This window comes from Rhamphochromis longiceps, linkage group LG11 (genome assembly GCF_057381845.1).
Source record: "Rhamphochromis longiceps isolate RC_006_pf linkage group LG11, R_longiceps_female_GT1.1, whole genome shotgun sequence".
Taxonomy (NCBI): Eukaryota; Metazoa; Chordata; class Actinopteri; order Cichliformes; family Cichlidae; genus Rhamphochromis; species Rhamphochromis longiceps.
In genome coordinates this window covers 23,904,333-24,009,130 of record NC_140567.1, presented here as the reverse complement: position 1 = coordinate 24,009,130, position 104,798 = coordinate 23,904,333, and the positions used below count along the sequence as shown (strand labels likewise).

The 104,798-nt window shown below is 40.6% G+C and overlaps 6 protein-coding genes across 12 annotated transcripts; 2 read left to right on the top strand and 4 right to left on the bottom strand.

Annotated features, from left to right (window-relative positions):
• Positions 1–10,386: 10,386 nt before the first annotated feature.
• Positions 10,387–15,778, bottom strand: LOC146659180 (mpv17-like protein). 2 transcript variants are annotated; one of them, XM_085423094.1, is made up of 6 exons: positions 15,732–15,778; positions 15,339–15,526; positions 14,844–15,187; positions 13,041–13,111; positions 12,914–12,943; positions 10,388–12,812 (listed from the first exon to the last, which is right to left on the bottom strand). In XM_085423094.1, the coding sequence occupies exons 3-6, from the start codon at positions 15,175–15,177 to the stop codon at positions 12,687–12,689; spliced, it is 561 nt and encodes a 186-aa protein (XP_085279220.1). In that variant the 5' UTR covers positions 15,178–15,187; positions 15,339–15,526; positions 15,732–15,778; the 3' UTR covers positions 10,388–12,686. The 2 variants fall into 2 exon arrangements, with proteins under 2 accessions (XP_085279219.1, XP_085279220.1); XM_085423093.1 differs by lacking the exons at positions 15,339–15,526; positions 15,732–15,778 and having other exon boundaries at positions 10,387–12,812; positions 14,844–15,219.
• Positions 15,779–18,903: 3,125 nt separating this feature from the next.
• On the top strand, positions 18,904–22,889 carry c16h19orf85 (chromosome 16 C19orf85 homolog). Its single transcript, XM_085421839.1, has 2 exons — positions 18,904–19,091; positions 21,656–22,889. The coding sequence occupies exons 1-2, from the start codon at positions 18,904–18,906 to the stop codon at positions 22,887–22,889; spliced, it is 1,422 nt and encodes a 473-aa protein (XP_085277965.1).
• An 11,945-nt stretch (positions 22,890–34,834) lies between these two features.
• On the bottom strand, positions 34,835–67,440 carry myh14 (myosin, heavy chain 14, non-muscle). Of its 6 annotated transcripts, none has more exons than XM_085423086.1 (45): positions 67,226–67,439; positions 63,321–63,501; positions 61,196–61,402; positions 60,062–60,218; positions 59,091–59,118; positions 58,096–58,210; positions 57,147–57,194; positions 55,650–55,742; positions 55,487–55,550; positions 55,185–55,283; positions 54,948–55,091; positions 54,638–54,852; positions 54,393–54,545; positions 53,918–54,091; positions 53,499–53,672; positions 53,263–53,377; positions 52,904–52,972; positions 51,598–51,803; positions 51,392–51,513; positions 51,170–51,239; positions 50,920–51,080; positions 47,376–47,484; positions 47,098–47,229; positions 46,776–46,982; positions 46,536–46,673; positions 46,153–46,276; positions 44,934–45,105; positions 44,636–44,848; positions 44,410–44,554; positions 44,118–44,324; positions 43,901–44,005; positions 43,544–43,696; positions 43,113–43,361; positions 42,912–43,025; positions 42,730–42,828; positions 42,430–42,642; positions 42,172–42,333; positions 41,961–42,089; positions 41,762–41,850; positions 41,548–41,671; positions 41,265–41,473; positions 39,939–40,047; positions 39,246–39,418; positions 39,044–39,067; positions 34,835–38,662 (listed from the first exon to the last, which is right to left on the bottom strand). In XM_085423086.1, exons 2-45 carry the CDS (start codon positions 63,486–63,488, stop codon positions 38,473–38,475), a joined length of 6,171 nt encoding a protein of 2,056 aa, XP_085279212.1. In that variant the 5' UTR covers positions 63,489–63,501; positions 67,226–67,439; the 3' UTR covers positions 34,835–38,472. The 6 variants fall into 6 exon arrangements, with proteins under 6 accessions (XP_085279212.1, XP_085279214.1, XP_085279213.1 ...); XM_085423088.1 differs by lacking the exon at positions 57,147–57,194 and adding an exon at positions 56,808–56,819; XM_085423087.1 differs by lacking the exon at positions 39,044–39,067 and having other exon boundaries at positions 67,226–67,440.
• A 1,793-nt stretch (positions 67,441–69,233) lies between these two features.
• On the bottom strand, positions 69,234–85,595 carry kcnj14 (potassium inwardly rectifying channel subfamily J member 14). The gene is made up of 5 exons (XM_085423092.1): positions 85,450–85,595; positions 77,192–77,300; positions 73,829–77,043; positions 72,582–72,899; positions 69,234–71,532 (listed from the first exon to the last, which is right to left on the bottom strand). Exons 3-5 carry the CDS (start codon positions 74,888–74,890, stop codon positions 71,302–71,304), a joined length of 1,611 nt encoding a protein of 536 aa, XP_085279218.1. The 5' UTR covers positions 74,891–77,043; positions 77,192–77,300; positions 85,450–85,595; the 3' UTR covers positions 69,234–71,301.
• Positions 85,596–96,866: 11,271 nt separating this feature from the next.
• Positions 96,867–97,842, bottom strand: LOC146659176 (uncharacterized). The gene has a single exon (XM_085421838.1). The coding sequence runs from the start codon at positions 97,839–97,841 to the stop codon at positions 96,924–96,926; it is 918 nt and encodes a 305-aa protein (XP_085277964.1). The 5' UTR covers position 97,842; the 3' UTR covers positions 96,867–96,923.
• A 1,181-nt stretch (positions 97,843–99,023) lies between these two features.
• On the top strand, positions 99,024–102,822 carry uts2r3 (urotensin-2 receptor 3). Its single transcript, XM_085421836.1, has 2 exons — positions 99,024–99,261; positions 100,718–102,822. The coding sequence occupies exon 2, from the start codon at positions 100,816–100,818 to the stop codon at positions 101,953–101,955; it is 1,140 nt and encodes a 379-aa protein (XP_085277962.1). The 5' UTR covers positions 99,024–99,261; positions 100,718–100,815; the 3' UTR covers positions 101,956–102,822.
• The last annotated feature ends 1,976 nt before the right edge of the window (positions 102,823–104,798 follow it).

Below are 104,798 nucleotides of genomic sequence, written 5' to 3'. Positions count from 1 at the left end.
TGCAAATGAAGCTGAGGCCACAGGGTGTCGCCAAAATGTAAAAAAGGCGACATCATATTTGAATTTTAATGTTTTATTGCTCCCTGACCTCTTTATTCCTCTCAGATCTCTGCCTGGGGGTTTTGACATTTACAGTGCCGTTTTATTACTACCCCGCTTTTCTATGCTGATCTCTCAAGTGGTTCTTGTTGTGATAATGATGTTTGATCTATGCATATTGGAGGATTAACAGCCCAAAACGGTCGCACGACTGAAAAATCGGCTCAAAATGGGCCAAAAAAAAAAAAATCGCACAGTGTATGCCCAGGGAGCACCGAAGGAAGTGGTGGTGTACACTAAGTATTCATTCAAATACTATGTTTAAAAAGAAAAAAAACAACAACACCCAGAAGTCAACAGGTTATGATCTCAAACACATTCCCAGATGTTTGAGTTAGTAAGCTGCAAATTTGAGATAAGCCAAATTTATTGATGGTGAAAATTTCGTTTGTTTTGATTCAATAGCGGAAAATAAACTTTAGTATTTCATATTTTGGTGAAGTTGGAAGTGAAGTAGAACATATAATGTTATTAAATTAATAGACATTAACATGATGAGATCATTTTATACACAGAAACACAGTTAAACCAAACTGTTTGTGTATCTGTACAATGTATTTTCCCACTTTGTTCTTTAATGTGACAAACTAAAAACTCACGTTAATCAACCAAAGTAACTTACACAGAGAAACAGACATGCTGAGCAGAATTCTATATGATGCTTTTAATTACATTAACACGGGACACCTCCCTGCAGGTGGAGGAGAGGGGCTGGGTGAGTGGAGGTGAAGAGATGAAAGCAGGAAGGTTGAGGGTGTGGAGAAGGATGTATGGGGTCTGCAGGTGAGGGTCGTAACAGAGGAAGGTGGTGAAAGGAGGTCAGAAGGTCTCGTATCTATCTTGAAGTTCAGCAGCCTCCTCAATGCCCCTTTCAGCAAAAAACTTCCTAAACAATCTCCATTTACCTCTTTCCTTCTTTTCTTGCTTCTCTTTCTCTTCGACTTCCATTTGTTCTGGCTTCTCTTGCTTTTTCTGGTCTTTTGTAGTGTCTGTCTCTTGCTCACAACATTTTCTCTGCCCATGCAACTCCATCAAGTTTGTATAATTCTGCAGAAGTACTTTGTAGTTATTCTTAAGTTGCTCCAATTGTTCCTCCTCATCTTTAGGCTCCTCTTTCATGTGTTTACACTCCTGCTGGTGTTCCAGCATTTCCTCCACACCTTTCTGACTCTGGGCCTCTTTGCCTGGCTTCACTTTTACACTTGCATCTTTTGGATTTTCCATTTCTTGCTTCTGCTCCTCCGCTGTTTTCATTTCTGCTTCCAGTTGTTTGTAACGTTCTTCAAGTTCCTTGTATTTCTGCTCTGTTTCGTTTTTATACTTTACAAAAAGATCCCAGTGGATGTAGCGTTGCCTTTCTTCCAAGAGACCATTTAGACGTCTCCTCAGCATGTATGCGCTCTCGCTGAGGTCTTGGTTTGCTCTTCGGAGGGCGTTGAGCTCATTGTAAAGCGGACCACCCCAGCGAGGAGCGCCAATGTTTAGTGGATTTCTTTGGTAGTTGAACCTTTGGGTCATTGTAAAAAAAACTAACTTTTTTCTTTACCTTAAACAAAAGAAATCCTTTCTAGACACGAAATTTAACGTTCAATAAAGTCTCTTGCTGTTTGCAGTTGAAGAGCTTGTTAGGTTTTGACGGAAGAAAACACACTGACGAGACAAGCAAAGGAGGTTTAAACGAGGCTTTCAGCTGTTTGCCACCGCGTGTCCATGGCAACGACCTTTGGCAGGGCTCAAGTTATTTTGCTCTTCAAAAACAAATAAATAACGACACACAGCACACAGTTTTGTATTTAAAATTTCGTTCCACTTTCCCTTTCCCCAAATATATTCGATAGACCCTGTGCACGAGATGGCGCGCTTCCGAGGGACTGGGAAGATGGCGGAGTGAGCGGTTCAACTTGAGTGGGCTCCGAGGCTTTTCCTGAAAAGAACCTCCTTTATGTCTTGACCGCAATCAAGTTAACCGGAATTAGAAGCAGACTAGTTATACTTCATCTCTAAAACTCAAAAACTTCCTCCCTGTGTTTCTCTCCGTCATTCTCGGCCACCTTCTCCGAAGCGGCGAAATGGCTAACATTAACAAAGATCATGGCTACCACCTAGCGGCTCTTCGACAGGCGTGCGACGAAGAAGATATTGAATGGATGGAACAGCAGCACGACTTATCACAAGACAGACCGCAAGCTGATCGTCACCACCAGGGGCGGAGCGGGGGGGTGGCTTACGGGGCTTAAGCCCGGGTTGTTTTGTCAGAAGCCCGGGGTATTTTGGAGTGTAATTTTTTCATAGTTAGATGCCTGGCTGACAACTGTATAAAACAAAAAGTACACACAATATTCGAAGCACATAGTGCACACTGTGGGAATTTACGACTGTGCGTGAATCCCCCCCTGATATTGGTATGATCCAAGCTCAGGCACTAAGCGACTGAGCGAGGGGGCGGGGCAGCTGCTGCCCGTGAGTGCGCTGTTGGAGAGACGGAGCCAGCCATACTAAGGAGAGCTTAAGTTTGACCAGGTACCAAAGCAAATCATTCGTACCGTACAAATAATGTAAATATGACGGTGCATCACGAAAGATTGATATGAAACTGATCACTTGACCAATATTATTTTACTTGCTCTTCAAGTGAATCAACAAATGGCGAAATGAAAAGCCGAACAAATGCTATTTTTTAGAGAGTCTTAGCTTACGTGTGTTTATTTCATATTTTCAGTTCTTACCCTCCCCGACTAATTCGGATTCAGTTATGTACTGAAATATAAGAATGGACATTAGAGGCTTCTTTCAAAGAAAAAACTCAGGTAAATGTTATTTTATATATTATGCTTTGTATGTTGTTCAGTATATTTCTATGCAAAACAAGAGGGATTTCAGTACACAGCAGGATATTCACATTTGTAACCAGATATTTACACTTTAGGGAGAAAACATAAAACATTTTTACTGCACAACATCAATTTAGAGTAAACTTTTGTTTTAGATAAATATTGAAATATATTTTGAATTAGTTAAATGTCAGAATAAAGAGAGAGAGAGATCTATTTTTATCACTTTCATCAAATTTAGGAGTACATATACACTAAATTTATTGTTAATTAATAAGAAAACTCCAGACGATTCCATTCTGAGCTGAAGAAGCTTCTGATAGGTTAGTAGAGTCCATGTGAGTAAACTGGTGGCACAGCTGTGGATGCATATAAGGCAAAACACAGAGCCTGTTTCTTTGACATGGGAAAATCAAGAGATATCAACCAAAACACCAGGAAAAGAACTGTGGAGCTCCATAAGTGTGGCTCAAGTTTGAATACAATTTGGTGCCATTTGCAATTAAGAAATACAGACAGTTTCTCTCTTCACTCTTAAAGTTAACAAATATGTTTTTATATTTATCAATCTAAAGAAATAAACATTTAGTCTGATTTGATGTTACAATTAAAAAAGTGTTTTTATCTGAAGAGTAAATATCTGGTTTCAACTGTATATTTGATGATTGTCAGCACAAAGAGGGAGAGAGAGGAGAACGAGGACAGAACAGATGAACAAGAGCAGGTGAGACACACATGTTAGTCAAATGGTTGTTTACCAAAAGTATCACCGTATCACAGGTCCTCATGTATCTCGTACCTAGTGTTTCTTTTTAGGTTTGTTATTTTTCAAATTCTGTATTTATTAAGTTCTGCAGGCTTGTTTGCACAACAAGGCTAAATAATTATATAAACTTTTCTCAATCTAAATAGTGGACTTTGGTAGAATTAAAAAATAAGTGTAGTGCAGGTCTATGATGATTTTTAGTGCTATCATCTAGTTCTGATTCTGGTTCTGTCTTGGTTAAGTCCTCAGTAGTCCTGATTTTGAACTGTTGTAGTCCTGTTTTAATTCTGGATCAGTTCTGGGTCTGGTTGAATTGGGGTTTAGTCCTCGTGTCTTGATGCAGCCCTGACCTTGTTCTGCCTTGCTGCTTAATTAAAAAACTAGTTTAAGGCGTCCTGCACATGTGATATATATTTTTCCCTATATGAAGTCATTCTTTTTTGAACAGAGCCTATTAATCTTTCAGTCATTTCTACACCCCCCCCCCCCCCCCCCCCCCCCAAAAAAAAAAAAAAAAAATCCCACATGCATACTACTCTTTGGGCTAAGCCCCGGGTGTTTCAAATGTCTGGCTCCGCCTCTGGTCTGGAGCATGCTAGATACAAACGGAGATGGTCTTTGCTGCTAACTGGCGTTCCTGAGAAGGAGGGGGAGAACACGAGAGAAGAAATAATCAGAATTCTGACCAAGATAATTCCTGCGAACGCCGAGCAGCTGTACAACACAGTGGATACAGTGCACCGGCTGGGTCAGAAGGGACGAGTTGGTGACAAACCCAGGCTGATTGTCATACAGTTTGCCATGAGAACTGTTCGAGACCTAGTGTGGAAGATGTCCAAGGAGGCGAAGCTCTGCAAGGAGATGAAGATTCGGTTTAGAGAGGACTTTTGTAAGGAAGACAGAGAAGCCCGCAAACGTCTGTGGCCGAGGGTGGAGGAGGCAAGGAGCAGAGGGCTCAAAGCTTTCCTGAAGGACGGATATGCTGTCATCGATGGTCGTCAAATCAAAGAATGAAATAACTTTATAACGACCTAGATAAGAAGGTATAACTGTTCAACTAAATTTAAGCCGGTAACTTGCTCAATGGTCCCTGACTTTGACTGGGTCTATTAGTTAATAGGAGGTAAAATGTTCCATTGCCTTACTCTAGTTATTACAGCACTTTCAAGCAATATTCAATGGTTCTTTCAATATTTTCTTTAAATGTTCGAGGTTTAAGAAGTAACATAAAGCGTAAAGCGATTTTTCTTTTTTGTAAGGAACAGCCTAACACGAATTGTTTTTTATTTCAAGAGACACACAGTAGTAAAGATGATCATATATTTTGGAGAAAGCAGTGGGGAAGCGGTGATATTTATTTATCTCATGGTACCTCTCATTCAGCAGGAGTGGCTATTTTTCTACATCGTTTTAATGGAAGAGTTCTTGATCATAAAGGTGATGAGGAAGGTCATTGGTTAATGGTTAACATAGAGTTGGATGATACTAAGTACATTTTAGTAAATGTTTATGGGTTCAACAATAGAGCTAAAAACAGGAAATTGATTTCTGATTTGAAAAAAATGATAGAAGAATGGAAGATCATCTATTCAACTGAAAAAGTCGTTGTTGCAGGTGACTTTAATATGGTACCAGATGAAAAACTGGATAGATTTCCAACTAAATATAACTCTTCTCATTTTAACCAAATAATAATGGATTTCTCCTGCACCCTCAACCTAATCGATATCTGGCGTAACTTAAACCCAGAAAAACTGCAATACACCTGGAATAATTCTGAGCGCTCTCAATGCTCAAGACTGGATTATTGCTTAATAACTGGTAGTCTCTTCCCCCTATCATCCAACTGTAAGATTCTTCACTCCCCTGTTACTGACCATTGTGCCATAACACTTTCAATCTCCCCGGATAATAGATTATCAGAACCGAAGAATTCTCACTGGAAGTTTAACAGTAACCTCTTACGAAGCTCGTCTTTTTGTATAAAAATTAAATCATTGATAGGAGAGGTAAAAGCAATGGAGGATTTTTCTTCTACTAGTAAATGGGAATGGTTGAAGTTTAATGTCAGAAAAATTGCTAGTGAAGAAGGAAAATTAATGGCTAATAAAAGGAGACAGAAACAGGCTGAAATTACTGCACAAATAAGTTCATTGTGCAATTTATCACATCTGACAGAGGAAAACTCTATAGAACTAAACCAGTTGCAGTACAAACTAGATGAACTTTATATAGACAAAGCAAAAGGTGCCTTCATTCGCTCAAGGGCTAAATGGATTGAGGAGGGGGAAAAGAATTCTTCTTATTTCTTTAACCTGGAGAAAACTAGACAAACAAAAAAAACTATAATGAAGTTACAAATTAATAATACCCTGACTGAAGACCAACAGACTATAAACAACTATATCACAGAGTTCTATTCAGCCCTCTACACTACAAATTATTCCAGTTCGGAGACTAATTCTTTTTTTAGCTCTATCCATGGAAAAATTCCTCAAATTGACTCACACTTTAAAAATCTCAATGAGTCTGAAATCACTTTAGCTGAATTGGATGCTGCTGTTTCCCAAATGGTGAATGGTAAATCACCAGGTCCCGACGGAATCACGATTGAATTTTACAGATATTTCTGGAATGACATTAAAGATCTATTACTAGAGGTATTTAATGAATGTATAAATGATCAGATGCTATCTCCAACTATGAAACGAGGAATAATTTCTTTACTTCCTAAACCAAACAAGGACCCTATCCTTTTAGATAACTGGAGACCTATCACACTTCTTTGCTGTGACTACAAATTATTAGCTCATGTCTATGCCAACAGATTAAAAACAGGAATAACTCAAATAATAGATGAGACACAGTCAGCCTTTATAAAAGGGCGTCATATCCATAATCATACCCGTTTAGTATTAGATATGTTGGATTACAATCATTTAATTCCTCATGATAGCCTTATTTTATTTCTTGATTTCTTTAAAGCTTTTGATTCTTTGGAGCATAATTTTTTATTTAAAGCTCTGGAGGCTGTGGGTTTTGGTCCCAGATTTGTTAGTGTAGTGAAAATGTTGTACAGAGATATAACAAGTAGTATTGCACTCAATCAGGGGTTTTCTAATAGTTTTAAAATTCATCGTGGCATTCGGCAGGGATGCCCTATTAGCCCGTTATTGTTTATTGTTGCAGCAGAAATGCTTGCCATTTATATCAAACTCTCTTCAGATCTGGAAGGCATAAACATTCTTGATAAAGAATTTAAAATTAGTCAATTTGCTGATGACACTGCCTTATTTCTAAGGAATGTAAATATGGTCTCTACTGCAATTAATAAAATCCTTTCATTCTCAAAAGCATCCGGCTTAACACTAAACCTTAAAAAATGTGAAATCTTAGCTGTACACAACTGTAATCAAGATACTATTAACAATATACCAGTAAAAGAGGAGGTAAAATACCTTGGTTTAATAATCAGTAAAAATACTAATGATCGAGAGAATAATAACATAACTCCTAGATTAAATGTAGTTAAAAAAATATTTAATCATTGGTTAACACGTGATTTATCCATATTAGGTCGTATCTTACTGTCTAAAGCAGAAGGACTTTCAAGACTCATATACCCCTGTTATTCAATTTTTACATCTCCTAAAAGGATTAAACTGTCCAATTCTATTATATTCAGCTTTATCTGGAAGAATAAAACACATTATATACGCAAATCACAATTAGTTAAAGACTATGAAAATGGGGGCTTGAAAGCTTTAGACTTTGAATCTATTATTGCTGCATTCAGGCTCAGATGGATAAAAGACTGCATTTCCTGTCCTCAATCTATGTGGTACCATATTCCAAACAAACTCTTTAATAAGGTCGGGGGGTTAGATTTTTTGCTCAGATGTGATTATGAAATATCTAAGCTTCCTCTTAAGTTGTCTAGTTTCTATAAGCAAGCTTTGAATTTTGGGAAACTAATTTTCACCCACAATTTTTCACCTCACAATTCTGTGTTGTGGAATAATAGGGTTATAGTCATCAATAAGAAGTCCTTATTTAAATCAGACTGGTATGATAACGGTGTATGTTTTGTTGTTGATCTGCTTGATAGAAATGGAAACTTGCTATCTTATGAAGAATTTATTGATAAGTATAAAATAGAGATTTCATTTAATAATTATAATAAGGTTTGTAAAGCGATACCCACACCGTTGTTAAATCTTATCGTAAATACTTTAAAGTATTCATTAATAAGAACATGCTTACCTTCACTGACGATAGGTAATACCTCAATAAAGGACAAACAATTTAATAATAAGTTCATCTCTAATACCTTTAAGCAAATAGTATTCTGCAACTACAATGTCAATGTCAGACATGACCTTGATAGCATATTGAAAGACAAGTCATTTTCTTTTTACCTAAAATACCCACTTGCGCCTAAAATGAAAGAAACACACTTCAGAATCATATCAGGCATTTATCCAGTTGGAGAATTCCTGCATAAAAGGTTTAATTTTGAGGCCGACTCTTGTGCTTTCTGTTCTTCCGATCCAGAAACACTAGAGCATCTATTTTTCACTTGTCAGTATGCTAATGCTTTCTGGTTTGAAATACACTGTTGGGTTTCACTCAGAATTTCCAATGTACCTGCCTTCACATCTAAGGATATTCTTTACTTTATGGACAATCTGGATTCTGAAATCTCAGATGTTGTCAATTTTGTAATAGTGCTATGTAAGTTTTTCATTCATTTATGTAAGTGGAAGAATGCCTCTCCTATGTTTACCGTCTTCTTGAATTACTTTTGTCAATACTTTAAGTCACTTAAGCTTATTTCAAATATGAACAAAAAAACTGCTGTACTATACTGTAAAATCAAAAAATACTTGCTCTTCTAATTTTCTTGCCTGTGTCAAAAGGTCTATGTTCCTTATTTCTTTACTCTAGAAACTTTTATTTTCTCCCTGTAAAGTTATGATGACTTGCTTCACCATCTTTATAATGTAAATTGTTACAATTCTGGTCTGTTTCCTTGACTTGTTTTGTATATGGAAATTTGTTTCAATAAAAAAAAAAAAAAAAAAAAAAAAAAAAAAAATAGACCCTGTGCACGAGAAAATGCTAACTTCCTGGTTTGAGACCGGATGTGGGGTTGTACATTTCCGGTAGCTTTACCTTGCGGTCAATCGCTACTGCGAAGATATACTCCAAAATCATGTCCAAAACTCGAAAACGGAAAGTTCGCGTTAAGTTACAAAGAGGAGAAGGTGGGAACACTCACAACTGTTGTGTCATAAAAAATTAAAGAGTTTAGATCGATCAGTTGTTTACATCACTCAACACAAGCAGAACTGCATTACTGCAGCAGAAGACACATCGTCCACATTCAGAAGCACATCTCTGTATAGTGACTGGTCTTATGATTTAACCAGACAAATGTTCAGCATTCAAACTGCAGGTGAAGAATAGTCAAGCCAGATGTTTCCCCCATAATGTCGAGATCAGTTAGTCAAGTACACACCTACACAGCACGTTAACAAACCCTGAAAAAAAGCCACACAAAAAATGAATGATTGCTGGTAACGGTTTCTATACATTAGTATTTACGAAGTGTATGTTGTGACTTACCTTAAAAATTACAGTGGTCCCTCGCTAATAACGCGGTTCACCTTTCACCTCGCTGTTTCGCTGATTTTTTAGTGCAAGTTTGCATGCTTATTTTTTTTTACGTCACATTGTGTCCTGCGTCCTGATCGCTGCAGACGATCTCCTCCGGGACGTCTCTCCTGTACAGTACAGAATCGCTGCATCGATTGATAGCAGTGTGACTCTGAAGTGCAGTACTGTATGTCCACGATGTCCACGAAACGTTTTGCACTGTCAAAAAATAAAATTGGCCACTTGATTTCACCTATCGCTGGTTATTTTTAGAACCTAACACCCGCGATAAAGGAGGGACAGCTGAGAAATATAACATTTGAATCCCTTTTCTCTTTTGCCCTGAGGCGGGGGAAAAACATCGACAAGTCGATGAACATCATTTACAGATATATTGGGTAAATGCCCAAGACATCTGTAGAAATGTAAATCGCCGCTTGATTCATTCATTTGCTTAACTTGTTTTGGACCGGAAACAAAGCTTCTCACAAGTTTCCGCACCGGAAGTAGCATATGCTAACGTACACATAGTCGATTATCTTAAACAAAAAACTTAGTTATTGTAGCTTAAATCTAACGATTTAAGCGGTTCATTTTAACTTTCTGAATCACTCTGCTGGTATATCGGGAGTTGCGGCCAAGGAGCTGATCTACTTAATTATTTTAGTTTGTTAAAAATTCTATTCATCTTCTGCTTGAATTTGTCTTCAGTGTTTGTAACAGTGAAGCTCCAGATTACAATGACAGCAAATCACAACAGCAGCCTGTATTCAATTGATTTATTTTTTTATTCACTACAACATTTAAGGTTTGTATAAGATACAGGACTCTTCCAGACACTAAACCAAGGCACAATGTACATTTCAATTCCTTTAATTTTAAATATGTTTATATTGTCTATCCTGTAAAATAGTCAGATGTCTATTCATATTAATATACATAATTCACCTGCTTGCTGCTACTACTGCACATTCACCCAATGTATATATATATATATATATATATATATATATATATATATATATATATATATATATATATATGTGCAATTTTTTTGCACATGTCGAGGAGCGTGTCAGGCTACATGTCACTGTGTGTTATACTTGTATAGCTATGCATGTGACAAATAAAGAACCTTGAACCTGAGAGAGGAGGACAGAGAGGGAGAGAAAGGAAAATATGCGATTGACTGAAATGTGCCTGTTTTTCATCTTGTCAGCTTTGCTACAACTAGTTCTTTAAAGACTGAGCGTTTGCTCAGGTTTTTCTAACTAAAGCCAAGAGAGAAGTGAGGATGAAACGGAGGAAGTTTAAAGCACCTGCCCCTTTCCTGATTGGTGCCCTAATTGCCCTTTTTTTTTTTTGAGGCAATTTTTAAATCTTTGTTTATTTATTTTATGTGTGTGTGCGTGTGGGGTCTTGCCTGCGCCCCTCAACAATAATATTTAACTATTAATCACAGTTTTGCTAAATAAAAGGATCTGACTTGCATCAGTCACATGACTACTATTAACCAATGATCGCCCTTGACTGCAGAGCGAGGTGTCGAATTGAAACAAATGGGCGTGCCGTGTGTGCACCAGCGCAACTAATATTAGCTGTCCTTTTATTAACTGCACAAGTAATGCTGGTCACAGCTGCTAGCTGGCTGGGTAAGGATGTCAGGGATCTAAGTCTGTCCACCGTTTAGGGAACATATTTAGTTTTAAAGTAAGTTCAAGGGCTTTTCCTGCCTTTCTGGAGAACTTATTAGATATTTTTTTGTGAAATATATGCATATCTACATAATTATGAATTATTATAATTATGATATTCTGAAAAAACACTTTAAAAAATATGGATTTATATTTCAAATATGACAAAGTGCTGATTTTACAGCAGCAAAATGATTGTCTCTCTAGAGTTTAAACATTTAACAAACTTTCTGCCTGCATAGACTGGATAGTCAAACAAATTGAATCCCCATAAGTACATTATTTTATATTTTTTGCTTTATTTTTTTTATTTTAATTACTTTATTGTTATAGCACTAGGAATAAATAATAAGGGAAGTACTCTGGATCAGTACCATGATGCAAAATCTATAAAGATTTTTTGCAAAGGATTCAGGTAAAATTAATGGCTACAGTGACCCTGAGCCATTGCTAGCTAAAGTGTAGCTTTAGCTATTATTATTATTATTTAGCTATTATTTTATTTTTTTCCTCGCATTTGGTTGCAGTATTCTCTTAGTCTGTTTAAATCAAATGATTTCACCAGATCCTCTTAACCTTTTATTCGGGAGATCGAGAGACCAGCCTCGGAGTGCTAGAATTCGAGCTGCTCACAAAGGAGAAATCAACAATATTCAACATTTGGACACCACGGCCCCAGCTGCAGGCCCAAGGCTGGAGCCCACCAAAACAACTCCCTGATAACGACTGTGTGATGACTATTCTTCCCGCCCCATGAAGGACACCTGGATTGGCTGGAGGACTGTTTACTTAGCCTGATAGGCCGAAGGACACTGTCTCAGCTAAACTATGGACACGCACACACACACACTTACACTGATAAGCACTCACTCATCCCCCTCCCTTTCCAACGCCTTCGATGCTTGTGCCCTACCGGGGATGATAGCAGTCAACTGGACCAGCACAGATGCTGCAGGACCGGATGCGCTGTCTACGCCGGCTCTCTCTTACCCTTTACCCACCCTGTTGCTTGTCTCGTGTTTCTATGGTGTATTGATAGTCATGTGCTTTTGTGCTGAGGTGTTTTTTCTTTTATCAAACTGTTCTCCCACTAGGAGCTCAGTCTGAGTGGAGTTTTTTTTCTCCTCCTCTTACCTCATGTAGTGTATTTTCGTTGTTTTTTTCCTATCAGCCTACCTTCTGACATGTCTGCCCAATGTGATGTTTGTGTAAAGTTGGTCAGAAGGTTCCTTTGTGAGTGCGCATGCGCCATTAGCGTGCTGCCTGCTGTAACCCCTAATTTCCCTCGGGATGAATAAAGTATTCTGATTCTGATTCTGATTCACAATAGAACAAAACATGTCAAAAACTGAAACAATGTATCATGTGACGTTTAAAGAAAAATATTAGCTCATTTTGAATCTGATGGCAGAAACACATCTCAAAAAAGTTGGGATAAGTCCATATTTACTACAATGTAGCATCGCGTCTTTGTTTAACAGCAGCCTGTAAACATCTGGGAACAGACCAGCTGCTGGGGTTTATGGGTTTCTGATGTATATAAATCACTGCATTCAGATTTTACTCACAGTGTCCCAGCTTTTTTGGAATTGTGTTTTTAGTTAGTTTACTAAAGCCTTCGATGTGACGAGGAGAGTCTCAGGTTCTTTCCTGTTCATGGTGTCGCTGCTGTCTGAGGTGACACAGGAAGATTGTGAAAACCAGGGCGACACCACCCAGAAACACCGTCCGAGCCACAGGGGGGACGAATGCAAAGTTCACTGCCTGAGGTGATGGGAAAGAAGAAAAATGGATATCATGATTGTGAAAGCCTGTCATCAGTGTAGTTCTCTCAGTCTGTGTGTGCAGAGAAGAGTTGAGCAAACCTGCATTGTTGACCAAAATACTACCCCAGTCTACAGAGTGGGAGAGAGAGAGAGATTATTACAGGAGATCTGGGAACATATCGCCATCATGAAGTTTAATAAAGACAGACAATGACTTTATACGTACCTTGTAAGATGTCCAAAATTTCTGCCTCCAGTCTTCAAGTGGGTCATCTTTGTGTTCAAGTAAACTCAAACCTACAATGTAGACAGATTTTGTTTTTCAATCGGTCATTAAAAACTCACTTTTCTTTACCCAATTATTCATGGGTAGATTTGTGTTACTTGGTAATAACTATAAGGTAAATCGTTTGATTAATTCAGATGTATTGATGTAACCTAAAATGTTTGTGCAGATCAGTAGAGTATGCGAACATTTGAGATTTGTCCACATGTAATCCATAACTGAGGACAAAGCTTGTAATAATACAACAGTAATGAGCAGAAGTAGTCATGTTTAGTAATAAAAAATTGATGCCATCAGTACGGTTATATTAGTATTCTTAGAATTAGGAGGCTTCTTTAGATGAATTAAGTTTATATACAATATACAGTGATCTAATAGGTGTTTTTTTCATAGGTGAAGGCTGTTATGAAAACCCGAGTAGACCAAAGAGTCCAATTAGCATGCTAACAGTAACACCTGCTGACTATGGTCTTGAAAAGGGAAAATATCCAGTTCACAGAGTGAAAATGCCTTGTTGATATCAGTGGTCTTGGAAGGATGGACAAACTGCAGGAAGGGCATAGTGACTTAAAGCATCTCTGAAGCAGCAGCAGTAGAAGAGCACACTAGGTGTCATTCCTGCCAGCTAACAACAGAAAGCTGAGGCTACAGTTCACATGGGCCACTAAAATTAGACAATACAAGATTAGAAAATCAGTGCCTGGTCTAATGAGTCTTGAGTTCTGCTGAGACATTTGGTTAGTTGGGTCAGAATTTGGCATAAGCAACATGAAATCTTGGAAAGGATTGTGTAAACGGTTCAGGGTAGTGGTGATGTAACAATGGGATTCTTTCTTGGCACATTTTGGGCCTGTTAGTACCAACTGAGCATCATTTAAACACCACAGCCTGCCTGAGTGTTGTCCACTCTTTTATAACCACAGTGTACACATCTTCTGATCGCTGCTTCCTGGATAACACATATCACAAATCTCATATCATCTCAAACTGATTTCTTGGCCATGACAGATTACTCAAATGGCGATCTCAGACTTCCAATAAAACACCTTTGGGATGCAGTGGAATGGGAGATTCATTATGGATGAGCAGCTGAAAAATTTGCAGCATGTGTGATGGTATCGTATCAATATGGACCAAAATGTCTGAGAAATGTTTCCAGCACCTTGTTGAATTGACACTATGACAATAGATACCCCAACTCACTACTGACCTGTACCCAATAAGTTGACTAGTGAACATAGCTGCCATTAATTCAGAGTGGTATGGTGCAGTTGCATGGTCAGCAGATTCATACTGACTGTGAAAAACATCCAATAAAACAGTAAAACAATGTAGATGTCTATCTGAAGCCTGACTGGTTGAACTCTGTCTTAGATTATGGGGATTTTCTTTACACAAAAAACTTATAAAAAAAAATATATATATATATATATATATATATATATATATATATATATATATATATATATATATATATATATATATATATATATATATATATAGTACCTTTCAAGATAAATATTACAAATTGTGACACATCCAATGGGGTAAAAACATAAAGACATAAAGAAAATATACGTTTTTAGTTGCTTTTTAAAAACTCAGAGTCTAGGAACCAGTCTTCCAAAAGCTCTGCCATCTTTAGATGTCAAACTTGTATGATGCACAGCCATCAGGTATTGATCACAGGCTCCTGCTGGAGGTTCACAAATAGCTGTAAAAGTCAAAACTAGAATCACATACCAATGTAAAAGGCACTGATGGTGAGAGGAGCCGCAATCAGCTGGTCCACCACCACCTTCCCAGTTACTGCCTTTACTCCGCCTCCTGGCAGCATCTTCTCCAGCCCTCTGAGCCAGTGATAGTTGAAGTTGGCGTGGAAACAAAAACCGACGGTCGCCACTCGAGCCATCTGATGCCAGTCGACTCCTACTAAATCCTCCGATGTGGATCCTGTTGCTGGTTTCTCACCCAGCACGCTCTGCTGTACGAGGTCAGCAGAGGCGAACAGGGCTGTGTATCCCAGGATGTTACTGATGTACGGGTGAGCTTTGAACACAGCCCAGACCCACTTCATAGTGAGGAATCTGATAAGAGAGAGCATTAAAGCTGAAGTCATTCGACATTTGCCTTAGTTAGGAAAGCCGTTCACTGAAGGTTGAAAAACAGTGGGTGAGGAAATTCAGCAGCATAAGGGCCAGGCTATGATTAGTGATCCCCTAAAATATCCAGACTTACCTTTCAGAGTTGCTCCTCTCACACTCTTCTGAGTCTCCCCAAAGCCAAAAAGACACAAACTACATTTCTCTGGACAAAGACGATCATCAGCAGAGGCAAATCTACACGTGACGAGATCTCACAGGGTCAAAGTTCTGCTCCTGTTGCAGGGCATGTGTGATAAAGCCTTATCATCCCCCTGGAGAGGACTGTGAGAAAGCACAACATGTGAAGCGTGAGACTTGACTGAACACACACTAACAAACTCATGCTGTAAAGCTTAAACAGCTGAATGTATGTGCATGCAGATTTGATAACGACGGTTGAATGTACTCATTGCACTCATCGTGTAATGTCACTATGTAAGCAAATCCTGGTAAGAAAATCTCTAATCTCTAACACACTATGACTTACCACGCTATTCCTTGTAACCACACCAGAGCTGTGCACCCTTGGGCCCGAAGCACATGTAGTGTCACTATAAATAGATGCCACTCCTGCAGCAGCGATTCCCTTCTCTGAGTTAACCGCTTGGCTTTGAAAAGGCGCCGAAATCGGATAGAAGCAATTTTCAAGATTTTATGGCTTCTTTTGAAGTAAGTGAATGAATTTGCACCTCTCACTTATGTGTTTTGTTTTGTTTTTACTGTGAACATTCTCACAAAATCACTGACATCTTCCGAGTAGTTACTCTGTGTCCCAACAGCCAAATGAAAGCATAAATGAGACGATTCCATTGCATTAATTGCTCCTAAATTTTGCCTCTGCATATCAGGATCTCACCTGCATTGGGTGATTTTTGCTTTTACTTGTGCTGTATTAGTATATATTGAATGTTTTTGCTCGTTTAGCTCTGAAGGTCATTGGTTAAAATGTGTTTTGTTTAACATGCTTAAACACATTTTCTTGGTTTATTTAGTGAAAAGCCAAAAGATCTGCAAACTTGTCAGTACAGATTAAGAAGCTGGGTGGATATTTCACTTGAGTAATATAAAGTAAAAGTAATTTGTTAGGTACACCTCAGGAAAAGCAGGTTGGACGCCTTTTACTATCAGAATTGCTTCATTTTTTTATGTCAGAGATTCAACAAGGTGCTGGGAACAAACCTCACACTCAAAACTTTTGGTCCATATTGACACAACAGCATCACACAGCTGCTGCAGGGTCTCCCATTCTGCCTCACTCCAAATGTGAGGAACTGCAACTGGATTGAATTCTGGTGACTGTGGAGGCCATTGGAGTACAGTGAACTATTTATGAAAAAAAAAAAACAGCTTGAGATGATTTGAAATTTGTGACATGGTGTGTTGTCTATCAGAAGATTGGCACATTGTGGTTATAAAGAGATGGACACGCCAGCAACAATGCTCAAGTAAGATGTGGTGCTTAAATTATGCTTAATTGGTACTAACAGGCCTATAGTGTGCTGAAGAAGTTCCTCACACCTTAACCCAATCACGACCATCCTAAACTGTTGATAAAAGGCTTGATGGAGCCATGCTTTCGTGTTCTTTACACCAATTCTGACTCTAAAAAAGAAATTCATTTCTGAGAATGAATGTGGCAGTTTTTTGGCTGGAAGGGAAATAAGTTGACAACTTTTTACCAAGTTACTTTTAGGTAAAAGATACCAAAAAGTAACTTGACTGTCTATGTCAAATGTAGACAGACAAATTCCTACTCCTTATTTGAATTTTTGTTGTGTGTTGTGTTGGATTTGCATGTTGCGCTCACATCTAGAAAATTAACAATAACGTGAGCTGCAAAGAAGAGAAAAGTTAATAATCGTAACCTTAAAATCACTTTGTAAAGTTAAATGTATTTTCACATCTGTGTAAAATAAATAAATAAAATAAAGCCTAGCCACACACCTGCTGCCATAGATATGCAAAATGTTGAACTTGGAAAGTGTCCTTTTGAATCGTAAAGGTCAATTAAAAGCAGCTAGCAACCATCCTAGATCTTCCCACTGAGAATGTGATAATTAGGGCCAGAGTTTAAACTGGTCAATTAAGTGCTTGTTAACCCTGAACTCAAGCGTTAGTGTCTCGCAGTATTTAACAAGCTGCTTTCAGAAAGCCACACAATGGAGGCGTGTGCCCACACTTCTACAAGTGGTTGACTTCTCAGATAATTGCCCTTTTCTTTTCAGACCCTCTCATCATGTCTCACTTCCTCTCCCGTTATCAATTTGTCAAAGCAGATTCCTTTAAGACTGCCTGGGAAAAATGCATTTGCATTGACCGCTGATGTCACTCAGCTTAATTTGTGCACACATCGGTCCACAATACATGCACACACATGCATTAACAGCTGAATTACTGCAGCACGCCTCCTCAGCCTTCAGTGCAGTTTGTAGAGAGATACACAGAAACCTGGAGACAAAACGGTAAGCAGGCTTTTGCAGTTATTTTTATATATTTTTATATAATTATAAGTTATGTAGATCTGCTGTTTCCACAGTACAACACATTAGCTGTAACAGCGTTTTTGACATTTTGTTGTTATGTTATAATAAATATGAGTTACAGCCTTTACAAACAGGTTTATATAAACACTTATTGCTTAATCGGTGATTTTTGCCTGCAGTTTGTCTTTTCTCATCATTTAATCATTTAATTTTTTTAATAATCATTCATCCTGATCACTTCCTATATGTTCATCTTATGAGAATTGGGGCTTGATTTCTTTATAGTGATTTCCTAGTTAGTGGAAATTGACTATGTACACTTTTGGGTACTTTACTTGTACTAAACATAAATTCACAGCGAAGTGTTGAACTTTTAACTCCCCTTCTATTGCTTTACAGATGCACTGCAATTAGTCTGACGGCACATTTCTTTGTTTTTTGCGTTATAGTTGGGGTTAAAATTTGTGGCAGCCAGGCTTTTAGACTTTTGACTTTTTAAGGCATGGCTCAGGCAGTAGGGTGTGTTGTCTACCAATCAGAAAGTCGGTTTAACGATCCCCAGCTATTCCAGTGTACATGTCAAAGTATCCTTGAGCAAGACGCTGAGTGTAAATGTTAGAAAACACAAAGGCAGAGATAAAAGTGCTGTACGAATGTGTGTGTATGTGTTAGTTGGGTAAATAAGACTATAATGGATAAGTCATATAATCTTAATAAAAAAATCCTAAAATTGAGTAGAAAGGTGCAAGTACCAGACCATTTACTCCTCATGTCACAGTTCCTCAGAACAGTAATATTAATTTTGAGAAATAATAAGATAATTTTTTTCCTGTGCAGAATAAATACTTTTAGATATAGTGAAGGCAGATTATATTTTATTTAAGTACAAGAGAAATTTACTCCTTCTGTCATTGTTTCTCGTCTGTCAGGAAATGCAGGATTCAGTTCAAGATTACTCTGATTACTTTCAGAGCTCTGCCTGCCTTACGGGTATACAGCACCTTTATGGTTAGCACCTGTCTGAGCTCCTCTGATCAGGATCTGTTCTGCTCTCCATCCTTTAAACTCAAGAAGACTCTGCTGGAGCATTTATGTTATATAAATGGACGTTTATTCCACTTTAAGTCAGTGACTCCTGACTCTCCTAAATCTCCACTAAATGTATGTTTCTCAGGCATGCGACCGTCTATCTCTGCGAGTCTTGAGCCTGGGTTGGAGCGAGGGGTCCCCTGGGGTCGTGACCTGTACACCTTTGTAACTTCAGCAGCAGGTCACATGATGAGGACCCTGCAGAAACCCAAGAAGAACCGACCATCCAAGCGGCAGGTCAACCACCGTCGCTTCCTGCACAACATGATTCAGAGGTGTGTTTGACCATCAGTGAAACACTTGCAGTAAAATGTAGAACAGCCTTTTCCTGCCAGTGAAACTGAGCGTAAGAAAATGCGAGCTCCCAGATGATGAGAGGGGGAAAAATACAAAAAACATTGTTATGTAGCATTCAGTGTGTTGCGTGGTTTTCACATGAATGTGTACTTATTACTCCTTAAATCCCCTAAAATGATAAAAAAAAAAACAAGGATGGAGGGTAGATAACATTTCATTTTTAAAGGAATAGTATTTTGAAAATACACACTGAAGGTTAGGAGAGTAATTTGATAAAAATCTAACATATGTGACTTCAAAAAACAAGCTGGCAGGGAAGGTTCTCACAACACTGGCAAAAGTTGACTTCTTTCTAAAAATGTTTTTAAGAAAACATTTGAAGGATTTTTATCATTTCAAACCGGATAAGATTCATAGTTTAACTTACACATACATGCTAACAGTGAAAAACCATTCTCAGTTTAATATCCTAGAAATGTTTATAGATTTTATTGAGGCCTGAGATTAGAGAATAATTTGTTTGAAACGGTAGAAAGATTGGCCTGCATGATTCTGAGCTGTTGATGGCGTTACTCAAGAGTATCATCCATCCAACTTCATCCTTAGTTCAGGCATTGTGGGGAGACTAGAGCCTATTCCAGCTGTCGCAGCGCAAACACAACTGGACAGGTCGCCTGTCTATCATGAAGCTAACACTTCACACTCAATTTAGGATCACAAATTAACCTAACTTGCATTTCTTTGGACTGTGGGAGGAATTTGGTGAAAACCTGGACAGGGAGAACATAGAAAGGCCCCACCTGGCCGGTGGGTTTGAACCAGTAGGCAACAATCCTGACTGCTGCACCAACATGCTGCCCATGTAAGGCCATGTCCATACTAATATGTTTTTGTTTGAAAACACATCTTTTTCTCTCGGTTTTGGCCTTCCATCCACGCTGTGACGGTGTTTTCAGTCAAGGAAAATGCAGCGTTTTGAAAACGCTCTCCAAGGCAGATACATATGAAAATGCAGTTTTTGCATCGCAGTGTGGACAGCAAACCTGGAGCCTTTTCGAAAACGATGACACATTTTAGTCATGTGACCAATTAAAGTAAGATAGCGGAGGGCATTATACAGCAGTTAATGCTCTATGTTGGTACACGGCATTGAAGATGATAACAGTGGGTGGATTATATTCTTAAACTTAGTTACAGCGCTTTCAGAAAGACATTTACATTATTACATTACATTACATTACATTATTAATTATTAATTAATTAATTACATTATTATTTTTAAAAAAAAAGGGCAGGGATAGCTCAGTAGGTAGAGTGGTTGCCCCATGATCGGAGGGTCGGGGGTTCGACTCCACTGAACAGCTACCCTGAGGTACCCCTGAGCAAGGTACCATCCCTACACACTGCTCCCCGGGCGCTGCATTGGTGGCTGCCCACTGCTTCAATGGGTGAATGGGTTAAATGCAGAGGAGTAATTTCCCTATGGGGACTAACACATACACATTATTATCTACTGTGATAAAGTCTGCTCTCCATATTGACAAAATATTAATGAGGTCATTTACAGCTGTAACATGAATAAAATAGCTGAATTGCCACCTGAGCATGCAGTTACGTTCCATAGAGTTTTGATAATGATCTACAATTTTGTCCAGGTGTGTTGCAGCAGGGATACATAGAAAAATTTCAAGACACCGGCCTTTAAGTTTGACACCTGTGCCTTAGAGGATCCTTAACTTAAAAAGTCTTTTTAACCTAAGAACAAAAAATGGCAGCTTTCCCAAAACTGCTGTAAAAATACTATGTAATAATATTTTTTTCCACTTTAAATCACTTATTCTTTTAAAAATACTTCAGCCTGAGCTGTAAATATTGAATATTAATTATAGATTGGGGATTTTATGCTTTTGAAGGCCAGTATGTTTACATAACTCCATTGATTTTTAGTAAAATGGCAAATGGCCTGTATTTGTATAGCGCTTTACTTGGTCCCTAAGGACCCCAAAGTGCTTTACACTACATTCAGTCATTCACCCATTCACACACACATTCACACACTGGTGATGGCAAGCTACATTGTAGCCACAGCTGCACTGACAGAGGCGAGGCTGCCGGACACTGGCGCCACCGGGCCCTCTGACCACCACCAGTAGGCAAACATGGGGTTAGTATCTTTGATCATTGTTTTTAATAGGCCCTGAGATGGGCCAACGATTAGCAGCGACATTCATTTTCATGCATTTCTATTTTTTCTACAGTGTCAGATTTTTTTTTGAGGTCCTAACAACAAAAAATGCCACCTTCCCAAAAACTATTATATAGTAATATTTTCTTTCTACTTTACATGACACAGTCTTTTAAAATTACTTCAGCCTGAATTATAAATATGAAATATTAATGACAGTATTTTGGATTTTAACCCTTTAAAGAAGAATTTAAAAAAATCCACTGGCAAATTGTTTAGCAGAGCCAAAATAGCATGAAATAGTTTTCCACTGTTGTCCCAATTCATTGTTTCATTCACTTTTTTTCTTATCAACAGAAAATTTGCAGATATTGAAGCAGCAAACCAGCGGTTGGCATATGCTCTTTATTTTAAGGATGAGGACAAAGGCATGTCCTCTCTGTCATCACACAAGCCAGATTCACCTGACCAGTCAGGTAATCCATCTCAAAGTGGTGGTCCACAGGATGCCGATAAAAACAGCCTTCAAACAGGTGTAGATGGTGCCTCAAAGTCTATCAGTATTTCCTCAAGTCAAGTAAATACAAAAAGGAAGCAGACTGAATCAGGGCATCTTTGGAAACATCACTCCATATCGCAGTCCTCCACCTGCAGAGCTGCAGCGAACAAACACAGCAAGAGGAGGCAGGAAAAGGGAAGCAGAGGTCATAAACCGGTGGAAATTAAACCTATTAGCTCCCCAAGAAGTTCTGACTTGTTCCACGGGGCGGAGCTATTTTATTTTAACAACGAGAGTCAGTCGAAGCCAGCCGACAACCACCAAGAAGACACAGAGTCAACTACAAATGACTTCATTCAGCTTGGCCAAAATGTGGACATCTCCCCCTCCTTCTCCCCAGAGTTATCTCCATTGTCTCTTGACTCTTGTGATTTCTCCGTTCAAGTGTTCACAGACCTCGCGGGCTGCGCGCAGGCTCAGAAGAGCTACTTCGACTTCTCTGAGGGTCAGCTGACTGACATAATGGAGCCATTTTCCATTGACAATAAGGACTTAGGGGATTGCACTGACATAGAGGCATATTTTGAAAGCATTTGTGCATGCCATGGTGATGATGATGATATATTTGGAGACCAGTCACATAACTTTACCGAAGTGGATGATCTCCACTGTGAAGGTGAGTGTAGGTATGAATATGCATATGCAGACCAGGGAGTGACCTCAGACCACTTCCAGGGTAACCACAGGAGCTCAGTGACCCTGAGACAAAGTGCATACACAGAAGAGGAACAATTTAACACCTTTAAACTCTGTCAAAGCACAGACATCAACCAGAAGCAGATCCCCTCCTCAGTCAGCTACCACCACTACAACATCGCACAGCTTCAGGCGTACCAGTGTTCTCAGGAGGAGAGCACCTGTATGCAAGTTAACTGGGAAAATAACCTACAGTTTACACCATTTGAAGGAGTTGCTCAGTCCTTCACTGTTCCACTTAACAACGCTGAGCTCCGCCCCATACCAACACCACCTCAGGAAGACAACTGGCTGTTTACTGATATCCTGAAGGACAGAAAGTCACCTAGTTACTAGGAACACATGCCTCATGTTCTTAAAGAGAATCAGACTCAACCGGTCTCATACTTGAGAAGACAAATTCTCAATGACTTCTTGTTTTTACTTTTGTTTAAAGACATTACAAATTTTTGGGGAACACATTTATAATGCTGTCCTTTTTGTTTTTTGATGTTTTGCCTTTACAGAACAATTGCCAGCTAACTACAAATACAGAAGTTCTGGGAATTATGCAATCAAACCAAACAGGTCCAGAGTAAAACTAAAGAAATTCACTCCGTGAATGTACAGTCAATGGCCACTTTATCAGGTATAGGGTTGGATCACTTTTACCTTCAGATCTCATTCATCATGACATGGAAACCTAATCTGATGGATTGCATAACAGCGGACAAACTCCAATCAAAGCTGGTCTGATATAAATCTGAGAATTTATTTATATTATTATGTATGTAAATTTATCCTTAAAAACTGGGAATTATGAGGAATGAAGAAACAGTATTTGTGACAGCTAGAGTAAAAAACTAATATAGAGCTGTGTACTTCAATTCTTCTGTCAATTACACTGTTAAGAAATCTTACATTTATAAATACGTTCAAGATGTTTTTTTTAACTTTTGAAAACATCTTTCAGACGGTGTCCTTACCAAGTTCTAAGTTTGATACTTCTAATTTGTGAATGCACCAGCTTTTAGATCAAAAACATCTGTAGGTGCTGTTCATATTACCTCATTATTTATTTATTTTTAGCATTTATTAGCTTACAACAAAGATCTGAACTATTTATTCTATTCTATTCTTTATTTTGTAATTAAACAGTGCTTACCTGAGAGGTCAGTCCAAATCAATCTGTTCAAGAACTGTTTTGCAGTATTTATATAGATACTGTAAATAACTAGTCTAGGTTCTTCCTTGTATACCAAAGTTTAAACATGCTTGATTAGCTTTGTGAATTTTTATGTCCAAAATGTTTATGAGTCGTTATGAGGTGTTTTGTTAAAAAGCATGCTGGCATCACAAGTTCTTTTTGAAAAGGAGTTTGTGCATTTGCCATAATGTGACATACAGATGATCTACAATTTTTTTTATACCACCTTAATTAATTATTAATTACCAAGCAACCATGATCAGATTTAACGTTTTCTTGAATAATCAAGATTGTAGGCCAGGACTTCACACTGGATGAAAAAAAATATATAGTTATTTAGAAAATGTTGCCACATTTTTTGACAGATTAGGCATTTGTACTGTCTACACTGAAAAAAATAACCTGCTGGATTAACATTAAAAAATATGTACATCGCTTTGTCAACCTTAGTGTTTTATGTTATAACTGCACACATTATTTATTTATTATTATTTCTGCATCCGTCTGAGTCTCCGCAGCTGGGGCAGTCACAGGTGGCCTTCGGGCACTGCCTTCGTCGCCCCAAGCGCAGACTGCCCGGGGTGCCCGGTGCGACGTGTGGTGCCTGCCTGGGAACCACATCGCCGAATCCCCGTCTGACAGGTGGGCGTGGGAAATGTGGTGTATGGAAGACCGCTTCGGCCATTGCCGATCGGGGGCCCAAGTCCTTCTGATCGAGGCCCCACCCCACGGAAGGTGTGAGGCCGGAGGCGGCCCCTATCGCGCCGGGGTTCGGTCTTCTCGGAGTCGGGTTGTTTGGGAATGCATATATATATATACATATATATGTAATTTATATATATATGTGTGTGTGTGTGTATATATACATATGTGTATATATGTGTGGGTCCAGATAATGAAAGACATTCAAGAGCATAAAATACATAAAATCACCTATCACCTGAGTCAAGAGCAAAGCGCAGATCCATGTCAGACAATAGTACACTGCTGTCTATACTTCATTCATAAAAAACAAATCTACAAATTCCCAGATATGAAGGATGAAGAGGACAACAAGCTGATCTGAAAAATCGCTGCTTAATGGGGACTAAATGGCCTGGTAAATGGCCTGCATTTGAAGACCCCAAAGCGCTTTACACTACATTCAGTCATCTACCCATTCACACATTCACACACTGGTGATGGCAAGCTACATTGTAGCCACAGCTGCCCTGGGGTGCACTGACAGAAGCGAGGCCACTGCCGGACACTGGCGCCACCGGGCCCTCTGACCACCACCAGTAGGGAAACATGGGGTTAGTGTCTTGCCCAAGGATATTTGGCATGCAGCCAGGAGGCAGCCTGGGATCGAACCACCAACCTTTTGATTAGTGGCCTGCTCTGCCACCTGAGCTACAGCTACCCTGGGCTCTCACAGCGCATCAAAAGACTGGGCAGGTTGAACTAAAGTGTTGATCAAGGAGGGAGGGGTCCAGCTGGACCAGGAGGCCACCAGGACCAGATAATGAAAAAACAGATCATGAAAAAAATTCAAGAGCATAAAATGACCTGAATGCAGGGGTGAACCGCAGATCCATGCCAGACAAAACACAGCCCAGCGCCTGCTCCAGCAGGCTAACACAAAGAGCTAACGCAGAGCATGGCAACAGCAAACCCAAGTGACATTACACAGATTAAACAGTAAACATAAGTCTGTAAGTACTATGTAAGGTAAACTTTATACTTTATTGGGTCAACCGACAGTGTTGGGAAGGTTACTTTTAAAATGTATTCCATTACAGAATACAGAACACATGCCCCAAAATGTATTCTGTAACGTATTCCGTTACGTTACTCAATGACAGTAACGTATTCTGAATACTTTGGATTACTTAATATATTATCATGCTTTTTACAACAACGTGAATGTACTATTGCTGTGTGATTTATTACTATTACTGAAGGTCCGCGACTCCGAACTGTAGTAAAGGGACCTCTGACTAATACAGCGGGGTCCCTGTCGGCTTGTAGCCGAAAAATAGCTTTACTTTGTTGTGTGGGTCAACTTTTCTTGCGAGAGACAGAGAGAGGCGTTGAAAGACTGCTCCAACTGCTGTGGAGTCGGGGCGGTCTGCCTCTCCCCACCGCAGGGAAAAGGGTAACACCACCTGGGTCTGGGTGCAGTTCCCCCCTCCAGGGACAAGGGTACCTAGACCTAGAGTACGCTTGGGGAGTGTGATCGTGTGTACAGCGTCTCTTTATGTCTGTCTCCACGTTGGTTGAGTGTGGAGTAAGTGCATATGAGAGCATGAGGGTGGGAATGGATGTTTGTGTCTGTGTGTGCCTGTATGTCTGTGTCTATATGTCAGGTTGGGTATCAGACGCCACCTCTCTGGGGACATCTCAGGCCCTCCAAGGTTTGGAGGCCTATCTCCGCCCACCACCACTTCCCCTGCTAGTGGCGGACTCCCTCAGGTGTCGGTGCGTCGGTGGTTCTTTGTGTCTGGGGGTGGGCGTCCGGGTACACACCGGCTCACTCCTTGGCGGCCGCTTATCGGGGCCTGGAGCCTGGGGCTCGCTCGGGCCACTTCGGAGGTGGGGTGCCCCCGGCCTCTCGGCCTGGGGCTCGGTCACTCAGGCACAGCTGGCTGCCGGCGGAGCTCACGGGCGCGTCACTGCAACTCCCCCTGGCTTCTGCTCCGCGGCTGCTGAGTGAACCCTCATCTGGGACTCTCCTCAGCTCTTACTGGGACAGTGGCGCGGCTGCCCCTCTGTTGGTCTTCCTTGGTCTCTTGTGTTCTGTGGGCCTCTGGATGTCTGGAGTTTTGATCTCCTCCATACCTGCTTCATACCCTGGAGGACGGGGCTGTGGCTCCCCACACTCCCTAGCAGATCGTTACATGGAGAAACCTTTGGAATGCAAGCATGCTGATCCACACAGGTATGCACACAGGTGTACACACGGGTATTCACAGACGCGGACTACAGCTTTCTTGGCTGCTGCCTCAAAGCACATTGTGCGCTGTCTATCTTGCGTGCTGCACAACATCGTTTATTATTTAGTATCTACTGATATCTACTGCTAGCTAGTTTATTGTGATGGTGCTGTTTTTTTTATTATGTTGCTCTTTGTTGTTTGCTTTCTCTTCTGTTTTTTTTCTCCATACAGGTGACCCAGGTGTTTTGTTTTTTTTGTTTGTTTTTCTTTCTTTCTTCTCCCCCTTCTCACCGTCTCTTCTCCCCTTTGGTTTTCTTTCTCTCCCTCTCTTTCTTTCATTCTTTCTCCCTGTCCTATCCCCCAGTCATGTCTGTCCCGTTTGTAGCAACTGAAAATAAAATAAATTCATAATTATAATAAAGGTCAATCAAATGGACCAATATGGCAAGGCCATGATGATCCACTTGGTAAAATAAATCCGCTTGGCATCTTACTTGGCCTTTAGACAACAATTCTGATGGCTAAAGATCCAAACGGGACACAAAAAAAAAAAGAAAAAAAAGAAAGACTGCTCCAACGGAACTTATTATTTTCGGAGGAAAACACGAACACGGTGTACAGTCGAGTCTTAATAGCTTACTTACAACTGGGCTCATCAGGCACTCTTCTTGGCTGCAGTGGTTATTATTATATTTACATGCTTCCAGCTCCCGTTTTTCCTCGATGACAACTCGTACCTTTCCACTCCCCTTTTTCTCCCTCCTCGCGCTCACAGACCCATAACGTGTATGGCAGTCCATTCTCCCTGCAACACGGACTACACTGCCCATGATGCTACATTCTTTAGAGCTATGCTTGTAGCATTCTGCCTGTTAGCTTAGCACAACAACAACAACAACAACAACAACAACAACGAAAAGGCGCTCTCTCACCCAGGAAACACACAGTGGCAGAGAGAGAGAGAGCGTCGCCCTGTAACCATGGCAACCATAACGCTGCCGCCTGGAACAACAGAACGTAGCTGTCAAACAAAACCCAAACAGTCCTGACCCGCGACAGAATGAAACAGGAAAGTACCGCAGTGTAATCCATTTATTTCAACAAAGTAACTGTATTCTGAATACCACCTTTTTAAACGGTAACTGTAACGGAATACAGTTACTCATATTTTGTATTTTAAATACGTAACGGCGGTACATGTATTCCGTTACTCCCCAACACTGTCAACCGACAAACTGCTCTTGGTTGACCATGTTAACTGTTTAACAATCACAGCTAACACTAGCTAAAATCAATTTGGCATTTTGGCATAAAAAACACATTTTCAAATTCCACATTAAAAATTTTTTTTTCACATTTTTTTCTTAGAAATGTCTGCATTTGTGAATACATTTTTCCCAGTAACAAGACAGTATAATGTACTGTATAAATGTGAAGGAATTTTCCATATTTCCATGTCCTTAAATCCCATTTCCTCCAGCTTGACCCCCTCCCTCTTTGATCAAAACATTTTGGTGGGTGTCATGGGGGTGAGTAAGGGGTAGGTGGGGTGCGGTTGGGGCAAGATGGGGTGTGAAAGGTGATTGGGGTGAGGGTCTTGACCCCCTCTCCTGTATTGTTAAATCCCCTTTTCCCCCCCATTTTTGAAAAAACATTTTCAAATTCCACATAAAAAAAATATTTTCACTTTTTTTTTTTTTTTAGAAATGTTTTAAGTGTTGCTTGTTTTATTTTTACCTCAATCAGTGGCAGCAACAAGAAACCGCTCAGCATGATTTATTTTTAATCAACATGTGTAGTGTTGTTTAATTTTTTCCCGTGACCTTTACTGACTGATGCTTGTTCGTAATCATGTTTTTTAACTTTTTATTTAGAAAGAACTGAAGGTTTTCAGGCAAAGTTACACTTACACGAGTTTAAGCCTCATAGCTGATGCTAATAAATGCTAATGTTAGCCTCTGATTTAGGCTGCTAAAGTAAAGACTTTTACCCTAGCTGACCAACATAGATTAACTTGGTGGTTAACAGACTATAGTGGTAATACTATTGAAAGTTTAGTTTCATCTCAGCACATTTATAATTATGTCCATTTTATAGCACATAGAAATGTTTAGTGAAATATTGGCAGACAGACACATTCCCGCTGTAACTGTGTTTTTCCTTCAATATTTATTGAAAATATAATTTATGAAATGCTGAGCAGCATTTTTAGTATGTACACTTAAATAAATCAAAATGATCAGTAGTATACTACTATTCACAACAAGTAGGTGAAATCACAGTTCAATTAGTATTCATGATGGTTTTTTCTTCACAGCAGAGTATATTTTTGTGACCCTGTTGTTCTAATGTGATTAAATAATAATACTTATAACTAAATAAATAATAAATACATAAATAAATAAATAAATAAATAAATAAATGAATGAATAATAACTTTATCTTGATTGAAGTATAAGCGCAGTGCTGGTGTGCAGGGGTTTTACATGCCTTGTGGGGGATGCTGACATATTATAAATCGTAATATCTATATCAAGCTTTTAGCCTAATAAGCAGATATTTTGTCTCTTTCTTAAAAAATTCAGATCCTTAGAGATTATTTGAGAAATGGATCAACAGCTATCATTAATTGAAGCACTCTTCAATCAATGATAGCTCTTCAACTCTTCAACACTGCAGAGGAAAAATATAACTTATTTCAAATGTGATCACACTAGGGCTGCCACAAACCATTATTTTGATAGTCGACGAGTCACCGATTATTTTTGCGATTAGTCAACTAATCAGATCATGCATCCAGTGGATGTAAAAGTGCAGCTTATTGCACCAGCATGCATCTGCTCTTATATAACTATCATTAGCTTACAGCTTTAAGTGTTTAAGGTATGTGCTAATCAGAGATGGGCAGTTACTGTAATCTGATTACTTTTTTCAAGTAACGAGTAAAGTAAGGGATTACTATCGCAAAAATGGTAATTAGATCACCGTTACTTTCCCGTAGGAACGCTGCGTTGCTGCGTTACTAAAACCGGGATTTTTTTTGCGGGAATGTCTCATGACAGTGACGTAAGCAAGTTCGTGACAACAGCTGTGTGCAGATCAACAATGGATAATATATCGAGTACGGAAGAGAGTATGAGCATGCAGCGTTTAAAGCGTGGAAGTACTGACCTTACTTTGAGTTTGATTCCATAAAAAGTGACAAAAACATTAGTGTCCATTGTGCGTGGGAAGAAAACTTCTTTTTACAGCGAACAAAACCCTAAACAAGCACTGAGTGCGCAACGACGTAATGGGAAAATCACAGAGAAACTCGCAGATTCTTCAACTGACCGCTGCGGCACACCTGCACCAGGGCAAACCTCCGCCTACCCCACTCCTGCTTTACAGGTGAAAATAGAGCAAAAGGACCGCTAGTCTTTGACTTTATTTATTTTCTGCTGTGTTTTACTTGCATCTATTTGAAAGACTGAGTGTAAACACAAAAAATATTTTATTTTATGTGCTGGAATGTGCAGAAAGTAGGTTTAAATGTTAAACTAATTTCTTCAAGTCAGAGAATGTTGCATATAATTTAATTTTTGCTTGATGCATAAAGTTAAAAGATTAAAACTGATAAAACAAGTAAAAAAAAAAGAGACTTTTCCATTTGATTACATTTTGTATGATGGATTATGAATCATACAAGAATGAGAAGACCACAAATCATAAGTTTGATAACATCGTGGAGAAGCTCACGGTTCTCCAATGGGAGATTGAGAGACCAGTGTCGGAGTGTTAAAGAACAGCTTTGAAATTCTCATGAGCTGCTCGCATAAAAGAAAAATCAACAACATCAACATCAATGCGGATACCCCCTCGGTGCCAGCTGTGGGCTCAAGGCTGGAGCCGAACAAAAACTCCCTGATAACGACTGTGTGTTGACTGTTCTTCCCACTCTATGCAAGGCCACCTGGGTTGGCTGGTAGACTGTTTACTTAGCCTGGTAGGGCGAAGGACACTGTCTCAGCTGAACTGTGGACACGCACACACATACATTTACACTGATAAGCACTCACACATCCCCCCTCCCCTTCCAATGCCTTCGATGCTTGTTGCCTCCTGGGAACACGAGGCGGGTCTAGGCCCGCGCTGGAGAGTCGGCGCAGTGGCAGGATGGCTGCTGTGTTGCCTGGGTTTACTCCTTATCCCCTACCCAACCCTGTTGCTGGTCACGTGCTCTATAATGCTGTATTGTGGACATTTATGTGCTTTCTGTGCAGAGGAGTTTTTTTTGTTTCCTGTTCTCATGCTGTCCTCTATAGCCCAGCATGAGTAGAGGTCTTTTTTTTTCCTCTTGTACTTTCCCATTGTAGTGTACATTTCAGTGTTTTTTCTGTAATGCAACCGTTCTCTGACTTGTATTCCCATGTGATGTCTGTGTTGTGCATGGTCGGGGGGCGGGTTCATTCCACTGCAGGGCAACCTGTCACTGCATGTGGCGAATAAAATTTGAACTTGAACTTGAAAAAGTAGAATTGGGTTGAAAGATCTATCGCTTTATCACCTATTCAGGTTGTAAATTGTGTTTTTAAAAATTAACTAAGTAACTAAGTAATTAATTACTTTTGAAAATAAGTAATCAGTAAAGTAACGGGATTACTTTTTTGGGGAAGTAATCAGTAATTAGTTACTGATTACTTTTTTCAAGTAACTTGGCCAACGCTGGTGCTAACTAAAAATAAAGACGAGATGATAGTTTATTAAATTTTAATGACATTTGCAGATTGTTTCGATGGAGTTGCTACCCTCCTGTCTATTTAAAATATAACAGGACACCGGAGTATATTCTCGAGCATCTCACACTTCTGATAATCAGTTGTCTGCTTGACGTTTATTCAGCTGTGTAAAAAATATAACTTTAATCTCAGCCAAACTGATTTACTCAGGAACAAATAAAATACTGAAAAAAGCCAAACAATAACATTTTTAAGTTATCTAAGTGACTTATATATCATGTTTAACCTGAGTAGCGAACGACGGCAGTGGGTTTGAAAACGGTGTTCTCATCAGCTCTAGTGAGCCTTGAACCCCAGCTAGCTATCGAGCTGGTGGGTAACTGACGTCTCCGAAAACATCGGAGCGCTTTTGAAAATATGTGGTGTCTTGATAAACTGAGCAGATATTTGAGGTTTACACAGCTACATTCTCGCCTGAAAATATGTTAAACGTTTATTTTGTGACCTAGAAAGAATAATAAGAGTAATATTAAAACTAACTAGCGCTGCCATTGTTGGAAACTGAGCAGGGCCGCACTATGAATTCTGGGATAGGTTTGGCCACGAATTATACACCCGACCCATCCTTCAAATCTGGGGAAATGAAGGGCGCATTTTTTCGGAGTCTTCGAATTTGGACAGTCTTCGTCGTGTTGCTGTAACGTAATTGGCATACAAATGCGGGCACAGGAGGAAGCCGTTCCTGAATTTGGTCACAGCTACGTTACCGGACACCGCTTCTTCTTCGGGGTTTAACGGCAGCTGGCATCCTTGTACATGCAGTGCTACCATCTTCTGTTTCAGTCCGTTATTACACTCTTAAATCCTACTACTTATTCCTGCGTCTTTTGAGATCTTACAAAGCTTCAAACGACACGTCGACTATTAAATTAGTTGTTGACCATTTTGATAGTCGACATAATCGTGACTAGTCGACTAATCGTGGCAGCCCTAGATCACACACTTTGGTTTTTCAGTTCAGAGCCAAGAAAAGGAAAGACTTCACCGAGTGAAAAAAAGATGAAGACGCAAGGTGGTGATGATCCAGAGCAGCTGGTGTCAGAAAATGAAGAAAAAGCCTGGTCAAGGTGAGTTTAATGTAGTGGTTGATTTCGTTTTTTCAAGGTATGTATGTTAATTTCATTATAAACTGCTTATGTTGCAACAGAATGCTGTTATGTGTATGCAACTCTACATGTATTATAATCCTTAGTTGGGCTGCTCGATATGACGATAGATATAGGATGATGAAATGAAAACAACCATCGTTTCATATTTATCCTTATCATTTATCATATATCATTTGTTTCGTGGTGTCACAAAATACAGTGTTCACCGCAATATTTGTTCATTGTTTGGATGGTCACCATATGGATACAGGCACAGAAAATACCAGTATGGCCAGTGAAGATGAGGCAACTACAACTTATGTCTAAAAAATATATAGTTTCATACATCGGTCAAAACACTCGACTCCAGGTACACAACACCCAGAGTGTACAGACAATGCACTATTCTGTGATATATATGATTATCAGAATGAGAAATGTCTTATTTCCGGATATGATATTTTGGTCATATTACACAGCCCTAATCCTTTGTATTTTTATTCATTTTTTTTAAAACTTAGACATAAACAACAGCAACAAAAAAGAAACTTTTTAAAATGTCTTTTTGTTCCTGGAGTACATGTGTATACTGTATCATAAGAGGACAGACATGGATGTAAACCACACCTTAACTGTTTGGCTGAGGCAAAAACATCCACAAGGCTGTGATTCTAACTTAAACGTACTCTGGATATTATTAAATGTGAACATATCGTTAATCATTACATTTTTTATTTGTCAGGTGTCCTGTTTAAAGAAAACACTTGGAGCCACTTGACTGAATGTATATACAAATTTACATGACAGCAAACTGATTTCAAGGAAATAAAAATGCTCAAATTTGAAAGTTTGTGCATTATTTTGTGTATGTATTAGCTGTTTAGTTGTTTTATGATGAGATTGGATGCTGTCATTATATTTTGAGGAGAATAAACAATTGTTTAACATTAATTTTACCAATGTTTTTGTGTACTAAGCACAGATTAATTTAAAAAGTTTTAATTTATGAATTTTTGAGCAAATGGTATATTAGTTTGTAATTGTATAGAAATGTATGGTTAAGGATATAAAGAACTACATTTCATGAGTTACAGTGAAAAGAGGTGTCTGTAAATGGTAATATTATTTTCCATTTTATAACTGAAGCAAATGTCCATAAATACTACAGAGAGTATACTGTAAATCTACTGAATTTTCCATCATTTATGGAAAGGTTCTTCAACTTCTGTAAAAAAAAAAAAAACCCCAGAAAATGTACTGGCAGAAAATTACCAGGACATTTTCCGTTTTTCTATGGAATTATTTTTTTTTACAGTATGGGTTATGTTTAACATGTAAGAGTGTCAGTCTGTGCACTGATTACAGTGAGGAGTATGAAATGTTACCCATTATCCAAATAAAATGGACACAAAGTAATAATAATAACCAACGACATATATTAAAGTTAACCCCGGTCAGATGTTTTATTATTACAGCATAATTTAAAAAAGAGGCTAAAACAATAAAACACATTTTCAAAATGGTTCCACAGTCGCCATAAACAAACACAGACAGAGAAAAGTAAAATAACACTTTTGAGAAGCACCGGCCTTGTCTCTTGCTACAGGTAAACAGAGCTCTTTTGCCCTCGATCCAGCGGTTCAATCCGTTTGTCTTCAGATTTTGGTCTATTTGATACACATTGTTTAATAAGAGTTATTGAGTAGTTCAGAGAGACAACACCACGTCAGCTCATTTGGCTTGATGCTATGTCGGCCTTTTTTTGTGACAAACCGCGTGACAAAGCAGACAGAACGTACTGACAGTGTCTGGTTGTTTTACACTATAAAGTGCAGCATTTACACAAAAAAACTAAAAGAAACATAAAAGTTCAATCAAAACCCTTTGGATATTACTAAAACAAAAGAGTAACACATACAGAAAATAAAAATTAAAACCCTTTAGTTGGGTGTTAAATATATGTCGTCAGTAGTCTTTCTTGAGTCACATATTTTTTTCTGTCACTAACTGTGAATCATGGCATGGCAAAAAATATGGATGCATGTAGGATGACTGCAGATTAATAAAATTGTTTTTATCAGTTCATCAGAGGCATGTTAACTTAAACAGTGATGACAACCCTGATTACCGAAAACTACTGTAGTGGTCACGTGTGTAATCAATGATAAACTCCACCAGGATTATTGATTCTTTTCCGTATAGTGTAGATAATATAGGACTATTTAGAACAGTGGTCCCCAATCCCCGGACCGGTACTGGTCCATGAGTCGTTTAATACCAGGCCGCGAGTTGAGGCCCGGGTATGACATGTATGGTTTTCAGGGTTTTTGTCGTTAACTCGGTTTCCCTGGGTCTTTTCCTGTGTTGTAGTTGTGTGTCTTATTTTGAAAGAAATATTTACGTGTTACCATAGCGACCAGAGGGCATTAAGCATCAGAGAGGTGGATGTTACTCTCAATGTTGTTCAGGAGGAAACACAATTACACAGTGAATTCGTGTTTATTATTACGTATATTTAAAAAATACCACACTTTTTGACTTGGTCATATTATTTTATTTTGTTGTATTTATCTGCGCAACACCTTAATGGCTGGTCCGTGAAAATATTGTCGGACATTAACCAGTCCGTGGTTCAAAAAAGGTTGGGGACCGCTGATTTAGAATAATAAACACATTCAGAATCAGAACCTTACCTGTACCTTATGTACATTCTGTGGTATTCATTTCACTTCACTTCATTTCTCTCATCCTGTATTTTATGTATATAACATTTAGATTGGTTATTTATGGTTGGTTTACACAGCTTTGTTTATGTTCGTGTATGTATGTGTATGCATGTGTACATGTATATATATACACGTGTGTGTGTGTGTATTGTGTTTTTTACATGTTGTTGTGATTTACATGGCTGTGCTTGAGAGCCATCATCTACCAGAACCAAATTCCTTGTATGTGTCTGTGCATATACATGGCCAATAAACGCGATTCTGATTCTGACATTCAGAGCAACATTTATGGTTTCAGCTACATGATCCGAAGCTTTCATTAGTTCAAATTTTCCAGTTAAAGCATCAGTGACATTCGTTGTATTTGTGCCATTTGGGAAATTGGCTTTCATTAGATGATCTGTGGCTTTCACAGGTCTGTACATTTAATGCAAAACTACACCCAGCAGCTAGTTAGCTTAGCATAAAGGCAGAAACCCTAAAAACAACTGAATTCACCTATCCTATCAGCACATAAGGTTTGTAGATTATTGAGTAATATCCAGTTTGTTAGGTGGAAAATTAAAGAATTATATTACTACATTACTGGATTACTGGAGGAGAGTTCAACATAGGCAGGCTTTCTTTACGTTAGGCCCCCGTCACACAGGCATAGTGACCGGCAGTCGTCAGTAGCTTACATGGAAGGCGCAGACTTGTTTTCAACATTCCCAATTTACTTGCTAAGCAGCACTAAGAGTCTTCCATACAAACTGACCATGACCATAGCTGGCATGGAAGTGCAACCTGCTAGCCACCAAAGAAATCACAACAAGGTTTTTGCTGCAGCACTCGCCTGATGACAGCCAGCAACCTCCAGCAACCACTTGCCAGTTGAGTGGGGTTATACAGATTTTTCCCTAGCAACTGGAGGTTGCCATCTGATTTCTAGTATGTGTGACTGAGGCTTTAGCTGACTTGACAAAAGCTAAAGCCCAAGTCAGAGGTGTTTTATGTCTCATTTAACTCTCCTTCCAAAGAACTGATCTCGAACCTAGCCAGGTAAAAAGACAGCCCTCTTTTAATTTTAATTCTAAAATTAGACTCAACCAAATTTGGTAATTTAATAATTAAAAAATAGTTGTACACATAACCTGCAGGTGAAATTGCCACTTTTTTCTTTTTGTAGCTTAGCTTCTTCTGCAGATATGAATGTCAGGCTTCACAGTGAGGCCAGACTATATGTTCCCCAGTTCCTACTTGCTAAGTTAACTGGCTGCAGCTTTAAAATGCAGGTAAAAAAGAGACTGATACTAACATTAAGCAAGAAAGAAAATTTCCCAAAAGGTTGAACTGCTTCTTTAGACAGCATCTGCCAATTTGTTAAGACCCCCCCAGTGCAGCAGAAGGTCATAAACTAAACTATATAAAAGCTATAAAAAAGGCCATCTTTTAAAAATAGAAGATATGACAATGGAGACGGTCTGAAGAAAAAACTTTAAAAGTGGGCTTCACAGCAGGGTTATCAGAGCAGGTGTAAGATAATGTCATCTTGAGTTGACAGGGTAAAAAAAAGAAAAGCAACTTTTTGCCATTTGCCATTTACTCCATAAAAGTTCACTCCTCATTGTTTCCACTGTCTTTTTTTTTCTTCTTTTTTTTAAAATCTAACACTACTAGTCCATGAAAATGCTTTGAGCCTAACGCTCAGTTATATTCTAATCTTCTACACAGGACCCGCGAGCAGAGGCAGAGTTTATTCTACTCAAGACATGTTAGAAAACCCAACCAGCCTCTACTCCCGTCATCTACTCTATTCTACAGCTACTCTACGGTAACTACAAATTTAAGTCCCTTTTCTCATCCGTACGCCCACCGTTTGGTTAAACAGAAAAGCTTTGTTTGATTAATAATTTACACAGTAAACCAGTAAAATCAACCTTACAGTGTACAAGATGCTTGTCAAAATAAAATGTAACGCCTTTATCGTTCTAAAACAAGAAAATAAGACCCATTCTGACCATTTGTTCTGCTTTGGATAAAAATATGAATGAATACAGTCCTCCACAAGTCATTTCCAGTTATGTTGCCATTGAAGAGAATCCATAAACGTGTACTTCTTCTTCTTTCCCCTTTTCCTTTTTCTTTTTAAAACCAGCAATAATGTTAACCAGAGAGGTCTTCCATGCAAATTCACATCTGCAACCCGATGCTGAGATGCTGACAGAAACAAGTCTTAGCTGTCCTTTAAAGTAACCCGGTTCAGCCTGACATCAGAGCCAGCATGAAGAGGAATTTTCAGACTAACATGCCCCCCCCCCCCCCCACACACACACACACAAGACAGAAAACAAGCAGTGATCAATAACTTAAGTTGGTATTTGATATAAATTATACAAATTCAAAATTTCTGATGCAATATGTTAAGACTTTAAGATAAAGAAACTATCTAATACTATCTACTGCGTGGTCTAACAACGTACTGTTTCTAATCTATAGAAAAGAGTTTATCGTCTAAAGCAGCGAGTCTGTCTGCATGTCGGCTGCTTTCAGCTCTTTGTGTCACTGTAATTGTGACAGGTGATATGAAAACGATGTAATGCATCCCGGTTTCTTATTATTATCTGTTAGGCCAACTTAGAAAATGTGCAGCACTGTGTTTAGATGACAATTTTCTTTCTTTTTGCCAAATTCTTCCAAGTTTAAAAAGTTAACTCACACTCATATCGAAGGCGAATTCTCCGCTCCATGTGTGTACTTGACTGCTCGTGTAACATGAATACAGATTGTCATCTTCCAGCAGCCCTGATCTGTGTATTCAATCCACATCAAATGTTTGTAAATAAATCCAAATGTAAAAGTTTTTTACTGCTTAGTGAGCAGATGTAGTTTAGTTTATGAGAAGTGCATTACAGAGGTGGTAATGTAGAAACTTCAAGTCTTTGTTGTTTTATAAAATAAAATCAATTCCAGTTGACGCTTTGTAAAATTTCTTTTTTTTTTAAAACACATTTTCTGTACTTGTTGAGAAAAAAATGAGGCAAAATCTTAAAGAGCATCGCTATATCAGGGAGGATGCTTTACAACTAACTGCCTGATATTTATCCTACATGGCATTTAATTTAAAACTAGTGTAGCTATGTGCTGTGTGCCTGCCTCTGCATCACCGCGAGCAGTCGAGGCTCTGAGGCTGATGCTTGTGTGTGCGTGTGCGTTGTTTGTGTAGCTAAGCAGATGTGTGCCTGTCACTCTGCGTTGTTGACACTGTAGGGCGGCGGAGGGTCCAGGCTGTGTTCTGAGGACGGAGTCGGGGTCCCTGGGACCCCAGAGGAGGGGGTGGGTGAGGCAGGAGGCTCTTCTGAATCGGAGTTCTCTAATGAAAGGTCATCAACCAATGCTCTGCGTCCACGCATCGACAGAGGCAGCGCAGCACGTCTGGACAAAAAGGAAGCGGGAGTTAAAAAATGTGTTTTTATTATTATTCAGTTACTTAACTGTTTAGTTTATGAGATTCCAAAAAACAGGGCTCAGAATTAACGTTTAACATTTTCAGGTTAACTGTTTCCACTCTTTCTAAAAAATGACTAAGAATATTCAAACTTTCCATCCAAATTTCACCAAGAAAGCTATTTTCCCCCCTAAACAGAGAACTGTGTAAATATGCTAGAGACAAAAATATAAGCAAACTACTCAACTTTGTGTTTGTGTATGGAAAGCTGCAGGCTTTTCATACACAAACACAAAGACAAACATACAAGACAACAGACAAACAAATGAGAACAAGAAATAATAATAATAAAAAAAACAGTGACCTACATATCTGGTCTCCATTCGGGGAAGCTGAGTGTCGCAGACAGATGGGTAATGTGTCAGTGTTACGTGGACAAAAATGGACGCAACAAAAGAGCAAAGCAAAAAAAAAAAAACGATGAGAAATTAATGGGGTGTTAACAAAATCAACAGTAAGTGAAGCCACAGATAAATACATGAACCAACACACTCACACACACACACTTACCTGAGCTGGTTGCGGAGGGAGGATATCTCGCGGTTCATGGTCTGGCTGCTGTCAGTGAGTTCCTCCAGCTCCCTCTGCAGCTTCCTCTTCTGGGCACTGGAGCGAGAGTTCTCCTCCTCCACCTCCTCCAGCTGCCTCTTCAGCTGCTTCAGTCGGACCATCGACTTATCCAGCTGCAGGAGAAGAGCAGGGAGGAGGAAGAGGAGGGAAAGGACAGAGCGCAGCAGAGAGGTCGAGTTGACAAGAGATTGCAGGAAAAGAGAGACCAAGAAGAAGGAGCAGGGACAGATATTTAAATGGAGAGATTAGTGTGAGGACAGGAGGACCAATGGGGATCAGGAGTCAGATTAAACCTGGCAGATTATTGCAGATGATGCTTTGGGAGGAGAGTCAGTGTCTCTGCTGTGACTGAGGGATTTATATTTTGTGGTGGAACATGTTCTAACTTCACGATGAACACACAGATGCCAATGCAGGATTAGGATTAGTCTGGACTGAGCTGGATAAATCACTCATTTTAGGATGATTTTTCAACACACTGCCCTCGGACACAATTAAAGCAGCAAGCTTAGCTGACCTGATACCCATTAAATGATTATTTAATGCCCTGTTGTTGACAATGCTATTCTGAGCATACTTAGATAAATGTGACTGACCTGCACGGTGCAGTCAGGGTAATCTTAATTTTCTCACCTGCTCTCTGTACTGGTCTGCATGCCTCCTCTCATCTTCTGCCTGCATCATCACCTCCTTCAGTTTCTTTTCCGTCTTCCGCATCAGTTTGTTGGCAATTGCTCGCTCCCTGAGGGACAAACAGGGTTGTTACAATCAATGATGACTTTTTTTCCCTCGGATGTTTAGTGATTCTAAATCTGTCCGGCAGTAATTGCTTGGCCTATAACACTGAAAACCCTCATACGCCCCATGCCATGTATTTACAATCACGGCACAGTTCACATGTGTCGTTTTGTTAATAAATGTTGTAAATGTAACCTATTATCATAGGCCACTTTATTAGGTACAATTATTGAACTGCTCCTTTAGACATACACCTACTCAGCCAATCACATGGCAGCAACTGCTAAAGACCAAACTGAAATTTAGAATGGGGAAGAAAGGTGATTTAAGTGTACCAATCTCTTGATGCCTGCTTCCAGCACGACAACTGGATACTTTCACATTCACATTCATAATTTGATTCAAGTAATCTCAAATAGGTTTTTTGAGATCATTATTCTCTAATTAACACATTTATAAAGGGCCCAATTGGGGCAGGCATAGCTCAGTAGGTAGAGTGGTCGCCCCATGATTGGAAGGTCGGGGGATTTGAATCCACTGAACGGCTACCCCTAAGCAAAGGAGCAGCACACTGCTCCCTGGTGCGCCTGCTTAGTGGCTGCCCACTGCTTCACTGAGTGAATGGGTCAAATGCAGAGAGAGTAATTTCCCCATGGGGATCAATAAAGTGTACATTATTATTATTATTAATATTCAATGTAACTAACAAATTTACTTTAAACTGATAAAGAAACTCTTAGTTTTATGTATGAAACAAGAAGCGGCCTACACCACTGAAAAATTAAACTAAGGCCTGAACCTATTCATGATTTAATACAAAGCTTCTTTCAGCATTTGGTTTTTCTAAAAGAGCCCATAAAGAGATGACTGTTCAGTGTCTCCAGTAAGTCTGTTTTCTTGTAAGTAGATTTTTCACCAACCAAAGTTAGAATCCAGTTCACTATAAATTATAGACGCTCCTTGTTAGCTAGTGGGGGCTAGCATTAGCTGACAACTACCTCTAGTCCAAACAAAAATTAAAAAAATAAAGTAAAGGACAAAATACTAAATTGTGGACTTCAAATGGTAGCTGCAAACCAATGGGTGATTCCAAAGAGTCCTTGTCTATTTTTATGTACAGTTTGTGTTATAAAACAATTTAATTCCTGAATTCTTTTTAGCAGGTTACAGCTTTGTAAACTGGAAGATTTTTGTACTGATGCATGTGTCTGTTTCTCGTACTGTCTCTCTTGTTCCAGCTGCTCCTCCATCGTCTCAATTTTTGCCTCCAGGGCAGCGACACTCATCCTATGTTTGCCCCTTACTGCCCCCTCCATCTCCCCAAGCCGGGCCTTCAGCTCCTTGTTCTGCTTCTCCAGCTGCTCTCGAGCCGCCTCTGCTTTCTGGGCCAGAGTCCTCTCTCCCTGCAGCTGCACAGTCAGAGTCTCCACCTGCAGTTGAAATGTAGCTGTGATGAGTGTGTGCTTCAAAGTGTGTGACCGAGACACTTGTAGAGTGAACATACCTGTAGGGCTGTCTTCCGTAGTCTCTCTGTCAACAGTTCACTGTTAGTCTGCTCTTCTTCCAGCTCTTCTTCCAGCTGATTGACTCGTGCGTCCAACCTCCGCTTCTCTTCGCTCAGCACATTCCTGGACAAAGGCAATCTCAGTAACAACACCACTGGTGCACAAACCCCCCCTCAAATCAACAAAATGCATCAGAGGTAAAGTTAAACTCACTTTCCAGAACTGCTGCTGACCATCTCGTCTGCTATCTCGTCTCTCTCCTGCTGGGCCTGTCGCTTCTGCCTCTCTGATACAGCCAGCTCCTGCACAGAGACGTTCATGCAGACAGAAAAGATTGGTTAAAAATAAATGCAAGATATCTTAATATTTATATTGGATGGGGTTTTTTTTGCACAGACATAGACATACATACCTCTGTAAGATGCAGGACCTCTGCTTCCAGTGTTTGGATTTTCTTTTCACTGTCTTTTGATTGGGAGATGACGTCATCTCGAGTCACCTTTGCCTCATCTAGCTCGCGCAGAACCTCCTTCATTTGACCCTGATAAGGATATTTTTAAATTAAGTACACTGACATTTACAGGAAACTGACTTTTTAAATAGGTGTGGGTACCCTGTTTTACCTGCAGCCTTCGAAGCTGCTTCATCGCCTCCTCTTTGCCACGGTTGGCTGTCTCCACCTGGGCCTCAGCTTCCTGCAGTTCTGCTTCCAGCTGCTTCTTGGATGACACAGACTGAGACCGCTGACTCCTCTCCTCCTCCAACTGGATCTCTAACTCCCTTGCCTGGGATCAAAAGAAGAACATAAACAATCTGATTAACTTGGACAAAAAGTACATACCAGAAACACCAGCACTTTCCTTTTTCATTCTCCATCCTACCTGTTTGCTCAGGGCCCTTCTCTTCTCCTCTCCCTTTTCCTCGTTGCTGCTGATCTCCCTTTCAAACTGAGCCTTAAGCGCCTGCAGGGTGACCTCCAGCCTCAGTCTTGAGTTCTCTGCCTCTGACAGCTCCTCCTCCAGCTCCTGCGTCTGAATGCGCAGGTTCTGTGCTTCTGTTTCCAAGGTCCTCCGTGTGCGCTCCAGCTCATGGACCTGACGCACAAGCATTTAAGAAATGGTGACTCACAGAGGACTGAGACAGAAATAATAAAAAAAGAGTCCCAAGGTGTACAGTCTTACATTTTTGCCCACATCGTCCTGCTGGTTCACCAGCTGCTCCATTTCTAGACGGAGCTGCTTGTTGGCTCTCTCTAGCTCTTCTTTTTGGTCCTGAGCCTCCTACACACAGAAAGACAGACGATTTACCATCACAAACACAGATGTATGAAAAACATTTATGTGCCGTCTATCAAATAATTTACCTGCAGGGCTCGGGACAGTGCTAGACATCTTGTTTCCTTCTCTCTGCTGTCTGCTTCTGCTCTGTCCCTCTCTTCTGCAAGCCGAGCACTCACCGCCTTCTCCTCTGCCAGGCACTGGGGGGGTCAAGGAGGTAATGTTACTGCGCATAAAGACATTTGCAGCCTTTGTGCGTATGTGAGAAGCAGTGGTATGTTTCTAACCTGGTCAAATTTCTTTTGCCTTTTTTCGAGGGCCGTGCAGTTCTGCCTCTCTCTCTGCAGGGCAATGGTCATGTCCTCTATTTCCTCCCTCAGTCGCTCCCTCTGCCTCTCCACTCTTTCTTTCTCCTCCTCCTTCTGTCGCTCTCTTTGAATGGCACTGTCCAGCTCTCTCTGGAGCTTCCTGCGTATCTCATCGCCAGCTTCCACGGCACTGTTCACCTCCTCTGACTGCTTACGTAGCTCTGTCAGCTGTAGAAGTAAAACAGACACAGGGTGCATACATAAGTCATAGATATAGACAGAAAACTTTACATTTAATACTGACTGTCTGAAGGAAAGCACTTCTGTGATTTTATGAAAAATGTTAACTGATATCTTTCTAAAGCAGCAGTTTAAGAGGTAAATAAAGTCACTGCGGCCCTCAGACTTACCTGCTGGCTGTGAGTTTGGATCTGTCGGCTCAGCTCTTTGCCTCTTTCCTCCTCCTCCTCCAGTCGTTCCATCAGTCCATTCTTCTCCTCCTCCAGTGCTCGCACCCTTGAGGCAAGGGCCATCTTCTGGCGACTTTCGTCCTGTAGCAGTTCCTAAAAGAGAAGAGCAATGGTGCATATGAGGTTGTTTTTGAGTCATCAGTGGATCAAGTTCTTTTAATTTCCTACAGTCAGAGGATTTTCTTCTGGACTTTAAAGAAATAGTTACTTTTTCTTTTTTAAACATGAGGAGTCTGTAACAGTCAAAGGCTAATGTCCAAATCAAATGCAGCCTTGGTGTCTGTGTGCATTTGTTACCCTTGCATCATGCAGCTGGCTCTCCAGGCTGCTCATTTCTTTAGCGAGCCGAAGAGACTTGGAGTCAGAGGAGGACAGATTGCCGGAGAGGGACTCAATCTCACACTAAAAGAGACACATTTAGGTTAAATTCATTCAACAGAACAGAAACAGAATACTTCTTTACTGACACACCTTAAAACCACAAACCAGTAAACTGGTACCTATTCATTTGTACCTGCAGCTTGTGGATTCGCTCCTCCCTGTCCTCCCTCTCTCTGTCAGCCTGAGCCAGACGGGCGCTCAGTTCCTGTAGCTGGTTATCCGCCCTCTTACGACCCCTCTCGCTCTCTGAGCGACTCGCTTGGAGGCTTTTGAGCTCAGAGGTCAAATTCTGCCTCTCCTCCTCCAGCGCTGCCTTGGCTTTATCAAGGGACTGTCGTGCCTGAAGCAGAGCATGGGTGAGACACGGTGAGAGACTGCGCATGTCTCCATGCATGTGCATTTGAATTTTTCTGTGTTTCTCGTACTCTCTTGCTGTTGTCCAGCTGCTCCTGCAGGCTGTCTAAGGCAGCACTGTGTTTGACTCTGACTTCTGAAAGCTGGATCTCGTGCCGGCGAGTCTCCTCTTCAACACATCGTTGGAGCTCACTTAACTCTGCTTCCCGTCGAGACCTGTGGAGTTATAAGAAGTGTGAGTTCTGGTCTGATAACAAAATCACTAAATGTAAACTTTGTTTTGTCCTCATCATCTACCTGAGCTCCTGTTGTGCAGCTGTGCTGTCCAGAGTGTCCTCTAGCTCAGTTCTCAAAGCCTCCAGCTCCTCACTCAGGTCTCGCCGTTGTTTCTCTGCTCTTTCCCGCATCCCTCGTTCATTCTCTACTTCCTCCTTCAGCTCTGACACTTGGGACAAGGCCTCCCTTAGAGACCTCTGAGCTTCAGCACGGCGTGCACCTTCTTCCTCCAACCTGAGAGATTCACAAAAAAACTTCAAAAATCCATTACAGGCTTATATTTTAGTTACTGCGTCTCTGATACTTTTCTGTGTCTCACCGGCCCTGCAGGGAGGTGATTTCTTTTTCCTTTTGAGCCAGACTGCCTCTCAGCTCAGAGGACAGCATTCCCAGGTCTGACAGCTGCTCCTGGGCCTCCATAGCTTCACTCTCCATCCTCCTTTTAAACTTCTCCTGTTCTAAGCGACCCTGCTCTTCACGCTTTAGGCGCTCTGCAAATAGCAATGGAGTAAGTTACAAATCACAGAATTTAAACAGTAAAGTTATTACAGTTGTAAATAAGCCTGCATTTCCCCATCCACCCACCAGATGTCACTAAACTCCTGTCATGCCACACCTACCTCAACTTGTTTCCACTTTCTTCATTAGTACCTGTACTTATATCTGTTCTCCAACAGTAAACTACCTTAAAACAGTTCTTGGCTGCCTTGTTCACCCTAAGTTTGAGTCATGCTCCTTGCTTTGACTGCAGAAACCCTGACACTGCAAAAAACAGACTCCTCCATTCAGTAAGGGTGCACAAAAATCAGAGTTTTGACTATTTTGTTAAATGTTCAGATATTTTTATAGAATTCTGGATTAGACAGTTAAACTTCAGACTGTGATTTAAACCATTCTGTTGGAGTTATTTTACTGTCAAGTAGCTGAATTTGGGCTTAAGAGAGAAAAGGATAGTGCATCTATAAGGTGCCTGAACAGAGGGAGGTATGTTTGTCAAAACAAACCAGTGAGTGACAGAAATAAATCATTACTTTCTGATTGTTGCACATCAGTTACACTGTACAGCACTAATAAATACAAAAACCCCTCCGCACTACCATCTGGGATGGTGTTGCATTCCTGTAACTGGGAAGCAGGCTGCACCTTCAGCAGACCTGACACGTGTAACTGCAGCTCTTGACAGACGAGTAGACTAATTCGTCAAATCTTTGAGATCAAACAGGAATTTTTTTTACCTGCCTGAAAGATTCTTGCAGGTGTAAAAGCTCTGGACATATTTACTTTCAAATAAGTCTTCCGCATGTTGTTTTCGATCTAAGTACAAATGGAGCTCTTGATTTTAAAGCTTCATGCAGCGACATATGATCTCTGTCTGTCTGTCTGTCTGTCTATCTGTCTATCTATGGGCATGTGACGGGACTCCAGCATCCATTCCTGCTGGGACACCTGCTTCTTGAATACATAAATGTCAACCTTAGTGTGATTACTTGTGTGGAAACAAATTTGTGTGAAGGTCAAAATTCGTTTAGCATAGTTACCCTCCAAGTCAGCGATGACAGCTTCCTGTTTGTTCTTGAGCTTGTTCAAACTTTTTGTCTTTTCCTCTTCTTCAGTGAGCTGGTCGGTGACCTCATTCAGACGCTCCTCCAGCTGTTTCTTTTCCTGCTCAGAGAGAAACGATGATGCGTGAAACATTTTTTTATTAGTAACTGTGCAGGAATAATTGCTTTCAAGTAGCAACCCTTCCTGACCCATTTTACCTCATTGCAATCCCAGTCTCATCATGTTGAATGAAGCCAACATAATGAAGAAAAATGTAAGTGTGCAACTGTAATTGTATTGCTGTAATGCTTGGGTTTGCTATTAAGGTTGTGAAACAACCTTTTTTTCATTGCTTGACAAAATTTAATGTGACGCTCACCTTGCCGAGTCGGTCTCTTTGCTCTACTGCAGTGACCAGGTCCGTCTCCAGACTCTTTACTTTGGTCTCCAGGGTAACCTTCTCCAGCAGGAGGCGTTGTCTGGCGCTTTCCTCCTCCTCTAACTGCTCTTCTAGGTCCTGACAAAACCAGAGAAAGCAATGTCAAGGTAAGCTTGTTTTAATGTCAATTTACAATCATTCTTACAAAGTTTTGACATAAAAAGACAGCAACTTTATAACCTGTATATTCTGCTGCATTTTCTTCTTCTCATTGGCCAGTTGCACACCCCTCTCCTCCTCTTCCTCCAGTCGAGTCTCCAGCTCGCCCAGAACCTCCTCCAGCTCCTGTTTCCGACTGGCTAACCTGGCCCTCATCTCCTCCGCCTCTGCAAACAGCTCTGCCTCTGCTTGCAGCTGGTCAGCCAGCACTGCCTTTTCCTCTATCAGCTACAATGTGACAGAAACGGAGGAGTGGTGATGAGTGAGGCCCCGACTGACAGTAAGACAGGCAAAGACAAAACTGTGGTGGATAGGAAGCACAATGAGGATGAGGTTTGTTTACCTGAACGTGCTTCCTGTCCAGCTCTGTGTAGTCCTGCTCCGCTCGGGTGAGTTGTTCTTTGGCTTTTTGTAGCGCTGCTTCCCGGGTTTGGATCTCCTCATCCTGTCGTGTCACCTGCAGCAAGGGCTTCACCTGTTTGGGTGAGATGAAAGGGGTAAATATAAAGAATATTCCCAATGTTACAAGGTTTTCTACTCTCACACTGCCTTGCCTTTAGTTGTATATTATGTTTAATGTGGGTTGCATTTCATGTCTATGTTGAGAAGTTTGCACAGCACCTTAGTAAATAGTCGCCACCACTGCCAGTTCCTGAGTTTGAGGTAAGCAGCACAGTTCCGCTGCATCACCCTCAGAGCACTAAGCTGCTGTTGCTTCTTCAAAAAGGCTCTGAAAGCAATAAAACAAACAAAATGCATCAATGAGAATCACATTTTTATTTAATATTGCACAGTGTCTAGAATTAGAGGTATTAACACGTGCTGTATTCACCTGAAAAGGTGCTGCAATATTGAGTAATATCAGCAGGTGTTTGACAGGGTTAACAAACAACTTTCAAATTATTGGTAATGAGTTTTGGTCCATATAACTATGTTTTACCCTGTTCTCCAACACACCTTCCACATATTTACTTTGCTGTTTTAGGATATCACTAACATCGTGAAGTTTATTAATAAACGTCATTATTGGGGAGACTTTTTCGGGACATGGAAACTTTTAGACTAAAAATTAAGCCTTGTTATTCTTTAATAAATCTTTAAACAATAGATTATGTAAAACAACTGAAACTTATTTTTTGTCTTAAATGTATGACAGAAATGTACCTGACACCAGATTAATCAAATGACGTATAACAATGAATAGACTTTTTTCCATTTAGTCACCAGTGTAAACATATAACCATAATGAATTATGTAATTCAGGCTTTGCCAAATACCTTTCAAAACTGTTGCAACACCTGAGTCACTGATAGGGGCTGACAAATTGTTAAATATTAATGCTCCTTTAAGAGTGAAATACAAAACTGCCAACTGCACAGATACTAGCGCTGCAGAGAAACCTCACCCGTACTACATGTTTATCGTCCTCCATCTCTTTTACCTCAGGTAGCAAAAAAGGCTGTTAAACTGACCAATAACTAAAGTAACATGAATTTCATCTTATTCAAATTCAAATTTTATTTGTCACGTACACAGTCATACACAGTACGATATGTAGTGAAATGCTTGGACAACTGCTCGTGACCTAAAGAAAACAAAAAAGGAAAGGCTATGAATAAGATAGGAAATAAATATGAAAAATTAAAAAGGGTAAATTTAACTAGGAAGGAATAAAATATAAATTAAGGTTAAAAATGAAATAACTGTACAACACAAATTAGAATGAAGGGTAAATTTAACTGGGAAGAATAAGGTAAAATATATAAATTAAAGTTGAAAATAAAATAACTGTACAACAAAATACACAATACACAATATAGAACTATATAAGAATGTATGAAGAAATCTAAATCTAAATAAATATATACACAATAACAGCAGCTGTACAAGTATTAACTGGAAATGAAGAATATAGTGACCAGTGTTGTGCAAAAACAAAGTCCAGAAAGTCCAGTGTGTGTGTAAGAACCATATGTGTGGGTCAGTACTGTGTGGTGGTGTGATTGAGAGACCGTATCGCCTGCGGGAAGAAGCTCCTCCTCAGTCTCTCTGTGTTGGTCTTCAGGGAGCGGAATCGCTTTCCTGACCTCAACAGAGAGAACAGTCTGTTGTTGGGATGGCTGAGGTCCTTCACGATCTTCCTGGCCTTGGTCCAGCACCGCCTGCTGTAGATTGAGTGCAGGTCAGGGAGCTCGGAGCGGATGGTGCGCTCAGCTGACCGCACAACCCTCTGTAGAGCTCGTCTGTCCTGCATGGTGCTGTTCCCGAACCAGGTTAAGATGTTTCCCGCCAGGATGCTCTCTATGGTGCACGAGTAAAAGTTCCTGAGCACCTTGGAGGGCAGTTGGAAGTCTCTCAAGCGTCTGAGGTGGTAGAGACGCTGTCGGGCCTTTTTCACCACGGTGTTGATGTGACAGGACCATGACAGGTCCTGCGTGATGTGAACTCCGAGGTATTTGAAGCTGTCCACTCTCTCCACTGGGCACTCGTTGATGACGGGGGTCTGGTAGTTCCTCTCCTGCTTAGTGCTGAAGTCCACTATCAGCTCCTTTGTCTTACTGACGTTTAGAAGGAGGTTGTTCCTCTGGCACCAGTTCTCCAGATTCCTAATCTCCTTCACGTAGGCCGTCTCGTTGTTATCAGAGATCAGGCCCACCACGACGGTGTCGTCAGCAAACTTGATGATGGTGGTGGAGCTGGTAGTGGCCACACAGTCATATGTGTACAAAGAGTACAGCAGGGGGCTCAGAACACACCCCTGGGGGGCTCCAGTGCTGAGAGTGGTGGAGGCTGAGACATGTCCGCCCATCCTTACTGCCTGTGGTCTGCCAGTTAGGAAGTTGGAGATCCACTGACACATAGATGAGCTGAGTCCCAGATGCTCCAGCTTGGTGGTGAGTGTGGAGGGAATTATGGTATTAAATGCAGAGCTGTAGTCTATGAAGAGCATTTTAACATAATTCCCCCTTCTAGTGTCCAAGTGAGTGAGTGATGTGTGGAGGAGATGAGAGATGGCATCGTCTGTGGAACAATTTGGACGGTAAGCGAACTGTAGTGGGTCCAGTGTGTCTGGTAGTGAAGAAATGATGAAGTCTCTGACCAGGCGTTCAAAGCACTTCATCACTACTGAGGTGAGGGCTACAGGGCGATAGTCATTGAGAGAAGCAGGGTGGGGTTTCTTCGGGACAGGAACAATGATGGACTCTTTGAAGCATGTGGGGATCACCGACTGAGATAAAGAGATGTTTAATATCTCAGTGAACACAGGAGCTAGCTGGTATGCGCAGTCTCTTAGGATACGACCTGGGATGCCGTCTGGTCCTGCTGCTTTCCTGGTGTTCACTCTCTTGAAGGCTCTCCTTACTTCATGCTCGGAGATGACGAGCACGTTTCCGGTACTGGCAGTATCTTCCTGTCTGCAGCCGTTAGCGCCGCTAACACTAGCATTGTTGGAGACCTTAGCTGCAGCCTCGAAGCGAGCATAGAAAGTGTTCAGCTCGTCTGCCAAAGTCACGGCCGCGTTCGTCATACCAGTTGTTGGTGTTTTATAGTCCGTTATTGTCCTTAGTCCCCGCCACAGGCTCCTAGAGTCACTCTGTTGGAGTTGTGACTCTAGTTTCCTCCCGTAGCGCTGCTTCGCCTCTTTCACCGCCCTCCGCACGTTATATGACGCGGCTTTGTACGGGTCCATGTCCCCCGTCATGAGTCCCGTGTTGTAGGCAGCGGTGCGGGATCTCAGAGCGTCGCGGATGGTTTTATCCACCCACGGCTTCTGGTTGGGAAACGTTGTGATAGTCTTTGTCTCCACGGTATCATCCGCTAGTTTCCCGATGAATCCCACAACCGCTTCCGTAAACACGTTGACGTCATCGTCGGAGCTGTTTCTGAACATGCCCCAGTCTGCGTCATCGAGTGCGTCCTGTAACGCGGCCACCGATTGATCCGTCCAGCGCGCGACCTTCCTCTGAACCGGAACTTCCTGTTTCAGCCTTTGTTTGTATTTTGGCATGAGGAAGATGGCGGCGTGATCAGATTTGCCAAACGGGGGGCGGGATTGTGCCTTGTAGCCGTCCTTCCATTTATATTTTATATTGAATTTATATATAAAAGACATTAAAAACTAATGAGATGCCTATAATAGTTCTCTATTAGTAATTAGTCTTACTTGCGTGAGAGAAAGCCTCTGGCAGCGCTCTGGAAGCGTATGATGGTATCAGTTATCTTTAGGTCTCTTTCTTCTTCCAGGTGAGCTAGGACTCCAGCTCTGAAGAAGACTTTACTCTGACCCACCCTGAACAGGTTTTTATCCAGCTCTAAAGCACTGATCTAGAAGAGCAGCAGGGGAGTTGGTCAAGCTTCTATCTGAACAACTGTATGTAATGCTGTGAAGTTTTAGCTGCTTGAAAGTTACATACCATGAGTTCTGATGCCTGTTTGCCATCCATGAAGGTGCGAGGAATGGCATTAGGGGTTAGGATCTCATATCTGGAAGACAAATGATAAATGTGCGATTGAGTGAATGATACGATGAGCAGAAAGGTCTACTGGCAGGTGCCATAAAAGATTCTTAAAGTGGCATGAAGTGTGTGCGTGTAGTTCACACTTCACGAATCAAAAAGACCATCACAAATACGCACCTCTGTCTGAACTCCTGGAACGGGATGCGGTTAGGGAATCCTTGTCTGCATATACGGATGCCCTCCAAAACACCATTACATCTCAGCTGGTCTAAAACCAGGTGAGGGGAAAGCTTACCGGCCTGAAGAAAAGTAAATGGGTAAAGAGTCAGCAGAAAGAAGGCTATTATCTCTTCTCACTAGTTCATCCTGACCGCCTGCCTCACCCTCTTCTCGTGGTTGGGGATAATGCAGCGGAGGAAGTTAGGGTTGGTGTTCCTCAGTGTGGCCATCAGCTTGGTAAGAGACTCCTTGTAAAGCTGCCCAACAGTCCTAAACATTCCTTTCTTCGTCTTCAGTCCTGCTGCTCCAAATGTGACCGGCGCGCTGCTCTCTCCTGACGACACCTGGTCCAGACCCACAATCCTGTCCACTAGAAGGAAACAGAGCACAGGGTCTCACTTTTGGCAGAAATGATCAATTAGCTGAAGTTAAAAATAAATAAATAAAAAAGCATGATTTGGCATTTCATGAGTGAGTGAACAGGTTAATGCTATTACACAATAGCAACAACACCTGGTTTCATATCTCCCATCAAGCTCTGGACAGAAATAATATATGAGATGGATTTCGGCCATCATTAGTTTTTAAAACTAGAACCATAGCATCTATTTCCACAGCCAGTACACACACACACACGCACACACACACTTAATACAGTGCATGAGTTTCACAGGTAATGTTTTTCAAGCTCAACCTGTCAACTTTGGACATGTCTGCACAGGCAAAGCTGCAGATCTGCCTGAAAAGACTGATGGTTTATTTTGTTAAGTGTATGAAGCTAATTTCATACACAGGAGTAAAAAGTAGAAAGAACAGAGAGGCCAGTATCACCACTCAGATCAATATGCTCCAGTTCATCAGATGTGATCTAAACTAAAAAAACACACTGATCACTGATGACTAAAGCTAAAGGTCTACACTGGTTAAACCATGCTACGCTATTTACATGTCAATACTCTAAAGCAACATGTTGCGTCTCTAAAGCTGATTCAGGATCACATTTCTGCACGCAAGTACGCTTTCATTTTTTTTGTTTAGAGACCATGCACGTTAATTAACATGACTATAAATGTGTCCGGGCCAACCAATTACTCATTTTAAATTATTGAATTGAATTCAATAGAGCTCTTCTAGTTACAGGCAGACACTCTAAGGTGATCCTGAATGTGGCTTTTGTGACAAATGAAGTGAAACTTCTACAGACAAGAATCACTACGAGAATTACTATCAGTGAAGAAATGTGTCACCACAGAGTTACGGCACTTGTACTGAAGGCCAAAAACGTGGTGAAAGAGAAATTAGAGAGCAACACAACAGCACAGAGACAACATGATACAACACAACACTACCACAAAAACATCAACTAAAAAGAGGGGAAATGGCAGAAAAAGCAATAAAGACAACAAAAACTGGGCAGCCAGCAAACAACAGTGGCCGGAGGGAGGATTGTAAGGAGGTACAAAAACCTACTGTCTGCGCCATTAGTCTGCAGTGTGGCATAGGAGTCAAAGAAGTACACACGAGGAAGAGTTTGAATGTCTGATCGGGAAGCATCAGGAGACCACAGGGAGCAAGATCATAGGAAAGGAAAGGAGCCCAAAAGGGATAAAGAGCAGGCAAAAGAGGAGAAGACAAGAAGGAGACAGAACAGAAGAAAGCGAGAAAGAAACGGCATGTAAGAGAGGAGAGAAATGTAGTAACGTTAATACATTTTTGCACCAGAATAGCTTAAATATTTATAACTGGCACAGTTGCAAAAAATGCTGAAGTTTTCAATACAAAATCTGTAAAGGCAGCATTTAGAAAGTGTGTGAAACAGAAAGTCTCACCCTCTTTCCAAAGCTCTGAGACAAAATGATCAGACGACTGGTGGAGAAGAGACGCCACATTGTCGTTCAAGGGATCCATGTTCTTCACTAACCAATCATTTGCCTTGTAGTCCACCTGTGGAAGGAGAGGTCACATGGTAGAAATCAAAGCTGAGACAGATCATCACTGAAAGTCAAAACGTGGGTTGCCTAAATTTGAAAGGATAGATTAAAGAAAAACAAAAGTCAAGGGATACCTTTCCAGCGTAGTGAATAATGGAGAAGTCAGCTTCCCCACGTGGCTGCTTTGATTTGAAGAATTTTGGATGGCTGCCTTGCTCAGCAGACAGCTTCTCCACAAATGAGCGATCTGTGGCCCGAGGGAACCAGCACTCTTCATCAAGAAGAGCCAGAACACCAGGTGCGTTGGCCTGACATGAATAGAGGGGAAATTATTAGCAAAATGTGGATTTCCTCATTCAAAATGACAAAATATTAAAGAATTATTTGATGCTGTTTGCTTGTATTAGTTAATCAGTGGGCTCGTTCACAATATGCACTTTATTTAACTATAAATAAACAATCCGTTGTCCCATCTGTATGGAAAACACATATCAGTTATCAGCATCTAGTCTCATCTCATGAAAAGTAAAAATGTGTTTTAGTATGCATGTACTGGTCTCTCGATGAGGTCAATGCAGGGCTGTAAGTCCAGGCCAAAGTCAATAAAGTTCCACTCGATGCCCTCTCGCTGGTACTCCTCCTGCTCCAGGATGAACATGGTGTGGTTGAAGAGCTGCTGCAGCTTCTCGTTGGTGTAGTTGATGCACAGCTGCTCAAAGGAGTTGAGCTGCATAGGATCGGTTTAGAAAAGCAAACAAAGATAGAAAAATTCATGTTATGTACACTGAAAAAGTACAGGTACATTGTTGGATTTGTAAAGACATAAAACTGTATATAATTCACACCACTGCACATCTGTAATGCTGTTTTATTCTCCACAAAAAATACAAATATAATGCTAGAAATATTCCTTAATGTTACATGTTTCACTTAATTACAGACAATTTATTATATTTTGAGAACAAAGTCATCCTCTGTGCTAGATTGGGTTAAACTTCTCACTATACTGCATCATCACATGAACACACCTGGAAGATCTCAAATCCAGCGATATCAAGGATGCCTATGAAGGAGGCTCCCTGTCTCTGTCTGCGATCCAGAGCTCTGTTGATCCTGTGGACCAGCCATCTGAACAGACGCTCGTATGTTGCCTTTGCCAGGGCCTCCACAGCAAAGTCAGCCTAGGAGAAAATGTATGTATAGTCACACTCCACAGGGACAAATGTTTGTTTATGTATGAGCATGTGTGCCTTTTTTGCATATAAGATCTTACTTGTTCTTTAGTCTGGGCTTTCTGCACATACTCTCGGCCTACTTTGATCCTTGGGGTGAGGATGGCCCGAGTGAACTCCAGCACATTGATGCCCAGCAGATGGCAGAGTTTCTGAGCAGCTGTGTTATCAGGCATGGACGCCTGGTCATGGTTCTTCTCCTTCATGAAGGATATATTCCCGAACTGGAGCACAGCAGAGATCACCTTCAGCATGGCTGCAGAGAAGTAAGACAGGGAAGAGGAAGGTGATTCATAGCAAGGATTGAAGACACAAAATACCCAATTTTTTTTCCCGCCTCTGTTCTCTTACACATCGACTCCTCGGGGTTGAAGCCCATAATAGCCATGGAGTCCATAGTCTGGGTGAAATTCTCTGAATCGCTCTGACCAGGAACAGGTATCGAGCCTCCACTGAGAAAGCGATACTGATCAGCAGTTCCTAAGAGCAAGTCCGCTAGAGACATAAAATACAGCAAGTTTTAGACACAGTTTACTAGTCGGTTTTGCAAAAATAGCATATATGTTTTATAATGACACTTGTATTCACCTCGAGTTTCCTCTGACGCTCCACATAACAACTGGTAAAAGATGTGGAAAGTCCTCTCATCCTTGGCCTGACGGGTGGCCCGAGACTTTTCAAGGAGGTCTGAATTTATATAGTTATGGATATGTGCAACCATTTTAAAGTTGTTTCTAGTATGGTACACAGGTAAACCCTTAAATGCTTTCCAAATGAACACGGACAAGCAAGCATTCAAGTAAAAATTCAGAAAGACCGTCTGCCTTCTCACTCCCCTTTGCTGTAAAGGCAGGAGGAAGTGCAGTTTCACAAAGTAAGCAGAAAGATACAGGTTTCAATGTTGGCACCAACAATGTATCCCGCCACGTCAAAATTGATACGAATGAATTTACCCTGAAAAAGCAGGAGAGGTGGCTCATGTTTCAGTTCATTTCTTTTTATACTGACGGCAGAACTTTATCTATCCGATTAATGAATCTAGTCAACTCTTACAAATCTAGAGGAGTTATCGTTCTTGACAGTCTTTGCGTTGCCGAAGGCCTCCAGTATAGGGTTGGCCTGCAGCAGCTGTCTCTCCAGCTCACCCTGTGAAACAGAGGAGACGTCTGATCAGACAAAACTACAGACATGACAGCTTCACAGAAAGACTTCTATGGTGGCCTCTAGACTAAAATGCACACGTTAACACTGCTCTGCTGAGAGGAACTAACGATCTGTTATGTAAAATACAAAAAAATACATGACTCAGTCTTGAAGAGCAGTGACACATACTGATGCATTTTAGGGCCCAATATAGCATCCAACACACTCCCCATTCCCCGTCACAAGAACAAATGATTCTCAACATAATTTAAATACTTGTCTCTCATTAGCAATCCGTGATAAGGGGATCAATTATGTTGCACATTTGCTTTTCATATGTTTAATAACTTCCTTTTTGAAACCTTTTTATTGATTTTTAAAATCAATAAAGGGCTACTATCGACTTGGTTGAGAAGCACTGTTACACAGCGAGATGTGAAGCTACATATTGGCTGATTCAAGCTCGCTGCAATGCATTATTGCAGTTGTCGCACTGCCGATGCAGCAGCTGACGATGCAGCAGCAGCCAGCAATGAGCATCAAAGGAGGTAGTTACAGGAGATGGTTTTATGGCAAAAACTATCAAAGAATGCCAGTCAGTCAACACAAAAGGCAGACGCACACAGAGAGAGCAAGAGGCCAGCCCTTTGATAGCGACAAAACACAGAGCAAACAATGTGTGCACTGCACACATTAACAAAGCCATATAGTTGAGTATGTACACTTCAAACGCTGTACACACAAACAGCTGCAACAACACACCCGCTCCCACATCATTCAATTGCATCATGTTCAGTTTGTGTTATTAAAACCACATCTACAGCAGAAACACTTTGCAACCACCTGCCCGCTGAGTATAACAGTAGAGACTGAACTAACTACCAGAACTAAAGACCCACAAGACCACGGGTTATTCAGATGAAAGTCAGAAAGAAGGAAGATATGATTCTCACTATGAAGCAAGACAATCATATCAGGTCCTGTAAATATTCTACAGGAAGAGTTTCACTTTTAAAAAAGGACTCCCCATAAATAAAAACCCAAGTTTTCTAAATATTTCATACTCACATATTGCATACTCTGGTGAATTGTGTGTGGAAAAAAAATGAAGTTTTAAGGGGGAGGAGATTGGGTGGATGGACAAACATGTGGATTGGATAAACAAACAAACAATAAAAAGACAAATAAGACAAATAAGACAACAATCATAACAACAAACAAAAGAACAGAAACAGTCTAAATCGAATATACTGTCTAGGGCTTCACTGTTAATGAGCAACAATATCAGCATGACAGTTCAATGGTTTAAGGTTACTCTGCTTTGAGTTAGTTGGAGTTCATTAGGCAGAAATCAGGGCAGGAGAAAAGCAAAAGTAAGGGCAGGGCAGCAAGACAGAGTTAACTCACCCTGTTCACTATAGTGCTGCCTCTTGTTAAGGACCTAGAGCCGTCCATCTGAACATGCAGGCAAGAGAGAAGGACAGTGCAGACGAAAGAAAATGAAGGAAAAACCAGTGCAGGAAGGAAGGTAAGAAATAATGCTCAGAATGATTCAAAGAGGAAGCCCACTCCGAGCTAAGATACAATAAACTTAACTGCACCTACAGAAAACCTGGTATGTCTTATCATATCAATTAACAGGGAAGAAGAAGATAAAGAAAGAAAAAAAAGAAAAGAAGAAGAAGAAGGAGAAGAAAAGGAGTGCTAGCTCATGAAGTTGGATGTCAACAATACAGGAGCTAACATATGGTTTTATAAGGAAGGAAGCTGACTCGACATGATTGTTAGACACACAATGCATTTTGGAGAGTAACACTCAATATAAACACAACAGTTTAATTTACAGCTAAGCTCCACAGCCTCCCTTTAATAATCACTTAAAAACACTGCAGTACATGAGTCACAGAAAGTAAGACAAGCTTTTCAAGCTGTTTCAAATTAGTTTTTAGTCTTTCTACACTAACAGCCCCTGTTTTTAGACCCAAAGTTAACTGTAAGACATCAAGAGTAGCGTCAGTCTTTCTTTACATATACACCAGCTGGGCAGCATTTCACGCTTAAAACATGCAATACTCTTCCTAGATTGGTGATTTAGTGGTCGAAGACTGCCTAATACGTAAACAGCAATGTCAACCTGAAATAGTTGTAACTGGGTTTATTTAAACTGTACAGTATTTAGAGTGCAGACTGCAGTTATTGGTTTCTCACATCAATCCTTAGTTATTTCTTCACCCATTCTATCCTTCCTGTCATTCCCCTCCTGTTTTATTCCCAAGTTTCTATAAAGCCTTTCTGTATGTGATGTGTTCTCCAAGCTGCTCTTCTTCTGTTCTGTTGCACCTCTGCTGTAACATACCTGCACAGCTTCCTTTTTTCTACCCAGAGTGCCACCTTTATGGGAGGAGGCAACATGAGCCAGATACTGGATGACTTTCTTAGTGTTCTCCGTTTTCCCAGCTCCGGACTCTCCTCTGAAATACAAACACAAAACTATGTAAGGAACACAGCTAATTCCCCTGTTGGCCTAAATGTTTGGTCTTCAACATATGGTCTCAATCATGAATTGGTATATATAATTTTTACAGAGAGAGAATCCACATGAACAAGTGGCCAAACGCACACTAGTCACAATAATAAACATTAGAGCCCATGCAGTGCATTCAAAGACCACAGGTCTAAACAGAAGGCAGGTGTGAAGGATATAGGCTATGCTAGTGTTGTTGCTTTTGGAAAATAATGGAGGAGAAAGGAACAAAAATAGCAGCTGTAAAAGATCTGAAAGAATCAGCCGAATTGTTCCACACACACACTTTGAGACTGACTCGAGATGAGCCTGATTTGGGAGCCTTGACAATGACAGGAAGAGTCTGGCAGGAAGAAGAGCAGGATGGTAGGATCAGAGGCAAGCAAGCAGGTAGGGTGCACACAGACAGGAGGCTGGCTATATTCACAATATGGTACTGAAGTCTTAGTCGATTTTCTGTGTTATTTTTCACTCAATTATAGAAACTGTGTACGTAGCTACATGGAAGAATTACTAAGATGTAAATTTACTCAGCTGAGATTTTTGTTTTTTTCTTGGAAAAAATATAAAATCCCAGATAAAATCTGAAATTATCACATTTTCCTCTTCTGATCTATATAAAAGGACCAGAGTGTTTTGATTTGCACCACATTTAGTTACAAATATAAACACATGAGTGCATGCAGGCCTCAATGCATACTAATTAAAGGAAATGCACACCGAATATACAAATGCAGAAGGACTCCAGCAAACACTAGAAAATTCTCCTCCCAAATGACAAAGCATGTACACAGAGACACACTGATGGCTTGCTGCAGGCTACTCACGTGCAGAGGATTGACTGATCTTCTCTGTCTGTGGGAGAGAAAACACGTCACAAGGTCATGGGGGCGACATAAAACGCCAACCGTTCAACAACAAGTTTGGCTAAAATGAATAAAAATGAATTACATAAATGACATATGATTCCTTGAAATAACACACTGTAGATTGCTCCATGGGAGTGAAGAGGCTTTCTAAGGCATTAGCTGGCTCATGTTATATTAAACCTCCACCCTCACAAACTGGGCATGAAGTGCTGTGGAAATCCATGCAGCCAAATAAATAAATATTCTGTGTATTTGAGCCCTTTTTCTCTGCATGTCAGTCACTTCTTTTCAATAAGAGCTGTAAAGCAAAGCTGGTCACCAGCTGAACTGGTCTCTCCAGGCTGCCAAACCACTCAACACTGGTAGTCAATGGGTGGACACTGTTTGCAACATTGCTTGCATTTGCTTTTAAGATTCCCACGCGCTCAGCCTGGAGGAATTCATACTGGTCATACAGGTTGAATCACCTCGGTAACACACCTACCCTTAAAGAGGTGTGAGGTAGTAATTTCGACTAAAGAGTCTCATCTGCCCTGTTCTGTTATCTCAGGTAGTCACTCAAAGGCAGAGACATTGCTCAACCGACCCTTTCTGTCTCATTTAATAAACTCTACATGAAAGGCGGGGAGGGCATGAAAAGTATCTGTCAGTAATTGCTATTACATGTAAAGTTATGCGGTTAACCACAACGAATACACAGTTATATCACTGGATTGACTGTTCGTTAAAAGGAGTGCCACTCTTGGAAATCTCAGTTGTAAAAATACCATCCCGTATATTTGTTTTAACTTTTCAGGCTTTTGATAAAAGCCAGGAATATACCACACCTTGAAACAGTATTCACAATGTGGCTTAGTGATCAAAGATCACGGAACATGTACAGGGTCAGAGTTAACTAAGGGTTAGAGGTCACAGACAGTACTAAGTACCTTGCAGCATGCTGCGATAAGCAGCCTCTGATATGGCGTAGATGTGAGGGGGCATCTCGTGGCGTTTCTTGCCTCGGTACATTTCCACAATGGATTCTGTGTAGATTGGCAGGTTCTTGTATGGGTTCACAACCACACAGAAAAGCCCTGAATATGTCTAGAAGAAAACACACACAGGAGAGAGAGATTCACACTGACCTAATTTTGCGTGGGGGATGTCAATCCCAGCAGAATATAACTGTCTTACCTCTCATAGTCCTATTCTTTATACTCTATAATTCAAAAATACAACTTTATGAAGAAGATAGTGAGTTTAATGACTGTTTTTCAAAATCTGCAACTTTTCTGACCTCTGACACACTTAATACAAGTAATTTAGGCCAGACTGCAGTAGACTGACAAAAATTACATGTTCTGTGGGCGGCCTGTGTAAAATCTGCAGTATCACGATCTCATTAAACTGTTGCTTTAGCAGAAAGCACAGAAGGGAGGCAACAGTGCTGCCAAGATTGTATAGAGCATCCCGGGTTACATATTAATGCACAGGATTGTGCACAGAAGGATTGATTTTAAAAATTCAAAGAAAAATTGCACCTCTTGTAAACACAGTCAGTGATGACACACAGTGTGTCAACACCAATAAAGCTCCCATGATGATTGCTGCATAAATGAAAGTCATGAAAGCCCCCCACACCTATCTTATCCAATAGTATGATACACCCTTCAAAGCTATTCCAACAATCTCTCTGCGTTCCTGACTTTCCACCTCTTATTTAGCATCCTCCATTATTTACACATCATTAACAGGAAGCTCTGCATTTAATCGAGTCAATTTTCTTTATGTTATTTCACTTTAAATGCCACTTCACTAATATCTTACATCTGCACCCCCCCCCCCTTTTTTTTTCCAGCAGAAACTGAAGATGCCCCCATAGCTGCCCCACACCCACACAACAACTTCGTAAACTGACTCCACACAAGCTGAAATGCATCTCTTACCGATGCATATCAGCTTACACAAGAGATCCCACCGCACTTCACATGTACACAACATCCAGGACTTCACGTGTCCAGCGACTGCTTCCTCTTGCTCATGCATGTGTGTACAGTGTGAGCTGTGGTTGGTGCACTCACATAGATCAGGCCAGAGTAGTATCTCTCTCTCAGGTTGTGCAGCACCGACGCTTCATTGAGGCAGGTGAGGTCGGCCATGTCCTCCACTTTGCTGAAGCGCGGAGGGTTCATACGCTGCACCTCCTCCCTGGACAAGGTCACCCGCCGCTGGCTGTCTGTCAGCTCCACCTCCACCTCATCACCGCGCTCCTCTCGGATGCTGGCAGACTGGATTTAATAGAAAAACATTGAGGAGTTTTCACCTCGTAACTGAGAACAAAATGAAACTTGTTTAATAAAAGGATTTTTGGGCAGACTGTTGGATCACAACGATGCTATGAAGATGCTACTTGGCAGACTCAAAATCACTCAGAACAGCTTTCCAAACAGATGACACTTATAATAAATGTATCTTTGACTTAAAAAACAAACGAACTGTTAAACAGTTTCCTGTATCAAGCATATTAAGCTGTATAGTTCTATTCAGCTTAGAGGAGAACAGAAAGCCTGCACATCAGGTCGAACTTCATTCACATAACTTGAAGTTTGCTAAAGAAAACTGCCAAAATGAATGCACACATTTACTACACCTCAGAAGAAGAAAAAACTCCTACCCACATTTAAAATACAGCAAACATTGTAACTATATTTAAAAAGAAATGTTTGTCAGAATGGGACCAAGTGTGGTTTGGAGCATGAGTGTCATTACATTTGACAGCATGACGAGAATAGACGGTGACAGATGAGGACAGAGACGACCTCCTTTGTCACGCTGCTGATCTCGTGCTTGTTGGACAGGAAGTACTGATCTCAAGCTCTGACCATGTTGCAGGACCCTGCTCTGCTGCATTTTATTCTCTCCACTACTTGATATGCACAACACGCAAAATGTGTGTGTGTTTGTGCGTGTTTGCATTCATGTGGGTGAATGTTAGTCACACTGAACTACCAGCTAAGAATATGAAACTAGATGACAGTGTGCATGCCTTTCTGTGTGTGTGTGTGTGTGTGTGTGTGTGTGTGTGTGTGTGTGTGTGTGTGTGTGTGTGTGTGTGTGTGTGCTTGATCATGATTGTAAAATGAAGTCAGTGTCTCTGCAAAGGCCTCTTTAACATTGGGAGGCTGAAGGAGCGTATTGTTCTATTCATAGAGCTTTTTTATGAAACGAGTCCAGCAGAGACAGAGAGAGGCTGTGAGACAAATCTTCAAATTCTTATGTCACTTCCTTCAACATGCACACTGCAAACTTGTCATGAGCATTAGACAAGTAGCAAGGTGAAGTGAGACAAATAACATGAGGGCCTCATGATCAAGGCTGTTACAGTTAACCAAATAAGGTGTGAAAAACATTTTAGATAAATGAAATAAAGATAAATTCTGAACTGAGACATGTGCTTAGTTTTAGTACGGATCAATGTGGTTAAATGTTTCAGCACAACAAGCATGGTGACGCTTTTGTTTGTTCTTTTTACTGGAATGTCTAAATGACATCAAGTTTTTTTCTTTTTACTGTAATATCTTTTCTGAGCTTGTGAAAACTTGTCCATGATGGATACACCCACATTTAAATTGTAAAGAAAATGAAACTAAATATTTTTAAAGACTAAAGGCCAAACTGAAATGAGCAAATCACAACTGGAAACTAAGTGGAAGTAAAACAATTTAAATGACAAAAGTAAATAACGTAATCAAAAATATTAAATTGTAAGACTGTGCCTGTGATACTAACTACACTTAACCCTCTGAGGTCTTATCAAGCTGACGTGCATGCTTAGAGGTAATAGAGGTAGAGGTAATCGCTGCTGATGACTTAGACCTTACATAGTTACATATGTAAGTAACCATCACAAATCAAAAGTAAATAATCCAACAAGATGAAAAAATAGAGCACTGCTATAGTAACAAAAACCTCCTCAAACATAAAAAATGTGACACACACACACACACACACAGCCCATGTCTGTGCCTGACCTGTCTGACACACCTTTAACTAAGGGCACACACTCAGGGCCAATAATTCACCAGGGGATTAACAAACTCAGACAGTGGAAGGAAGGAATGAGAAAACAAGTGAAACTTGTCTATTGTGTTAACATCCTGCATTTGAAATGTTTGTGCTCGTGCACCGCATGTCATGGCAGCTCACCTCGAAGCCTTGTTTCTCTGAGGGCACCCACACCAGCCTCTTAGCTGCCCAGTCAGCCTGGCTGGCAGCAGAGAACATAGAGTTGTTGGAGTTGGGAGACCCTGGCGCTGTGCCCGATGACAGGAAGCGGGTGACATCGTTGGCACCGCCCCCCGTTGGCCTGGACATGGTACTTCTGGCACTAGGTAAGGAGAGAATTAGACATGAAAAAAAGGGCGCAACAAAAAGTCATTCCCTGTTGAGCCACTTCTTGCCACAGGCCTACAAACTGGAGCTCTGCAGAGGATATAAAGGACTGTCGTACTGTGATACTAATGTGATTCTGTGCCAAGACATCTCACACTTGATGTGCAACCAACCACGCACCCACATATATAGGAAGAGCAATAGTAGCACGCAAGCCATATCCAGCCGAGTTTTGGCCAGCGATGGCCTAATTGAAAGACACAGCAAATCAAGGAGAAGACAGGAATGAAAGAAAGACAGAGAGATGGCTGGGTGGAGAGCTGGAGGGGTGGAGGAACAGCGAGATACATCAATCCACTGAGTAAACTGACATGACAGTGAAGAGGGGGAAGGATGGGAAGGGAAAAGGGTGGGAAAGCAGTAAGAAGAGGAGATCAAAATGGACTGGATCTATTGTTAACTTGAAATAGATAAGGCACTAGAGCCCACTGGACTCAGCAGAGATAAAACTGTAGAGGCCCTCTCACTGAGGACTTGGACACAGTGGTGCCAAAATGCTGATTCGCCTTAGGGGCTGGGGTCCTGTGGAAGACGAGGTGACAGTCTAAAAGTGGCAGCTAATCTAACACATGAAGGCAAACTATAGCCAGGATCACTGCAGTACTACAACATAATGATTCAGCTACTCAGACAACTAAGAAATATACTAGGAGGGGCAATAAAGCCAACCAGAAAAGCCCGGTTGCAGGTGTGGCAGCTGTTACCACTGCTTTATTTATTTTATTCATCACTTAATGAGAAACAATCAGTAAAACAAAAATGAATATTTGATGCTATTTTAATCTCTTTGAATCTCTGAAAGTAAAGTGAGGACATTTTGAGTTGATATTGTGAGCTGCTGACGTGATAATGTACATTATTATAAATTATTACATTATGATACTTTCTGACTTTTAACAGAACAAAAAAAAATTATCTAGAAAAAAAACTGAAATGTCAAAAATGCGCTCAGAGTATGCTGAACTGAAATCTATGTCAACAGCAGAGATGCTCGGAGTGGAGTAAGGTATAGGTGCTTTAGGTGGCTCCCCTAATGCCAAGGGGTCACCACAGCAGATGGTTATCCAGGCTTTTTGATTTAGCGCAGATGTTATGCTGGATATCCTTCCTGATACAACCCTCCCATTTATCTAGGCCTGGGAATAGAACTGGGAATGCAGGAGCTTGTATCCCTCAGGACTGGGTTTCAGTCTCCTCCTGGTCTTAAACTGCAGATGTTTCATGTGTAAAGCAAATTTGTTATAACAGCTAAAAAAAAATTATACTTTTTTGCAGATTTGCCTGGTGATTCTATGCACACATTTCATTTTTGTCCTCATGATACTGATATTTAAGTTGGTTTAGATAATGTTTTTTTTAATCTACCCAAATAAAGGCCAAGAGGTGTTTTAAGACTTTCCATATCTTCTATTGAACCAGGAAGCGAAACTCTTGAGATTAAGACCTTCTTGCAAAAGAGAATCTTAATCTGGGTTGAGACAGGAAGCATTAACTAAGCAGGTTTTTTGATAATGGGAGAAACTGGATTTCCCAGAGAAAATCATTGTAAGCAAAGGGAAAAACCTGTTAACTGGACAAGAAGGGCCAGGGTTTGAACCTGGGACCTACTTACTGATAGCAAGATGGTTTTATTATCTGTTAGTTAACAGATAATTAGATTCCCTAAAATAACATTAACCTTTTGATTAATCTTTCTAGCATCCCAGCTTCAGCTATTAGTGTCATGTTAATATAAATCTGTGGCATCTGATGGTCTAAATGGTGAGTATGCAGGTGATTTTTTTTTTGTGTGAGGTCATTGAAATTAACAGAATTCAGTTTTATGAAGGAATGAGCTAATACACGTTCCTCTGAAACAAGCACAAGGGATTACCTTTGAACAAGTCAAGTCTGACCAGACAGGCTTTTGTGCCGTCGTATAGGGTGAGTGTGTTAGCTTTAGGCCTATCCGCCATGCTTTAACAGGTATGTCATCGAGCTTGATTCTTGCTATTCATCTCACTTTTTTTGGCCCGTCTGTCCCCAGCCCTGTGATTACCATACCTGTAACCTTAATACAACTGTGGGTGTGGAGTAAACATGCTGACAAAAGAGTCGCCACCACCCAGACAGTCAGTATGGAAAATATGTGATCCCAGGGTGACATAAAACAGCTGTGCAACTGTTATTAAGTTCAAACTTCCCACATGTGCCACTCAGCCCCAAGTCTATTTCTTACTACTTTCTCATATTTCTGGGTAATGTAGTTTTAAATAAATATAACAACAAACACTTTATTTGCCTGGGACTATATACAGACTATTTCCAGGAGAAGAGAAACATGGGTTTACTGCAGCCAGCATTGATGAAGTAATGTACAAACATGTCATGTGAGTGAATCATGTGGCTGACTAATATGCATTTAATACCTCTAAAGGCCACAAAGAAATGTGCTCTATCGGGGTTGGGGTAAAACTTATTAGCAGTCAGAGTGTATTGTTCGTTTTGGGCTTAGAAATAACAATCTGACATATGAATTATGTCTCTACGAAGAGAAAATGCATGAGATGTAACCTGTTTCCACAGGCTATTCTTCAATCAGCCCTATCATCAGTCAGGTCTTTGCATTGTCAGCTCTGTAACTGTAGTGCACGATGCTGCTGAGCCTCATCGATGCCACCGATTAACTTGGAGCAAACTCCTTGCACAGGCGGTCGTATCCCAGGATGTCGCAGTACATCGTGGACTAAAGCAGCAAACTCGTCCTGCAGCAGCTGGAGTTGCCAAACCTTGACTGCTCTCCTCCATAGCAACACCCTGAACACTGAGCAGCAGCCCTTAGACAATACCTTGTGAGTTTGAACTGAGGTCATTCACTGCGGGGGTCCTCTTTTCTCTGTATGTGTGTGCGCGTGTAATTACTGTGTGGGTGCTTGCGCGTGACGGGTGGGGGAGCTGGAAACGCCTTTTCTTCAGCTTTGATGCCAAGTGGCACACAGCATCGGGGACGATACCGTGGCATCTGCGCACTTAAAGCGGACACGTTGAGGAAAAGGTGACATTATTATTTAAAAAAAAAAACCCACAGGCTGTAATAATTGCAGTGCGGCGCCTGCAGGAGCAGTCCAGCTGCGAAGCTGGAGCTCTGTGAACTAACCTGCATTTTCAAACCGTAGCTTCAGCTCAAATGGAAAAAAAACCTGACGAAGACAACCACACCTTGAACGTAAGACATGAAAAACCATATGGGCCCCAGCCTTTAAATGACTGTGAACGGCATGCATGTGGCAGCCACAAAAACAGCCTTTTTTCCTATCATCATTATTATTTATAACAATAATAATATTAATACCACCATCATTACCATTATTACTATCACACAAAAATCACAATGGACCAACAGATTTTGGTAATATGGGTCGGAATGTTAAAAATAAGGTCGAATAATTGCTTTTCTTGGCCAGACTTCAGGTCATTTCGATGAAAGGCTTTTTTAGCACAAAGACCAATCCTAAATTAAATGCCCCCAGCCCCTCTGCTGTTTCACATTTAGGCGTTAAGCCACCGCATTTAGACTAACCATACGAGGTTAGCCAGCTCCACTAAAAAAATGATACGTTGAGGATATTACACTGGCTATTTACGAGTTGGATTAGAGTAAAGGCAATTAAATGTCTTACCTTCAGGTTCCGCTTTGAGGTGTGGATAAGGCTGCGGTGTGAGGGGAACCGGGATGAGGCTGTTTCTTGGGTTATTTTCCTGCCTGATAGGTGTGTAGCGTACCGCATATGCGGCTTTTATCATTGCATTGCTCTCACAGTGGAGCAACACACACTCCTCGGTGAGAATAAAATAGACAGAGAGCACTGAGGGCAACTCGGCGGCTTCAGCCTCGGAGAAGGACTTCCTGCTAGCGGACCAACCAAGTACGAGCAGACGGGTTTTAGACAGGTCTAGAGAGAAACGAGTCCAATCAAAATCTAGAACCGAGCCGTAGACCCGCCTCTTGAATACGACGGGAGCTTTCCGCCCTAAAACGGTCATAAAGCGCTCGCGCTGACGAATCGAGACAACAGCGGCGCAGACGTCTCCGCCTTTAACCAATGCTAACTGCCGTGAGGCGGGGCTTCTTCTGAATGACATGGCAAACAGCAAATCGGAGCGCTGGAGCAGGTGCCGTGCGGCGCTCTCGCGCTACAGTAGGGGGATTTGCGCGCTCTTTGTTTACCACTGACTGGCAGCGAGTGTCTGCAGACGCTGATCTGGGATCGGAATCGTTTGACTTCACCTTCAAGCTCAATACAGGGTTTCTTGGAAAGATCTGATTCAAGGTGCCTGATTCAGATCACCCCAAATTTCCAAGAGTAGCACGGTTAGTAAATAAGTAAATATTTACACCAATCATATCAGAGTAATAGCGAGAAACTATGAAATCTCAACTTCTGCTTTAAAATTATATATTTGTTTGCACGCAAAACGTAACGCATATATTAAATAATATTAAATTTGTCAATAAAATAAAATAAATTAAAATAATAGAGAGTCTAGTCCTTGTATTTGTGACTGTAACAATAATACTGTACTGTACAGTACTCTGCTTTGGTAACTACTGTCCATGATGTAAATATGTAAAAATTGTGCTTCTATTCTGTGTCCTGTTCTGTTTGTATAAGTGTGTTTTGGCTGCTGATACAACCAAATTTCCCCTTGTGGTATAATTAAAAGATTATTCTATTCTATTCTATTCTATTCTCTAATACAGACCTACATGTCACAAAATTCCTGAGAACCTTTAGAGAATGCCCCACGAGGAATTACCATAGCATAAGCAGGAAAACTTTCTTTTTCTGTTCAACTTGGCATGTTTTTTTTGTTGTTTTTTTACCCCACCCATTTGTTCATTGGGTGGGGTAGGTTTACACCTATGGGTGATTTAGAATCACCGGTTAATTCAGTTCCACTAATTGTATGTCTATGGACTGTGGGGGGAAGCCAAAGCACCCAGAGACACACGGAAAGTCAGCAGCTAAATATTGAAGTCAAACTCAGGACCTTCTTGCTGTGAGGCAAAAGCGCTAACCACTGTCCCACCGTGCTGCTTGCTCAATAAAAGAAAAAAAAAAGGAAACAAGCTGAACAGCAGTGAATTAATGATTTGCATCAAACCCTTGTTTATATTCCCTAAAAAAAAATCATATTTGGTTGACTTGGTTACATTTATCACCCGTGCCACACCTGCTCTGTGTCCTTTTAGTCAGAACACAATTCTTTTCGCGGGCTGTGTTTCTACGTCTGATTCATCAGCAGTGATATAATTTTCATTTAATATTTGAATTTTGATAAGAAAATAAGGGGTAAACATATTAATCAAATTACACTTGATTACTACAGTTTCACTTACATCATAAAGTTTTTTCCCCCCTTTATAAATAACTCAGTAACTGTTTAGTCACATTTTCTGTAATTGGCTGAAATAATCACTGAAAGTACAACACAAGGAAGATATTCATGTAAAATTGCTGCAGTGGAATGTCCTTTTAAAACATAGGCTAACTGGGTGAAGTACAGAGAGTGCAAGGAGTATAAATAAGGACACACCCAATAATCACAATTGAATCCCCATGTTTTATTTCTTCTATAACACTGTTCTCTTTTTTCTGGAAGTGCTTTGTGCCTGAGGCAGCTCTGAAATTATATATCTAGTGTCTGCTGGAGCAAAAAAAAAGAAAAGAAAAATTTCTCCTCAGAAAATCCCCCCAAATCCTAGAACAGTAGCTTTTGTCGATTTCATATCACTTAATTTATTTAAAAAAGAGGTATTACATTATACTACTCTGTGCTTTACACTATGTATAAAATGTACTGTACTGTGAAAAGTGAATCCAAATCAATCCATCTATTTCTTTCTGCTGTGTTTAAAAAGTCCCATCATAGTAAAGTGATGGTGCTGTAAGTTCAAGTTACATTTCATGGAAGTGGATGCAGGGAGAAAATGACATGACCTCCTGTGCAGCCTATAAATAGAAAATGGTAGCCATAATAGAGAAGTGAAAGGGAAGACAGACATGGAACAGCATTAACACTATTTATAAGAGATAATATGTTATCAGTCAGAACACTGCGATCGATGCACTGAAGTTAGCCTGTGCTGTTCCTGCAACACTACTGTGCTTTTATAAAGTTTCATCAGTGATATTAGTCTCCATAATTAGTGCAAAGTGCAAACAACAAGTTTCCAGGTTGTGCGTCGGACAGGCTGATTACTGGTCAACACTCAACACGGCATTGCGGCCCCCACACTTTGCCAACACATGCTGCAATCAAACACTTACATACTGAGGTGGCATTATTTACTCTTAATTATTAATGTTAAAATAAACAGAAATATCTCAGGTGCTTTGTAATATATCTAGAAAGTGCAACTATTACATAGCTTACATTATATTACGGGTAAAAGATTCATTCATCACGGCATGTTTATATGGGGATTTCTCAGTTTTTTTCATCTTAGCACATACTGCACACTAAAAGTGGTCATCTTGCAAATGCACATGATAAAAAAATACAATTCAAGGACATTTTCAACATCATGCAGATGAAGGGACATTTGCAAAATGTCTGCTCTGTTATGAAGGCACCACCTACCACCTAAGGAAATTACATGATTTTATGAGCCAAAAAACTCCCAACAACCCAGATTTAATTTTTTGGGAGTCTGATGTAGTTTCCAGTTGGATCTTCAGTCACTTCTTGCAGAATTGTAGAAATGGAAAGTGAGTGTAGGTCTCCAATGCTATTGCCTTATATTCACTATTCAGTCTGCACCACCAACACTTAAAAGATTACAGTATTATAGCTCAGTTAAAGTGTACAATAATGCAAAAATAGCACACCAAAACAATAGCGAGGCTGCTTTTACAGACATAAGAGATAACAGCATACTTTGATAGTAGCGCCATAAAACAATGCATGGCGATCATCACATCTGGATCACCTGTGTGGTCTGAGACCCTACAATCATGCTATTCCACTCAACACAAAATGTTAAAATCAAGAAAAGTTTACAATCAGTGAACATCTTTTTCTTTGCATCACACATGGAAAAAAGCCAAAAAACAAACAACACAGAGAAAATACATCTACATGGAACAAACATCTCAAAACCGCTGCTAGTTTAAAGCTGTTTCTCCATGTTACTGTTGCTCTGCTTTGGCTTATCTCAAATACATTCTAAGTCCGTGATGTCAAAAAGTGCATAATCCATACTTACCATAAGAAAATAAAAGAACAAAAGAACAAAAGTGATAAGTGAGCATCTTAGTGGAATACATTCCTCAGAAGCTAAAACATTACCTCCAACAGAGGTCAAAATCTTCCCGTCATAAAAATTGAGGGTCAATTACATGTGGTAGCCACCATGGGGCGCTGTTGCATACCCTTGTCAGTCAGGTATTAGAGTCAGACTGTGTGCTGTGGTAGTGATGGGCCAGATGTGAGACTTAGCAGTTTTCAATGATTTTGAAAGATTGCCAGGACCAATTAGACAACTAGGTCAGTGTACTAAACCCAACTCACCAAAAGAGTAACACCAAACTTGCTAATGTTCGCACTAAATATTTCTTCCTCTTCTGTAAATAGCGTTTCTTCCTATCCTTTATTGTACACTGGTTTATTCAAGGCTCTCTCTACTATTCTGTCTCCCATCATCATATCAGTTCATCCTCTGAAGTCGGTTTCCTGTCTTTTTGCCTTCCGTTCAGTTGTAGTGGAGATGTTCTGCCATGGATTGCCTCCGGGTCGGTGGGGAGGCAAACTCAAGGTTTTGACCCAGCTCACCGTCGGGGGAGGCAAGCTGCAGAGCTACTTCGTTCTCATAACAGAATGATGACCGTGAACTCTGAATGTATTTCTGCTCGGCCAGATCTTTAGCACTGCAGGAAGGTGTGTTCGGGATTTCATAGGTCCGATGGAAAAATGAGTAATCCACCTGGAAAAAAAGCATAGAGCAGTGACTTTTAATTAAATGCTCAAAAGGCTCAAAATGACAATACAACCCTGCTGATGTTTAGTTGAAGAATGTTTATTGCTGAATAGAAGACGCTACTTCTGAGTGCTTCCTTATTCACCTGCATGTTTGATTTGGCATATTTTTGTATGCTGATGCCTTTCAAGATCCAATCTTAAAGTGACTTTTGTTCTCTCCCAGGAGCAAAACAATACATATGTTATGTAATGTACAATTAGGGCTGATAGAGTTTTACTTTTGCTGATGCTTAATTTTAAAATCTGTGTAATGCTAAATTTCTGATGCTTTCTGGCTGATGAAGTCTGGCTGTTCTGGATTGCATCATCTCTTGGTTGTTTCTGTGCACAGTCGGGATTCTCGGTCTGCATTTTCACGTGCTTTGTCACATAGGTTGTCAAGCCTTTGGCCAAATATCTAGCTTCTACTTTGCAGACAGCAAGGAAACACACGTTAACACCAAACAACACGTCAACACATGCCAACTATTGAGAGTGAAAACATAACTTCTTGACTGTTATGAACACATTACCATGGTGGTGGTATTTCCCTGCATGTAGCTATGCTTGTTAATGTAAACATGCTGAAAGTAGCAAGTGTAAACACGAAAGTATGCAATCTGAGATATAACAGCAGAATTGAGGGAAGAGAATGACTCATAGCCTTTTCAATTAATGGTAACACAAAATGTTGCAGATTGACTAACTATTACCCAATCAGCAGCTCAGACAGGATTAAGTTGATTATCAAAGACTATCAAAGTTTTAAACATCAACTCCACTCTTTTTTTGGCACCACTGAGGCTTTGCTACTAAATGATAAATGGAGAAACACACTGAATTATATTTAGTTTGCTCAGCTTCACTCCTATTTTATCAAAAAACCTGGTAAAATATATATGACGTCAAGGCTATGCATCAGTGATGACGTAAAATGGTCTTAGATTTAAAGACTGGAAGCTGTGTCAGGATTAAATGGAAAAAAGAGTTTTCTGTCTGTACTTCTGTTTTCACCTGGTAGCCATCTTTCCTCTCAAAGAGCACTGGTTCAAAGCGGTGTCCCCAGAGGATTTCAGTAGCCAGATAGGAGCTGCGGCACTGCGTGGTCATGGCTGTGGCCTCCACCATGCCTTCAAGTATGACCACCACCTCCAGGTCAGAGTCGTTCTCCAGCGTTTTTTGGTCCATCTCAAAGAAAGGCGACTCTTCATTGATTTCATGGACAATTGTTACAGGCGAGACCAAGAAGATGCGGTCAGTGCCGGTGTCAAACCCCACGTTGATGTCCACGTTGTCCAGTGGGAGGTACTCTCCCTCTGGTGTCACCCTTGACTGGGAGCAGGTTTGAAATGTAAAAGTCATTATTTGGTCCATATCACATCCCACATTAGATATTTCAGTTCATTAAGGCTTTTGAGGAAATATTAAAAAGAAAACAGAAAGATTTTTATTATTGGAACAAAGGTTAATTAATTACATCGTGATATCACCTTGAAGGTAACACTTGACATTTTCTAAAGGTAATCTGATGAAAGCATTGTAAATTAATAATCTTACCCTGACCGAATTGTCTAGCATTTGGTTATTATATTCAGCTGAATCTCACTATGCACTTCTCTAGTCACCTTGCCAAGCCATAGGCTTATCACTCACCCAACCTTGCTTTTGAACAATATCCAGTTTTAGCACTCACAATTGTATTCCCTTCATCCTCAAACTTAATCCCATCTGCCCTGCCTAAACTTTGATATGGTCATGCTATTAAAAGAGATCAAATTCTCCACACTGCAGCCAAAATGTGCTACAGATTTTGATCCTACAGAAAATCCTGAGGGAACACACATGCAAACTACAGATATAAGGACAAACATTAGGGTAAACTTCAGTAGTCATAGAAAACAATCACAGAACCCACAGTGATACAGTATACAAGAGGAAATGAGATGACGAAGGACAATGGTCCTTAGTTAAAGAATTGTGGGCAAGTTAATCCATGGTAAATCTTCCTAACCCCTGAGGGAAAATAAAACAAGCTATCATTAACTACGGTCCACAGAATACGGGCCAGATGGTCTCAGCCCTCTATCTTTCTCTTTTTTTCCCTCCACTGCTCTATCACAGTAGCAACCTCTATTATTTGGTGCATTCCTGACTTTGACTCCGTTACAATCACCAGATAACTTCTTTGACCTTTTTCATGTCAGGGTTGTTTTCTGGCCTCTTTTTTCATCAGTATGATTATTTGTATTTTTTCCACTTACCTTTAGTAGTTGTGCTCTGACGTGTGCTTCTACCAGGTGGCTTTTGCGTAGGTTTCCGACCCTCCACATCATACAGAGTTTTCCATCTCTCAACGCCACAACAGCAGTGTTGGAGAACACCAGGGTCTCGTTGCGCTTCTTGGGCTTGGCAATCTTTGCCATGACTGCCCCGATGATGAAGGCGTCAATTATGCAGCCCACAATGCACTGCAAAACGACCGCCACCACCGCCAGGGGACATTCTTCGGTCACACTTCTGAAGCCATAACCGATGGATGTCTGCGTCTCCAAGGAGAACAGAAAGGCTGCCATGAAGCTGTTCACCTGGAAGAAGCATGGCTCCTCAACCACTGCCTCTCTATCAGACTCTCCTCCAGAGCCAGCATCTCCTGATCCCGGAGATGAACTTGAGCTGGAGGTAAGCCGAATGGAGAGGTCTCCATGTGCGGAGGCAATGAGCCAGAAGGCAAATCCAAAGAGCAGCCAGGAGAGAACGAAGGAGAGAGTGAAGATGACCAGCATCCATCGCCAGCGGATGTCCACGCAAGTGGTAAAGAGGTCACTGAGGTACCGCTGGCCCCTCTCGCTCATGTTGACAAAGGTGACGTTGCAGCGTCCGTCCTTGCCCACAAAGCGTTGTCGGGGCCGGCGGGTTGAGCGCCTATTGCGCCGGCGGCTGGTAGTGGAGGGGGAAGAGAGTGAATCCTGATCTGATGAAGAACGGCCTTCCCCTCTCCCTCCTACACTACTGCCTCTTCCACTCTTGGGCCCTGAACACATTCTTCCTCCTCTCAACCCACCTTCTCCTTCTGCATCTCCTCCAGCTGACTCTCCAATGGCACCATGCCTCCGGGCATTGTTGGTGTTGCTTTGAAGAGGCAGAGCTTTGCCATTGAGGGCATGGGTCGGAGAGGGGCTGGTTGGGGTCCCTGACCCCGCTGGGCTCCCCCCTCCACCAGATGTATCTGCAGCACTCTGTGCTAGCCTCATGACCTCCTCCTCCTCCACTGGCCCATCCACCACAGCACTGAAGCGTCGTTTTACACGTGCTGCCCCCATCATCTGCTATGAGTTCTCTGTATTTATAAGTGTGCCTTGTTTATCGATGTAATGAATAAGCACCTCGATACCGTCAGTGAAATTATGTGTGGTGTTAATGTCACAGTCAGTCTCTTTTAATACAGAGATAATTGTAGGTCCATGGCGCCCAATGGTAACCAGAGGATAACACCCTCCAAGGCCATTGGTCAATCACTTTCTTCAGTGTCTCTTCCACAACTTTTTATTCTGTTACTCCGTACAGTCAGTCCTTTCAGTAATGGATTCCCAGCAAGCTAATGGGCTTTCTTGTAGTGTGAGTTCAGTAACAACCAATGACCTTAAATCACAGTCACTTTAGTGAAAGGAGGTGAGCTGAAAAGAATGACTTCAATAGCAGCCCAAAGAGTCCAACTCTGTGATCTGCAAAATTTCATTTGACAAGGAGTGGTAGAGCTGGGCTAACTTTGACATACATCAGAAAAACATGCAGGATTGGTTCTATATAGTTGAAAACACTAAAAGGATAGTCTTGAGGTTTTTTGCTTGAGCAGGACTCATTTGATAAACACTTCAAAAAATATAAGCTGATAATGCAATGGAGCAAGACAATGGGATAGAAATGTGATGATATACAACGTACGCAGAGAACACAAAGCCAAATTCAGGTCAAACAGTATGATAACTTCCAACATGCAGTTGAAACAAGAAAGAAACATGCCAATTCTTACGATCAAACTTCTCTCCACTTTCACAACCACTTGAGAAGGGCATGAGGAAAAAGACAATACAAAACCATCAAATCTCTACTGTTATTATTTATCATTCATAATTCATTGCCAAGATATCTTGATTCGGCTGGCTTAAGCTATTCTCATCACTTTTTTTTCACAGATAAAGGAAATACAACTTTTGTTCCCAACACCAGGGACCCAACTGAAAAAAAAAAACATGATTTGTTTGCCATTTCTTTTCCAATCATGTCACTGCCTTTACAATTTCACATGTTCTTTTTAAGTGTCTGCAAAACTGTTTAATGGCCATTGTCAGATTCTCAAAGAAGTATTTTGTGCACTGCCTCCTGGATAATATTGGCCAATAACTACATTTACAGCCACAACAAAGATATACCTCAACACAGCTCAGCGTTAGGGCTGAGAAATCACCTACGCCTGACAACAGATTAGAAAAAATGAAGAAAACAACAGAGGATGATTATTTTGACTATCTCTAAACTTACTTAGCTTTACATGGAAGATTTATAAAGAGTCAAAAGTTGAGAACAGCAATCACCTGATTTGATCTGTTTTCTGCAGAGGTCAAGCTCCAGAGTTCACAGGTCAGGTGTATGTCTAAGCAGGAGGCTGTAACAGTTTTTGTGCCTTGTAGACTCTTACTTGGCATCCCTGTTTGAACCAGATCACGAAGGCTATTTGAGCATCAAAGAGGTTCCTCAAATAAAAAGTTATTTGCAGATATTAAAAAAAGGAAAAAAAAACAAAAACAAAAAACATCAGCATGCTAGAGAATCTTTAAAGTGAACCACAAGTTATCAACTAATGAGCATGCAAAAGTATACAAAATCATCAATATATCGAAATGATTACTAAAGGCTTAAGTTAAGCAAGAAAAACATGCAAATACATCTGATAATGAAAAGGATGTGCTTGTAATATTATCATTTACCTTGCCCAATCATTCCCAGAGACCCTTACAACTGAATCCTGACAGAGTGTAAAGATCATGCAACCCATAATCATTTAGTAACCAGTGAACAAAATCAGTTACTCAACCATAACCGTGCACTGCTGAAGGTACAGAGAGAACAGCAAAGCAAGAAGCAAGAGCTGTTGCTATAACTTTCCAAATACAGAGCAAGTCATTGCATCCAACCAGTAAAAGCAGGGTAAACAAAAAGTCTACAACAAATGAAAATGGGGGAAGAGATCCCTCCTGAAGTGAGAAGTAACATAGGGGTTCATCTTTGCTTGAGTGTTGGCCTCCTTTTTTGACACATGTTCAGTGAGAGCACTGAGCTTTGTTGATCTGAGGGAAGGGAAGAGTCACAGAAGAAGGAAATGAAAGAGTCTGCTTCTTATTCCGTTTCCCTTATTGAGGTTTCGGTGACTGTTCTGTATCCCTTTATGTTTGGATCATCACGCCTAACCCACTGCAGACTTAAAAAAGAAATTTTTAAGAAACAAACAGAAAGGAGAATATAAATGTGAAGGAAGTATCAGCACTAGTTTAAATTATCATGTTGCCAAGTCAAAAGGCAATGAGAAGCTAAACTGCTAAAATCTTGTTTGTCAATCAGACACTTACCTTTGTTAGTGTATCCCTCTGGTTTATCAAATGCAGTTCATTGGTTGCTTTTTTGTGGATAGTGTTAAGATGAAAAATCAGACCTTCTTGTAGCTTGACCCAGATGTACCTATCAGAGAAAAAGAGAAGAGAAACAAAGAGAAAAATGCATGTTTATATCCGCATGTTATGCAGCAATATTTGCAGCGACCATTAAAATGTATCCACCATTAAAAAATGTAAAAAACACAACACAAGAAGTAGCTCACTTATTTATACTTACAGAGGCAACTGAGAGGCCTATCTGCTAATCATCTGAAGTCTTGCAAATAGCTACTTGTGTTATAGAAAGAAATGGTAGAATATACTAAGTAATTGCATCTAACAAATGTCAACCCACTGGAAATTCTCAGCCTAACTTTAAACTATGACTTGAGTTTTCTAATTAGCCAATCACATGGTAGTAACTGAATGCTTTTAGGCTTGTGGACAGGATTGAGATGAGCTGCTGATGTTCAAACCGAGTATCAGAATGGGGAAGAAAGGTGATTTAAGTGACTTTGAATGTGACATGGTTGTTGGTGTCAGATCGGCTGGTGAGCATTTCAGAAACTGCTGATTTGCTGGAATTTTCCAGTCATCTCAAAGATTTACAGAAAATGTCCAGAAAAAGAGAAACTAACCAGCGAGCAGCATTTCTCTGGGTGAAAATTCACTGTTAATACCCAAGGTCAGAGAAGAATAGCCAGACTTAAAATAACTAAATAACCACTTGTTATGACCACAGTATGCAGAAGAGCATGCACAGCACGTCAAATCTTGAAGCAGATTGGGTATAGTGGCAGAGGACCAAACTGGATGCTGTCAGCAAAGAACAGGAAACTGAGGCTACGGTTCATATACCCTCACCAAAATCAGGCAACTTCCATTTGCAAGATTGGAAAAATGCTGCCTGCTCTGGTGAGTCTTAATTTCTGCTGCGATATTCAGATGGTAGGGTCACAAGTTAGCATAAACAACATGAACCATGCATCTATCTTGCCTTATGTCAGCAACTCAGGTTGCTTGGTGATGTAAATGGTGTGAGGGATATTTTCCTGGCACACTTGGAACCAAATGAGAACCATTTAATTGCCACAGTCTAGATTAGTCTGGTTGCTGATCATAAGCATCACTTTATTGAAACAGTGTAACCATCTTCTTATTCACATCATTAATAAGCGGCCATCAAATCTGCAGCAACTGTGTGATGCTGACATGTCCATATGAAGCTAAATCTCTAATAATGTTTCTAGCATCTTGTTGAATTTATGCCACGAAGAATTAAAGCAGATCTGAAGGCAAAAGGGATCCAACTCAGAATTAGCAAGGTGTAACTAATGAAGTGGCAGATGAGTCTATATTAGTATGCAAAAAGCTGTGCATAAGCAATTAAAAATAAGTCAGTACCATTGATGGAGCTCTGATACCATGATTTACTCTTGTGATGCTTGAATATAAAGAGCAGTGGCTCCAGTTTAATAGGGTGAGCTATACTGCAGAATGTGACATTTATTTAAAAAAGCAGGAATAAAGAAAGAAGTCATTAAGTTCATAATAACACTTAATTCATCAATGTTCAGCAATGATATTATTGTTTTTGTAACCTACTGGTAACAGCACCTGAAGATGAAAATACAGATCAAATAGACAAGACAAAGTTCACATAGCTAGTTTACTGCAATTGTTAGACATCTATCTGCAGCCTTGAAAAACTCACTACAAGCTACATGTAGTCCACTTTCAGAATTAATGCAGGAGAAGTAATCACTCCTGCAGCACAATCATCCCCACTGAGAAATATTCACCTCATTTCCAACACGATGCCAGCTACAACAACAATTATAAATGCACATTAGCATTTATGTTAAAAGGTAATAATCTGGTGCAATACAGAAAACTTCCACTGAAAGTACAAAGGAACAACAGAGGGACACCAAATATACTAATATGACAGTATGTGTCAGTATGAGTATCATCCTGCTTTGAGAGCTGCATCCAAATGCGTCTTTATGCTCCTGGCACATCCTCATGTAGAAACTGATATATAACATGTGACTGCAACACTGTGGAAATTGTTCGAACGCCAGACTGAAATCAAAATGAACCCTAAAGTCTTTTATGGTCAAATTTTACACCAAACTGCACACTAACATTATGATAATGTGATTTACGATTTACATGCTTATGCTGCCCAGTGTTTACTTAATAAAGAAATAACCCAGTAGGCAGTCCTGACCTTCATACTTCTACTGTAACTCGTGCCAACCAAAGAACAAGTTCTCACATCGGCTATCTCTGGGCTGACTTGTCATTTGATGACTCGCAACAGCCACTGGAGTAGGCGATGAGAGAGGCGTGCATGTGGCTGATATGAGAGTGTATGTATCGTTGTGTTGCCTAACCTTATCGTGTTGAGGTGCCAAATATCTCAAATGATTCCTCATACAAGAGCATTCATGGAGGGCTATGTGGGAAAATTACATGTGTGAAGTTGTTGCTTCCAGAGAAGCATCTCATCTGCAGCCCTGCAGCTGGGCAACGTGATCAGACTAATCATCTCTGTCAGTCCTTTGACCAAACAAATCCAAAAAGCCATTCGGAGTAGACATCAGTGAAAAAGAACATAAAAAATAAAAAACTGTGTAACTGTACAAAACTGTTATCCTATTGGATAGACATGGAGTATGGAAAGAAAACTGGGAATGTCTTTGAAAATGGACCCTTCATCTCTACTTCCAGGATATCAAAAATTGTTAAAGCCTGCTCGAATGGGTGTTATGATGTCCTTCCATATACTGTAAAGAAAAACATTTTTATGTCTTGGAAAGTCTTTCCGCTGGTATATTTGACTTGCTTGTTGCATTCAAGGGAAAAGTTTTTGCTTTGCTAACTCTTGAGTCATTTCGGTGGTTTGAAATCTCATCAGCGACTGCAAACCTTTGGTGCCTGTTTACAACAAGGTCACTGCTGATCACATCTGTCACTGCTTGGTTTGATTCATACAGACCAGGTGTTGTGTTGTGCTGAGCCATTTGTTGTAACAATAAATACAATATAGATATATTTTTTTAAATTCTCCTGTGATATTAACTTTTTTAATTAAGCAAACAAAGAGAAACCTTACAGAAATACCAGCATATGTAACTGTAGCATCAAAATGATAACCCAACAACTTTCGTAATAATGTCCTTTATAATCTAGGGAGTGTTAGACTGTTAATAATGACATTTTGAGCATATCCACAGGTTGTTAGTGCTTGGAATAGCTTTGATCTCAACATTAACCCACTGACTTGACAGAACAGGTGCTTTAATGATTGCATTTATCGTTCCTGTGCAGGACCACACTAATCCACTCTCACCACCTACTTTTCTGTGCTTTCTTTCACACCAGGTCTCTCATGATTTATTTTGCCGGTCTCTGGCACCTCCCCTGTCCCCGTTCTATCCAGATTATCTTGGCATATTAAAGTGTTATGTGGCCAGATTAGATTTGCAAAGGATATGATTCGACTGTCATTGAAAGATGTATTGAATAAACTTCACGTTGCAGTACCATAAGTATTTTTGCCTCTTCTGGTACACGGCTGAGCCGCCCTATTTCCTTTTTTCTTCAAGAAAACAATGAGCCAGAAATTTTCGCATCCCATTTTTGGTCTTTAAGGTATTTAGGTTTTATCACCATTGTGAATACAGCATACAACACAGAACCTAGTGAGCCTCTACATTGTGAAGCCACAGTAATATAGAGGGACATCAATAAGTCATATTGATCAATGGAGGTCAGAAACCAGGACACGGATTGGGTCTTTGTCCCTCTCTCGCAACATCCCTTGGCTCATTGTCAAGCCATTTTCTCTCCATGTCTTTTATTTAGGCTTAATTTATATATGAAACCTCACAATGCAAGGCAGATTTTAATCATGTTCTATATGCACAAAGAAATTTCTCCAGAAAATCTATAAGCAAAGCCTGAAAATATAAGTACGTAAATGCACAACACTGCTGTGACCTTTTTTCCAGATCTAATCAATAATTTATGTTACAATAGCTACAGCTGGCAGGTGTTCACATTACCAAACAGTAACAGTTACATCAGAATATTAAGTAATATTATAATTGAGAAAGAACTGGGATTAAACCTGGATTTATAATGAGGGGGTGCCCTGTGGTCATAAGTGGTCATCAGCAACAGGAAAGGGAAAATTCAGCATGTACAAGAATTATTCATACAGATATCTTTGCAGTTTCTTGTTATTTGTGTTATTTAAATGCAGTTATTTCTATGACAAAAACTTCTTTGAGAGAATGGAAATTCCTTCTCTGCAGAAAAAAAACCCCTACAGAAATGCTATTTTGGAATAAAAAAGGTCATCTATGGGGAGATTTTTAGTAAAAATGATTTGACAGACTGTATATAAAATATAACTGTCTGCTTTGAATGTGTGCGTGCAAAACAAACAGCTACTCATAGGACAAGTCTGTTAGTATATATTTGTGCCAAAGATGCAAGAGAAAGAGAGAAGCAAAATATATGAAATAGTTAACATGGCTTTAATACACGATGCTATAACTTTGCATTAACTAGCCATGAATTTATTATGATATTAAACTGAAATTAAATAAGCTTGCTCCACAGTTCAGTTTTAACTTGAGCTTTTTCAAGTAAACATCTCCTTAAAAACAAATGGATCAAATGCATTTCAGCAGAATAAGGGGAGCATAGAGAACATTGGACAGGTGGTGTTACTGTGTTGTCTGATTCATGTTTACACTGATGGAGAAAGACGTGAGGCTGAACATTTCCTAATGATCCCCAAGAGTAACCGTGCTCTGAATATACACTATGGGACCCCAGCCCATATTAACCTTTAAGTAAGATCACTGCTTGACTCATAGTAAACAGTTTTAACAGGGGACATAGGAGTTCATACTTTTTCCTGGATCCTACCTTACCTGCAGTGCAGCCAGACTGCTAACATTTCAGCTGGAGCTAATGAATTTTTAAATGTATGTCAGGAGAAAAAGACCCTTAAAATTTGGAACATTGTTTTCCAGTAAAAGAGATGTTTTACTGTGCACAGCTAGGGTGAAGTAGTTACCAATTTTCTGCCAGCCAATGTGCACACACCCTGCTACAGCAGCATCTGATCATAAGCACAAGCATGTGATCATCCTGGCATTCAGCCTTATTCCATCTAATTGAAAATTTACTGCTTCCGGTCCTCGCTCAGCTGTTCGCTGTGACAGAGGTCATTGTGTGATGACAACCAAATGTTAATCTCGGAGTTAAGACAGCGCATAAAGCAATGTGGTGGTTAAAACGCAACACAGCACTTTTCTAATTAAGAAAATACTCAGAAGGCTGAAAAGCATGCAGACAGGACCGATAATGTTAGAACCAACATCAGTATGTTCACACTGCTTCTAATCCCCCATTTTATCTTATACATATTATATTAAAACAAAAAAATGACTGCCCCATACTGGAGAGAAATCTAAAAATGGTGTTGTACCCTGCCACCGCTAATACACATGACCCCACACGTGCAGACATACCCCGGCATCCAATGAATATGCAGAGCTTTAACTGATCTGTTCAAAGCACAAACAACGATTCAGTGAGGCCATATGCAGTAAAGGCGACACTATACAGGGAGTGCAGAATTATCAGGCAAGTTGTATTTTTGAGGAATAATTTTATTATTGAACAACAACCATGTTCTCAATGAACCCAAAAAACTCATTAATATCAAAGCTGAATGTTGTTGGAAGTAGTTTTTAGTTTGTTTTTAGTTTTAGTGTGTGATGGAGCATTGTCCTGCATGAAAATCATGTTTTTCTTGAAGGATGCAGACTTCTTCCTGTACCACTACTTGAAGAAGGTGTCTTCCAGAAACTGGCAGTAGGACTGGGAGTTGAGCTTGACTCCATCCTCAACCCGAAAAGGCCCCACAAGCTCATCTTTGATGATACCAGCCCAAACCAGTACTCCACCTCCACCTTGCTGGCGTCTGAGTCGGACTGGAGCTCTCTGCCCTTTACCAATGCAGCCACGGGCCCATCCATCTGGCCCATCAAGACTCACTCTCATTTCATCAGTCCATAAAACCTTAGAAAAACCAGTCTTGAGATATTTCTTGGCCCAGTCTTGACGTTTCAGCTTGTGTGTCTTGTTCAGTGGTGGTCGTCTTTCAGCCTTTCTTACCTTGGCCATGTCTCTGAGTATTGCACACCTTGTGCTTTTGGGCACTCCAGTGATGTTGCAGCTCTGAAATATGGCCAAACTGGTGGCAAGTGGCATCTTGGCAGCTGCACGCTTGACTTTTCTCAGTTCATGGGCAGTTATTTTGCGCCTTGGTTTTTCCACACGCTTCTTGCGACCCTGTTGACTATTTTGAATGAAACTCTTGATTGTTCGATGATCACGCTTCAGAAGCTTTGCAATTTTGAGACTGCTGCATCCCTCTGCAAGATATCTCACTATTTTTGACTTTTCTGAGCCTGTCAAGTCCTTCTTTTGACCCATTTTGCTAAAGGAAAGGACGTTGCCTAATAATTATGCACACCTGATATAGGGTGTTGATGTCATTAGACCACACCCCTTCTCATTACAGAGATGCACATCACCTAATATGCTTAATTGGTAGTAGGCTTTCGAGCCTATACAGCTTGGAGTAAGACAACATGCATGAAGAGGATGATGTGGACAAAATACTCATTTGCCTAATAATTCTACACTCCCTGTACTACAGTCAACGTGTAGGATACATACATTATATGAATGAAGAGTCAAACTGCAGCTTAAAATCGTTATTGTTTATTCTTATAAACTAAAAATAATCCTCTTCAGCTATCGGATAATGTGCAACACCATCTCCTACCTCCATCTCCTCCAACCGACAATCATAACATGCACCCCAGCAACATGCCAGTGCTAGTTCAATTTCAAGAACCTCTAAGACTAATACAACGATTAAGAACAGGAGAGTAAAATTACAGGATACTTTTAGATAAGGCAACAAACAACGATAATATTGTGACATAAATGCAGAAAACAGGAAGAGAAGCTTTATCAAAAATGTCAGAAATAGCATCAAATACATATTTTAATATTTTTAGTGAATCATCCTGCTGACATTAATTAATTAATTCTTATTTTTGATAACTGGTGATATGCTGTAATCTACAAAAGGAATCAAAACGTAACATCTGTAAACAGGTGTGTGTGTGTGTGTGTGTGTGTGTGTGTGTGTGTGTGTGTGTGTGTGTGTGTGTGTGTGTGTGTGTGAAATTACCAACAAGGAGGTTCTACCTAAATATACCGTCAAGCTGCATTGTGTGAGGTGAGCACAGGGTTGGAGCTTGACCCATGATGGGGAGAAATACTGAGCCACATTAACATCTGATTGTTTCCTTTTTCTCTCCCCTGTAACTTTCATTTCTCCCAACTTTATGGATGTTGCTGACGTATCTATCCGTCAATATCTTTTCACTATAAGAAACAAAATGCCAACTTTCAGTGCTATTTATGCACTGATCAGTTGTCTTAGTTTCCTTTACAGTCACCTAAAGGTCTTTAATGCTGTTTAAAAATTTAATCGGCTGGTGAAGAAAATGTTATCTCATAATCCCTTACTTTGGTCCAACCTGCGGTCCGACCACGTGCCACCCTCAAAAATCCTGATCCATGCCATGTCACTTTAACGTTGCTGTACCTACCAGTGCTGCCAGAAAATAAACCTGGTTGGAAATGATGGAGGCTGCATGTGTTTCACATTTGTACTCGTTTGTTGTTAAGTATTGCCTCATTTCAAAGCCTTAAAAAAATACAGATGTGTTTCCTATCAGGTTATGACTCACAAAGGCAGAAAAGGATTAAAGTTTGGGTGCTCAAGGCAAACTTATCTCTCTGACATTGTTCGTTTTTCTTAAAAAACAAAACAAAACATTGGCTTCTTTATTTATTCCTCCAGTAATCCTCCAGTTCTGCACATTGTGAATTAAGGTGAAAATAAATTTAAATTCGAGATTTGACTATAAAACATCACACAGTGGTTTAAACCTGACACAGATATTTAAAGGTGCAGAAATGTGAGGGTTTTCAGAGTATTACAGTACGAAATAATATAAATATCGACAACTAAAATTACAGGCTGTTTGTAATCATAATTAGTGTCTGCGAACTTCCTTCAATCAGCAAAATTTAAGGAAAAGCAAAATTCAATCAGCACTTACCCTCTGCTGACAGCGTCCTCCCATGAAACCAGCGCCACGTCAGTTTGGTGCTTCGGGTTGTTTCCTTATTAAACCAGCCGCTGTTTGGTTATTTTTTTTAATGATTAATAGCCGCTGCGCGAGCTGACCCGTGCTGGCGCTCTGTCCGCGAGCCCTCGGGTCGCTGTTGTGCGCGTCCACCCTGCCGTGCTGTGCGCTCCCAACTAGACACGAGCACGCGCCTCGCCGGAATGCCGGAGTGACCTTGTCACACCAGCCTCAGAATTACAGTTTATATGGGTAATATCCCAACATATAGAACCCAAACACCGATTATTTTTTACATTCAAGTTATTTTTAGTGTTTTTATTATTACACGAATAGCTAGTTAAACAAGGAAGTTATTATTCTTTTTTTTTTTAAATAATAAACTCAGCTCATTTAACCTTATAAGGAGGCCAAGAAGTGATCCATGCCATAAGTTGCTGCTCTGCTGTAGCCGATGGGATCCTGATAAAATAAACTAAAAATAAAACAATCTATTTGTAATCCCTCTTTTTGGCTTTTTGTGTGTAGGAGACTTGTATTTTAAGTTAAATTTACAATAATTTAAGTAGAAAATGTGATCATTATTAGATTATTACAAAGAACAAAGTATTATTTTTTATGGTTATACTGATTATTTTTATGTTATATATATTTTTTACATTTTGGCTTGCATTAAAAGTGTCTTCTGTCTTTAATTTTAAACATTACAAAAAAAAATCAAAAATAAATATCTGAAAGTAAATTGTAGGGACAGACAGAGAGCATCAGACAGTGACTATGTAACCGGAGTATTGAGTTAACTAGTTTGTGTGCGTCCGTGCATGTGTGTGAGTGTGTGTTTGTGCGTTTGCCTTTACTAATCTGATTTAATCTCAGTTAAGGAGGCCAAGAAGTGACCCATGTCATAAGCTCAGTCATTCTATGGAAACGGGGATCAGATTTTGGGGCAACAGCCAGAACAATCAACTGCATCCAACCAACGTGAGCCCATACACCTTTGGATGTTTTAAACCTAATGGTGTTCATTTATCTGCCTCACACGGCCACTGCTGAAGCTGTCTCGACAAGTATATGCAGTGGAAAATCAAAATGTCCTGACAAGTGAAAATGTTTAGTCAATGTATTATACATGTTGTATGTACAAAGTGTGTCTACAGAGTGTGTCTTTTTAAAAATAGGATAAGCGCTGGTGTAAAAACACTGTTATAACTGTAATTGACCCATGGAAAACTCTCTGGGAGGAGGGGGGAAGAGTCACGCAGAAAGAGGGTGACGTGGGACGGCATGGTGATGTCAGGCTTTGCAAACTATCAGAAAAACACGAGTTTTAGAAAGAAACTCCAGGTTTTTATTAAGACAACAGAACATTGGTTTCAAAATTAATTTAAAGACATTTCTTTGCAATTTGGTGCCTTTTTAATGTGGTTCCTGGGCTTGCCCTTTTGGCCTTTGTGTTTAAAAGGCACAGACATCTGCTAATTCAAATAATCTTTGATGGTTATGGGTGTTAAAATGACATCATAACCATCTCGCCCTTCTCTCTGCTCTGTCCTCTTTCCATATAAACAATATTTTTAAAAGCCTGAAAATAGATAAATACATGTCAAACGGTCTTCTGGATCTTTTTGTGTTGTGTTATGATGCTGGTAAATTGTTGCAGCTGTTGTGGCTTAAAACAAACAGCGAGGAGAAATATGTACATCTGGAACAAAACTTTGCCTTTTACTTGTTTGGCAAGTAATGGTGCATTAAACCACCAGCAGTGCTCATTTCTGACTGCTAAACAGTGAGCCAACATTTCCACTGTTTAGCTTCAAATATGGCTTAGCTTCAGACACTGATATTTATTGTACAACAGTGATTTGGAAAGGTGATGGGGTGCTTGCTTGACTTTGGTTTTTACAGTTTGGAGGGAAATGTCTGCAGCAGGCTTGCAGTGTGAGAAGGAGAGCGACCACATATCTGAGGCTCAGGCAAATACTGCTTTAGCATGCTGGTTTGTTCCCACTGAAGGGTTGCATAATTAGCCTGTTATATTATTATTGGATGGATGCATGGCGTTGCAGTACTGAATCTAAGCCACCAGTGGGCAGATTAAAACAATTTTTGCATCCATCAACCAACCTGCACTTTAAATGACTTAAAAGCTTTATACCCTAAACTGGTTTTTAGCTAATCAGACTACAGGGCTGCTAATTGACCAGGGGCAACACACACCTGGTTTCTGAGAGTGTAATTACAGGGGAAGATTTCAAATGAGCAGCTGTGCAGACACTAAAAGAGAAAAGCTTCACACCTTAGGTGTTTTATGACTTGAAAGAAGCTAGACAGACAGAAAATATCCCTACTTACACTTTTGTTTTCACAGAAATGCTTTTAAAGTTACGTGCTATTGTCTGTAACATGTGGATTGTTATTGAGAGTTTTCTCTGTAACACCTACAACATCTCATATGATGGCATTACTAAACAATCCCGCTTGCAAAGCAACAGTCCAATTCCCGGCTGGCTGCTATGATAACGTTCCACATGTGCCTGTGAAAGGCTGATCTGATTTCTGCAGATGGAGGAGCAAACTCCGGCTCAGTGTCATGTAACAACAAGTTCCAGATTTTGTTATGGTTGCAAAATGTCCAAATCGAATGCTCTGTGACTCCAGGGTTAGGCGAATACTTATTCAGTGTGCGGTGTTGCTTAACCTCCTAGGACCTGCCGTCCACATATGTGGACATCACATTTTGGGTTGTCTAGACCAAAATACTTAATTTTGTTCTACAAGCGCCTGATATCTACTTACGAGGACGTTATGCTGCCACTGTTCTATCAAAATTTAAAACGAATGTCCTCACATGTGGATCTCCTTTTTTAAAAAAAACGAAATTTAGGTAAAAAAAAAAAGAAAAGAAAAATCTGGTAATTCTTTGTTTTTACATTCATCAGGTCCCAATCAACCCAAATAGCAAAGAAAAATTAAAAATGCATGCCATGAAAGAGTTCGGGAGAGGTTAAATCTTCTTGTGGGCACAGAACAAAAGAAATGTGACTGAAAGTAAGTGTAGGAATCTTACATACCCTGTATGTAAGGTTAAAAAACATCTAGTTTGAATTAGTTTGTTTAATTTTATTTTTTCTTTAACAATAAATATATGATTCACATTAAATTATGAGCACCAAAATCCAGCATGTAAATGTGCCTGATTTGGAAATAATTTCATCTGCAGGCATCTAAGCACATATGAGATCCAGAAGACTAAATATAAACTAAATATTAAACATCAAACACTGAAGAACATTTATGAAAACTCACACAAAAAGACATTAACATAATTTTTAACTAAGAACAGACAGTAAAAATAGAGTTAGGGTGACATCACCTCAGATCACGAGTATCCAGTTTGCTGCTGTATAGGTCTGGGGAAGGAGTTAAGAGATTTTGTGCTCCTTAATTGTGAGGGTATAGTGTTCCAGGTATAATACTCAATAGGACCAAATGCACAAAAGCACTGCTTCTGAAAAAGGACTGTCTAGAAAATTCTCTAGTAGATTTATTTTGAATTTGTTCAATCAGTTCATTAAGACGGGGGAGAAACTGGGACTGTTGAAGGCCACAAATAAAACATCTGCAAATGTAATTTTTCCACTTTAAGGGTAAATAAAAGTGTTTGTGTTTTATTTTTAAGCTGCGACACCATGAGTGCAATAGGATGAAGACATGAACGTGCCAACATGAATAAGTGCTTTAAGAATAGTATTAAAACAATGACAGACAGATGTAATAATGGAATTAATTAAGAAGCTTAATGATGTTTGCATTGAATGCTATTTTAGCCTCCTAGGACCTGCCGTCCACATATGTGGACATCACATTTTGGGTTGTCTAGACCAAAATACTAAATTTTTCTCTACAAGGGCCTGATATCCGCTTACGAGGACGTTATACTGCCACTGTTCTGTCGAAACTTAAAACCAGTGTCCTCATATGTGGATCTCATTTTTCTCAGAAACAAAAATCCGGTAAAAAAAAATCAAATTCTTTGTTTTTACATTCATCAGGTCCCAATCAGCCCAAATAGCAAAGAGAAATTACAAATGCATGCCATGAAAGAGTTTGGGTCTCAGGAGGTTAGGAAATTTAAAACATTAAGTATACGTCAAGTAAAAATATAAATTTGAAACTGACATGTTAATTAAACTCTTCAAATTCTACTTGACAAATGCTGAAGTTATTCTGTAATTTTACAAAATGAAGTCATTAATACAAAGAGTAGCCCTGCATAATCTACAAAATCTGATGTATTTATTTATGTATTTAATTAATAAAAGTAGATGAGTAGGGAATTGTACGTTAAAAAGCGTATCTATCTGAGCTCTGTGCTCTCACAGAGGTTTGTATTGAGGGAACAGGAGAAATTTGATGTGTAACTGCAAAGCAGACAGGCTCTGGGGGGGGGGGGGGAGGGGGGGGGGGCGTAGTGGGGATCAATAACTCATCACAAGTTGTGAATCAGCCCAGTCCAACAACCATTTGTCATGAACGCAAATGTCCGCCCATTTAATCAAGGCTACGACGTGAGGACTCTCACCGGCAGGCAATTTGTTAGTCAGTTTGCTCAGAAATGGTTTGGCTAATTAATGAAATGACTGAGGAAAGCAAGGACAGCCAGGAAAAGGTTAGGGAGCTGTTTGTGTTTACGTGGAGGGTATTTGTCATTTTGTGACTAGGTCCTGATTGGATAGGGTTGCAACACTTACAATTGGGCGTACTGTAAAGATAAAGAATAATACTGACTAATAAAAAAGTAAATCAAGATTTCTTTTGTTTTAAAAATCCTGCAGTCAACAACACCCCAGGGACTGTGTGCTCTAATGATATCTCAGCCCTCCAGAAACCTGGGAGTGTTATAGGTGGTGGCGAATGTTTCTCTTTGACAGCCACACAATTAGTTTAATGAACTATGTCAGGCAAGTGCAGCGGATAGACTCCCATATGCAATCCATTCACTGTCAGCTATGATCTGTACCTGCCCTAAAGTTTTTTTTATCCATCTATAAGACAGTTATTAAATTACTTTATTTATTAAGATAGTGTTATCACATTGAGCTAAATCATTTAATACATTAATGTATGAGCAGAGAAATAATTTTCATCAAGCTTTTACAAGTGATTTAGCATTTTAGTCAAAACATTCCCATCACAGTTTACCAAATACTGTCAATCAAACAAGCTAATGTTATATATGGTGATTAATTGACAAAAACAAACAAAAGACTGTATGTGATCTTGTCAAACAGATAAATATAATTTATTTAAATGAAAAAAGTCACTTTATAAATTAATCTATAGTTATAGAGTCAGATTTAAAAAATAACAGTCATTATTTAACTCTTTAACATATAAAAGAAAATGTTTCTACAATTACACAATACAAAACCAGCATAGCTCTGCCCATTGTATACAGCTTTAGTTACAAAAAAAGGGGTTAGGTTAGCTCTGGGCTTTAGATCTTATCTGCATACTCGATATTAAAGAGACTAAATACAAGATCTTTAGGTCAAAGTATAGGAAAAAACACACTCAGGTAAATTTAATTAGAAATTATATAATGTGTCTGGGCAGACATGTGTTCTGACAAAGACAAATAAACAGCGCAGCACTCAGACTCTCTCAGTCTGCTTCTCCCTGCTCCATGTTAAATATGAGTAACATCTGCACCCAAACGCCTGGTTTCACTGTTCATACTCATCTGACAACTCAACTCAACTTTCTACACTGCTGTACATCTGATACGAGCAGGCCACCTGATGCCCCTTTAATAAAACTTTCTTGCCACTTTGGCACTCATTTCTATCCACTCAACTTATATACCTGTCCATCTCCTTGTATGAGGGAGCCTGGTCTTCACATGCCTCTATGGCCCTCTCCCCCCAATCCCCTATTTTGGCATGTCTGTGCCAGGTATTTGTTCAAATTCCTCACACCCCGTGGGGATAGGTATGTCCCCCCCTTCCCCCTTTCGTCTTTACTGCCTGTCTCTGTCTATCTTATGTATGTCCTCACATGTATGAAGCAGCCAACATGGAGTCCCCTCCACCAGCACGAGCCACACAGCATACACATTTTACTGGGCAGCCTCAACTAAATCACTACCAAGCTGCTTAACCTCTTGAAGCTGGCAAACCACAGCTGTAGGCTCGACAACTGCCAAGCCAAAAACAACTCAGTGGATAACATGCAACTATAAGTTCTGAAAGACCCGTTTATTCAGTGAGTCTGCACCAGTTCAACTTTGCTCTGACATGGAAAAATGTTGATACGGGCAAGTATAGTGGGTAATTAATTTCCTCTATAATTTAAACACCAAATCATCATAAAAATCCCTCGTGGGGGTGTGAGACGTTGGAACACGAGCTGTATGGTATTGACTTTGGGTGTAAGTTGAAGTGCATTAGTTATTGCAGTGTGTCACAAAATGACAACAAATACCACTGCTGTGTCAGTCTGTCTCGCTGCAATTCCCACAGAGAATTTTAACTCAATTTTTTTTTTTTTTTTTTTTTTTACAACTTTATTTATAGTTTTCCAACAAAACAGTCCAGAATTTCTTACAAAAGTTGCGAACCCTACCCCCCACCCCCATCCAGGTGGCATCCCCACAACCAGGAAGCACAATACACACAACACAAAAAAAAAAAAAAAAAAAAAGGGGGGAGAAACACTCAAACCAATCTGTGACAGTCATTATAGCACCAACAGCCGGACCCCGGCACATGAGAGAAGAAACAAAGAAGAAAAAGGGATTAAAGAAATCCCAACAGTCAAAGTACGGGCATTGAGGAGACTATGGACAGCAGTCCGAGAAGAGAGCAAGAGCATAAATTACCAACAAGTAAAGAACAATAAATCAGGCAAAAGACAGACTCTTGACATGAGTTATGAACCGTGACCAGGTTTTGTCATATTTACTCTCCAAGCCGCGCACGGTATACCTAATTTTTTCCAGAGCTAATCCCAACATCACCTCTCTAATCCAATGGACGTAGGAAGGAGGGTTCGACGCCTTCCAGCTCAGCAGTATCAGACGGCGGGCATGCAACGAGGCAAAGGCTATTGCGTTTTTGTGGAGGGGAGAGAGTCTCAGCTCTTCCCGAGGTACACCGAAGATAGCTATCAAAGAGTCAGGCCGCAGTGTTTCACCCGATATAGCTGACAGTGATTGAAAAATTGATGTCCAGAAACCATACAGGGAGGGACATGACCAAAACATGTGCCCCAAAGAAACAGGAGAGTAATCACATCTAGGACAATTCGGTGCAACATCAGGGTACAGTTTAGACAGTCTGTCATTAGAATAGTGGAGCCTGTGGACGACCTTAAATTGAATCAGGCCATGTCTAATACAGAGAGAAGACGTATGTATACGCTGTATGGCTTTCTTCCAGATGTCTTCTGAGATGAGTTCTCCAACCTCCCCTTCCCACGCCGCCTTAGGTTTGTCCCATGTATGAGGGCAGCTTTCAAGAATCAATGCATAAATCTTCGATATTGCTCTTTTAGTGGGCTGACTCACATTAAGAACTAGATACAGTAGGTCCTTAGAGGGCAGAGACGGGTACCCTGGGAGAAATTTAGAAGCAAAACTCCGAGCCTGAAGGTATCTGAAGTAGTGAGACTTTGGTAAGTTATGGTCTTCACACAAATGTTTAAATGAGACAAAGCCATCCTCAGTGAAGAGATCTTGAAAGAAAACCAGACCGTTTCTGTGCCAGACTGCAAATGAATGATCTATTTGAGATGGTGTAAAAAGATGGTTGAACATTATCGGAGAAAAGCTACAAGTATTTGTCAAGTTAAAATGTTTCCTGAATTGACCCCAGATCTTAATTGAATTTTGAACCACCAAATTGGAGTTCAGCCCAGATGCTTTGACATTCAGTGGGAGAGGGGCAGTTAAGATCGAAATCGGAGAGATTGGGAGTGTAGCTCTCAGTTCCATATCTGCCCAGACTGGACCCTCCCCATCCGCAAACATGGTCATCCAATATGTCAGCTTGACAATGTTAGCAGCCCAATAATAGAATAAGAAATTAGGTAAGCCCAAACCACCATCAGCTTTAGCTCTCTCCAGGCTTGCTCTCCTTATGCGTGCAGGTTTTTTGTTCCATATGAACAAAGAGACAAAGCGATCCAGCTGGGCAAAATAGGATTTGGGGAGAAAGATGGGGATCATTTGGAATAGATAAAGAAACCTGGGCATTACAGTCATCTTCACCACATTTATCCGTCCTGCCAGCGAAAGTGGAAGTTTTGACCACCTACCCAGATCAGATTTAGTACTGTCCAGAATAGACCTGTAGTTATACTGGAAAATAGTCTTAATCGAGCCAGCTATTTCCAGTCCCAAATATGTGAATTTGTCATTTTCAATTTTAAAAGGCAAATCGTCATAAGTGGTCTGTTTTGCCAGATTGTTCAATGGAAACAGTAAAGATTTTGATAAATTAACCTTATACCCCGATATGTTGCTGAACTCCCGCAGCCAGCGGAAAAGGTGGGGCATACTCCCAATTGGGTCTGATATCTGCAAAAGGAGATCATCAGCATAAAGCAGAGTTTTATGAGTTACCTCACCCCTGGATATACCTTTAATCCTCTCATCAGATCTGATAGCAATTGCCAGCGGTTCGATCGCAATGTCAAACAGGAAGGGTGACAGGCAACAGCCCTGCCTCGTCCCCCTGTAGAGCGAAAAATATTCCGAAATCAGACCATTTGTCCTGACTGCAGCCATAGGCGTTGAATATAGGACTTTAATCCATCTACAAAAAGTAGGTCCCATGCCGAATTTCTCCAGAACTGTGAAAAGGTAGGACCATTCGATTCTATCAAACGCCTTTTCAGCGTCAAGGCTCAGAATAACTTCCGGTTGCATTGTCGAATGGGGGGAGAATACCACATTAAACAGTCGTCTCACATTAAAAAATGACTGCCGTCCGGGAATGAAGCCCGTTTGGTCCTCATTAATAATGGTGGAAATAATAGGGTCCAACCGTAGTGCAAGAGTTTTGGTTAAAATCTTATAGTCACAGCACAAAAGACTTATTGGCCTGTATGAGCTACACTGTACAGGATCTTTATCTTTCTTTAGTAAGACTGAGATCGTGGCCTGGGTAAGCGTCTGCGGCAGATTGCCAGTAGCAAAAGATTCAGCATAAACTGATTCTAAAATAGGTGTGAGCTTCGAAGAGAATTCCTTGTAAAACTCCATGGGGAAACCGTCCGGACCTGGCGACCTTCCAGTCTGAGATAATTTAATAGCGTTCGTTATCTCTTCAATCGACAACGGCTGTTCCAAAGGCGACTGAGCGTCCGGAGAGAGCTTGGGAAGATCCAGCGAGTCAAGAAACGAGTAGATCTCGGATGAATTACTGCCCACCTCTGATTGATATAGGGTAGAGTAGAAATATTTGAACTGGTCATTAATGACTCGGGGGTCGTGAGATATCGAATCAGCACCTATTTCAATTCCCGAAATCACGCGCTCAGCTGACCGCTGTTTGAGCTGAAGTGCAAGGAGCCTCCCCGCTTTATCTCCATGCTCATAATATACCTGCCTGGATTTAAAAATATTTCTTTCGGCTCTCCATGTCATAAGCGTGTCAAATTCAGTTTGCAACAGTAATTTCTCCTTAAAAAGATCTGGCGTAGGTGAAAGAGCGTAACGCCTATCCATATCCGCAATCCTGTCAGCCAGTTCTTTAAGTTGTTTAGAGCGCTCCTTGTCTCTGTGTGCCACATAAGAAATAACTTGGCCCCTAATATAGGCTTTCATAGACTCCCACAAGACTCCCCTCGACACATCCTGAGTGTCATTAATTTCTAGAAAGAAGTCAATCTGATTGCTGAGAAACGTTTTAAAGCGTTCACATAAAAGTAATAGGGGGTCTAGCCGCCACGTTCGTTGGGGCGCCACATTACCTGGAAAAACCAGACCCATCTGCACAGGGCTATGATCTGACAGCACTATACTGTGGTATTTGGTGCTGGAAATTAAGGGAAGTAGCTGGTTATCGACAATGAAGTAATCAATCCTGGAGTAACTATGATGTACAGGGGAAAAAAAGGAAAATTGCTTCGTAGATGGGTTTGTTGCACGCCAAGGGTCTGATAAGCCGTAAGAACGAAGTAGGGAATTAATAGCCACTGCTGCTGACGAGAGGGTGTTGCTCGACCTTACGCTTGATCGGTCCAGCTGGGGAGAAAGGACACAATTAAAGTCTCCACCTAGAATCAGTTTATAGGAGACAAGGTCCGGGAGAGTCGAAAAAAAATTAAGAAAGAACTGTGCGTTGTCCCAGTTAGGTCCATAAATATTAGCCAGTATTAGTGGTGTGTTAAACAGCTTGCCCACTACAACAACATATCTGCCATTAGGATCTGATATCACTTCAGAGTGTTCAAATGGAACCCCCTTCCTAATTAAGATTGCTGTTCCCCTGGCTTTGTAGTTAAAACATGAATGATATATTTGTCCAATCCACTTACAACCTAGTCTTTTTTGGGAGTTAGTATTTAAGTGTGTCTCCTGTAGAAACATCACGTCAGGTTTGAGCGATTTCAAATGACTAAATACCTTGCTTCTTTTAACCAAATTATTCAGCCCTTTGACGTTCCAGCTAATGAATGAGACCGATTTCTGTTGATTATTCACATTATCCAGAGTCATAGTGCCACAATCGATAATAGACTGATCCTGCACGTTGGTTATATCTCAGTGTTTCAGTGCCTGTTTGAGCCACAACATAAACCACAGATAAACCCAAAGCAAAACTAACAAAAACAAACAGATAAACATAGATAAACCTCTCACCATCCTGGACCCCTGGGCTGGTCTTCCACAAACCTGAGACTGCCCTGAAAACACTCCTCTCTCTCCTAGGCATATAACACGTTTACACTAGCTTAAACTCTTACATGAACTCAGCAAAGACAGAACAAAGTATAATAGGACCCTTGACTCAGCATCATTATTGCCGCATGCATGTCGGCACCCATCCACTTACAGGCCGGTACGGCTCTGAACACTCACGGTTGGAAAATAATCCCACAAGAAAGGGGTAAAACCCAATAAAATAATGACACTGGTGATAAGAAAAAGGGGATTAATTAATCAGAATACATCAAAAAGCAAAATAAAAGCACTGTTGGGGTTATGGTGTCGGGCTGGAACTAAGACCAATGAGGATACCGAAGATATTCTGAAATAAAATATTCCCCAGGCCACATGACATCCACAGAAATCCTCAACATCTTATAGCTATACCTTGTCCAATCATAAAGGGCATCCAACCGTAGCGTGGCGACGTCCACCAGTCAATGCACAGCCTGTGCAGACTACCTCAATGGTAGCACGCAGCGTGTGATACTTGTTGTGGTCCGTGAATTAACTGTCACTCTCCCTCCGTCTCCCGTGGGCGCAGATTGGTCTCGACGTAGTGCCTTGCCTTGATCGGATCTTCGAAAGACATCTGTTCGCCAGCCGGGGTCGTGATTTTCAATGTAGCTGGATACAGGAGACCATATTTCACCCCCGTACACCGGCGAAGCAATCTTCTCACCTCGGTAAAGGCCGATCTCTTCTTTCTAACGGTGGCCGAGAAATCTGGGTAGATGTAGAAACGCTTCCCATTACGGGTAATGGGACCTGCCCCCATGGCCTTTCGAAGAACATCCACTTTCTCCTGAAAATAGTGGAACTTGACGATTATCGGTCTCGGGGCATCTCCATCCTTTGGCCTCGGCTGCAGGCTCCTATGCGCCCGATCGAGCGTCGGCGTATAGTCGAGGGCGAGCGCTTCCTTCAACAATTCAGCCACGGCTTTCTCCGGTCGAATATTTCCGAATCCCTCTTCCACTCCAATTAGTCTGCAGTTATCACGACGTTGCCGGGACTCCAAATCATCGGCCTTGTCTGCCAACCGGACGACTTGGGCAGATAGCGCATCAACTTTAGCTTCCAGTGCTACAACACGGTTAGCCTGGCCATTAGCTTCCTCCTCAAGATCATCAGTGCGGGTCGAGAGCGTGGCGTTTTCTTTCTGCATGTCTTCGATAGCCTTCGCAAACTCTGCGCGCACACTCAGGACCTCTGACCTTAAATCACCCGCCAAGTCGTCTATTTTCTTGTGTAGTTCACCTGCAGCTGCCATCACAGACGAGTCGATCTTGGCTAGCACATTCTGCTCCGTTTGCTTTATGGCAGCCATGATTGTGTCGAGATCCGGCCCGGCCCCCACCCCCGCGGCCGGATCCGCACCAGGCAAGTCCGAGGCATCAGGCCCCGGCTTCTGCTTGAGCGATTTAGGCATGTTGAACAGCTTTAGACTGCAAAATACAACTGATTCGAAAGATTAGGCACTTGTGAGACGGGTTCGCGCCGGGATGTACTAGAAGGGGAGCGGGAAAATTACGCAAATGGTCAATCTAAGCAGAGCTCGCAAAAACACGTCTTCACATGTCGCTGCTCTCTCCCCTCAGAATTTTAACTCAATTTTAAGGGTCTTTTTTATATATATGATTACATTTTCCACGTATGAAGCAGAAGTCAAGATTTATTCACAAAGCGAGCCACGTTGAAGACCATTTGGCCTATAAAATAGTGCAGGTCGTGTTAGGTGCTTGTTGAGTCCATTTTTTGTGTGTATGTCTGGACAGGAAAGCATTTTGATTTGAGTGCCCCTGACATTACTTTCTTTATCGAGGGTTTATAAAACAAATACAGAAAAGACGTTGGCCAATGAAGTAATAACAGGAATAACATTTACACTAGCATCCGTTTTACAGTTTTGCTTTTTCCCTACATTTTTTTTTGCCTTTTTATATAAATGTCCTTACTAAAGTGTTTTCCTGAACATAAAGAAACCTGCTTCTTTATGATATTAAATATTCAGGTTTCATGGCTCTTTAGTGGTAGGTTAGGTTTTTAAATTTTATGCAGCAGCTGTTATAACTGTGAATTACAGACCATGTGATTATTTCCCAAAATATGATGTTAGGACACCATTTATGGTCAGACTCTTAACTCTCATGGAAAGACCTTTCAGTGAGTTCACAGTGAGATTTGCTTGGTTCAAAGGTATTGAAACTATTAGAGAGTCATGAAATTTACGGTAACCCCCCCCCAAACCCAGCTATAAAATATAGACACTAATAATACCTTTGTTTTAAATTCTTACATCCTTACTCAGCACTGCTGAGTGGAGGCACACTCAGGATACAGGATACCGTCAGTCATGATTCAGAGCTTTTGAAAGCATTACTATTTACTGTTAACTACTGAGTGATTAAAATAAATCACTGCTCTATTTTTTTTATTGTTATGCTTCTAATGAGGGAAAAATTAAACTTCTAATTCAGTCTGCGGGGTCTCCCTGGACCAGGACAATTCTGTATTAATATTCAGTATGTAGGGTAACCCCCTCCCTTCACTTAGCGTCCCATCCCACCCCTTTTTTCCACTCACACACACTCAGTTGGGTCAGACACATCAGTGGCTGAGCTGTGGACAGACAGCGAGACAGGCAGCGGAGATCAGCTCACAGGCTTTGGATGAAGATTATCACCACATAACTGCATTTAATCAGCCGAAAACCTCAATTTATGGCTGAAGAGGTCAGAGGGGATTTCAAGACAACACATGAGAAGAGGGAGCTTTCAAAATGGGAACTGAGTTTTTTCACCAAGTAAAGGAATATTATTTTACAGTGTCTGGGACTAAACTGATCTAAAGTAAGTTTCTAAAAGAAATCTCAGTAATTATTCTGATTAATACTATACTGATGGCAGCTTCTCTGCTTTCAAAAGCATTTCAGAAACCAAAAAGTTTTTGCTTTAGAGAAATGACATACAGTAGCCTTATTTATTTATTTTTAAAAAAGAGTTACTACATGATGTTTTCCCCAAATTCGGGGCTCCTCAAAGTTTTCTTTGAGGCCTTGATTAAATATTTTAAGTGCCATAAATTAAATGCTGACAGTGCAGTCTTTAAACACACTGAAACCACATTGTTTGAATTATTTTGTTTGTGGGTAAATTTGTGGGTAAATTGAGAATTAAAGCATTTAAAATTTTGGAAAATTTCCTGATCTGTGAGGCCCTGTCATTAATATCGCTGTTATTTAAAGGGAGCAAGTAACCTGTGGAGCCACGCAGCACCGCAGGGGTTCAGCCGCTCCTCCAGAGTTCAACAGTAGCTCTTAACCCCGGTGCCGCCCGGGTCACCGCGAATCACGCAGCCCGTTTCTGTCAGGCTCCCCACGTCTGCTTTGATGTCACTGCTGATTATGTTGCTCCAGAAAATCGCCAGTCAAACCAGCTCATAGTTTTGAATTGTCTGATAATGTATTTCTGTCCTTGAAAATAAAACTAGTACGTATTCCATATTCATAACACACAATTTAAAGAAAAGATGCAATCATTTAGAGCTGAGTCTGCTGATTTAAGCCGTCTCTAAATTATTGACCAACTGCTGACCTTGAGAAAGAACGAGAGGTTTCAGTCTAGATTCATTGTCTTCATTTGGAGACCTCCTGCTCTGAAAATCCAATTATTTTACTAAAACCACAACAGTATCACTCAGCTTAGGGCGATTGTGGCTCAAGAGTTGGCAGTTCGCCTTGTAATCAGAAGGTTGCCGGTTCAAGCCCCGGCTCGGACACTCTCGGTCATTGTGTCCTTGGGCAAGACACTTCACCTACTGTTGATGGCCAGAGGGGAATTGTAAAACTGCATTTTCATTACTGGAAATAACCGTATTTTTATGAGTAAGTTATTTTCTGTTATTTTACGGTATTATTTTGGCGCCCCAGCTGCTGGAATATTACTGTTTTTTTTAAGATGTTTTTTCTAACAGTGTATAAAACTATAAAATCAGTGCCAACCAGAGAGGGTTCTGCTTTAGCTGACACTTTCATTTCTGCATGTTTATATGACTTTATTTATTGGTTGTTATGATTTAAATATGCATAAATCAAACTGAGGCACCCTCAAAAATCCAAATACAAGCTATGTTTTTCTTAACACACATAGAGAAAATAAAATCTCCTAAAACCAGAGAGTGACCAGAGAGTAAAAATAAGAGGATATATATATAATATACTGAAAAATCTAACAGATACTGTTTTGCTCTCCTCTCCACCTGTTTCTTTTTCCCTGACCCCATCCATTCCCCTTCTGCCTCTGCTAGAACTGCGTTTTTACTCAGCTGATATTTCACTGACTTTATTCCTTCTAAAGCTTTTTTCTCCTTTTTAAAAAACAAAACAAAACAAAAAACATCACACTATGGACCTTTCAGGCTCTTTGCCACCACCCTCTACCTACACCTCCCCTTTTATCTCCAATTTCTCTGTGCCTTCCTCCTCTCCTTCCATCTCTCCATCACCCAGTTTGGCATCCACAGTTCTCTTCTGCTCCTTCCTCTCTCTCCTCTCCTTGCTGGGCATCACAGGAAACCTCTACACTTTGGTCCTCCTTCTGAGGCGCAGGAGAAGAAGCAGGAGAAGATGTGGAGCATTACCAGCCTGCTGCCTGACAAGACTCCTTTTACCATCATGCCTTGCCAACTCCAGCTCTCCTACCTCCTCTACCTCCTCTACCTCCTCCTCCTCTCTTCACCTCCAGGTGCTGAGTCTTGCTCTAGCTGACCTGTTGTACCTTTTCACCGCACCTTTCATCGTGTATGACAGCCTGGCATCTGGCTGGGCCTTTGGCGAGCTTGGATGCCGCCTCCTGCTGAGCCTGGATCTCCTCACCATGCACGCCTCCATCTTTACTCTCACCGCCATGAGTTTGGACCGTTACAGGGCTGTTGCTGACCCACTACACACTTCATCCTCCAACTCCTCCAAGTTGCTGCGTGTAGGCCTCGCCTGGGGGCTAGCGGTGGCTCTCAGCCTGCCCATGATGATCACACTGCACCTGGAAGATGGGGATGACCAGGAGGGCCAGCTGTGCGTCCCAGCATGGGATGAGGAGAGCTCCAAAGCCTATCTGAGTGTGCTTTTCTGCACTAGCATTCTTGGTCCCGGGCTGGCCATTGGAGCACTTTATGCAACACTGGGTCGCCTTTACTGGGTGTCACAGACACGACCAGCCTGGGCCACTGACAACAACAATGCTTGTCCTCCTCGTGCTCCCAAACCCAAAGTCCTGCTCCTCATCCTGGGGATTGTCCTGGCCTTTTGGGCCTGCTTTCTTCCCTTCTGGATCTGGCAGCTGCTGCCTCTCTACAAGCCTGACATGCTGCGGACAGTCCCAGTGGGCACACAGGTGACAGTGAATCGTATCCTCACAGGTCTGACTTACGGAAACTCTTGTGTGAATCCATTCTTTTACACACTGTTGACTGGAAAACGAAAATGCAACCGACAGCTGCTGACATCAGCAAATCAGCTGTGCCGCAAAAGCAGCTCTCTGGAGTAGTGTCACTATAATAATAGACCATAATGTGAGTGTGTGCATGTATATGTGCACATACAAGTACTGTATATGGATGCTTTATAATAGACACCAAAGATCATTCACTTCATCTTAGCCTGCAACCCAGGGAAGTAGAAAAACATTACCCAAATGATAGCACTTTGCAAAAATGCTTTGTAAAAAGGACAATGTTTCCTATTAGGAGATTAACTTTCTTTCTTTGAGTCTTTGAGTCTTTAAGATGTGTCACCTAAAGTTGTAACTGCAAAATATTCCACTGTCACTTTGATAATGAATTATTATTATTATTATCATAATTTAATTTGGTTTTTAAAATGTTCTTTTAACTTTGGGAAATGTATGCAGTGTCACTAATGATACTACAGCAACATGTGTACACGCGTCATCTTGTTTAACCCCAGAACAAAACCGTCAGCTTTATTTAGTAAACAGAGTGCAGTAATCATTAGGAGCCTGGGTTTATACCACATGCTGCATATGCACAAGCATTTCCAGTAAAGCCCTGAAGCTCTTCTCCTTATTTTCAGAACAATCAAAGGAAACGCTTGTTTTTTAACAATAGGTTGTGTCTGCGCGGGACCTCGCTGGGACATTTTTCTGAGTTATTGTTTGTGGACATAATGAATTATGTATTAGTGGGTCAGAAGTCTTTTTGTTTTTTCCCCCCAATCTCTGACATTTCTTCTTTTTTTTTTTGAGAATTTGTTTTTAAAATTATATCTTGACCTGCATGTTGGGTTTGAAAATGTGTTGGCTTATTATGAACCATGTGATGCTTTGCATGCTCTCTACTGGTGTTGACTATAACTGATGTTTATATAGGTTATAATATATAGTCTTGAATAAAGAGTACGCTTTCTTTAATTCACTGTGTCACTGGATCTTTTTACTAATGGTAATCAACACCACCAGAAATCTAAAAATATAAAAAACAACAACAAATGTCAAGACAACAGGAAAGTTCAGGTATAAAATATGTGGATCGCTAAGGAAAAGGCACAATACGGTCAAGAAGTCCTTGAGTTCCACTCGTACTTTTGTTTGTGTCTGTGTCAGCATGACAGCCAGTCCTGAAGGTCTTTCTCGTTTGCAAAGGTCTGTCTCTGTCTGTCTGACTCAAAGGCTGCTCTGTACTGTGTCGCAGACCCTGCTGCTCTTTGACGCACATGAGCAAATATTGCCGTTTGACAGACAGGAGTAACGTTGGGGAAGGGATAACAGGACAAAAGGGGCAGAGTGTAACTGGTCAGAAACACAGAGCTTTCTGGTTAGGTGTGAACTTTGAGGTCAAGGGGTTTAAGTTACTATGTGATTATATGGTCCCTGATTCAAGTCTGGCTTGAGGCTATTGACACATGCCATCTCCAATCTTTCTCCACTTATTTTCTGCCTGTGCAGTGGGTTCAGAAAACACCGGGAGGCTCGAGGAAGCCAAAACACAGACACGAGCCACAAGATCAGATATCAGGGTAGATTTGAGTGTTTTGAAAACGAATCAATCAAAGCTCACAGAAACTCAGAACAGCACTGGCTCAGCGTAACTGATACAACAAGTTCAAAAATAAAACGTGCCATAAAATCTCATTTTTTTACTGTGTTTCCACTTATTTTCTAAAGTTTACAGTATGTCTGCGTCTGTGCTGATGGTGGTTAACTTTTCCTTTAAGAGGACATACCTCCTCATAAAAATAATTCAAGAAATAAGTTATAAACATTTTCATTTTAATGCTCATGGAGAATCTGAGACAACATTTTAGAAAAATAACCAAATACTTCAGGAGACCAAAGTAGTAAAACTCACAAATTATAATATTATTATAATATACAAATTATAATATCTAGCAACTCAACATTTTTTTCTTGCCATTTAATAAGCAGATGATTCACAGTAGTGATCCCTAAAGCGATCCGCTGAAAAAGGAGGAAGATTTAATAATGGGAGCGTGCAGGCAATGGATAATTTGATTTAATGCTATAATGCAGTTTAAAATGAAACCTAAACTTAAATTTTAGGTTTATTTATCTGCACATGAAGTAGATATATTCAAGAAATACCTCCGGACTGCACAAGAAGCTCTGAAGTCATGTGTCTCATTACTGCTTGAGCAGTAACAGGTTGAAGAGACACATACCAAAAGCGTTTGTCAAAGGGAGCTTGTGTGTGTCTCTGCGTTGCGATGCCATTATTTCTGCAGGCTGTAGAGCTCTCCAGTAATTCATGCCGCCTGCCATGTGTTTCTATTTACCTGGCACGGCTACTTCTCAGCATAACGTTCCCACTGCAGTTATTATTCAGAGCCCTGTGCAGTCACACCACGGGGGCGCTTCTGTTGCAAAGCTAATGCAATATCCATCCACCGTTCACAGACAACTGAGACCCGAGTACCACATTTATCCACTGAAATGGAATTTCTTTCAGAGGAAGCGCCAGCTCAGTATACATTTAAAATAAGGCGTCTTAATATGAGACTCAGTGATTTTGGGACCCCCGGGGTCATACCAAAATGACAGAAGATGGAGGGTGTAGCTTGTGTAAAGATGAAAGGTATCCAAAAAAGACACTCAACAGGAGTGTGGATATTAAAGCACGCAGGGCTTGTTGTTCAATTTTCTGACTCTGCATAGCGGGCAGGTTTGAGGTGTCGATGTATTCTAACCTCCATATATCAGGTGATTAAGTCCTGCCACAGATCTGCAGGGATGACTGAGTGTTTGATAAACTTCAAATACACTGTGTTTGGTCAACCCAATGAAATAAGATGGAAAATATTGTCTCAGATGGCAGGCCGGCCAATCTTTAAACTTTGTGTTGGTAGCTGCAGAGG

Excerpts from the sequence above, each read along its gene's own strand:
- uts2r3 (XM_085421836.1), top strand. The coding sequence starts at position 100,816 with ATGGACCTTTCAGGCTCTTTGCCACCACCCTCTACCTACACCTCCCCT.
- LOC146659176 (XM_085421838.1), bottom strand. The coding sequence starts at position 97,841 with ATGCCTAAATCGCTCAAGCAGAAGCCGGGGCCTGATGCCTCGGACTTG.
- c16h19orf85 (XM_085421839.1), top strand. The coding sequence starts at position 18,904 with ATGCGACCGTCTATCTCTGCGAGTCTTGAGCCTGGGTTGGAGCGAGGG. Across the intron at positions 19,092-21,655 it reads CTGCACAACATGATTCAGAG|AAAATTTGCAGATATTGAAG; the intron begins GTGTGTTTGACC and ends TCTTATCAACAG.
- LOC146659180 (XM_085423093.1), bottom strand. The coding sequence starts at position 15,219 with ATGACTTCAGCTTTAATGCTCTCTCTTATCAGATTCCTCACTATGAAG. Across the intron at positions 13,112-14,843 it reads CATCAGTGCCTTTTACATTG|GTTTGAGTTTACTTGAACAC; the intron begins GTATGTGATTCT and ends TCTACATTGTAG. Across the intron at positions 12,944-13,040 it reads AATTTTGGACATCTTACAAG|ACTGGGGTAGTATTTTGGTC; the intron begins GTACGTATAAAG and ends CCCACTCTGTAG.
- myh14 (XM_085423086.1), bottom strand. The coding sequence starts at position 63,488 with ATGTCCAGGCCAACGGGGGGCGGTGCCAACGATGTCACCCGCTTCCTG. Across the intron at positions 55,092-55,184 it reads AGCGTCAGAGGAAACTCGAG|CGGACTTGCTCTTAGGAACT; the intron begins GTGAATACAAGT and ends TTATGTCTCTAG. Across the intron at positions 42,090-42,171 it reads AGCAGCTTCGAAGGCTGCAG|GGTCAAATGAAGGAGGTTCT; the intron begins GTAAAACAGGGT and ends TATCCTTATCAG.
- kcnj14 (XM_085423092.1), bottom strand. The coding sequence starts at position 74,890 with ATGATGGGGGCAGCACGTGTAAAACGACGCTTCAGTGCTGTGGTGGAT. Across the intron at positions 72,900-73,828 it reads TCAGAGCACAACTACTAAAG|TCAAGGGTGACACCAGAGGG; the intron begins GTAAGTGGAAAA and ends ACCTGCTCCCAG. Across the intron at positions 71,533-72,581 it reads AGAGGAAAGATGGCTACCAG|GTGGATTACTCATTTTTCCA; the intron begins GTGAAAACAGAA and ends CTTTTTTTCCAG.